The sequence below is a fragment of the Cydia strobilella genome, chromosome 1, assembly GCF_947568885.1.
Source record: "Cydia strobilella chromosome 1, ilCydStro3.1, whole genome shotgun sequence".
NCBI lineage: Eukaryota > Metazoa > Arthropoda > Insecta > Lepidoptera > Tortricidae > Cydia > Cydia strobilella.
In genome coordinates, this window is record NC_086041.1 from 6,191,234 (window position 1) to 6,335,412 (window position 144,179).

At 35.7% G+C, this 144,179-nt stretch overlaps 2 protein-coding genes and 1 non-coding gene across 3 annotated transcripts; 1 reads left to right on the forward strand and 2 right to left on the reverse strand.

Annotated features, from left to right (window-relative positions):
* The first annotated feature begins 730 nt into the window (after window positions 1-730).
* LOC134755677 (uncharacterized) lies at window positions 731-65,470 on the forward strand. Its single transcript, XM_063692221.1, has 9 exons — window positions 731-986; window positions 27,168-27,268; window positions 27,664-27,850; window positions 39,933-40,044; window positions 41,998-42,077; window positions 46,506-46,639; window positions 54,349-54,551; window positions 61,794-61,890; window positions 65,003-65,470. Exons 1-9 carry the CDS (start codon window positions 931-933, stop codon window positions 65,107-65,109), a joined length of 1,077 nt encoding a protein of 358 aa, XP_063548291.1. The 5' UTR covers window positions 731-930; the 3' UTR covers window positions 65,110-65,470.
* Window positions 17,797-23,654, reverse strand: LOC134755462 (uncharacterized). The gene has a single exon (XM_063692019.1). It carries the CDS (start codon window positions 23,459-23,461, stop codon window positions 18,065-18,067), a length of 5,397 nt encoding a protein of 1,798 aa, XP_063548089.1. The 5' UTR covers window positions 23,462-23,654; the 3' UTR covers window positions 17,797-18,064.
* A 14,658-nt stretch (window positions 65,471-80,128) lies between the features above and the next one.
* On the reverse strand, window positions 80,129-80,200 carry Trnaa-ggc (transfer RNA alanine (anticodon GGC)). The gene has a single exon. It is a non-coding gene; the product is annotated as a tRNA-Ala (tRNA).
* Window positions 80,201-144,179: the final 63,979 nt, after the last annotated feature.

Here is a 144,179-nt window from a genome sequence, read left to right on the forward strand (position 1 = left end):
TATCAATATGTACCTATGTTTAGAATTAGTAACTACGACTTACTTATTCAATTATTATTTGCCTTAAATATTTGTATTTAGTATTCAATTTCTCTTATACCTATTGTAAATATTTCCCGCACCTATTACTATTTAATTTCTGTTTGGCCCAAAGGTTAACTTGTAGAGAACGCCTTCTGGCATTAAGTTCGCCATTTGTACAACTTTTACTGTGCAATAAAGTTTAAATTAATTAATTAATGATGCCAAAACACACAACTTCACATTTCCTTCCACGTACGCTTCGGCTGTGGAATGAGCTCCCTGCCGAGGTTTTCCCGAGGGGCTACAGTATGGGGTTCCTCAAAAAAGGAGTGTACAGGTTTTTAAAGGGTCGGCAACGCGCGTGTAATATCTCCGGTGTTGCAGGCGTCCATAGGCTACGGTAACTGCTTACCATCAGGGCCGTATGCTTGATTGCCACCGACGTGGTATAAAAATAAAAAAACTTACAGGAAATAAATTACACTCAATTGTATGTATGGTGCCTATGTCTGGTTTATAATAAATATCACACTACAGATATTAATTATCAACAAATTCAATAATCCTTAAAAATAATCATGCGTAATCCATTCCTCATTATTTCCGTCCTAAAGCTCCCTATTGCAAATAAAACCGGCAATGTACACATCTTCAGCTTTAAGTAGGTGTGTTACAAACTCACACAGGATGGCACGTCCCAACTTGGCAACTTCAGTAGCGCTTCAGCCCTCGAGCTGAGCGGATGACTGAAGTGCAGACGCGATTTTTTTCGAGAAACTTTCAGATATGAAATACGCGTCGGTCCCTACAGACTAGCGAAGGTGTTCGAATAAAGTTGAGTGTAGTGAAGTTTTTGACTGGTGACAAAATCATAATAGAAAGATACTTTACAAGTGGTTAATATGGATGACAGTTTTGTTCAAATTTTCGCGGGGACCGCGAGGAGGCGTTTCCTGGTATAGGTGAATATCTAATTAGTTCAATTTTTTCGGCCATAATAAAATAATAATCTAAAATTCTGAATTAATATAAATTCGGCTATTCCTTGAAACGTTGTATTCGTACATTAATTAAAACTTTTTTCGTTACCGAATTCATTCAAACATTCATTATCTTTATCTTTTTTACGAATATTGAAAATATATAGCTTAGTTCTAGTGATTTGTTCTGATGTTGCTTTATTTAAGCTTAAGTATAGAAAACACAACAAGTAAAACGACTATTTATTAACCCAGCGACAGTTTTTATTTATGTAAAACCTCCTTTCGGGCCACAGGACGAATCAATTGCCTACTCGTTTATCGAAATCAACTTTGTAGTTTCAACGCTACGGTGGTACATACACCTACCACTCAATGAGACATGGTGTTATGATTTGAGCTCCTTTTGTCTTTAGAGCTATCACATATTATACTCATAGTGTTGGTACCTACACAATATTAATTATTTTATTCCAAGAAACAAATACATTAAATTGCGTTGCGATGTTACGATGAGCAGGGGGGTTGGAATAAGGCGTTACGTAACAATGTTTTTTTGCAATAAAATAAAATACGTACATACATACATAATATATAATCACGCCTTTTTTCTGGAGGGGTAGGCAGAGACCACGGATTTCCACTTGCTATGATCCTGACTGACACATTCCTCATACACGCTCGCTCATTTCTTCAATTTTATGATTATACTTTGCTGAAAATAATTATAACTTTTAGGTAAAAATGGTCACTCGGGTGTTACGTAACTTTTAGGTAGGGGGAGGGGGGGGTTCACGAAAACGTTACCTACGGCGCGTTACACGGGGGAGGAGGGGTCAAAAATCTTCTAAAATAGCGTTACGTAATATGTGAGACTCGTGTGCATAAAAAAATTACTTAATAAAATAAATATTTTAATCTTATTGTTTAATTAATAATTAAAATAATTTTTGATTTGCTAAACATATATAAAATACACATATTTCAATAATTGTTATTAATTGATTGCTATGCTATATTTTGCATGTGACTGCCCTTGAATAGGAACTTTTTACAAAAAAAAATCAGGGTAAAATAAATCCGTTCTAAAATGCAACAAATCAAAAATACAAGTCTCATAACTCATAACCCAAAAAGTTGCGACATGTAATGTGTAACCTATCAGTTATTCTATTCTGTACTATTTCAATGGGACCATCTATCCAAACATTTAAATTATAATAATTTAACAAACAAAATAATGCTACATATGACAATAATCTCTTATTTCAATTACAGAACATAGTACTTACGTTTGTGTGAGTTTTTATCATCAAATTCCGCCCAGCTGAAAATGATGTGATATTATGTGGGATGTGTGTGGGAATCGCACTGTAAGTACTGTCACCTGCAAAAATATGTTAGTCACGAAGGCCGCAAAAATCTGTGACGCGCTCTTATTGCGCTACAAATAAGATCGTATCAGATATTTTTGCGTCCTTCGTGACTCACATATTATTGCAAGTGACAGTATTGTAAGTGACAGTATTTTGATGTAGGTGTGCGATTCCCACACGCATCCCACACCCCATCATATCATTTTCAGCTAGGCGGGCTGGGCTGGGCTAAGTTGATGATAAAAACTGAAACTCTCACAGAACAAATGATACAACACCTAGCCATATAAATATTCAATACTAACTGAAATGAAAATGATTAAAATTGTAATATGATTTAATGCATACCTACCTGTTATATGTTAGGTATGCGTTATATCGTACTATAATAATTATAAAGTGCGCTTTATATAAAGCGAATATTAAAAACAGGATGTCTTGTAACTTAAATATTATAAGATAATTTTAGCCATTTAGATAAAGAGTCCAATTGTTGGTACACAAAATAAAGCAAGTCCTCGTTTTGCATTGGACTATTAGCTTTGGGATCATTACGTAAAACCCTGTGAGGGGAAGATTTGCGCTGGCTGACAATATACCATAAATTATATAATATAGACAATATATATAAATATGCCAAGTAAAAGAAGAGCTAAAAATAAATGACCTACCTACACGATACCACACATAGATCATTCAAGCACTAAGGACAACGTGTGCCGATACTTTTGAGTACTAAGTCTGCTTAGCAACTTCAGCCGATTATCTTAACTTATACACTAATAAGGGGCTTCCACTAAACTGCTATCATTGCCAAGCGGCCCGGCGAGGATCGCGCGTTCAATCCCGCCGGAACCAACTTCGTCTGCCTTATTACACTATTTGGGTGGGCTCCAATTTGGCAGTCGGCTAAACGATTACATTAACCAGAGGTTTTCATAATTAAGTTTTATTTATATACACACATAATCATATTACTGCGGAAAACATTTATAGGTTATGGTCTTGTATATATTCCTTTGTGAATAATCTAGCAATATAGGTATATCAAAAGACCTTACTCCGGGGCCTCGTCAGTCTTACTGTCTTCCTGTCAGTACCTGAAAAGTTATGTTATGCGTTTTAGTTACTGTAGCAGTTATCTAAAGGAGCTACCTACGTCTTACTTTAGCTGCTTACTGACACACCAGCTCATCATCAATGGCCACTGCATCCCTGACGGATGATTGTTGCAACGCTGTGACAAGAGCGGTTGAGATGGCCAATGCATTTTCGCTTATGGCTTTACAAGCCTATCGCTGCACGGTACTTCTTGCCGCATAAGTCGCCTGTATGGGTTTGTTGAGCCTCTGGATTTGTTTGTTTGGAGGCTACCAGCTTTGTGACGCCTGTGCCTTTTATGTTTTAAGTTTACAACACACCAGCTGCAGAGGCAATGCCAATATCAGACGGTTCGGCAGATAAGCCTACCCTGCCGTTTACCAAACTATAAAATAATAATGATAAAATAATGATTGTGTACCAAACAGCCGGCCTATTGTTATTAATGGAAGAAATGCAATCACGCAAAATATTTATATGCAAAATTGTCCATTATTCGTAAAACTTTTTTTTATTATTTCTCATTTAGGCAATAATTTTTCCAGGGTATCAACTGAAAACATTGTATTAATGATAAAATTTCAATATTAATCTGATTTTGCTTACTGTACCCACCACGTTTGTCAATATACAATTTTTAAGCGACCACATACAGCTTATTTTCTTTAGTTTTAGTTTACACATAGAAGAAGTAACTTCTTTGAAGATTTATGAAGGTACATGTTTGCGTTCCCGCACTTATAAAAGTGTCCTTAATGTCTTTTATTGAATTTATTTATAAATGGCCATAATTCGCTCCTTTATCGCAAAATTCGAACCGAAACAATTTCTATGATGGATGGCCTATTGACATGGAAAAACATCTTTTGAAGGGCTTTGAAAAGTATCCCTGTATTCATTATATTGATGCGGATAACACTTGATTTTGGGTAGGTAGGTACCTATGAAAAGGAAAATAATTCAGGTATTTATGCTCCTCAATATGTAGTTTCAGGGCTCGAGTCGATTTCGCAGACCCTACTGTATATATATATTAGAGGTTCGGGGCGTTTTTTACATATAAGTAGGTATGTATAAAGAAAGCTTCAACTGTGTTTATCAATAATAAATATATATTAATAACGGGTCACTCACGCGTTTTAAGTCGAAAACGCTCGACATGTTTCACTCCGTACCGATGACGCTCCTCGGTACGGAGTGAAACATGTCGAGCGTTTTCGACTTAAAACACGTGAGTGACCCGTTATTAATATATTTATTATGTCTGTGTCTCACGGAAGTTTTGTTATTAAAATTGTGTTTATCAATTATACAAAAAAAGGTAATTAAAAATGTTTTATAAAAAGAGAAGCATGATGGTAAAAAAAACCTTCAGTCTGAAGTTTTAAATAGCTAGACATTTTTTTTGCAAAGCTTCTTTAAGAATAAAATTATGTAGATTTGTTAAAAACGTCTATTTACAACATGAATAATAATGAAAACGAGGATGACGTCGTTTGATGCCATTTCCTTTTTATATCCATAGTATTAACATATTAATTGCACCGACCGGACTACAGATAGGTAGAAATGGACCGCGAACTGCACTTCTTCCTTTTTGGATACCAGATAAGCTATGTAGGCCAAAAGTGGTGTAGTGAGTGCCTATGATAGGTACTCACTGCACTTACTTCCCTCACTAAGTACATCGATAAAATGTGGCTATGAGTGTATAAGGGAATATTGATAAATATAAATTTATTTTTGTATTTAGTGCTATAAAAAAAATGATTTTTATGTTTTGTTGCAGTAAAAAAAAAAACTGTGGAATGTTACGTGTTAAATTGCCGATAATAAAGTACCAGATTTGGTATTTGTTGCAATTTTATGATCTTTTTTTATTTATATATGTGCAGTTTCAGTGTCAGAACGCTGAATGAATTACTTCATAATGATATAATTACCATAGTTTTTCGTTTCTTTTTAAAGCTATTTTACTACTACCTACTAGTTATAAACTAATTTACTAGGTATGAATAAGTAGGCCAAGATAGAACTTCTAATTTTAGCCCCGTAATATTATTTAACAATTTATGTGATTGAAAAGCGTTGGCTAGCTAGTCCTACAAAACCAATATCTGAAATAATTTTATGTAACTATAATAAATCATTGTAAAATTGACCTCAAAGATCTGACGCCACATCGACGCCAGACCGGCAACAAGGAACAATTAAAAGAATAGTTACAAAGTAACCGGCAATTTTAAACTTTAAAAGGCTGCCTGGAATAATAATTAAGACTGCTTATTTAAGTTTAGTTGGAAGTGCCTGTACCTAATATTAAAAACTTCGTGGTTTGAAGTTGTAAGTTTAATGAACATACTTATTTATTTTTAAACCGATGATTATGATGATTTAACCTAGACATAAAAAGAGGGACGTTATGAGTTTACTATTTATATTATGTACGTCTATAGAATCGTGGCTCCCAAATGAATAAAAAACTGTAAGGATGGCTTTTTAACCAAATGACTTGTCATGATGGTTTTCGCTTTGTATAATATAAATATGTCGAGTTCTTTTATTTATAAGTACATTTATACCTACTTATTTATTCATAAAATAATTTTTGGTTCTGGTTTAATAATAATACATAATTTAGTAAAATAGACGGAAGGAGAAATAAACATCACTTAAACTTCGAAAAATTTAATTGTAATTTTAATTACATTGCAAAACTTCTGGTCTGATACATTAAATAAAAATTTATGTAATTACTTCAAAAGAAAATAACTTAATAATAATAATAATGGCGGCGGCGGCGGCACCATAGGTTTTTTATAATGTATTTATATATATTTTTTAATGTTTTGTAAGTGTTTTTATATTTTACTTTATACTCACATTGTAAAACCCTATAACCTAAGACCCAAAATAAATAAAGAAAATAATAATAATGGGATCGATCTATCATCTCTGACAAGACTATTGTAGCCAATAAGCCTGACATCGTTCTGACAGATCGATCGCAACGCCGGGCCGTGCTCGCATCCCTCATGATGAGAATCTCGTGAAAGCCGAGAAGGACAAGTCCAGCAAGTACCTAAACTTGGCTCACGAGATAACCGCCATGTGGGATGTTGAGTCGACGATCAATGTCCCGATAGTCATTTCAGCGAACGGTCTAATAGCGAAGAGTCTCGGTCTCGACCAACATCTTGAGAGACTATCGCTAGGTGGTTGGATCAAGGGTCAGATGTAGAAGGCGGTGAACACGGCGCGGATAGTCCGCCATTTCCTCTCGTTGCGGCCCTCACCACCGGCAGCTTGGGCCTTGCCCTGCTGCTGGCAGCACCCTAGGTTAGATTTTTTATAATGTGTTTATATATTATTTTTTATATTGTTTTGTAAGTGGTTTTATTTTTTTAATTTTATATGTATATTGTAAAAACCCTAACCTGAGACAGTGAGTGTCGACACCACGGACACCTATTCCAGAGGGCACTTTCATGGTCCCGAGATATGGAAAAGACATACAAATAATAATAATAAAGGATGTTTATTAAAAAAAAAACTTTAGATAATATGTAATAGCCGGTAGCCCAGAATAATTCCGGTCTGAACCTCCAACAAGCCAAATGAACTTTGTTATATGCAGTTTACTTCGTGATCGCCGATGTTAAGTAACAATGTTACACAGTTAGAAAATGGGCGAACCTCATCGGTACTTAAATTTCAAGCTCATAAATTTGATAGCTTTAGCATAGATAAATGCGGTGCCTGTACCTGCATAAAATAAATAAAAGCATCGAATGAGAAACGTGTTAATGGTAGTGAAACATATTGATACTAAAATAGTTAAAGAAACAAATAATATATGATAACAATAATGTTATGACTGTACCTAATTACAAAAAAAAAAAAAAACAAAATAAAAATGAGATGAAGTTGAATGCTGTCCTACTTTGGCTGCATGGGAACATTTATTTATCTCGCTTAGATGCAACCAGCAAACCTGTTTGTTACAAAACCGTAAACTTACGGGACCATTGTAAACTTACAATGAGAGCGCACCTGGGCCGTACGAACGAAATTAGATGGAAAAGTGCCAGCGCATTTTTATCCAACTTGTGCTAGAAGACAAAGTTTAAAACTGATCAACTAAATATTATGTGTAATTTGAAGCCCCATTTAGATACTGAGAATACTTGGATGCGATTTTCATTACGTTGCGGCTTTTGATTGATCGTCTGAATTCATTGTGGACCGGGAGAACGATTAAAACGTTTTGGTCAGAAATGTCACTGTTAACAGCTGTCAGATCATTTCTATAAAGGTTTGTAATGTCTTACCCAGCCTAAACTCTACTACTGAAGCTTTATAACCTGAAATACACGAAGTTTCCTCAACCTTTTAGTAAATAAGTGTCAAGGCTATGGGGGATGAAGTATAAAATAAACAAGGTATTGAATTATAAACTGAAAATATATAACATGACACTAAAGAAAAAAATATTACCGTAAATAATTTGATGTGTTCCCTAATAGTTGGAAGGTATTGAATGCAACCTAATTTGATTTATTGCATTCAAGTTGATTAAGTTTGCAAGGTAAATTAATTCAATAATTTATAAGCTCTATATCCAATAAAGTCTGATTAGGACACATTGTGATATACTGCCTTGATTGCTATATATTCCGACAAGCAACAATGTATTGTACAATAAGTATCCTAAATATAATAATAAATAAAACCCATAAGAAATAAGAAATAACAGATAACGCTCCTAAAGAAAGGTAAAATTAAAACGTGTCAATTAAATAGGTTTGTGACGGTTCATACAAAATGCATGTAAAAATACGTCACAAAATTGGAAATCTTTTCACACGCTTTTTTTTTATTTTTTAAATAGATAGTCTTCTTGATTCTGAGAAGAATGAACGCAAAAGTTGATGGTTTTTCGAAAAAAATTAAATGATACACTATTCTCTGAACGTATACGTAAAATAAAACCAAACGAGACCTAAATAAAACGTAGAAAGGTACCTAAAGCCATGAACAATTTACAAAAGCCTTTTTATTCTACATATATTAGTTAAGACGATAGTGAACGACCGTTTCTCCATACAAAGGTAGTCCCCATTTTCTCCCTGGATATTGCTATTATGTAAAATATTCTTAAAGAATTTGTTTATTAACCATAGCTATACCCCATTGTTAGACTTTTATAGATGTTTTGATTATTATAGAAATTATCGAAGCGAAAAACAAAATACATACAAATTTTAAAAAAGCTCCTATCGCTCTTAAAATGTACTTAATAAAAATATCCAAAAAAATAATAAGGGGCAGCTATAGCTATACCTATATATCCCCCCGGTTGGTTGGTTTGCAAATTGTGCAAAAGCAGGTATGTTTTATAATGTTAATATCGAGAGAGGACTACCATTTCTATGGAGAAACGACCGCTTCTCCATGGAAATGGTAGTCCTCTCTCGATATCAACATTTAACACCCTTTCCTCTAAAGAGCAGTCATATAAAGTTACAAGTGAAACTATTAAATTACCGGGTAACATTCTAAACACGTTCTCAACTTTGCACTTAAAAGTAACCCGAAGGAAAGTTGCATTATTCGACTTGAATTAATAACGACCCTATTCCCGAGTGTTCGGATTTGATTATGAAAATATTATGGGAATCACTTTAAAAATCTGACTTTCATTGTTAAACTTGGGTGTTGTGTTTGGCATTATATTAAACTTTTTTTAGGAGAAAAGCGCCTTTGATATAATAACGACCTTGCCTTACACTTTAAAATAATATGAGATTATTTTGTAAGACACGTTTAAATATGCCTTAATTTTCTATCAAACATTTTATGATATAGAAACAATGCGAAGGTTAGGTCATTGTGTACGCGATTTCGAAGGACCAGCGGGAGCGCAGCCCGAAGATAAGGAGGGGCTATGGCTGTGAATTACCTGCTCACTAAAATTCTGTCCGGTTGCGGCGGCCGCCGAGTTATATTATTGTAATTTAGTGGTTCGTGTTTACTTCCGAATTCTTCTCACAGTTCTCACCTTCACACTCACGTTTATCGTTCTATTAAAATTACTTAAATCTTCACTAAGAAATATGCGTTTTTATTTTGATTGACAATTTTTGCAATGACAGATATATTCAAATTCTTCTGCTTTTCTTTATAGCGTTTAAGGTCGGCAAAAAGGCGGGTGATATGAAAATGAGGTCGAATATATTTATGAAAGAAAGAGTGAGCGAGATGGATGAATGTGAATGACAAGGAATGAAAAGGGGCGCGAACAGTCTTAAAACTAGAAATATGTATTTATTTTACAGCTCCTAAATATTTATTTGCCGCCGAATAGATGTTTCGTTTACATTAAATAGCATTCACTTTTATCAAGATACCTAACTCAGATTAATTATTTCCAGAAATGAAAGATTTAACAGTCAATTTACGTTAAATTAAATATCATTCAGGGAAACAATATCACAGAATATATTCATTTATCATATGTGTGTTTCACATGGGTGATCAAATATCATGCGCTTAAACCTCGGTTGTGCTGTAATAGAGCAGAAAAAAATATACTTAAAAAGATAACATGTTATATTCGGTCAGGATCCATATCAGACACATGCAAGAGGTTAATATCGATTTACAATTCTATGTCACTCATTAAATAGTCAAATGGCCCTTCAAAGTGAGGTATAAACTATTACAGCACAATATAATTATTTCGATATTTCAAATTACGCCCAAGCTATTGGTACCGATATTTGATACTCGTACCGGCTCTGAATCGCAGCGCTGTCAGTTCCGAGTTGGACTTAAACACGATTTGATATCACAATTCTCTCCAAAGTTTATCTGTAGTTATGGACAGCAAGTTTGATAACGGACATTTTTGTTTAAATAGTCATTACGAATTCAGGTGTTTTTAATCATCCAAAGAACTTAAGAACTTTTGTCAACAAATTTTTAGAGATTTCCAGTGACTTCATTAGTTTATTTGTTGAACAATGTTTAAACCTACCATACCTACCTACCATATGAGTTTCATTTTTATACTGATTGTGCCAGCTGTTTTCATTTAGAACCGTTTAAAAAGTTTTCGTTTTTAAGCATACTTGCGTATCAATTTCTTCTTAAGTTTTTTATTTTAGCATTTTTTATTAAGGCAACAAATAAGTAACATTTAAGCTATAAGCTCTACATATTTATGTTCAGACGTGAGGTTAAATTCCAGTAAAAGGGCGAGGTAGGGTGTGTATGGCTTCATATCACACTTTGCCACGCACTCAGGTGTCACTGACATATTACTGCTAGTTTTGAGGTAGAATATAAATTGGCGATAATGTGGCCATAAGAGACCAGATAAGAAAAATAATCATTTACTCATTTAATGGTCGGATGGTGTACCGAGACAAACCTTACTGGATTAACGGTACTTTTGTAATTAAGTTGTATATTATGTGTATTTACCTGATTAAAATAAATAAATAAATAAAAAATGCATATATAGGTATTAAACACCTCCGTATAATTAGTATTGCGTAAATATTCTGAAGGAATAGTACCTAAAAAAGTATGAATATAAATTATTGTTTCGGTAAGTAGTTTATTTTATAAATAGAGTACCAAATTAGTAACTAATGTACAGGTTTATTAATACCTACGTAAACAAAAAGCAATCGAGTAGTTAGTGTTGTACCTACCGTAATAATTTTATAATTATCTGTCATTTAAATTGTTGTTGTCGAAAATTGTTGGTTGTTACGGTATTTATTAATTAATTTAAATAGTACGAGTATTCGACATGAAATATAATAAAGGCCGCGCGGTTTTATTCTTACGGGCCAATTCGAGTTTTAGTTATTAGATCTATTTTCAATATGATACTGATCTGCCAGTGCCAAAAGTGACATTTCTTCAACCAAAACCGTCACTTTTGACACGGATCAGTATAATATTGGAAACAGTTCATAACTAAAACTCGAATAGTTCTACCATACTAGCAGGCCAATTTTTGGCCTGTTGGTATACTGTAAATGAAATCTTAAGACGAAAGAGGACGACCGCCTCGAAACCGGTTTTCCATATAAACGATATCCCATTTTCCTCTCTTATTTTCACCCAATTTGAGGTATTGTAATCATAGCTATGCCGGACAGTTTGATTTTTATCGATTTTTTAATTATTATAAGCGTTAAGAGTGAAAAGCAGGTTTCATACAAATTTTTAAAAGCTTACTTATAATAAAGTAAAAATCGACTAAAATCAAACGGTCGGGCATAGCTAAGATTAAATTAGGCCAGTATTACACTTGTAAGTTCTACTTACGTAAGTAGGGACAAAGCTATTTGCTAGAATGAGATAACGATATTCATATCTCATTCTGTAGTATAGCTGTGTCCCTACTTACGTAAGTAAAACTTACAAGTGTAATCCTGGCCTAAATCTTTCCATAATGTCAATATCCAAGGAGGAAAATGAGGACTATGTTTGTATGGAGAATAGAAATAGAGAATAGTTTAGTTCTTATAGCTAGTTTTAAATATTTTGTCTTGCTTAGTTTTAGACCTAGTTTAAGTAGTAGATAACTTAATCACGTATATGTAGACTTAAGATCTTACTACTGTTTATATAATTTTCTTGGACATCTCCTTCCTCTAGCGTTATATTTTAACTGAATTTTTCTTTCCTTTTGTGCACACATGTTTAGAGTTATAGTCCAGATATAAACTGTAAGTCATTAATGTAATTTGTAAACCAAAAAAATAAAATAAAAAATAAATAGATCGTCCCCTTTCCTCTTAAGAGTCACAAACCTAGTCACCGCCATATAATCGAAGTTACACTCTTATTTTAAAACTACATTCTCAAATAACAACAAATTTAACATGAACATTGAACATGAGTCCACCTTTTGTACGATAAGTATTTCTTTTGTGCAATAAAGATTAAATAAATAAATAAATAAATAAACATTTAGTATATCAATGTCTAGGTCCTAGTTTTCGTTGCTAGAAATTAAAATACAAAGAAATTATAGAAGTTTTAAATACAATTTTCTTTGTATAACAAATTTTAGCAACGAAAATTATGTTCAGTAAATGTTTATGCCAAGTTTCATGTAATTTAAAAGCATGTCATTTTATAATGTTAGCGACTTTTTGGGGCGGTTTTGATATGATAGGCCTAGATTTTTTTTCAAAAATTTATTCCCAGCAAGTTAGAATTGGTTTTAATACCTTCATTTGGTCCTAAATGCGTTCAATCCAAGTTTGCTCCATCCCAAGTGTGCATATTTCTCTATTTCAGTTTTTTTATTTGTAGTTCGAAAACGGTACGTCCGACAAAAAATTTGCTCTAATCATAATACAAACTGGCATCTGAGGATACGAAAGGTATCTTAATATGAATTCGCAGTCAAAGATTGTAAAAAAATGGCCGCCACTTTGAATTCCTTTTTTTTTTGATATAATCGTGTTAAAATCCCTATTTTTTACCATCCACAACAACCTTGCTGGTAGGGACTTTGTAATTGATGGTGGGTTCCTTCTACATCGAGTGGTTTTGCCAATCCAAGGTAAAATGTATCCCACCCAAGCCTCCCAAAATTTATTTACACCTGGGATGGAGCAAACTCGGATTATACGCATTTAGGTACAAATGAAGGAAGTGGAAGGTCTTAATGAATGCTTTATTGGATAAATCAGCAGATTTTTTCCTAATATTACGATTTCAGATTTATAAAAAAGTTTCCCTATAGTTATTTAGATGGAATTCGTTTTAGCTTCTGTAGGTACGTGCCATTCTGTACATCAATATCGTTACTAGCTTTGAGTTGAGACACGAAATTTAAAAAACCGAATAAGTAGGATTATTATCAAAAAAGTTTACTTAGGTATTGTAAAAAATAAAGGAATTTGTTTTTGATAAAGATTGGATAATTATTATGATTAAAAATCATTTTTGTAAGATATTTTAAATAAGGATGTATAAAAATGTAGTATTTACAAAAGTAGGTAGGTAGGTAAAAGTTGCTGAACAAATGTTGGTCAGTTTGAGGAGTACAGCCTACAGTTTAATTTAATGCTCCTGTTACAGAAAACACCCGGTATAGTAATTTGTGGGAATTACATTTTAATATTACCAAAGTGATGTAAAATATACCTAGCGCCTGTAATGACAGCTAAACCAAACTTTAGTGTTATGACTAAAAATTACTTTTAACGCCGTTTAAGAAACGGGTTTGTCATTTCTACTAAATTATTTTTTTCCGTTTACATATAAAATTTTAAATCGAGGTTTTATACCATTACCATACCATTAGGCTGGGATTACAAGTAATATAACAAGTACCTGTATATAATTGCTATTAGAGGTCGACTTTAAATAAGCCATCCTGAACCTTAGTGGAGGCTTTGATAGGAGGGAGGGATTCTGGGAACTCGTCCAAGGTTGTTTCATAACTTGGCTACGGACTTCGAATACAAAGTAGTAAATTCGTAATTACTTTGACATTTTCGTTAAATTCTTGTATCTACTTATTAAGACTAGTTGCTCCAAACACAATTAGCAGACTGATCAACGTCACTCAACATGAACTATGAAAACTCCCATACAATAAATTTTAGCAAACGTTTTAACGGTGACAGACGGTTTGGTGCAACTGAACCTGATTTTTATCTCTTTCGTAAATCAAATAAATAAAGTATTTATTCAGGAAATGCCCTATTTCCAACCATTATCTTCATGATTCAGTTATTTGAATGAAGTAGGTTACTTTCGTTTTAGGTTTCGTGTCGGGTAGAGGGGACTTCGTCCGCGTAGAAGTTGTCAAACTTTCTCCACCCTTTCCACTTACTACTCTCTGTAGCAATTTAGAAGGAACTAAAGAAAACTGATTTAAATTGCCACTCAAGGAGAATATTTAATATGCGCCATAATATATATATATATATATATTTTTAATGTTTAATAATAATAATAGTTTGTAATATTAATCATGTGCGCCGTAAGAGCATGTAAACAAAAATTGAACAAATTGTTGTATTAACGTTTAATTTATTAATTTTAATAACTAAAATAAGAAATACGCTGAAGAGTGGTGGTAGGTGATTATCCTTGAGAGTTGAATGGCGCAAATCGTAACGGGGAGAACAAAATATAACTAAAGACAAAGGTGTGTGACTTCCCTGGTTGGATACTCGGAGTAGGCCGATAAGGTGAAGCAGACTGTTTGTCGATACATTACGTCACAGGTAGGTGGAAACAGTTTTTGGAGTCGACTTAGATGCACAATCGATAAAATAGCTGGCGATGGAGTCCCCGGTGGGAAAACTAAGCAAAGATAGGACGTACGTAAAAATTGGAACTGATAAACGTGGATACGAAAAAGATAGAAAAGGTATGAAAACTTACCCGCAGCAAAAAGCGGTTAACAGTGTTTCTTTATTGAAAAACACTTTTGAAATTCTCAGTCCTTCACTATATCACAAACTATTTCATAGAAATCTATAATTTTCCGCCGTTTTTGCGTGAAGGAGGCACAAACATTTAAATATACAAACTTTCAATCACATTTATACCTACTGCTTTTCTCATTTGTGATTTCGATCCATACACAGGGGTGCTAAGCTAATAATTTTACTAACTATACTATGAGTAGGTACTTGAACTTAAAAATACAATTCGCTTCGTCAGTTTACTTCGGATATTCATTGTCACAGGCTAAAAACAATAGGAAACGGCTAACGTCAACATTTCTCTTTAAATGTTGGAAGCCGTCATGCAAAGCAAACTCGCCCCATAGGGTTCGTAGGCATTTCTGATAAATAAAGTTAAAAGGGTTGGGTACTTCCCAAACTTAACTCAGTTAGAAGCATCGAACATGCCAATAACCCGCGAGTGGATGAAATGTCAACTACATTTTAAATTAAGTGCAAACTTGAGCCGTCGCTTGTCTATTTCTTGTAAAAAAAACTTTGCTTGTTTGAAATCTAAAGCTAATTTTTACGCTGCACACTTCCAGGTAGCATACATTTTTCGGTACTTTGATACTGAAATAAGAAAAACGTGGTAAGCGTGGTAACGCGGCAAGTGTGATGGGCACCTTTGCACCCGGTACAGCTCGCGGAGGTCTATTAGAATAAAATATTTTATTTAGCTTTGTAGTTTATTAATTAATTTTAGGTATATTGAAGTTATTTTTTTATGTTTGTTTATACCTTTAACTTCGTTTTCTGAATAAACTATCTGCTGTACCATTTATTTATTGGTAATTTTAATTCAGTGATTTATTAACAGTGAACTCTCTATTGTGTGTTGTGTTACGTCTTGCAGTAAAGCCATTAGCTAACACGTGGGTTTTCATTGTACCCAGCAGACTTTGTCGGCACGTTCTTGTCTACCGTAGCATTGACAGGCGAACATGCTGTATAAAGGACACGTTTATTTAAAAACCACACGGTGCCTTCATTTAACGTGCGGTAGCGATTTAAACCCTTAAAACTTATTCATTAAACTGTAAAATCTATAATTTAAGTATAAACAAATTAAAGATAAACTAAACATACCTTAGTCTAATTCATTCATTAATCATTGTATGAAAGTAAAATTTAATTTCGTGAAACTTACGAGGATAATTAAATAACGGTAAATCTAGATGCCACACACAAGCACAGTAAAACTTCATTTAAGTAGAAAGTACCTAACGTCAAATTATTGCACAATTAAATTCTTGATTACACATTACCTATATTAAACCTCGCGGACTTAACACATTGCCCCAGTGGTCATAGGAAAGGATATTTGGGTAAATAAAGCGTATGTCCTTATAAACTACGTCTATAGAACCGGGTGTGTAGTTAAAGTACGTCCAAAAGAGAGGTATGGGCCCTGTAAATGTCATCTCGCTTTGTGTGGTAGGGCACAGCACAGCGGATATCATTCCAGATCTAGAGCAGAGCCCAACTGGGGAATTACCTCCACCTTACAGAAAACCGCAGCCAAATAAATAACACTAGACCCTACTCATAGTGTTGTGTTGCTGCCGGTGAGTAAGGTTGCCAGAGAGCTCGACGGGGGTGCAATGTTAGGGTCGGCAACGCGCATGTAACTCCTCTGGAGGTTTTTATGGCTGACTTGTTCACCTCAAGATTTTTGAGAACTACGGAATTTATTTATTCCCATTTAGAATATGGTTAACGTGTGACATATGGGTCTCTATTGTTTGACATAATTATTGAAAGTCATAATGTAATGATTGTCATATTATCATTAGTCATAATTTGGTTTTTCTCAGAAACGCGTAACTTTTCAGGATTGCCATAAAACAAACCTAACCTAATACAACATAACCCGACGAAAATCCTGAAAAGTTAACGGTTTCAGAAATATTACTAATGATAATATGACAATCATTACATTATTGACTCTTTTGATTGAGTTGTATAAATAGTAGATCAATATAAATTACAAATGTTACATGAATACTGAATTACATTACACCTAATATTTTTGAAAACTTTATTGTGGAATATTCGAAAGGAACATTAAAGGCTATAGCGGAACATACTACGTTGATGCCTCTGTCCGCTAGGGAGTTATTCGTCAGACGAGTTGAAGTTTACGATATGCCGTCATGACCTATTATTTATCATCCCGAATACGAATGTTCTATACGAATGAATAAATTATAAAACTAAAGTTTAACGATTTAAATAGAACATTTTCATATCAAATCAAATAAGTAATAAAATTATCTTTGCTAAATGTTTCACTTTTGTTTACACAAAAGCCATCAATAATATAACACGACAAAACTTACATTTTAATTCTAAACACGAACCATATTATTATAATTACTAGTAAATGTACCTAAACCATTTGTAGAAATAAGGTTGGGTACCAGCATTAACGTAAATACAATTAAATATCAACATAACACAATTAAGCAAATTGTCGACGGAATATGATAAGGTGACAATGAATTGGAATAAAACGTGCAATTCACGAACTTGAAAACCAACCTTCTAATTAAATACGAATTACAAACACATTTAGCTAATCACCTTAGGGAGCCGCACCTATGGCGATGACGTGACTACGCATCACCTCCGAAATTGGGGCAAAAGAACTTAATGGCAACATTGAATTAATTTTTCACGTTTACTTTTATGTACCTAATTTTGTGAATTGCCAAATTGGCTTCATAGTTCATAGCTACAAAGTTAGTTATCTGATTTAAATTAAAAACTACCTGTATAAAATATTTTTATATTTATTAAACCGGATGTAACGGCTGGGAGTCAAAACACAAGTGAAAAGTCCGAAATTATGCACAAAACTATATTATTTGAATTTAAAATCGAAAGTAGGTACACACACAAAAAAATGAGCGCAAGAGACGTGCGGCTGGCGCGGAATCTAGTTCGGAACCAAAATCGGGTTTGTTCGGAAATGCATAGATGCACCCCGGCTCCCCGCACCTCTCTCAGCTCTTACACATTCATTGACGCGGTTAATGAAATAGTATTTTGCGTCGCGAACATACCCCCCCCTAGTGCTGCACTAGCAGCACTCATTCCCTATCGGAAGGTGAGCGACGCGTGTGGCAGATCTGGTAAGAATTCCCGTTCTGGTCTTAATCCTCACCATTCGGACCCGCCCATCTCTGCCTGGTATGACTTCTTGTACTAGGCCTCTGGGCCACACATTGCGAGGCCCGTCTGGGTCCACTATGAGTACGAGGTCTCCAACTTGCAATGGCCTCTGCTCTGCTTGCCATTTCTTTCTCGGCACCAGGTCAGGTAGAACCTCTCTCACCCAACGCTTCCAGTATTGGTCAGCAAGGAGCTGAGCTATGCGCCATTGTTTTCTTAGAAATAACTCTGATCCGTCAAATGCTCCCATGTGTGGTAGGTTGGATGATGTACCCACAAGAAAGTGGTTAGGTGTCAGCGTTTCCTGACTATTTGGCTCGACAGAAACATGGGTTAGTGGTCGGCTGTTAACAATACTTTCAACTTCCGCGAGCAGAGAGTTCAGGGTCTCCTCTCTAGGAGCTCGCTCTTTTAGTATGGTTTTCAGGGATACCTTCACACTTCGTATTAAGCGCTCCCATGCACCTCCCCAGTGTGGGCTAGCAGGGGGAATAAATGTCCATTTTGCCCCGTGGTTCATCGCTCCGTCTTTGAGCTTCTCCTCGTCCAGTTCCTGAATCGACCTTCTAAGTTCAGTATCGGCACCTCGGAGATTCGTCCCATTGTCCGAAAACAATTGTTGAGGCCAGCCTCGTCTTGCTGCCATGCGGCGCAGGGCCATGATGAAGGAATCGGAGGTAAGTGATGCGACGGTCTCCAGGTGTATAGCTCTCACCGTTAAGCAGGTAAACAGAACGCCATACCTTTTTTCTCGTCGTCGCCCAATAGTTACCTCCATAGGACCGAACAGATCTACACCACAGAAGGTAAAGGGACGTTGATGGTGAGCCAATCTAGCACTAGGTAGGTCCCCCATTCTGGGTATCTCTGGTTTACATTTTTTAAGCCGGCAGGTCATGCACTTAGATACAACGTTCTTAACGGTCGGTCTTAATTTTGTAATCCAGTATTTTTGTTTTATATTATTTACAACCAATTCCTGATAACCATGCGCGGCGCTAGTATGGTAATGTTTTACAATCAGGCGCGCCGTATAATTCTGACCATCTAAGATTGCAGGTCTTCTCATTGCCGGCGAAACATCTGCAGCCTCATCGATGCGGCCCGCCGCGCGCAAGACTCCATATTCGTCGAGGAACGGTGACAGGGTAAGTATTTTACTATTTTTATTAATGTGTTTTCCTTGTTTCAGGTCACTTACTTCTTGTCCGAAACTTTCAGCTTGTGAAGTTCTCAAAATTAAACTTTCAGCTCTCTCCATGGTAACATCTTTCTCAACGGTATGTTTTCTACATTTGTTTATAAAGGTAAGTACCATATTAGTAGACCTAAGTAGGCGCAACCACGAAGAAAACCTTGTTGGGTCCGGCACTGGTAAGTCAATTTCATTATTTTGTATAATATTTACACATTCTAAATCAGCTGTATTTTTTATTTCAGGGTTCAGTACATCGGTTGGCCAGTCACACTCATCACGTCGGAGGAAGGTAGGTCCGTGAAGCCATTCGTTTTCCAAAATGCAGCAGTCATAGTTTTTTCGCGTGCCCAAGTCCGCTATGTTTAATTTTGTAGGCACGTACCTCCATTCACTAATGAGCGTCATCTCGTCAATCTCGCCTAAACGATGCGCTATGTACGGTTTATAAGTACGAGCGGCATTCCTTATCCAATGCAAAGTACAACTTGAATCACTCCAAAAGGTTCGTCGCTCGGCCTTTATCTTATGTTCCTTTGTTATCGTATCTGCTAAGCGAGCAGATAATACAGCAGCTTGTAATTCCGCCCTAGGAATTGATAAGGTTTTAGTAGGCATCACACGACTTCGGCTAGCTATAAATGCAACGTGTATTAATCCATTGCATTCCCATCTCCAGTAAGCCACCGCGCACATAGCTATAGATGAACTGTCGCAAAACAGATGCAACTGCAGGTTTGTATATTTATTATTTTCATTCAATTGCAGCGGCGGCGCAGGTGCAGATAACGATAAAGCCGGGCCGGGCGCGTCGCCTCCTAGCAACTGTTCGGTGTGCGTTACGCTGGCGGGGCTCGTTGCGGCGGCGTCGTTATAGTACCGGGGCAGTCTCACATTTTCTAATGATTTAAGTAGGTTCGTCCACTTGCACCATTCGTCGTATATATCGTCAGGTACACCTTGATCCCAAGATATATTTAATCGCCAGGTATCACGAATAATCAGTTTTCCTATGATAGTAATAGGCGATAAAAATCCGTAAACATCGAAAATCGACATCACAACGCGCAGCATAGCACGCTTTGTTGGCCTTTGTTGTCCATTTATAATACTTTCCGGTATTTTTTTAAACGATACGTCAAACCCCAAGGTATCATCATCTGGACGCCACAATAGGCCGAGAGTTCGCTCGCCGTCGTAATGCTCGCCGGTTTTGAACTTTACGGCCGTCTCACCTAGGGCTTCTTTTGGTAGGCTATCGAGTACCGCTGGGCTGTTGCACATAAAGTTGCGTATTTCAAAGTTTCCCTGTTTATGGATCATTTTTACTTCACGTATCAACTTGATAGCTGTTTCTTCATCTGGCACGCTGTCAATCCAGTCATCCATATAATGTTGCTTATATATAGCTTCCGTCGCTGATGGATATGATGACTCGAAGCGTTGAGCATTCTTGTTTTTGATAAATTGGGCAATAAATGGTGAGCAGCAGGCTCCAAATACTAAGGACGACATCACATACGTTCTCACGGGTTCTTCGGGTTCTTTTCTGTATAAGAATCGGAAAGCATTCTGATCTTCGGGTCTTATTTTTATTCGCAGAAACATGTCCTTTATGTCCCCAGATATGGCGATAGGGTGCTCGCGGAATCTGAGCATTATGCCGAAGAGAGACATGAGTAGGTCGGGGCCTTTTAGTAAATAGTCGTTTAGCGAAAAACCGTTCGTGGTAGCTGCGCCATCGAATACTAGCCGGAGTTTTGACTTATTTGGATTATCTACTCCAAAATGTCCTAAGTACCACGTCTTTGGCGTAACTTGAGTGTCGAGTAGTTCGTGCGCATAATTATTTTCGAATAAGTGTTCGAAACGTTCCATATATCTCTGTTTGAATGCGCTATTCTTTGACATCTTGTGCTCGACATTTTTTAAGCGTGACATCGCAAGGGGAAATGAGTCGGGCATGACACAGTTCACGTCCTTCCAGGGCAAGCCGACGTGCCACTTGCCGTCAACGAGAGTAGAAGTTTGCTCCAGCAGTTCACGAGCGCGTTCATCTTCGCTATTCAGCCGCGGTTTAGTAGAAATTCCCATAGAATCCACTGCAAAGTTACGGCGAACCTTCTCGTGTAGTTCATTAAGCAACCGGTTGTTCTCGGTGACGTCAGCATCGTCGTCATAAGTAGTTAAATGCAGGGTTGTAAACAGTGCGCGGTGTGATGACGTCACACCAGAGGGTACCCTGCCGTGTAAACAGTAGCCCAGCGGAGTACGAGTCACATATGGTTCGTCGTATGTACTCCCACCTATGATTTCTAACGGTAAAATCAAATGGTAATTATCTTGACCGATTAGTATTTCCGGTTTTTTATACTGTCCGTTACTTAAATATTTTTTATACTTTTGCACATGCGCGAACTTTTCACAATTAACTAAGTTCATATTTTGTGTAGGTAAATCAAGTTCATTCACACTGCGCGCGCTCAACGTAAACAGTTTTTTGTCACAATTAGACACCGTAATGTTATCTATCAGCTGCGTTTCGCACGATAACTCGGCATTGTTCCATGCACCACGCGCATGCATGTACTTGCGTCGTCCCTGCAGCCCGGCCCGCGCGGCCAGACCCGCTGTTATCATCGACACACTAGTACCGTCGTCAAGGACCGCGGTCGTGTTTATAATTGTTCCATTAGGTCCGTGTACACTTATTGGCACGACTTTTACTAACACAACACTCTCGGAGGTACAGTCAATACGAGTAACGACTTGAGTTTCGGTATTTTCCGTCTCGGGCGGTTCTTCTACCACGGGGTTGTCGCTTGATGTACCACGATTATTCGGAACGAAATGCAATAAGCGGTGATGCGTTTCGCCGCAGTTATCAATATCACACGCCGGCGCCGGGCACATCTGTTTATCGTGATGACGTAATAGGCACTTGTAACAAAGTCCAGACCGTTTTACGTAGCTCCAGCGATCTTTTCGTAATGATTTTTTAAATTTCTTACAGTCTGTGAGATTGTGATTAGATCCGTGACAATAACGACACTTAGTATAACTTTGTTCACTTTGTAGTAGTATAGTCTTAGCGTTGATATTATTGTCCGTGTATTTACGCTTAAAATTGTCTCTTGGAGCATTAATTAACATAACACTGCACTGTGATATTTTAATAGCTTCTTCGTTGAGGAAATCCGATAGTTGATCGAGTCTAGTCGTGGTGCTCGCCGTGTTGTGTGAGTACCGGTAGTCCGCCCATTTAGACAAAAGAATAGTAGGCAGTTTAGATAACACAACTGTGATTACACTCGAGTCTTCTAGGTGATTTTCACGGTTAAGTGCGAGTACGGCGGCAACGTAATTTTTAATTTTATTTGAAAACATAACAATGTCTTTATGGTACTCTGGAGCCACTGAACTTAATTTTTTTATTTCTTGTTTTATACGGTGCAATATAATATCTGGGTTGCCAAACTGTAGCTCGAGCGTAGACATAAGTACTTCGGGAGAAGTAGCCGTGATGAGTAACGCCTGGACTGCATCTTTAGCTGCGCCACGGAGACATTTTCGTAGCCGCCACAAGTTCTCGGAATCACTAAATTGGCACAATCGAGTTGATTCTTCGTATGCCATTTTGAACTGTAGCCATTCCATTGCGTCACCAGTGAACAGTGGTAGGTCCTTAGGTGTACTGATACGGCTTAGGAGCTTGGAGTTTTGTTTTTCAGAGATGCTAGTTGTGAGGAAATCTTTGAGTACATTAGCGAGCTGGTGAATTGGACCGTCGGTGCTAGCGTCGTTCTGTAACGCTAGCGGGCACGGCAAGCCTGGCCCCTCGAGACCCTCGTTCCGTTCAGTGACTGGCCGTGACTCCAATTCTTGCTGACTTCGCTCCACCCATTTAGCAACCTCACTGCGTTTGGAAACTATACTGGCGGCCTCCGATGAATGTGGACTGTAATCGTTATTTAATTCCGCTATCTCGGCTTCCAATCGCTTGTCGATCAACTCCATTCTAATTCGTGCTTTCTGTTCCGCGGCTTCTAGTTCCAGCTTCTTTCTGCGCGCTTCTACAGAAGATACCGAAGATTTCTTTGTTTTCGACATACTAACCGCGCGCTCAGATTTGCGAGTCTTTTCTGTCTTGACGGTACTCGCGATCACTGATGTCGTATCCAAAATCCGCTTTGGTGAAGTCGAAGGTTCATTTTTTTCTTCTTTAGCTTCAGTATCCTGCGGCTTATCGGTACCGGTCGCTTCTTTGTTAGAGGTACCCTCCAATTCCAACAGTTCTCGCTTAGCAACACGGCGTGTTTTAACATTTGACATCTTAGGCGTATGGAACATTAACGATCCGGTTCGAAGGACCAGCTTTTGTAACGGCTGGGAGTCAAAACACAAGTGAAAAGTCCGAAATTATGCACAAAACTATATTATTTGAATTTAAAATCGAAAGTAGGTACACACACAAAAAAATGAGCGCAAGAGACGTGCGGCTGGCGCGGAATCTAGTTCGGAACCAAAATCGGGTTTGTTCGGAAATGCATAGATGCACCCCGGCTCCCCGCACCTCTCTCAGCTCTTACACATTCATTGACGCGGTTAATGAAATAGTATTTTGCGTCGCGAACACCGGACATGTGCGAGTCGGACTCGCCCACCGAGGGTTCCGTCCTTTTTGGTATTTGTTGTTATAGCGGGTACAGAAATACATCATCTGTGAAAATTTCAGCTGTCTAGGCTATCATGGTTCATGAGACAGCCTAGTGTCAGACAGACGGGCAGTCAGACAAACAGACAGACAGACGGGCAGTGGAGTCTTAGTAATAGGGTCCCGTATTTACCCTTTGGGTACGGAACCCTAAAAATTAAACTAAATGAATGTTTTAGGTGGTGTGCTTGTTTTTGTTAGATTTGTCTCTATGAGTATTAAGTTGCCTGTGAAAGGTTTGAGGGTGAGTATAAAAAAATTTTTTTTTTTTTCAAAAACCTTATTTTTAAAATGTGTCAAAATTTAGCTAAACCATTCGTTATTTAAAGATTATTATAATTTTATTACAGAGCTGAGCTCAACTTCATAGAAATAATGGTAATAGAGTAAACGAAAAAAAGTTGCTGCAGAAAGTGACAGGTCGTACATATTTCTGTAAAAATTAATGCCCATTTCTCTTAACCCTCAAAACGAATCGCGAATGCATAGTCGAAGGACTATGAATTTAGAAGAATTAAAATATAACAAAGTTATAATTATAACTTTTTATTAATATTGTGCACGTTTTCCCATTTTGCTACCGAGACTATCACTAAGTTTCAAATTAGTTTCAAGCAGCTGTATTTTAATTAGCTTATAAAATAGAGCATTTCTGGAGCATCGCACTCGCTTATTTGCATATTTTTAAGTTTGCAACTAAAATACAGTCATTTAAGTATCTGAATCTGTGTAATTATTGCAAGTTTGCTCACTAATGAGGAAAATTTTACCAGACAAATCTCTACTTCGCATCAAGGATCAAATTTATCTAGAGACAATGTTTACCAAAACAATATTCTCAGCTTAGTAGCTTACTAGACTGAGAATATTGTTTTGGTAAACTAGTAGTAGGTATACGACCTATAACTTGGAAACATTGTTTTGTAATAATTTAATTTTTGTTATTTATGTAGAAATACTATAAATTGTTAACTGACGAAATCTTTTTTTTATGTAACTTAATAACAATAATAAGCCCGCAGGCATGTGGCAAGCTATTGGAGAGTAACTACCCCACGGACCCGACTGCTCCCTAGAGTCGGTCAGGGTCTCCGTCTACGGCGTTTCTTCGTCGGTCGGAGTGGACCCCAAGGGCAGGACTCGGCTCTGGCTTGCCTTCATTGGCCGTCCAGAGAGGAGTCGTTAGAGCTATATGTTCCAGGGGTGAAAGTGAAATATGCATAAGACGCGAGTTGGCACAGTAGCTGTTAACAGCCGCACGCAGAAATGTAATAAGTAGTAACTCGTGTGTATGTACCTATATAATACTCTTTATTGTACAGAACACAAACATGGAAGAGGATAGGCAGTACAAAGGCGAACTCCTAGTCCTTAGCTTAGTAAGTTTGGGTTCTTAGTTGGGGTAGTCGATTTGTTTCTTCGCATATGCAGTCCCGTCCTAACGCTGTGTTCATGGTTCGTTGAATTACGCGAGTCTGCTAGTGCCATTACGTGTTGCTTCCACTCCAGCAAATGTCCCATTTTTCACGAAGTTTTTGAGTCACCCTTTTCATTGTCCACTGAAAAAATAACATGGTGGTATTCGCGTGGGCGTTAGATTTACTCAATTTCGTGTCAGTTTTTAATAGGAAACTTTTATAATGGCAAGTACTACATACATGATGACCTAAATTTTTCATGTTTATTTTAGTGATTTAGATGAGTTATTCAACCATCCGTCCGGTTAGCAATCTGGAATATCCTTCTTTAACTCGGCATCCTTCTTTAACATGAAACTGCCAGACATCTAACTGATGTCATTCAGTCATCGTGCATTTTGCTTATACTTGTCCGTACATATGTATCAATGGCGCTGCGCTGGCAAGACGCACGATGACTAAATTTAGAATAGTCTGTTAGTTTAAAGACAAGTTTAAATCTTAACAGAAAATCGTATGCAATCCATCTTCATTTTTGTTTAAATAAACAAAATTGCTTTAATAAAATCATGCCTGAAGTACATGTATGTGTGTTAATACTAAATTGGTCGGGTTATTCGGGTCCCAGGAAACTATTGAAACCATTTTCGAATCAAAAGTCCCATGGCTAAAAGTGTGCCCTAGAAAAACGATTAATGTTAGTGGAAAATTACTATCGTGTTGTAATATCTCATAAATCTTAGATAGCTACTGTTTGAAACCAAACCGAACTCTGCACTATCAGCAACTTTGAAACTATTGCCTGATTTGTGTTCCTAGCTATAATTTCCCATGACTTGCAGGCAAACTGGCGGTAGTAAATTTATCATGCTAATTTTCTATGAAACACGATATGAGCAAAGTTCTTAACTCATTGTACAACATAGGTTTGACGCGAACGGTAGGTACCTTTCACACAAACTTGGCTAACTAGCTCTAACTTTACAGAAATCTGCTAAATAAGTTAGTCTTGCTATGATTTATAGTTTATGGAAAAGGCCGATTACGAGATTGCTGGTCTACAGTGGATGCATTATTTTGGTATCATATGAAATGTTAATATCTCATTAATTCCAAAGTTAGCTTATATGAAAAACTACTTCAAGGTGGGTTTCTTTTTATTTTTGTAATTTTTTTGCAGATCTGTAAAATCCTTTTTGTCAGTGTAACATCGACACTTGAAAAATGGAATGGAAAATTGTTTTTTCTCAAAATATAGCAATCAGGTCAGGTGTTATCCACTGAATATCATATGAAAAAATGGTGCCAATATTTCGTGTTATTTTTTTGAGATTCTGGTTTATGATCACATTTGTGCGAAATGAACAATATAATATATATAAATAAAAGAAAAAAAAAACTAATTACAGAAGATAAATCAGTACATTTACTGGTATACTGAAATTACTTAAGAGATTATTGCAATACTCGCGTCTACAAACTTGCATTTTTTATTTATATATTAAAATAAAATATTCTTATATTGATATAACTAATATAGAAACCTATACAAGATAAGAAGGTGACGATGTTCCATGCCGAAACCTAGGAATTTATATACATTTTGTAATATTATCCTACCTAAATATTGCCTCATAAAGAGTATATTCTCATCGATTTATTTACAATGGTTGTGTTGTTACAGGGCGCCTGCTCTGCGGGTAGGATGCGGCGACATGCACCGCATCTTGCTGCTAATGGCGGCGGTACTCACCAGGGCCATCGCACCACCAACTAACGCCACAGGTATTTTGCAAACTGAGTAGCTCACTGCTAGGACGCCATACCGGAGGCCCCGCTCAAGCAGCGGCGACCAGCCGAGCGGGGCGTTCGGCGCGGCGTCCGCAAACATAATGCTAGTAGCCTCAGTGACGCTCGATGCCACACCGGATGCGCCACTGCTCGCTCTTTAATGTTCTCCACTAAGGCCGTAAAAACCTTGTTTTATATTCACTTTAGCACAAAATTTATTTTAATTTTTAATTTAATTAGGTGACTTAATACTATCCCTACTAACGTCCAAATGTCTTAACAATTAAAGTTCTTGACTGTTCGTTGGTATGGTGTATACGTAGCACTTATTAAAACTTCCTCATACAATTTCATCTCAAATCTCAATAAACTGTCGGCTTTTGTTCCAGAATCTGACACGGATCCCTCAACAACAACAAAAGCCACCATGACCCCTCCGACTATGTTCCGAAGTGGCGTAAGACTGCCCACGTCGAAGCCCAGGCGTCAGCAAATGAAGCAAGGGAAAGCAGACTCACCCATGCTAAACTACATCTTCGACTCATATGCGACCAACAACAAGCACTTTCATGACAAGTGAGTACAATTATCATATCGGTAATATATAAAAGTGGTTTGCTAATTAAATTCATAAGTCGAATTTAAACTGTTGTGAGACATACTAATATTAAATCATTTTACGGTTTAGCGGTTTTAGGTAACATGTCGCGCGAGTGACTAAAACAAGTGAGTCTAAACCGTAAAATGATTTAAAATTCATAAGTAGTAAGAACTACTACTCGTTTTTTTATTCTTGTTTTTTATACTTTTCTGTACACTTGTGATAACAATGCCAGCTTCATAGGACACCACATGTGTGTAACTAATACTAAAGTCTAAGTGCAAGATATTTTTTCTAATATGAATGTATTTTATAAGCTTTTTCTGATAGCGGTTGGAATAGCATGATATTAAGCTAGTTTTACTCATGTCGCGCGAGTGACTGAAAACACGTGAGTTAAACCGTTAAATTAGACTAATGTTAGTATGTCTCACGTAGTTTAAATTCGATTAGCATGATATTTATGGATTAGGACATAATTTTCCGATTACTGGCCTCTAGTGCATTCTATAAATATATGTATTAGGTCTTCTATACTGTTACAATACTCACAAAGATTTGTATCTCTTTTTTCCATAAGGTGATAAAATTGATTACATGGAATATGTCCCGAATGCAATCTTAGTGCACACTTGCCACCATCAAACCATGGAACCCTTCACAGCAGAATCTCAGAAACAAAAAATAAAAGATTTTTTTATAATTTTTTAGGTGGTTCCGTCAATTTTGTTTGGCTAAACTTCCGTGACCCAAAACGCACCTGGCATAACCTTTATGGCAGAACTGTTTTTAGACAAATGTTAAATTTGCAGAAAGCGAGGACAAAATAGAATAGAATAGAAAACACAGTAGAATTATACGTAACGGATGGAAAATACTAGCATACAGAAAGCATTCGTGGTTTGGTTATTTTTACTAAAGGTAATATTCGGATGGCGGAAACATCATTTTAATAAGTTTTTTATCAAAACAATTGAGAGCCAAAATTTTCATTAACTAAGTCAAACGCTCCATCACATAATGTAAATTCTATCATTTCCCATTATTTTATTGCAGTCATCAACATTACAGTCGGGACTTCCAAATGTCGTTACCTTCATTGTAAATCTTTATAGGCTTAGGCCTGTAAACGGTTTTATGAAACTCTTCTATGAAATAAATTCTGTTTGAAAGATAACGAGATTCTTAAAAAAGCGCCACTTAACACATTAAGAGGAAACGGGAAGGCTGTTTCTCCATACAAACGTAGCCATCATTTTCCTCTCTGGATATTGACATTATGTTTTTTTTTACATAATTTGATGTATATTAACCAGTTTTTATACAAATTTTTAAATGCTCCTAACTTATAGTCGTTAAAAATTAGAAAAAAATCAAACCCCTAAGATTGATTTTTTTCGTGGTTGATATGCAACAGATTATGTCAAAATATTTTCAATAATGTTAATATCCAGAGGAAAATGAGGACTACATTTGTACGAAAAGGCGATTTCGCGCAGGTCCTCCACTTTCGTCTTAACTGCCAGTGTGAGGTACGCGCTACGAGCGTAACCGATAACACGGAAAACCCGCCGTATGTTCTCGTAGCCCCTACGAACAGAGAAGCCGCCTAGCGGGTCGCTGGCAGTGAATGTGTTAAACAGCCTTGTTCATAGTAGTGTTAAAAAACTGATTTTAAATACTTATTTTAGAAGATTCACGGTATCCGTCTCATTATTGGTGCCATGTAAATTATAGGGGTTTTTATTATAGGTGGCGAACCTAAAATTATATTATTATTAATAAGTGTCACTCATCAAATTAAGAGGCGATCTTAATTTGATGAGTGACACTGAATTTAAATAATAATATAAACAAGTTAGCAGGCTTATGCGACAGCGGAGAGGCCACATACAAAAGCCATATTTGCAAAATTGTTTCGCAATGTAGGTACCATAACACAAAAACTTTAGATATTTGACAAATAGCAAAAACAACTTTTACAAAGCCATTTCGCACTTACAATTAAAACTAGCAACTATTTCTATCCCCTGCTTAATATTTGCTACCAAACTGTAAAAGCTGTACGAAAACAGTCAAAAACTATTTCAAAGTTCGCAGTAAAGTTGATAGCAGCTGCTCATCCCAAATTAATGATGAGAAAGCAAACAGTTTGTCGACGTGTTTTGAACCCAAGAAATGAGTATATTACAAGCTTTTTATTAACTTGCAGTGTATAGCTATGTAAGTATGTACGAGGGGAGTTCAATAAAAAGTGAGAATGAGTATGTTATAAACAACTTTTATTAAATGTCATTTTATTTTTCGACAGTCACCTTTTAGCATAGCACTAAGTGTAGTATATTTTTTTTCTAAACTTAAAATTCCATTTTTAAAAAAGGTCTCATCTTGACTACTTAAAAAATGATTAAAAGTTTTGAATGATTGACGGTTAGTTTCACTAGACTTATATTGAGCGGGATATAGACCGTGATTACCTATTGTATTATTTGTGAGCTCCCAATATTTCGACGCAGTTAGGTACATGCATCATGTTCACGGGTAAAAAATCTTGTACTGCAGCGACTACCGCCATCCATCGCAATATTTAATACCTAACTTGTCGTAAAATTTATGTTCTACAACTCTTTCCTACATGTAAATAACATCGGAGCTATAGAAATTTTAATATTCCGCAAAAAACCGATTCGAATGACATTTGACCTTGAATAACTTCTGACGCGCACACGATCTATGCGTAGATTTTTAAGAGAACCTTTAATACGTCATAACGAAGGTGTATACGAGTTTCCAGCTTATTATCTCATTCCGAGGTGAAACCCTTAATTTAACTGGACCACTCGTATGTACCTACTTATGTAACTGTTTGTACGGGTCAAATCTTGCAAGTTAAATTTGACCCTCTTCCCGACTTCCGATGAAGCTGAAAATTTGCATACACATGTAAGTCGGGTGACAATGCAATATTATGGTACCATAGAGCTGATCTCATGATGGAGACAGGAGGTGGCCATAGGAACTCTGTAATAAAACAACGCAACCTAATTGTGTTTAGGTTTTTTAGAATTGTCTAGATGAGTATTAGTTTCCCGTGGAAAGAAAAGTACAGTCAGCGATAAAAGCTTGTACCAAAAATGATTTTTTTACCAAAAACTTATTACTTATTATTAATACAAGAAATTCTACATTTCAAACAGACGAGTGGAGATATGAAAACAAAATTTGGCAAATGAAGCCTCAGACTGGCGTAGCTTAAACAGAAAACAAATTTCGGTTAATTAACTAGCGGCCTACGTTATCTCATTTTCAGGTCCAACGAACATCTTTTTCAAGGCCAGCAGGCTTCAGTTACACCGCAAGTAATTACTTGAAGCCCTAAGGCCACTTGCATCATCCCACTAACCCGGGGCTAACCGGTTAAACCTGGAGTTACCATGGTTACCAGTACAATTTGACACTGTGTTAGCGGTTTAATCGTTTAACCCCGGGTTAGTGGGATTGTGCAAGTGGCACTTACTAAAGTAGTTTCGTAATGAGCTTTATTATTTCTAGATGCTTTTTAGGGTTCCGTACCCAAAGGGTAAAAACGGGACCCTATTACTAAGACTCCGCTGTCCGTCTGTCACCAGGCTGTATCTCATGAACCGTGATAGCTAGACAGTTGAAATTTTCACAGATGATGTATTTCTGTTGCCGCTATAACAACAAATACTAAAAAGTACGGAACCCTCGGTGCGCGAGTCCGACTCGCACTTGGCCGGTTTTTTTAATACAAATTCACTAGGTGTAAAAGCACAACATGTAAAACATAGTATGGGAATCTTTTTCTTGACACGGGTTATCTGATATATTTAGTCTACTCGGCCAAGTTCAAATCGGCGAAAAATAGAGATACTGCTCTTAAAAATACGTGTGATACCTCATTGGATTCGGAATGATGTACAGAAAAATGTATTCGAAGCGTTTATTGGTACACAAAAAAATTCAAATGCAAATAAAAAGATATATACTAGTGGCTCTGTGAGCTGTACACCTCGCGAGCATAGCTTAAGATAAGATGGATGTGTAGAACTGTCCTGCCGACTAACCACCAAAAGATCAGTAGATTCGTAATGTAAAGTAACCTAGATAACGGATGGAATGTTTATAATATTGTTAAAAAAGATTAGCAATTAAATTAAAATTCTTGTTTGAGACAAGGCACTGATATTTTCAGACGTTAATTGTCATGTACTCGTAGGATCCGTAATCTTTTGTTTGAAAAAAATATATTCAGATAATAGCTGAGATACCTACATGGTTCAAACCCCGACGGTGCTAATTTTTTTAAATAATTCTAACGTTCATTTTCAAGTTAAGCATATGTTATTCTTATTACCAATTGAGTGTAGCGAATTCTTCTAACGATAACTACAAAACACCTCTTAGGGACCTCATAGCGTAAAGCAGGCGCCCTGTATGTAAGACTTAAATGTTGGGCTTTACCCTAACCTACAGAGAAAAGGTTGTAGGTAAGGGAAAAAAGGCGCCGCAGGCGCCCTGTACGTAATCTTTACAGTGTAAAAGGCGCCGCAGGCGCCCTTTACGTAAGGCGCGCTTTTGATTGTCGGGCTTCGCTCAACCCTACAGTGTAAAGCCTGTGTGTAAAAGCGCGCTTCGGGCGCTTGAATGTCGGGCTTCGTCCGACCCTACAGTTTGAAGCCTGTGTGAAAGAGCGCGCTTCGCACGCTTGAATGTCGGGTTTCGCCCGACCTTACAGTGTAAAGGGCGCCACAGGCGCCCTGTATGTAATCTTCATGCCATGAGCCATGTATAAAAAGCGCGCTTCGCGCGCTTGAATATCACGCTTTACCCGGCCCTATATAGGTAAGAGCGCATTTGAGCTTTTTATGCCTTAATTTTCGTACACGCTGGCCTCAAACAAACGCAGTCGTGATATTCCTGTTAAAATTCCACATTTTAACTCTTTTCCAGTTTTTTATAATACCGCATATTTTATTTTTATAATATTTCAAAAAGATCTATCAAATGAACTCAATTGTATCGAAATCGGTGAATGGACTGATGAGTAATTATTAAATAAACACTGCAAACGACGCATTCGGAATGCGTCGTTTCTAGCGCAGAATCAGCGCCATATATGTCAGCAGCACATGCAGTTCCGAGTAATGGCTACTTTCGTTGATACACTGATATCAAAACCTTTCATAATATACCACCACCGCGCCATAACACTTTTTCGTTAATATCGGTTTTCGATCCGAGCCCCTCTACGGGTTACGTTTCACGTCAAAAAAAGTTTGTCAAAAATGACCTTTTTCTCGCATCCTGTAGGTACCTATGTTTTTTCCAAAATCTGTAAACCCCAAAATTCATTAATTTGAAATTAAGGGAAGCTTTTCTAAGACCATTTTCGCGTAGCAGCACGGGATCTGGTAGCTGCCCGCACTGACCCAAACCAACCTGTATACCTGGCTGATTTTTGAATTTCTAAAAGTATTGAAATGCTTAGTAGTGGAGACATGTCGAAGGGAGCCACACGAAATCAAGCGCACGAAACTAAAAACCGCACAAGTGCGGGTCGGACTCGCCCACCGAGGGTTCCGTACGTTTTAGTATTTGTTGTTATAGCGGCATCGGCAACAGAAGTACGTCATTTGTGAAAATTTCGGTTCATTAGATACAGCCTGGTGACAAACAGACGGACAGAGGAGTCTTAGTAATAGGGTCTCCGGAACCCTAAAAATCGGCCCGTTTCGACCTGACGATGTCACAACCTGTCGAACAAATTAGGTACTACTTAGTTAGGTCACCTGTGTTAAAGTGACATCTTTGTTAGTTATTATTAAACAACTTGTTTGACATGTATAGTGTAAAGGTCACTCGCACAAACAGGCATTGAGTAATATTTTCTCAATTTTTTATTGAATTTTTCAATAATATTATTGAATAATTGGCTCCATAAACCCGCTCAGACAAACGAATCTATACTACATAAACCTCAAAGTTTATGGTGCAAGAAATCTACGTATTTTAAAAGAAAAACTATAAATAAAATTGTATGAAATTCGGAAAAAGGAGAAAACCACTTAAAGCTAACTAAATGTATGCCTCCGCCGTACAAAACACTTTAGAAAATTAAAATAACAATAATAAAACATATTTTTTAGGGCTAGTTAAATAAAAGCTTGTAAAAATGAAACGAATACGCTAAGCCCGCGCTTGATCAATTAATTTCAAAATAGAAAAATAAAAAACAAATAAATAAAAACAATACGAAATTTAACTTTAAGTGTAAAAAATAAAATACAAAAAGTTATGTAGCAGCATACAATTACTGGGGATCGAACCAGGGATCACCCGGTGCAAACAAAAAAAGCGAATGCTTGCAAAACACGCCATGATAGTGCTTACCTAAGCTGACGAAATTCAGCTAATCATTTTCGAGTAAAAACTAAATACCTAAATACCGCCAAAACCAGCAATACAAAGTTTCTGTATTTTTCGACATTTAATCTGTAAACATATCTCAAAAGGAAAATACTATTATGATATCGATACGACTATTTGTTTAGGCGCGAGCTATCACAACTCCGCCATTTTGAAAAATTTCTAAAAACCGGATCGACAAAAAAATTCTATTTAATCATAGATTTTGTTCACAAAATTTCACGAGAACCGGTTGAGAATTGCGACCTGTAGAGGAGAACATCCGGACATACAAAAGCAAAATGCCCGAGTCAAACCGTAGACCTTCGCTACGCTTCGGTCAATAATATGAAACAATAATTTACTGTTACCTTATCTAGTTAGTTGCCTAAGGGGCACAAATGGCATAACAATGTTGCTGTTTGACACATTACAAGCCTCACTATTATATTCTCGTTCCTATTATTTCCTGTTTTGATATTTTTGCTTATCGGCTACTACTAAAAAAACGTTAAGGTGCAATATGTTCAGAAAACGGAGTTTTTAAAAAGTCGTAGCGCTTTTTAGGATCACAATACGGCCGCCATGATTTTAATTTTAAAAAAATATAACAAATTATGCACAAAAGCAAAAAATATGAAAATTGCTTCTAAAAATAGGCCAATTATCATATTTGAGGGGACGTATTGATTACTTTTTTCCTAAACGTACGACAAATTAAAATAATAATAAAAACATGATATCCGCGCTCCCGGTCACGCATTTCCATCTCGCTCACGCTGCACTCAGTGAGAGTGAGAGAAGAACACGAACTTACTAGGCCTTAAGGTCCCAAGACCTTTTCAATTAAAACATTTTTTTTTTACATGATTACACAGTTTGGTCTACATAGTAACCAGCGAAGATTGGTGTCGCGGCCGAAAGGGCCACATAACCACATTAGAACATGGAACGTGCTTTTTTTTACAACCATGGTGTCTTAAACGGTGTAACGGGGGGTTTATTTGTACTCGGCGCACGTCTACAAGTTACCAGTTTGAATGAAACGGCTCTCGTTTCAGTCACACTTTTTCGCTTTGTGAAAAACAAGCCCTTTGTATTACACGTGCGTGTTAGTATTCTGACTTTTAGTACAAAAAGGAAAGCAAAGCAACTTCAGGGGTTTCCGTTTTCAAATTCATTGAGATAGATACCTACATATTTGAACACACACACAAAGTTTGATATATTGTTTATTTAATTTCTATCTGTGAGTACCTGTAATTGGCTTTGTATTGTTACCTAAATAAGTAGCTGTTAGTACTTCTTAAATAATAAAATAAAATAAAATATTTATCGTTGTTGGTATCCAGATGATTGATAAGTAGCTGTGCACTTTGCTAAAAATAGTTATTATAGTGACTACAAACGCAGAGATACATACAGAGACGTCCAGAAAAAACCGGTCAAGTGCGAGTCGGACTCGCGCACGAAGGGTTCCGTATCATTGCAAAAAAACGGCAAAAAAATCACGTTTGTCCCACTTAAATATTTATTTTATTCTGTTTTTAGTATTTGTTGCGGCAACTGAAATACATCATCTGTGAAAATTTCAATTGTCTAGCTATCACGGTTCATGAGATACAGCCTGGTGACAGACGGACGGACAGCGGAGACTTAGTAACAGGGTACCCATTGGGTAAGGAAACCTAAAAACGTGTTCGTGTGCCTATTCTAAATGTGCTCGTTTTCTTTATCCTTATTAGGCAAACAACATACCCGTAACAGATTCCTTTCTCAACAAGTGAGTCATCAAGATGAAGTTGAAATTTCTGGCGTGCGGTAGAAGTACATAATACCATGTTTCACCTTTAAATAAGAGAGGGTTTCCTTTCAACAGGAAAACACGCTTGCTGATTTTGCAATGTTTTCCTCTTAACAATGGAATAAAATAAGCGTCGTAAGCAATTAAACGGAGTCTCAGGCGATAGCTTATGGTGAAAAAAATATGTAGTAAAAGAAAAGAAATAGGTAATTATTGCCAATAAGGGTATAATAATAACAAAAGTAATTGAATAAATATAATTGCTTTTGATCAGGGGTTTCCTACTGTTTGAAGCATTACAAATAACTAGCGGAATAAGACTATATTTTTTTGGTTATTTTAACATTTCTTTTGTTTGCGTTTTGCGTCATCCGAATACATTGGACCTCATTTATTTCTAGTGCCTTAGCAAAATAGAAGTAATATATTTTTATAGCGTTAAAAACATTCAGAAGAAAAACGGCTACGAGATAAGAATTGAAGTGGAAAATTCAACTGGCACAATTGTGACTGTTTTATCAGTTAATATTTTACTTTGATTCCTGGGATGTCTTCAATATTGATTACTGATATATTTAAAAAGCTCTTTATTTTAAAATGGAGTTTCTAACTGCGTTCTAGCGCCAAAGTATCTCGACTAAAATGGGTGCCTTTCATCCCTTGGTTAACAATAGACAAGTGGTTAGAAAAATAATGTTCACCTGAAATATTCATCAAGTGTCGGCAATAAAACGTCTGACGGTAGATTTTTTACGTGAACGTTTCAGACGAACCGCCTGATAGTAAGAAATTTCCTTCGTTCATTTCATTATGAACACCTTCAACACCAGAGGGGTTTCAGGTGCGTGGCTGGTATTTAAGATACGCGGTATTCTTGAACCGCGGGCGATAGTTCAACTTAGGTTCAATTCAGGTGTACGAGTATAGATATATAGAATACTCTTTATGGGCACACCTCAGTAAAAGATACAGCTTAAAGAAATAATTGATTAAGGACATATAGTATTGGGAGTATATTAGTAGGCGACAAAATAAACGTTTGGATAATACCTACACGTCTTTTTCTTGGTGTTAGCGGTTAATTAAGTTTCACGATATAAAGTGGAGTTCAATATGGCAAATAATGTAAACAGATATGACAAATTTTGTTAGCATTTGACATACTTATACCTAACCTAAAAGTTTTACGATGGTTATTTACATAATATTGAAGGTTTTCTCGCAGTGAAGTAAAATTATTGACAGCCGTTGAATACTTACGATTATTATCTACATAAAAAATTACGAATGGCAAATCCACGTCCATCTAAAAACAAACAAATAGAGTATTAACTGTAAAAACCTATAATGAACAGCAAAATTGCTTGTACACATTACATTGAGTACACAATTCATTGAAGTAATTTAAATTTCTTGATAATAATAAAGAAAGTCATTTGATAAGACACGACACTTTCTTTAACACTATATTAGAAGGCAAGATAGAAGCGAGAAGAGGCCGCGGAAAACCACGAGCAAGCTACACACAACAACTGAAAGCGAAAGCAATTGTCGTGTCTTACAGGGACCTAAAGAACCTGGCCGAGGACCGAGAAAACTGGCGCATACTCCACCGACAAGAGCCATGCTCTTAAATTATGAATGAATGATAATAATAAATATACCTATAGTTTATAGTAGGTACCTAAGTTGACCAACGCCGACGCTTGACCATATTCGAATTTCGATAACACCTCTTACTACTTTTTCTGATGAGCATTCATTTCACAAAAACAAACTTGTATCTAGGTAATAACTAAAAAACAGGCGTTAGTTTAGGCTTCTAGGCTACGTCAGGATATTAAAAACAAGGCTTTACATGTATAAATTGACACCGAGAACGTTTTCATAATAAGCACTCATTTTGTTTCCATTTGTCCTTGGCGGGTACAATATCTAGAAGGAATTTGAGATCTACATATTTAATGGTCAGGCAAAGCATCGTTTGTTACCTACTAAACATAATGAATAACTATGGGTGTGGACGGTGTGGCGGAGGGATACAAATTCAACGTACTTGATTCACAGGAACTCGTTTCAAGACTATTTAAAGCAGACTTATAAAAGTTATAAATGATTACTTTCTTTCCACACTTTTCTCTATTTGATCAAATGCCTGAAAATTTGAGGAAAGTTCCGTAGATATTCTTAGAAAAAAAAACAATGCCAACCATTTTCAGTTTACACAAATTTGGCAGATAAATATCAAAAGAGAACTCTCGTAAATTGTCTTGTTAGGAACGAAAATGAGTTTTATACATCTGGCGCTGTTCAGAATTCACGGAAGGTAATTTTTCTTTGCCAAGTATTATTTTTCATACATATTTTTAAAAGCTTTTATTTAACTTGCCCTGTTAGTAGGTTTGTTAGTTAGTGTGGGTCAAATCTTGGAAGCTAAATTTGACCCACTTCCCGATTTCCGATTGAGCTGATATTTTGCATATATATGCATATCGGATTAGGTACAATGCAATATTATGATGACATGGAGCTGATCTGTTGATGGAGACAGAAGGTGGCCATGGGAACTCTCTGATGAAACAACGCAAAATAATTGTGTTTGGGGTTCTTACAATTGTCTCGATGAGTATCAGCTGTTGCCAGTTAAAAGTACAGTCAGCAATAAAAGCTTGTACGAAATTTTTTTCTTTTTCCAAAAACTTATTCTACTCTGAGGCTGCCTAAATCTATGTAAGAATATTTTTTGATTTCTTTTATTTTAGGAGAGCATACAACAGACAAATAATTCTGATAATCTAGTTGATCGAGCGATAGCGAAGGTCTTCGTTTCTGCTTGGGCAAAAAAGCTTTCATATGTCCGGATGTTCTCATCGACAGGTCACATAGACCGCGGGCCAGGCGAACATTTCGTCAGTCATCGTCTCCCGGTTGATACTTCGTCACATGATAGTTCGTTTTATGTAGGTATAACTGATTTCGCAATTTCTGTGTAACCTTTTACCACAGAATAAGTAATAGTATTCTTTTACCTTTACAAGATAGGTACTTTCTCGTGCTTCTGTATAAAGATATGTTTAATAAAAACCGGCCAAGTGCGAGTCAGACTCGCGCACCGAGGGTTCCGTACTTTTTAGTATTTGTTGTTATAGCGGCAACAGAAATACATCATCTGTGAACATTTCAACTGTCTAGCGATCACGGTTAATGAGATACAGCCTGGTGACAGACAGACGGACAGTGGAGTCTCATAGTCGGAATTTGAATCGGAGGTACCAGCCGACCTACCCAGTGGACTACCTACGCTTTCCGTCTACGCCAACGGCAAATAATTGCTTCACTTAGCGAGCGACACTTAAATATACAGCCTGGTGACAGACAGACAGACAGACCGACAGACGGACAGACGGACAGCGGAGTCTTAGTAATAGGGTCCCGTTTTTACCCTTTGGGTACGGAACTCTAAAAATGGAAACTATAAGTCTAGTCTAGACTAAGAGAAGAAACTGTAACAACATTTTTTTGTATGACCGTTTGTTTCATATTTCAATAAATAAATAAAATGATAGTTTTTGATACTATTTGAATTAAAAAAAAAATATTCAGCAGGTTGTATCGCGGTGGAGTCCGTGAGCTGATCACGCCCGATTGATACTTTGTCAGGTGATAGTTTAGAAGCTATTATGAATTTAAAAAAAGTCAGCCGGTTGTATCGCGGTTGAAAGACCGTCAGTTGGTAGCATGAACTTCCGCACATATATGCTGAAATGTAACTTTTTGCATTTTACTAGTAACAGTATTTAAATATGAATGTACGTTTGTTCCAGATTCCGCGCCCCGTCGTTTGAAGGCGACGTGACGTCAGACGATACACTAGATGCCGATACGGGTGCGACTGTCGTGTTTGATTGTCGCGTAACCGCTCTAAGAGATAAAAGGGTATGTTTGATTGATCAATAGATAGATCAAGCATATCGTAATTAAGCGTCACGTTTATATATATATTACTAGCTTTTGCCCGCGACTTCGTCTGCGTAGACTTAGTAACAGCAGTTAAAGCAAGTATAGTGCCTGGAAAAACTCTCATCCAATTCAATTTGAGCATATTATGCACACAAATTAGCAGACACTTCATTAATTATCTCAATTCCACCCCGCTTTTTACTTTCTTAAGGGATGATTTTCGGGATAAAAACTATCCTATGTCCTTCTCAGGGACTCAACCTATTTCTATGCCAAATTTCATCTAAATCGATTCAGCGATATAAGCGTGAAGAGGGAACACACAGACAGAAAGACAGACAGACAGACAGACAGACTTTCGCATTTATAATATTAGTATGGATTGGTATTCGAATTTTTGCACGATCTTTAAGTTTAGCAAATAGATAATTTTTACCATATACACTAGAACAAAAAAAAAACAGAAATGCTTCTTATATCAATCAGCACTTATCGTACAATTAAAACGTAATAGCTAACTATCTATTATAGCAACGTGTAGCTTACACTTAGGTATGAAAATGAAAATGAAAATATTTTATTTCATTAATAAAATGTTACATTACAAGGTAGTAGGTTGGGACTTCCTTTTAAGTATATTATACCTGAGGTATGGCTTCATTGTTTGGGGGAAATGGAATTGACATTTAAAGGTTATATACGTATGCCGATAATATCTCTAGTGACTATTGGCTACATGATCAACTGTATCTCTTTTTCTTTAATAAGCAAGGTAAAAACGTATTCCGCGTGATCCATTATATAATGCCTACCAATTACCCATTTAAAACTAAGTACTTAACTCAGTCAAACATCGTGTCATTGTACCTATATGTATAGATAATGAATTCGGCGATAATGATTACAATAATTTAGCTCATCCGTGTAAACAAACATGCACAAGGATGGATAGTTCATTAATGATCTGTGTTGTTTAATTCATGTGATTAACATTAACCAAATGTGCTTTAGTGATAAACGAGACGGTCACGAGTAGAATGCATTTACACTAATCGAGGTACGTGCTTCAATATGTTGTATGTTGCGGAAACAATATGTAAATTAAATTCATTCTAACATTACGTAGATACTTCTGTGGGAACGCCACATTTATTCTGAATAAAAAAGGTAATGTTTTTGTCCTTCACGTGATATAAAGCTATGCGACCATAAAATATTGAGACGCTTTGCTTCTGTACAACGAGAACGGGTTATTTTATATAGAATTACTGTAGAAATCGCTTTCTTTATTATTCCTTTTTAACGTGAGTTAAAGAACGTGTTATTTTAACCACGTCTTGACAAGTTTGTCTGAGCAGATGATTATGATCCTTTGAAGCCAATTCGGACGTACACTAACATCAAAATGATATCTAAACATCATTTAGATATAATTTTGTTATCAGTGTACGTTAGAATAGAATTGGCCTCTTTTTTATTAAATATTGATTAGTTTTATGACAAAATTTAATTCAAATTCTGTATTGAAAACAAGAAGGCAAAAGAAATGTATGCGACACCTTAATACATATTACATAGTCATTCATAAAAGCTAGACACATTTAGTCATATTTAGTGTTACAACTATAGGTATTGTAGTTAATAGTTATGTTTTCGTTGAAAAATATAGTATCAGTTTTATAAAAAAAATTATATAAATTTTGATCACGAAATCTTTCACTTGAGATTTTGCCCGAGCAATATGATAAATTCACCCACCCACATCTTCAACTAATAAGATTCATGATATTGAACTGCTTCCGTCGTTATTAATTAAATTTTTATTTATACATACATATATAATCTCAAAATATCAACTGGTAGCTCATCAACTTCGAACTAGACTAGACGAAGTTTAAGCAAACAAATAAACAAACTTAATTGTTCCAGGTATCATGGCTGCGAGTGTCTGATGATGAGAACTTGGAGCTGCTTACACTAGACTTAGATACGCATACTGCAGATCCAAGGTACCTAATACATAGTTTAATTTTAATTTACTGCGCATAAATATCTACAATACTTATTATTTCAATCTTGTTTACTGTGGATTCTCTGATGCCGACAACTCACTTCGTGGTAAAATTGTGCGTTGCGTCGCTACTTTAATTTTGACATTTTGTTATACATACTGAGGAGAAATGCAAATGTCGCAACTCGAAAACAAAGCATGAAATGATAGACGCATAATACGCACATGATCAAATGCAATGAAACCGTAAAGTTAGATATAACCCTTTTTTTAGGGTTCCGTACCTCAAAAGGAAAAAAACGGAACCCTTATAGGATCACTCGTGCGTCTGTCTGTCTGTCCGTATGTCACAGCCTATTTTCTCCGAAACTACTGGACCAATTAAGTTGAAATTTGGTATACATATGTAAGTTTGTGACCCAAAGACGGACATGTAACGTAAACAAATTAATTTTAAACATGGGGGCCACTTTTGGGGGGTAAATAAGAAAATTAAAAAATAAAGTTTTATAAACTATATTGTGTTACATATAAAATGAAAGAGCTCATTGTGAGAATCTCAAATATATTTTTTTTATAATTTTAGGATAAACAGTTTAGAAGTTATCCAAGAAAATAGGCAAAAAATGACCATTCCCCCCTTTATCTCCGAAACTACTGGGTCTAAAATTTTGAAAAAAATACGCATAATAGTTCTTTACCTATAGATCACAGGAAAACCTCTTAGAAATGTGCAGTCAAGCGTGAGTCGGATTTAATTATTTAGTTTTTGATCCAACCCCTACGGGTTTTTTAAAGATATTTCACGCACGTTTCACATAAAAAATACATTGTTTAAATTGTGTAATGTACGGAACACTTGAAATGCGAGTCCGACTCGCACTTGGCCAGTTTTTTTTTTTCAAATAAAATACGTCAAGTTCAGATCGACAGAAGGATATGAGGCTCCTCCTCTATATTCTCATTTTAAAATCATGTCATTACGCATCTCGCTTGCGTATTAAATTAATCGCCTGTTTCTGTGTTGTATGAATTTGATTATAAAGATATTAGATACTAAGTGTGAATAAATCCTTACTTAAACCTTAAACTCATAGCAGATTTTCTTGATTCTCTTAACATGGGAAAAAACTTATTACATAGAAAACAGAAAATAATGGACAATCATAATAGGATTACGAAAATAAGTAATCTTTTTGGCACCAGCCCAATTGAAATAAGGGTAACGAAATAACCTTTTGGAAAGCAAATGTCCTAATTAGAAAACCAAGACGGTCCCTGCCGCATCGTTTGCCAAGATTTTTAATTGGGGTAGAATAAAAAGGAAGAGAAAAACTTATTAATTATATAACGAGCGATGATAATTTTAGCACACGCCTCTCCCGAATTTCGGCACTTGAACTCAAGTCAAGGTTCTTAATTCGGTTGTATTATATTTTTCGATTGTATTTATACAACAGACTACGTTTACACAAAAGGCAGATACCTATAAGGTTAAATTACACAATTTTTTGGATTGACTTTCAAACATATTTTTATTATAGCAATTATAAAAAGCAGAAAGTAAAATGATTCAGTCATTTTCATTTCAGTTAATTTATTGACCCTTTTCATAACATTGTTTGTAAATTACTATTTAAAAAAAAAACTGTAAAATACGTGAAGTTGGATGTGCATTTCATTTTGTGCCTCCAAAGGAAACCTATTTTTCACATGAGCATCTAGCGCCTTAATAGGGACAGTTAGTGGTGTGCTAATTACCCTTCATTATGCAAATAGCACGAAATTATGCAAGAAAATTACCAATGTAGCGATAGTTCTGTTGCCATTTTAGGTTTACATAATTTTCGACCTGAGTAATAATATAGTTGACCTTCGCAGAATATGATAAATAGATAGAGTATGATGTATTCAGACTCTTAATTTTAAGAAATTCTTCTAATGTGTTATAATTATTTTACTGATATATACTATAAGCCTATTTATACATTATAGAATAACATTACTTTTATATTTGAGTAACTTACAGTTCATTAAAAAAATTATACATATATATGGAGATAGATATTGTTAGTTTAAGTAGTACTACCATAGCAATGAGTGCTACTAATAAAGATTTAGCTATAAAACAACGACTCTGGACAGAATCTAAAATTGAAGTATATGTTGTATATTATTATATTCTATGAAAATTTCATGTCTCATATTAAATTAAATACTTTTAACACGTTAATTTAATTTTACTTTTTATTTTTATTAATAGTGAATGAATTGACACAATGTTGATACATTTTACTAATTATTTCATCAGGGGCAGTCCATAGCCGTTCTTGGGGTCTTTATTTGGGGTTTTGCACATATTTGAATAGATTTAAATACGTTCCATTTGTGGACAACATGCATGTGATAGTACTGATACAAAAAAGCTAAATCTTTTTCTTCCTCGCCTGGGGTCCGCTTGACAAGTAATCCCAAGAATTGACGTAAGCACTAGTTTTTACGAAAGCGACTGCCGTCTGACCTTCCAACCCGAAGGGGAAAGTAGGCCTTATTGGGATTAGTCCGGTTTCCTCACGATGTTTTCCTTCACCGAAAAGCAACTGGTAAATATCAAATGATATTTAATTTTCGTACATAAGTTCCGAAAACTCATTGGTACGAAGAGCCGGGGTTTGAACCCGCGACCTCCAAATTGAAAGTCGCACGCTCTTACCGCTAGGCCACCAGCGCTTATACGAAAAAAAAAAGCTAAATATTTCGCCAAAAAACATCTAACTCCCAACGGGACCACGACTAGCTTAGTAAATATACGACGTTATAAAAACTATTATTTGTTGTAACACAAAACGTGCTGGTTTTGATACTGGGCTAAGTAAAGCTACCTCGTGTTTCTCTTTTACTAAAGTCTGTCAAATCATTTAATTTCAAAGACAGTTGGGCTAGGCAATTTTGGTCGCAACCTTGAACAAAAAAAGTCGTGCCTTTACTGTTGTAAAACTAGGGCACAAATCGAATTATGTATTTTTATTAAAATTTTGAGTTGTGTTTGTATGTTGTCACACTGTTGTATCTAGTTAAATGACGAACTGAAATTGATGTTCATATACTTAGTTGGCAAGCGGTCCCCAGTGTCCCATGAGCCGTGCCAAAAAACCAGGACAACGCGAGTAAGAAGAATATACTAAAGAAAAAGTAACCAAGGCCTCCAATGGCCGAGGCCTGAATCGAACCGGACTCTTCAGCTAACGCGGCTAACGTCCTGAACCTAATCTATCAGGCATCATTTCAGCCTCGGATTATTGGCGCTCTCACTGCGTTCGAGCACCAAAATACCTCGGCAGTAATGAGTGCCTTTCATCCTTTGGTTAACAATCTACTATTGTAATACTGTCTGATACAGTATCACATATAAGAATAAGAATAAGAAGGGACACCTACACTCGCCGTAAAATTGCATGGCCACTTTATGAATTCTTCGTTATAACGTGTCCATGCAATTTTGCAGCTCCCTGTACCTAAACGGTCCTTGCAAAAAGCAAATGTTAGCATAGTACCTAATAGGATTACTTTAATAACACCAAAAAAATTTGCTATTGACGTAATTCCAACGCGCCTACACGTCAGCACGTTTAATGCCAACCTTCGTGAATTTTTGACCCTCGTCAATTTGCGACGAGGTATTAGATTTGTGGCGAGGTCCAGATATTGGGTTACCAACTTACTACAGCTTAAGCGATCAACGTGTTAATAATAATACGTAATATGAAAGTTATTGGGGCATAGCGAACAAAATTGTACGTGGCCGTACCTACAGTCATACTATAATATACTCGCATATCGCAGCTTTCCTTTGTGCGTACGTAAAGTTTTGGGTCAGAACAGGAAGAATATTTATGTGATAAATGATAATTGACATATTATTTTGTAAAAGTAAGTAGATGATGAGGAATTATCTACTTATCTTCCTTCACCCAAACAGGGATTCACCACTGAGTAAAGAAAAATAAATTTAAACACACAAATGAAAACTAAACTTAGTGTGAATAAATGGCTTTTTATTTTTATTTAAGTAGATAATTCAATTCCAACCTGTATTTCAACAGAAGTAATAAATAGTGAATATAAAACGAAGGAACATTATTTATTCTGCATTCAGCGGCGTTACATTGGAAACTAACTAGCCAATAACAAATGACATAACAAGGTACGCTTACTTATAATATGTCCTCTCTTGCTCGTGCCTATTTCACTATTATGGGTCATTTTTGGTGGAGAGCGATGAATCAACGCGGTAACGAGGCGAGCGTGATGGGCACCTTTGCACTTAGGATGACGCAGAGTGGGATTTTTACTGAGGTTTTGATGTTTACTTGTTTGTTGTAGTTTTATTTTATTTGAAATTCAAACCTACTCTTTTTCTTGTCAGGTACAGAGTGGATCTGGCAGGTGATAACTGGAAGCTGGCTCTTGCTGACGCAAAAGTGCAAGACTCTGGGATCTACTGCTGCCACGTGTCTACGCATCCGCCGATGTTGAGGCGAGTGCGCCTGACTGTTCATCGTAAGTATAAGTTTGTATGTACAGTTTTTGGCTAACCTATAGACAAGATTGACTGGTAAGGAGGACGAGATGACGGTATAGCAAGTCTGTGAATAATTTACTCTTGCAACATAGGAATGAAATAAATTTGGCTGTTTTATCATTCGACACATAAAGACGGTGGAAAGTAACAAGTAAATGTAGTACTAAGGAAATTGCACACTATTATGCAGATTCTATTATGAACAAATAATAAATTTCCATTTCCTTATCATGGGTAAAACGCTTCTCCTGCCAATAACCTGACAGATGCCAAAAACCTGACAGGTGCTGTCAGGTTATTGATCATTGCTATATTTAGTAACAACGGAGCGTTGTAATATATTTGAATATTATGGCTGCCCATATAATATTTGATGTTAAGGTGGTTCGATTTTCATACAAAATTCAATCTGCTTTAATTAAGGCACTACACACTATTACTACACAAATATTTGCTTATTTATCTACTTTCGAATATTCGTTTGCGCTAAATTAATAGAAAAACTTTGTTTCATACAGAAATCATACATAAATCAACGTAATTTTTTCATCAATTTTACGTATGTGTGTGTCACAAATGTCGTGTACAAATACGTTGCGTGCGGCGTTGCCACTCTATGACGTTGGCGACGTTGCCTGGCCGACCTGGCAGGATTTGCAGTGCCGTCATGTTTAGTGCATTTTTATTTGACAGTGTTGACACTGACACATAGGGTCATGTTTATTGGGTCAATTTGTTTGTATAAATTGAAAATGATAGCAACGTCGAAATCAAGTTACAAAAATCATCGGTGTTCTGGTCCGCGAAAATCCAGAAAAATTCACTCAATTGAAGCGGAATTCATGATGGTGAAGTTTCGTAAGGTAGGTACAGTTTCATTCCTTCATTGTACATTGTAATTTTCTCGTGCCGATCTTTTTAGAAAATAATTCTCACTTCTTCCGTAATGGTAGATAATTATAAGCAGTGAACAATACCTATATAATGTAATTATTACTGTTTTGGTTGCCGAATAGTCAATGTGTCACTAACTCTAGGTTTTTTTAGGTATTGTGCAAAATGAAGAGGCATTCTTGGAAAAAAAAATGTTTTCCTTCATTAGCCAGAAAAAATCAGGACATCCTCACTGCAATAAAGTAAAATAAAACATTTCTTGGGGATGAAAATTATGGAATTTTGTCTATGAATGAAAAACACAATTATTACTAGGTAAGTAAATGATAACTTTATTAGAATCCATATTGTTGCATCATCTTTCTTTCTATAACATTAGAGATTTTGTGCTATCATGATATTATTTTTCTTTCAGGTACAGGGACAACTACTGATAACAAATATGAAAAAATGTTATTTCATTTGTTGTGTGAATCCATCTACACCAACAAGACATCCACTGCTGGACATAGGCCTCCCCAGGGATCTCCACAACGACTGGTCTTGCAAGACCGGCTAAAATATCGAGAAATAAATAATATAAATAAACATGATAAATATCCCGTTTTCTATAATAGTTATAATTAGAAGGCCATGCAATGTTGTTACTCACTGTACCTACTTGAATCAAAAATATATATAAAATAGTTTTAATTTTATTTTACAATTACTACTTTATTATTAGTACATTACGATACAAGTGCGAAAAGTAGGAAATTGGCAACGAGTGGCGATGAATTGAAACACGACCGAAGGAAGTGTTTTAATCGACACGAGTTGCGAATTACCTTTTCGCACGTGTATTGTACAACGTTTTACAGTACATAATTATGGCCCTTTACATTTTCGACATATGCACGTATTGTACTAATTACCGCACTAGGGCGGTAACGTATATGTAGCACCATATGTACTAAAAAGTATTTTACAGTACATATGGTGCAACTTTCTCGCTCTAGTGCGTAAAGAGCACTTTTCATGCATATGTCGAAAGTTTAAAGGGCCATATGTACTGTAAAACGTTGTACGATACACGTGCGAATAGGTAATTCGCAACTCGTGTCGATTTAAAACACTCTGCGGTCGTGTTTTAATCTGTCGCCACTCGTTTCGAATTTTCTCTTTTCCGCACTTGTATCGTAAATAACTATTTCGAACTGCAAGGGTACGATGATAGATCTCAATTCAATATAATTTTGCAACATTTGGCATTATTAGGTTATTCTTTATTCTTTATTCTTTATTCTTTATTCAAACAAACACAAGTATAAGTTTACAGCGACCTACGCCAAGACACTTATACTGTTAATACATAGTCAGTATCATAAACATGTATACATTTTTCGAACTACGAGTATCTCTAGGAACTTAAATTAAACATACATACTACAAAGTTACATAGGTAGAGTTTAAAAAAATCCTGACACTACTTTGTAAGGACGGCCACTTGTCTGCGAATATGTCTGCGTTTTGGATTGAAGCTAAGAAGTTATTTAGTAATTCTATTGCTCGGTACGTGGGTGCGTTTGAACCGTGATAGGTGCGGACATTTGGATATGCGAAAAGGTTTCTGGCTCTACGTGCGCTACGCCCTACTGCAGCTATGTAGTTGTCTGGGGTAAAAATACGCATACGCTCCAGAACAGATGGGTTGTCAATTTGATTTCTTAGAAGTAGACAGTAGTGTAAGGCAAGCGTTTGCTTACGCCTTAGCTCGAGAGACTCCAACCCTACCATTCCCAGTACAAAGGATGACGGAAATAAGTACGGGTAGTATCCATAATACCTTTTGTAAAGATGTCTAGTAAATTTACGTTGGACGCGCTCGACCATGATGTTATACTTTGCTTCCCGAGGGTCCCATGCGATGGAACTGTACTCAAGCTTGCTACGGACATAGGCATTATATAGAATTATTGCAATTTTTGGGTCACGAAACTCTGAAGTCGTTCTTATAATGAACCCTAAAATTTTGTAGGCACTTTTGCAGATATTTATAATGTGAGAGTGCATGTTTAGCTTAGTGTCGAGTGTTAACCCTAGATCTTTTATTTCTGTTACTCGGTCAAGGGGAATGTTTGTAAGAGTATATGTCTGGAGGATAGGATCTAGAGACCGGCTAAAACTTATTACTTTGCACTTAGATTCATTTAAATAAATAAATTGTATGGAGATGAAATCTATCATCGTACCCTTCCAGTTTGAAAAATACTATAGAGGCTGGGCAGTAAGGGATTGCTTTACTTGTAGAACTATATTTAGCCCTTTAAAAAAAACTGATACCTAACACTTACAAACCTGGACTTCCTTGGGCTAGTGCTACTAAGAATCGTCAGTATTCTCCATCCTTTCTGAGTTGGAAGAACCCAAAAAGGTGAGATTTGTGAAAGTCAGGTTTTCAATATATGTGGCGTTTTCAACCAAACGGGTACCTACTTATTGTTGTCATATTTCCATAAAGCTTCAAAATGAAATCAACCTAATCGACAACCGACAATGTGGTACCTTTTAGTTCAAAACGTCACATATTTTTATAAAACGTTATAAACTAATTTATTAATAATACTGAATATCTGGGAGAAAAAGAAAACATAAGTAAAAACTCAAAAATGCTCGTTTTCCCAGAGATAAGACCTATCTAGATCGAACCCCTTACAGCAAATTTCATCGAAATCGTTAGAGCCGTTTCCGATATCACTGAAATATATTTCGGTTATATCGGAATCGGACAAGAATTCGAAGAATAAAAGGTATAAGAAACATAAGATAACACAAAAAGGACAAAAAAAAGTACCCCTGTCGTACCAGTCTCGAACCCGAATCCTCTTGCACGTATTTCCACGAACATACCGCAACGCCATTGCAGCATACTTACACTGCATGAAATTGTCTACTACAAGCATCACGGAAACACTGTTTGCATATGTGAGTAATAGTAGGAAATAGCATGACAGAAACACTCTGTCGACTTTAAAAGTGTTTTTTGCACTAATGAAGTATTCAATGTTTATTATAATAGTTCAATAGTTATGTAAAGAGTGCGCTAAACATACTTTTAAGTATACAGATACCAACACTATTCCACAAAAAAATAAAACCTGAAAATTTGCGAAAGTGACGCCATCTAGCGGGGTTTAAGCTTTGGGTAACCTAGTCGAACCACCTTAACTTTAATATTGTGTTCTGCTAGTAGTTCATCAAATTATTATATACGCCAAAACGCAAAGCCCTATCTATATTGCGCCATAAATCGCTTACGTAGATATCAATAAGTGTTTAAAAATCCAATTTCTAAAATCAAATAATGCTTAAACTAAAATTGGAAAAATAATGTGACATATTCTTTTACAAAACTCACACGACAGGGAAATAAGTAGGTACACAGTCTTTCGGGTTTTTGTTTTCCCAATGTTTATCGATGTCTGCACCGATATGTATTAGACTTGGTAGAATTTTTTTCCGAGCTACCTAGGGTCTCTCTAATAGCCTTTGTAACTCAAGCTAAGAGTCATAATAGGGACCTTTTACATTTTATTTTCTTCTTAAGTGCTTTTATTAATTTCTTCTGAAAACAGTTTGGCATATAAAATAATGGATGTTTGCGGTGTCTAAACAATGAACTCACTTTATTAAGATTAAAATTCGACACCTCAAACACAGTTTAATGTGTTTTGGAACAAGGCGTTGCGTAACAATGTTTTTTTATTTTATTAAATTAAAATTATATATGTATGTATGTATGTTTGTAAACACTTTGCACATAAGACAGGTTGAGATATACAATTAAACAGAAAGTATACAATGTACAAAGGCGAACTTATCCCTGTAAGGGATTTCTTCCAGTCAACCTTTCACTGATATAATCACGCCTATTACCCGATGGTTGGGCAGAGACCACGGATTTCCACCTTCACTTTCATAACATTCCTCATACATCACGCTCGCTCATTTCATCAATTTTATGATTAGGTATACTTTGCTGAACATAATTGTGGCTTTTAGGTAAAAATTGTCTCTTGGGTGTTACGTAACTTTTCGGTAGGGGGAGGGGGGGGTACACGAAAACGTTACGGCGCGTTACATGGGGGGAGGGGGGGTCAAAAATCTTCGAAAATTGCGTTGCGTAATATTTGAACGCCCCCTTAATATTTCAGTTACTATTTACTCAGTTATCGCGTGTGTAAAGAGGAGAACCAAAACTTTGGAGTACTTTACGGGTCGAGCCTTTTGCGCTGAGCCTTTGTGCCACTGTGACTGATGTTAAACAAAGTTTTGCTATGAAGTTTTACATCCATAGGGAAAACAATTTAAGAAATTTCGATGGAGCCAGATGATCAGATTACGTCCAAATAGGACACAATATATTCAAATAATAAAAGTTCACATAAAACATAAGCTTTTAACACATTCACTGCCCCTAACGCACATGTGCGTTCACCGTCATACAAGTTTGTTCCTAGGCCACACCCCCTGGCAGTGAATGCGTTAATTGTGGTCAAACATTTATATATAAATCTTTTGACCTATCAAATTTATGACCAATGTTCGCACCTTTCGATGTTCTTATTATAGAATATACAAATGCCCTATTCCTTCACCTAAAAAACCTTCACATAAAATAGCTTTTTAACGACTGTCAGAACAAAAACTTTGTTGTTTAATATGTATCCACTTTTATCAAACAATGGGCCTTCATAATATCGTTACATTACGAACTTAATAACAATGAACTATACTCAAAACTAGACTCATTTATTTTTGGCAATTACCACAGACATTAAAAGCGTTTGAAAAACAAAACAGTATTAATGTAAGGTTAGCATACTAATTTCATGCCACCATATGATACCTATGGGTATATATTGGGTCGCATAATAATTGATTGTCCTAATGTAATGTTACGCATAAAACTCATTTCGCATAATTGTTATTTTGCTGAAACTATTAACATTTCTGACACATTATAAAACAAACAACCTAACCTACCCTATTCTACACAACCTATGCAAAATATTTTCGGAAAAACTTTTTGTTTCAGCTGGAGAAAAAAATGCGAAAAGAGTTTTATGCGTAACATTACATTAGGACAATCAATTATTATGCGACGAGATAGGCACCGGTTACATATACCACTAGCAAAACATTCACTATAGTTATTTACGATACAAGTGCGGAAAAGAGGAAATTCGAAACGAGTGGCGATAAATTAAAACACGACCGCAGGGAGTGTTTTAAATCGACACGAGTTGCGAATTACCTTTTCGCACGTGTATCGTACAACGTTTTACAGTACATATGGCCCTTTAAACTTTCGACATATGCACGAAAAGTGCTCATTCCCACACTAGTGCGAAAAAGTAGCACCATATGTACCTATACTGTAAAGTAATTTTCTTACTTTTAACGAAATAACGAATCAAGGGTGATTACTTTAATGAGTATTAATTGAGCCCCTAATAAAAGCGAACAGTTTAACCTAGTTACATAAATTGATTTGGGTGTAGTAATCCCAATACAGAGGAAATGTTTCGTATTGCATTGCATTAGTTTCTGTCGGACCCTGATCAATAAAATGGGTTTTTGTTGGTAATCTTTGCCAATTACTTGTTCAAAGCCGTCCGTACTTGTCCAAAGAAATCCGTATGTGGATTTAATTGTGTTACGTAAAGCTCACATTGGATTGTTAAAAAATAAACTTGTTTGACCATTATTCTGTACATTGACAGGCCTCTTCATTCAAAGCTACATTCATTTAAAAAAATTGTCAACGGTAGATATTTTGAGTATTTTGATGTGTTAATTTGTTAGTTACACTGTTTTGGAAATAAAGGTTTTTCAGCCAGCTCATGGGCAAATAGCTCATGGGAATTAAAAACAAAATGGGTCACAAAATTGTGTACCGATCATGAATTATATGTTAACGTTAAACGTGTAGTTGGTACTGGCTTTCAAACTTCCAAGTATACAAGGGTATTATGAAAAACTCATTAAGCAGTATAAAGAACATGAGATTGCAGCGGTTTTGACGAAGCGTTAAATTACTTCCTTCATTTTCTTATACAACATAGTTCTGACACAACTTTAAACAAATATATTGCGGGAAAAAGCTGAATATATGTTTTATATGCCGAAAATATCTTATTACTAATGGCACAAATGTATTTGAATTCGGCTATAGCGTGTAGTACAATACCTTCGGGACAAACTCACAAGCATTTATTTCAAACCCATTGAAAAAAGGTACTTTTGCATTGACATCAACAACTTTACTGTTGTTGGTGTTGTCTGTAACAGAGGCAGTGAATTTAACTGAAATATAATCCGGGGACAACATTACATTGGTTATAATTGCACATGTATTTGTTTTGCCTTATACTAATTACAGCATTTTTATACAGTTTTTTGTTTTAAAAGGCCGAAAATATCTTATTAATAGTGGCACAAATGTATTTGAAAACAATAAAATTCAGCTATAGCTTGTAGGACAACACTTTATACAAAAACTCACAAGCATTTATTTCAAACCTTCTATTTAAAAAAGGTACTTTTGCATTGACGTCAACAACTTTATTTCTTTACTTTGGTTCTTGTTGTCTGTAACAGAGTCAGTGAATTTAACTGAAATATAATCCGGGGACAACATTACATTGGTTATAATTGCACATGTATTTGTTTTGCCTTATACTAATTACATCATTTATATATCGTTTTTTGTTTTAAAACATGGACTTTTATCAACTCTTATTTGTTGCAGCACCAGAAATCACTATGAGCAAAGAGGCCTTCCTAGAGACGGGAGAGACACTCTCCCTCAAATGCGCTGTGTTGCATCTCCACTCCCGCGAGGCAACTCCGACGCTGCAGTGGTACAGAGGCAACAGCACGGTCCCACTTGATGAAATAAGGGGGGGAGTGCTGGTCGAGACCGACCATCTGACTATGACGAGTCATTTACAGGTAATTAATAAATCTCCCGTTTCACATTTTTCATTTAAATCTATCAAGTAATATTTCTAAATTCCTGAGTTTTTTTTAAATAACCAAACAATGACGCAGTGGATGAGTTGACACATGCAATTGAGGCTACTAGGAATCTACCACACTACTTTCTACCATATGAATCGTCTTAGATATAAGTACCTAGTGCTTTTTCTAACGTAATTCGCTCCGGATGCAGCAACTAATTCAAATCATAACCTCTTTTATACAATTTGAATATAATAGAAACATTGACGAATTTATGTACTTTTGAAAGTTCAACGGACTCTAAATAATGTTAAATCTCGTTAAGTAAGATTAATGTACCACTCAGCACTGTACCGCTGGCAAGCTAAATGAATATGCCGCAAAATTAAAACACGTTAGTAATTTTTTAAAGAGGTTTAAATAAGTGACATTTAAGTTATTCAGTAAAGTAAATGGCGGGGTACTAGTGGTACTATACCAAAACTTTGCAAGCAAAAATGGCAAGTTAAAGCACCCGTTTCAATAAAGTAAATTCAGACTGACACATTCAGTCGAGATTTGTAGCCAAGGTGACAATCCCTTGTGCTACGACAACGAAACGCTTTGTGTCTCTCTGTCACTCTTCCATATTAGTGCGACAGGGACATTGCGGTTCGTTCGCTAAGAAGCGTAAACGACTGGCATGTTGGCAACGCACCCAGCTACATGAGGTTACCGAATAACATCGCTATCGTCATATACAGTACCGGCCAATAATATATCACCTTTGAGTGTTTTTGTATGAGCTTGTATAGAGTTAACAATATAGGTTAGTTTGTAGATTGCATATTTTACCAGTCATTTTATACAAATATATGATGAATATTGCAATGAAATACTGTGAATTACAATAGGATACTCAGCACCTCTAGTAAAAAAATGAAGTTAACAATACATTAAAAAAAAACCTATATGAAAAAACCATTACATGAGACCAATTTTTCTCATTGCCCGTACAAAGGAATACTACTAGACTACCTAAAGCAGCGAGGTGGAAGTCACTCACAAATATATAAAAAAAGTTATACCGTAAAAACATGGAGGTGATATATTATTGGCCGGTACTGTACATCGTTAATATATAATAAGTCATTAAATCGCTTCTAAACGGTTTCCAATTATCCGTTAATTCATTCGACCCTCGTCCATTGACTGCTTATTAAGTTTATGACGTTCACAGTGAATTTTTTCATTATCCTATTAGCTTTAATTGGAAAATAAATTTGGATAATAATTAACCTAATTACTAGGTATAAAAAATGTATTTCAGTTATCTAAATTAATTCTGTAAAATTATTAAAACGTATTATATTTAGTACCTACGTACCTCCGTGGGGTGTAGGTATTTTCAATATGTGATGCAGAGTACCTAAATTACATATTTTTAAGTTCCGGTTACTGGTATTGAAATTGAAAGTCTTTAATTATTTTAGGCCTGTCAGCCCATATTCTGCTAGTGTAAGTGCTGCCCCAATTTATATATTTTCAAATTATTTACACCAAATTATTCCATAAAAACGTAACATCATTTTCCGCTCACCACTTACCTTACAGACCTACCCAATTAAATTAAATTCGATTATCTACGCGAAAAAGAATGCATCGTACAAGCAAATCAAAAGACCCAGGAAAGAAAGGATAATTACTCCACCGCCAAGATGAAAGCTCTTAAGTTATGATGATGATGACGCGATTTACGCACACAATGACGTGATGCGTTCAAACAAAGCTAAAACGATTAAATTGTTCATGGATAACAATGGTTCTTGAATTATATTTGCCTGAATGCATTCGGAAACAATTAACGAACCTTGATTCTGTAAAAAAATTACATGCTTTTGAGATGTGATTTGAAATAGTTTATTTGTTTATTATTAGATGTACTAGCGACCCGCCCCGGCTTCGCACGGGTAAACCATAACAAATTATACATTTAATCCTTCCTCAAGAATCACTTATTGATAGGTTTAAACCGCATATACAAATAGACAGACGCGGCGGGGTACTTTGTTGTATAAGATGTATAGATAGTTTTGAATATAGTTTTAGTTATAAATATTCCGATATTTCCCAGACTTAATGAAATGCACATTATTTACAGACAAGTTTGGCAATTATAAAATCATCGGTATAATTATATACCTAATATACCTATAACTATGTTTCTAGAAAATAAAACATGCGCCGGTAATACTTTAGTCAGCCCGTTTACGAACCGGCAATTAGTAAGGAGGACTGGTAAGTTGTTATTTTGTATCTTAATAAAAAAATCTTTCCTACTAATTTACAGCTCCCAAAATGGTACTAGAGTATTATGATTAGTTTTTACTATAAGTAAGTAAATATTCTTTATTGTGCACCATAAAGTTAAAAAAATACACAGAAAGCGAAATAATAGCTTAAGACTAGGTAACAACAACCCACTAGACCACTAGGACTAGGACTAGACTGGACTAGGTACTGTACTAGGAGCCCTTGAGTCTACTTTAGTGTAAAAGTTCTGTGACATACTCGTACCTAGGTAACAGCTAACAGCTAATTAGCTCCCATTTACCGGACCGGTTTATGCGAGTTTTGTTTCAGCTCTTGAGTGAATAATACTGTAACCATAGCTCAGCGAAGTAAAGGTACATTCACACTGCGCTAAGTAAAGTAGAACAGTGCCATTAATATACTAAACATTGTTATTGAATATATCCAGCAATGATCCCTTTATTCATGAGCAAGCCTTAACACTTTCAGTGCCTAGCGCCCCATTTGCAATACAAAATTAACCCGGCTCGCTAGTCGGGCTAATTTTGTATAATATCAGTCATATTTTTATGAACATTAAAGAATTGGCCGTAAACATGACGTCATGCTGATAGTGCTCCACCCTATTTCGCTCTACTTGCTTATGTAAATAAGTTTTATGCCATTGTATGTATCGTACCAAACAGCACACAGTAATGTTAATGCTGCTAGCTCGATTACACTTGAACATGATAGGGTCAACATGAATAACTCAACTGGCAAGCGTACAATGGGGTTGGCCGGTCAAAGTATTTAGCAGATGGCCAGCATAGCTTGCCCTGTCAATCCTTAGAATTGTGTAAATTTATGCCCTGGATGCCAGCCCTTTAAGCCAAATCTCATAGAAAAAGGGGCAAGTTATGATAGCGCCATCTATGCAATCCTTTGTCAGATGCCAACCCCATTGCTATCGCCTTCTTGACATTTTGACATATTACGTATACGCATGTTATTATGTAAACTATCCTATAGATCACTAGAAAGATGATTGGGTCATACGCTTTTTATTGTATGCTTTACTCATTCGCGTTTTTTCTGGAGATATCGCAAAGTTAAGAGAATCAAAAGCTACATTTTGAACTGCACCCTTACAGGCGGGTTACATTTTATTGTAATGTACCCCAGTTGTTGATTTTTTCTACAGAAGTGACCTTTATCTGAAACGTGTTTGACCCGATTGTCACTCGACAAGCGCAAAGCATTATAAAATTTTGCACAGCAGAGGTTATTTAAGCAACTATTTGTTTAAGAAACTCATAACATAGACGCGAGTCGGAACAATAATTCGTATATTCTATAAAAGAGTATATTCTATGGAAAGTACATTATCATAGTAAAAGCTGTCATAAAAGCAAGTCGGATTGCCTCATGTGCCTGTGAATAGCTCCTTAGAAGAGGTAGTAGCGGGTGTCACGAGCTAAATTACGAGTATCACTTGTTAAGAGCCGGCCGGCACTAACCGCTAATGCTAGGAAACCTTAGAGGCGTGGATTGAGTGCCTTCATAAATTTGCAAGAAACGCTTTTTAAATATAAATAAACTAGATTTTCACGCTGAACACCCTTAAAAGTTACGTAAACATAAATAAAGGTGTCTTACAAAACGAAATAAATGTCAAATCGGTTCGTAATGTATACAGAATGGCAAGAAAATAAGTGCATTCCTGTTGCCAGGGAAGTTTTGGGATTATATTGAGCAACTTTTACTATGGGACCAACCACGAAAACGCGAAAACATTTGTTATATTACCCAAGGAAGAGCGGAAGCTCCCACACAAGCTATTTTTTTGCTTACAGGGAGGCCTTATATATTCCTCGCATATGTTAAAAAATTAAAGAATTTTGTTTTTTTTTTATATAAATTTTACTCTACTCCCCGTCCATTATTAGCATTAATAACCATATTAGCCGCGTGTGGGTGTGAAACCACTGCAGATGTGATTGCTATAGAATTAGGGCCAACTTTCTGTAAGCAAACACAAACATTTAACTTTCAGAACATCAATCTAATATCTTCGATAAATATTTGCTTTGTGCAAACTGGGATAATGGAATTTGTACAGTATATTCTATAATTGAATAAATAATGCCAATATTTCTATAGTTGCTCTTTTATGCTGAAAATTGTAATCATTCAGACATTATTTTTGATTATTTCTAAACGCTGGTTCTTGGCTTTACTAATTTCTACGACAGTTACATAGTTGAATTCACATTACACGGGCTAGGCTAGTGTCTCTTCCCATTCCCATTAAATCCAACGGTTTCTCGTGACCTTTAGCCGATTTTGTGGGAAGGACGAACCATAATACTTATTCTTCATATGGTTTCCACTCATAATGTTACCCGTCTACTAAAGGCTGGCTGTCTACTCTCTAGGTAACACCAAAATTGGATATTACAGGAAAATTTTGCTGAACTCATAAAATAAGTATAAGGAAAAAGGTAATGTATATTTTTGCTGTTACTCTCAAAAGAACAATGTTTCTGCTATATCTCACGAAGAACAATTCACACTCATCTCATTCACAAAAAAATACGCGACTAAAAACGAACCCTTGTGTTTTCGGCGCTATCGGCCCCATTATCATTAAGCATCAAGGTGAGAGAATCCGCAATTACATTATGGAAACCGTTAGTATTTTGGACCTTACGGTTTCGGACTCAAGGAAAACATTTTGCAGGCACTTGAGTTGTTATACCTTTTATAAGCCAACACAATTACGTCTGCACGCTTTCATAGCTTCACAGGGAAGCAACAAATTGTAAGATACTTTCCATGTGATAATCATAAGTTAGCTTTTCGGCATTTTTCTTTTTATGCTCCATACTTACGAGAATTAAAGCAAACAAAACCCTTAATATAAACAACATTAGTAATTTTCAATTAAAGAGCAAAATGAAGATTTGAAGCAGAAGAGTTATTTATTACGAAGCGTGTTCTAGTACAATCAAAAATAACTTTATGATGTTTTCTTTATGATTTTTTTAATAACATATTCAGATATTCAGCACAATATTCCTAGAAGCTAAAAAAACGCAAATATGTGTTTTGTAAAATAAACACAGACTTACTCAAATAAGAATGTGTTCACAATGTTCGCCGTTGTTGCTTTATTATGAAAAGATATTTGTTTTACTTATAACATTATTATCATATTATTATTTCTAATGTTTCATAATTATACACGGTTCACGAATGAAATTTGCTAGCTAGGTCTTACTCGTGTCTCTGGAAAAACGCGCATATTTGAGTTTTTATTTGTTTTCCGAGCAAAACTCGGTCACACAGATATTAGGTACAATAATAGGAAAGCAGGTTACATGAATAACGTGTAACTTCTTTTATATAAAAAGTACTTAAGTAAGTACCTAATACGCCTAACCGATGGTTAATTGAAACATCTAATTATTAAATAAGCAAAATACCAAATTTACTCTATAATAATTTGCTTTCTCGCTTTAATTCAGCTCTTTACCAGGAAAATCCTGTTCTTTTACCTGTGTTCTGTAAATTACTGTAATACATTTGCCTCGCATTAAGTGGGCACTTAAATATGCTACGCGTGGTGGTAATGTATATGGAACTTTCGAAAGTACACGTGAAAATGATACCATAGAGTTCGAAAGGCGGTTGTTCAAGATATAATAAAATATGTACGAAATAAATCATATACAAAGGAATATTAATTTCGTTTATAGTTTAAATAGTAGTGTGACTACTTGTAAAACACAAATTAAAATATTTTCTTAAGAAAGTAATTTAATTTATTCTTAGAGTATAATAAAATATGTAATTTTTTCTGCGAAGCTTTACGACTTAGGTCATTATATTTCAAGTTTTTTTATTATTATATTGGCGATTGTATATAGGTAGAAACTGACTGCTTACTTGATGTTAAACTGTTATTGAAGCCATTTACCTATAATTACTACGTTTAGATCCGGCACAGAGAATCAGTATTTTGCACCATTAGTTGTTGTCGGCCGACAAGCTATGGAAGCGGAGCGTGAATCTCGGGACCTAAACGCGTAAGTGCCATGAATTTCACGGCGCTTACGACGTTTTGGTCGCGTGGTTTACGCCCCGATTGTTTGGTATGGTTTCTCTATATGTAGTAATAGTGACATCTCAGGATTGTGTTGACCCTTAACCTTTCAGTAACGAGATTTCCACGTAACATAAGAATTCTCGACAAAATGTAGCTCCGTTGCTCTTTTATCTACTACACAGCCGAATAAGTGTCCCAAAAAAAGCTAGCGATAGACCTTCGCTACTTTGTGTTACATCATGCGTCTCGTGTTACTTTGTGCTACCATCACGACTATAGAAACGAACTATTTATATACGACCGAGACTGACAATCATTCTGTAAACTAGGAATAAAGTATAAAACTTAATTTTTTGGTGGTATCATCAGTTTAGAATTTTGAGAAAATTAAGATCCGGCTCAGAGACCAGAAAGTGTAGCGTAAAGCCATGCAGTGGACTGTAATTGATGATTGTACTATATTCATTCAGAAGAATCTAGGTTGGCTTACCGGTATGATTTCGGGTCTGCTGCTGGCAGAGGCCTCTGCTGGTTGCTGCTTGGCGGTATCCTTTCTTGGTAGAGCACTTTAAATAGGTTTTTACCGAGTATTATTTTGGACTCGTATTAGTTTTTATTCACGTTTTTAATGACACTGAAGTTGTCAGTTATTTGTTTTTCTAGAGTTCTTTTGTGTCACCGGCCAGTAGCCGCGCTACTTCTAATGAGTTAATATAGCATTTAGGTGGAATACTAAACATCATCATTAAGTTGGTCCATAATTTACCTTACAAAGTTTAGCTATATTTTTGTTTTATTATGACAAATATATTTAAGTAACTGCCGTTACTTATTATATGCTTTATTCACAGGTGGCAAGGTTGAAAGTCGACGACGCTGGCAACTACACCTGCTTTCTACATTCCCCCCTTCGCATGAAAGCAGTTGCTAGAGTACACGTTCTACAAGGTACGTAATATATTTTTTCTACTCGTCGAGTATAATCTGTGTATTATAACTTCACATGCAACACTACAAGCTTACTCTTTTCAACGTTGGATAGTCTATGGCACTTGCGACTCAAGCATAAGAATTTTATCGATACGGTTTAGTCAATTATAAAATTTTTGAAAATGGAACTTCATACATTTTGATAAAATATTTCGTGTTTAGGGAGACTCGATTCAATGCAAATTAGCCTACTTGAACACGCTGTTGCGTCGCATCTGCTTTGTGATTGGTTGGCCAACAAAAACATTTTATTTTATGTTGTAGTAGAAACAATTGCTACGTAAATCAGAAACGCGCATGTGACACCCTTCATATAGCAACATCCATACCCTACGAAACCGCTTAGCGTTGCTTGTTAGTCTCCATAGGCTACGGTGGTCAAAATCGAGAAAAAAACTGTTTTAAAATTGAATTTAGCAAGGAGCAAGTACCAGGGCCTCATGAGTTACGAGGTGTCGTTGACCAACCCGCCGGGGGCGCCGGGCCCGGCGGCTGGGGCACGTACGAGTTGAAAGTATTATTTTTTTGTCTCGTAGAAAAAGTATTGTATACAATAGTGATATAATCAAGCTTTTCAATCTCGTACCTTAACTTAAGCAACTCAGCAAGCTTCGTTGCTTAAACACGGTACTCGACCGAAAAGCTCTCTATTATATCACAATTGTATAAAATACTATTATCTGTACGTACTGCTTAGACAGTAAGGCATGTGGCGCAGATATATCTTAGTGGCAGAAGTTTTTGTATTATCTCGAGGAATAAAATAAACTCATGGTAAATCCCCACTAATATTATAAATGCCAAACTTACTGTTATTTAAAATAAATTGTTAAATAAAAAGCCTACAAAGCTGGCAGTTATGGATTAAAAATGTTAACAATATTATGAAACTTGACACCTGTAATATATGCTTTACATATAAGTATCAAATTAAAATCATTTTAGCATCTAGTATTTGTTTCGGAGAAATCTCCAATAGGTAATTCTGTAACATCAAAAAAATGTTTTATAACGTTTAACACCAGTAGTATTTACCAACCTCATATTTTTGTTTAATCATGACAAGCCAGCAAAAGCTTAGTATCTACCAAAACCGGCCAAGTGCGAGTCGGACTCGCGCACGAAGGTTTCCGTACCGTTCCGTAATATCGAGCAAAAAACGTCAAAAAAATCACTTTTGTTTTATGGGGGCTCCCACTTAAATATTTATTTTATTCTGGTTTTAGTATTTGTTGTGATAGCGGCAACAGAAATGCATCATCTGTGAAAATTTTAAATGTCTAGCTATCACGGTTCATGAGATACAGCTGGTGACAGACAGACGGACAGTGGAGTCTTAGTAATAGGGCCCTGTTTTTACCCTTTGCGAACGGAACCCTAAAAAGGTTTTAAAAAATAGTCTCAAGGCTTATCTCTCAATTCTCAGTCAATAAAAAAAAATGGGTCGATTGTGTACTTAGTTAACTAAGCCGATATCATTAAAATCTAATAATAACGCGCTTGCTATAAAAAGCGGTATTCGATAACGATTCTTTATTAGGTTCTAAGAAGCCTGACTAAGAATTAACCCAGCATTAACACTAAGCTACAGTTACTGCAACACCGTTAAACGCCGGTATCCTAGACACTTTAGACAGTTTTAAGGCAGATAAAGCCCTGCTAAAGCGCGAGCTTAGTGCCTATCTCAAACGCTGGAAAGTGAAGTTTTAGTCTGCTTTTACTGTTTTAGATAGAGGTTAGTGTTAACTTTATTATGGTTGTTTAAGGTCCTAAACATCACCCATACATACACATAAAACAGGGTCCCATGTTTTATTTTATAAAGACATAAATTGCATAAATAATTACTTATATGTGCCTGCCATTTTATTTAAGTATAAAGGTTTCTTTATTGTGTAAAGGAAACATTTTCAAGGGACACGATACGATGTCGTGTCATGATGCGGTTTCGTGACCTAAAAATCTAGGACGTGCATTGTACAAAATCGCAACATGACGTCGTGCCGTGGCGCGATACTAATTCTAAAGAAATATACTTTATGTGGTGACCTCCTCTAAAAGTGATTTTTATTGAACCAACCAACCAAATAAATATTCTGTATTTTAATAATTTTGGGTCAATAAGTATACAGCAACAATACACTGATTTTTTTGGGCAGTCGTTTAAAAACGAATTACATAAATACTTATACCTAACCATTTACACCTCAACAATGTCAAATTAAGTAAATAGGTTTTAGTAGCAAACAATAGGTGCTGCTTTTGTATTATTGTAGCACGCGCTACCACAAAACCACGTTTAGGAATTAAATTCATTTATTACCTAACTTATCAACAACGATTTTCACTCACCTAAGCTCTACGACTGCTGCTGTGGATATTTTGTTTTGTGTACCAAAAGACTACAAAGGTAACAAATGCGTAGGATTAATTTCTTTATGAATCTCATTTATTCAGAACCAGATTTAACAAAAAAAATTAAATACATATTTACCTATTTTCTTCTTCGACCTAGCGTTTTCCCGGCTTAGCGCCAGGGTCCGCTTTCCTACTCATTCTTCTCCACTTTGCCCTCAGGTGTGAGATTGTTCTCTTCCATGTCCGCCATTTACCTATACATATGCAAAAAAATAAGTCAGTAATGGTATGGTAAGATTTCTGTCATAGGTACCTAAATAGGTAAATGACAGATATTTCATACTATAAACGTAATATGCGATATATAAATAAATAAAAACTAGCTAATAAAAATCCAGCATGTATTTGATATGAATGTGTTTATAAAGTCAATGTGTTTATAAAGTGTGGCAATTGGGTCGGCGACTAAGAGAAAGGGGTTGCGATCCTCGCTCCGGATCGTATCTGGTCCAAAAGATCTCCTTGGTAATTCAACGGGGCAACGCTGCCAGTGTCATGGGGACTTTTGGGCCGGCTACGGTCCGAAGTGGGGACTTGGCCTAGTTTAATTTAGTGTTTAAGGCTGACAAAGCCTGTTTCGGATTATATCATTTGTTTGTAGGTGACGAAGCCTGTAGCTGATTTGTTGTTATAAAGTTGTTTTCTCTAACAGGTTCCAGCTTGGCCGAGCTACAAAGCGGCGTGAAGGCTAAATCCAGCTACACGAGCCTATTACTATCGATGCTCCTTGTACTTGTCATGCGCTATGAAGACAGGTGACCTACTTAGACAGCTTAGTTCGCTAGTGATTGGTTCTATGTGTTCTCGAATCATTCGAATTGACATGTTAAATTACAATATTGTACGACGGTGCGTTTTAGTTTTAATGTAGTAATTTGATAATATTTTATTTTGTGCAAAATTTGTATCAAATTTAACTTGAGTACAGTCATGAGGCTGGGAATTAAAAATATAAATCTAACTTCACGACCGTGACCTTTCTTAGCCGCTAAGCTTTGTAACGCTTACTTAATTTATTCAAACAGGTTCTCAAGACTTGAAACTTGCAATAATACTTTGAAGCGAGTTAAATTACGAGTATAGTCCTCGAATTCATGTTCTTATAAAAAATAAAAACTTCCATTAAGCACAGGATTTGAGAATATGTATCGGAAAAATAGTTGCATGTCGTTTCAGGTTTTCTAGAATTTCACATGTCTCAAGAAAACGCAACATAAGGTTTTACATTTACCCGATAACTATAATAATTTATTGTTTCTTCGGCAAAATTGTTCACACAAATCGGTGTTAAGCGAGCATTCTGCTGCTTACTTCAACATTAATACTTATAAATAAATATAATTTACTTTTTTTTGAATAAAAAAAGGCTAGTTGTATAAAAGAAATCATTGAAATAATGCAAGTAAAGCGTTATACGAGTATAACTTAGATGTTTTCAATTGACTTTGTTATTATTTTATAATAATAATAATATAATATACTTTGCTTAACAAAACAAAAAAATAGGTTTTTTTTTCTAGATATATATAAGGTTAAAAAAATTGATTATGTTTTTCTTACGCTAACTTTATGAACGATGAAATAAACTGAAATATTTCATTATTTGTCTTTTGAAGATTATTTAAGTCAGCGTTTGTGAAAGTGAATGTATTAAGATCTTAAAATGAAGCAGAAATACCGTCCGAGGGTCTTGTATAATAAACATTACGGACCATTAGTGAGAGTGTACATAATGTACAGTATCAAATATTACCTACACATATACAAGTATAAATACTCGTGAAGTGGGTACCTAGTCGACGTTACGATTTTCAATTACCGAAAGATCGCAACCACCAAATTAAATCTCAAGACGCAAATTAAATGGTGAATAGGAATTATAAATACAAAGCACATTTCCTTTTTTTGCACAAAATCACTAAACCGCACGATAAATTTAAAAATAAGTTCATAATTATAATAATGTCGTAACGTCGATCTAGCCGACATTTTTTTTTAAGTTGGTGTACTCTGTCTGTTGTTTATAGTGTTAAACATATCATAGATGCCTACGTATTAAAAATATCTTGACTTCATATCATTAAATGCACTCTATAATAATAAATGTATACTTTTTAATTTTCTAAAGAAACTTACAAGCATATCTTAATATTGTCTAAACAATTCATTTGTCTGAATTGGGCTATTAATATTCGTTCAGATTTATTTTACAGTGCATTGTTTAACATAATCATAACCATGCCAAAGAATATTTGTAAGAAATTTTAACATAGTGGAACAAATATATAACATTAAAATGTATACTGACTCAACTGTCGAATTGCACATCATTTGTAAATAATTAAATTTAATTTCTAACTTAATTCACATTACTAAGATCGTTTTCATCTACATAAACAGTTATGACCATAAATACACGTTTATGCGATTTAGTTATTAATTAAAAATTTACTAGATTGAAATGTAAAATGTTTGTCTAAATAAACTGTATGCATTATTAGATGAAAACGATCCCTTTATTAATCGCACGGAAAAAAAGTTTTATCGTCTATTTTTACTAACACATTCATACGTTATACAGTTTATAAAATGGTTATGTATTTAATTAGTACATAGTACTAAAGTCCATATGGTAGTAATTGTTAGTATAAAATACATATTTATTGCCTAATGGCACTGAAATTGCAAAATGTTTTTGTGTTATTCTATTAGATGTGTTTATCAAAGTCTTCAAAGTCGAAATTATAATAATATCATATTATGTCTTGTAAACAAAGTTTATATAATATGGATCGGTGCTTTGGTTGACTGTTGATTTAGCATAAATAGTGAATAACATTATAATTATTAGATGTATTATATTGTAATAATTATAAGATTTTTATAATAAAGGTGTAAGCACTAAATATTGGATTTTAATTTTTCAGTATATCGATTTCCACATACTATAATGACTAACAGACTGGCACTGACAACATTGCCATCACTGATTATGCCTTGTACAGAGACTAAACACGTACTTTTGGTGGTGATTGGCTGATTGGTTTATTTATTTGCGCGGTGCGGTGGGAGGTGTTAACATGATTTGCATGCAAAAGCACGGAAGTAAATTTCTTAGACTACACAATCACGTTATTTTCATCAATGACTATTATCTATTCTTAAGCATCCGCCTGTCCGTCCGTTCATCTGCTTGTTTCTAACTGTAATAAGTATTCGAGTATTTTTCATATTGTATTTCTATAACCAAATTTGACCAAATTGACCTTTTAATTAGAAAATCTTTATAATATATTAGGAAAATAGATTTAAGCGTTAAATACTACTTAACTATCAGAGTATAAGTAGGTTTGATATTAAAATAATAAAATAAACTACGTCGCTATTGGGATTGCCTTTAAATCAAAGGTAAACACTTTCGCCCTATATAGTAAGTAGAATAATGTTATAAGTAGAATAATATCATACCTGCAGGCAAACTGTGAAAACAGTTTTGCAGGAAACTGCATAAATTGTATGTATAATTTTTGATTATTCTCTATATATTTTAACAATATTCCTAACAAAATGAGTACCTATTAATGAATAAATATTTTAAACTCATCCAAACTTCATTTCATTCAAACGTCTAGTCGTTTACTCTCCTTTTATGATCAAAAACTGCTGCTACTTTTAAATATAAGTTTGTAGGTAAGAAGTTTTATTTGTTTTGCATACAAACAAAAATTGAAGATACAATCTTCGAATTTAAACTGTTGTGAGACATACTAACATTAAATCATTTTACGGTTTAGACACTTGTTTTAGTCACTCGCGGCGACATGATTCGGAGAGCCTAATAGGTCTCCTTTCTCAAGCACTAATAGTGCGCGAGTGACTAAAACAAGTGAGTCTAAACCGTAAAATGATTTAATGTAAGATACAATCTCAATAGCGTATTTTAATTGCGTAACAGTGTCTATAGTAGTAGAAACAAAGTGAAGCTTACAAGATAAATGTTAGATTGCCTTGCATTGAGATCAACCTGAATGGAATCAGAATTACAAATGAGTCTTATCTTTTGTTTGATAGTGCTGAGTAAGCTTGCAAGACTATTTTAAATAAATAAACACAAACAAATGCGTTAATAACATTCAAATAATCAAATTCACAGTTTTGATGTTCTTCTTAATGTTCTAGCCTTTTTTTTTGGGGCACGTTACAAATTTTGATAGGTAAATAAGTGGGTATCGTGTGTATTTCACCTATGTACTTAGTTAAGAGTCCCCAGCAAGCTCGGTTCTACGCTCTCATTTTAAAACGACTACCTATATTGCTCTGAAACTTTGTTTTATGAGGTATATATGAGTCCTGTTATTAGTTTATGTACCAAAGTTAAAAAATACAGCGAATTTATGTTTTTCATACAAAACTTGTTTTTGCTCTATTAAGATAAAAGGTACAGCGATACATAATGAACTAAAATCTACTTAACTATTACAAAAATCTTAACCTAAATTAAACTAAATCCTATTCACAAAATACGTCCCGCGCCCCTCCAGATGCAAAGGAGCCCATCAACCCATCACGCTCGCCGCGTTACCACGTTGAACAGCGATGGACAACCTTTACATAAGGAACGACCCGGCTCTATTTTATTTGCTCTATTTCGTTTATTTTATAAACTGGAGCTATTGAAACTAATTACCGGACTAGATATTACCTCATATCATGTATGTGCAAAGTTTCATTACAATTCAACACGTAGTTTTAAAATGAGAACGAAACTCGGCCGGACGGTGAAATTCGGCCTAACTTGCTGGGCTCTTAAGAAATTTTTTTTCATGATATGACGCATCAGAAAGCTTAATAGTCAATTACTAATTCTAAAAAGTATATTATACATTGGAAATTTGGAACTTCCTTTAAAAATAGTGCTGATTGATACACATATACTTTAAGTTTCATTGTTATATGGGTGACGGTTTTAAACGTCGGATGTTTTTAGTAACTAAACCAATAAAACGCGTTTTAATAACTATGATTTATTAAAGATAACAAGGGATCACCCCTGTTTTATTGTCCATAAAAAACGTTATTTACCACACAAATGCTCTATTTGACAACCCTATGCTCGTCACTTTTTCCTTCTCCACTTAGTAAGTATATTAGGTATATACTGCCCATGCTTTGTACTTGCCCATTAGTGTCTGTAGACTATTAAATATTACTGTAAACGTGACAGAAATTTGTTCCTATGAAAACGCCGTTCCCATCGTAATATTTCAATCAATTTACACAAAACCTTAACAAGTTATGCACCTTAAGCTTCCTCAAGAATCACTCTATTGACAGGTGAAAATCGTATGAAAATCCGTTTAGTAGTTTTTGAGGCAGGGGCAGGGGCGGACGTAGCTACGTAGACCAAATAAAAGAAAAAGCTGGGTGTCGTGTCGTATCAAGAGGTCAAGGATATGGCATAAGTAATGAGAGGCAGAAATGAAAAATACTTCACCGACAAGAGGATACCTCTTAAATTGAAGAAGTTTTTGAATTTTGGAGCTGTTTTATAATTTATAAGATGTATAATTTGTAAGAATTGACGTTTTCCCCTAGATTTGCGGATGCTAGGTTGCGTGACTGTCGATCGTGCACGTAGCTAATACTATGTACTATCACGACCACTTAATTGACAGTGTGTGTGACACATTTATAATAAATGTAAGGGAAAGTGGAAATAGTGAGTTAGACCAATACCGATAGTTATGATGGTGATGAATAAAAGATTTTCCTAACCTATAATATGTCCTGTTTATTTCTAGTAATTATTATTTTAAATTGAAATTTTGTTCATGGGAACTGCCCACTTTGAAATTTCTCAGTTAAATAAGAGTTCATGCTGTTCATATTAGAAATATTAACTTCAAATAAAAATAATGGACAATAGTATGTACAGTAAAAAAATGCTGACTATCCCTGAAACGTCAAATAACAGCTGTCAGAATTCCACAGAAATAAAAATCAAAGTTTATACTTTGAAAATAGAATTTAAATTTAAATAACATGAAAACGAATATGAGGTTGAGAGAAGTAGCATCATAAAACCAGTTCGCCGACGAAATTTCAACGTAGCGAACGTAATAGTGAGCATGTGTAAATAAGAGAAGGGGGTGCGATATTATCTTCACACGTGAATGCTAATATACTAAAAAAAAAAGCTCAAAACATTTGATCTCTGATTTTGCATTCAATTGGCGCGTAGTAAATATCAAAAGCGATAATAGACGTAAAGAGCTCAGTAGTTTACTCTTGGAAATAGCAATTTCAAATTGGTACTACGTAAACGAAATTAATAACTAGCTTAAATCTAAAATAGGCCCTTGAGAAATACCCTTTATCCTTGGTACAATGCCTCAAGGGCCTATTTTAGATTTAAGCCAATTTCAAATTGATATGTTCTTATTCTTATAATCATTATTACTTACCCCAGTTTCTTGCAGAATGAATAATACAAGAAAGTAAAAAAAAATACCCAAAAATAAATAAAATCTTATTCCATACTTTTGTCGCACCTACTCGACAACGACGGGGCACTTTGTTTTTTAAGGTCCAGTGATAAATATATAATTTTAAATGCTTAAAATTATATATATTTGCACATGCGTGCAGTGATAAATATAATTATACATTTTGAAAAACAATTTATATTTCATGACAAATCATCAAACAATTAATAAATTATTCACATCCTCAAACCTATCCGCGTATTCATTTCTCGCCGCTAAAACAGAACAATTAAATTTGAAACTGGCTGTTACATTTCAATTCAGAAAAGATTTATAGCCATCGTCAGTTTCAACGCTCCCTTTTGTTCGTTCCGGCAGAAAACAAGCGTTTTATTAAACGACTTATTTGAAATTCAGATGCTCTGCCGAATCGCTTCGACTTAATTAAAGCTATTGCAATAAAAACTGCGTATTGAGACGAGAAGGTTGTTAGTATCTTATACACAAAGCGATCGTTTATTTTTAACGACACCATTGCCCCTGTTATCTTGAGGACAATGCAGTTTGACATTAAATCCGACTTCTAATAAAAACAGCTGAATGCTTGGATTTATTCTACGAATAATCTAAGACTTTAAAAAACCAAAAACCTTGCTAACACTGTTTCAAAGTGTTGTACGTAGCGTTCTTGTCACCGTATTACTCTTTACATTCCAATAATATCAAGAAAGTTCAGAAAAGAATACTGTCCGCACTATCCGTTCTCAACTAGGGAACAACTAGGGAACTGAAATAGTTCAGTTTATAGTTTATATAGTAGTGTGACTACTTAAAAAACACAAATAAAAATATTTCATAAAATAATTTGTTCCCTAGTTGAGAACGGACAGTCCGGACAGTATTCTTTATGATATCTATAATAATATATCATACACTAAGGAAAAAGTGACCAAATCCACCGGTGGCCGAGGCGGGAATTGAACCCGCGTCTTCAGCTTACGGTCACTTTTTCTTTAGTGTCTGATATATATTTCAGCATAGAGTAACTTATACTAGAGCGGTACTGTCATAGTAAATTTTGTAACCCCAGTAAATTCACTGCCATCTGTCGACACACTTTAAAACTAAAAATAAATATTTATCAAAATACGATAAAATGTATTTAAATATAGATAAATGATTTTTTTTATTTGCATTAATTATTTTTATGATTTTGATCCATGTTCTTTCATTGATATGCGTTAAAATTGTTAAATAACAAACGAAACCGTCAACGCCATCTATACGACAGTTGGCCAAAGCTAGTAGCGCCCTCTGAACGAGAATAAAATTTTCTTGATTTTCGAGGCACGTTTTTTCCTTAGACTTTATCCATCTATTACGGAGTTATATCTATCTTTGATTTCAGTTTATGCTGTCCCTTGTTACATTTAATACCTCCCGGTTCAGGTCCCGTACTCCAAAGACTTTGGCTCTATAAGTGTATAGAAATAATACTTAATTTTACAACCCTATTGTAAGAATGTGCCGTCTGTACAACGACCTGTTATCTATGTATAGCCATATTGATATTATATTGGATGTTAGTCGCCAAACTATCATTTCAAAATCCCAATTAATAATAAGCCTAAATATTCAACTCGAAATTTGCAATCTTTTGGAAACGGGTTATGGAAGTTCTTTGCCATCGATCACCATTATACGTTAAGTTTCAATAATCTTAATAATATTAGTTCTTTGCTTTATTTTCACCCGCTTCTTTATGCGAATTATGTTTTGTGTCTGAAATTGGTTTATTATGTAATTAAGTTAGCTGTATAGTTGAAGTTTTTGCTCTTTAATATGTGTTTCATTGCGCATCATAGATTAAATTTTTAACATATTTATATAGTAATAAAAACTATATTAAATATAATGTGGCTTTCCACCAGAGAACCCGTTTCATGTGCATAAAGAGCATTTCATCAGAAAAGGGTCCTAATGCTCCATGTGTACAAGGAGCCTTTACTGATGTCCTTATGCATGTGCAGTATAAGAATAAGGACCACTGATGGAAAGCCATAAATGACTTTGATATTGAAAATTACATAAAATACTGGACAAGATACCTATTCAATCTGCCATTATAACCAAAATTTAAGTTATTTTAAGATTCAGTAACAAAACTCCTTAAAACCATATTATCTAAATCCTTCTCAAGTAATGGCGGATCGCGGAACAGAAACACCGCGGAATCCTTTGAGTGACAGGGTGTTAAGGGAATAAGGAAATGCAAAACGGTTATGCGTTTAGTTTAAGGCGATTTCCATTTCATTCCACCCATCAGTACCACCAATTTGGCACTGACATAAACGCTAGCGTGATCGTAACTTATTTCTATGCATCTCGCTCGTACTGGCATAATATGAGTGCGAGAGAAATGTATAGAAGTAGACGTTAGCGTATATGTCAGTGTTGACACTGTCAGTGACTTATGGTACGGGTAAAGGATGACTCACGTTAGACCGGGCCGTGACATGACAGGTGACCACGTGATGCTTTCCATAGAAAACGAAGCGCCGGAAGCTCCGGCCCGGACACGGCCCGGTCTAACGTGAGTCATCCTTTAAGGTCGCTATAAAGGCGCGAATGGGTAAGGTTGGTCTCAGAAATGCACTCGAATTGAAAATGCGTAATTTTAAAGTAAATAAAATTGAAAAACTATAAGTACAATCATTTCACAACATGTGTAACCGGGTGTTTAAAGATACCTGATCGAAAATTAGCAAATAAGTAACGTTAAAAATGTTAATGCCGGATAAAATAAAGCCCATTTCACGCCAGATTAATAAGAATTTGTTAAAACTTTAGCCTTTTATTTGGTAGGTAATAAAAAATCATTAGAACACATTAGAACATGTCTTCCAGAAGCTTGCGCCGCGTTGGGGAGACAAGGGGTTGGTTGTCGGCGAGAAAAGGGTAACCAACCTTCGCTTCGCCGATGACATTGTCCTTTTTTCCTCAACGGCATCCGAGCTATATCATATGCTAGAAGACCTTAGCTACGCAAGCCTCGAGGTTGGACTGAAGATGAATATGTCAAAGACCAAAGTCATGACTAACAGCACAAAACGTAGGATTGAGGTAAACGGAGAACACATTGCATATGTCCATGATTACCTTTATTTGGGCCAAATAGTCTCTTTCCAGGCGCGACAAGAAAAAGAGGTCGACAGACGGACCGAGAACGCCTGGAAGCATACTTCCAGTCCTCACCTACGGTGCTCAGACTTGGTCTTTGACGGAAGCTCAGAAGTTTAAACTCGGGGTTTGTCAGAGAGGTATGGAGCGCAGCATATTAGGTGTGAAACTCGGGGATCGCATCCGGAACACCACGCTGCGCTCTAAAACTCAAATAATAGATGTAGCTCGGAAAGCGGCCAAGTTAAAGTGGGACTGGGCTGGTCATGTCTGCCGCATGCCGAATGACATGTGGGCCAAAATAACCACAGAGTGGGTGCCCCATGAGTCAAACCGGGGATCCCAGTCGGCGATGGCGGGATAACTTGGACTCCTTTTTGAGCGACTGATCAGATGTAGCTCAAAACCGGGAGGAGTGGAAGAAGAGGGGGGAGGCCTTTGCCCAGCAGTGGGACACAATAGGCTCGTAATAATAATAAAAAATCAAGTTAAAAACTGTACTTAATGAAGTAGTAGAGTTATGTATATTATTATACTATATGATACTTATATCTTATTAATCATAGCACTAGAGATTCATTTTTTTATCAATTCCGGGTTTATTCCACACATTCATACCAATCACATTATCGCTTAGCTGGCGAGTAGGCAAGGAAGGAGATAAAATCTAGAGATTGTAAAAACAATTATTCATTCAAAAGAAAATCCAGACTTGTGAATATCACTCAGTCTAAATGCAATATCTCATGGAAACTAGTTTCCATCTTGAATTATGCATAAGTCTACTTTACTTGATTCAAAAGAATTCTACTTTTCTTTGCATTCCATTTTTTTTCTTGATAACTAGAAATAGCCAGGCGCGTCAATGCAGCCCCTTCAAGTGCAAGTTTTAAAAGGTGTTTCAAAAGGTTTGTAAAAAATTGCATAGATTCTTGACATCCTTTATGCTGTTTCTTCTTATTATAGAGCTTTCCCGGTTACACAATTAAGTAAACTAGGCTTTAATCGACTCCCTAGGCTCATGAATTAGCACAGACTTTAAACCTATTGATTTTTGGCTTAACTATTTAGTAACAGTACTTACAGATTATATAGAGATCGTAGTTTTTACATGTTTTAGTACCTTCCGTGCTTTGGAAGCGCTTAGTTTAGTTTACGCTCCGCTATTTTAGCATAAGTTTAAACGCTACTCCGCAGAAGTATGCTTCAAGATTTTAAACGTATACTTTATGTGGTAAAATAATGAACTCATCTCAATAATAACGTTTATTCTTTTAGTTCAAAGTTGTACCGCATAAAGTACCAAATTGTGAACTTGGTACTTTTCTACATAACGTTTATATGTTATTTGATTCAAGACAAAGTGGGCTTGAATTTTCAATGATGTCTAAGTTTAAATTGTCATTTTTTATGATAAGTAACTGCTTTTCAAGTAGTATTCAGATTTTAAAGACTGTTAAGATTTTGATATTAGTAGGTATATTACGATCGCTCAAACTTATTGGTGCGCGCAATAAATAAGACCCATCATACCTTCAGATCAGTTTATCAGTAAGTACGAAATTAATATAGTTTTCTTGGTCAAACCTTCAAGCTGTATAAATCTTGCGATCGTTTATATATGCAAACAAGAAAACAATATTGTTCAATTTTTTCCGACTTATGTGAAACTTACTTATTAATCGAAAAACTTTTCTAGCTGAATCTATAACGGCCATTCGTGAGACTTGTAAGAAATACCTGAGATTTTTATTACACAACTCAGTAACGACGTACTTTTTTGTTTCTGGAAAAAGTTACAATCGGGATACCATTGGCTTTGTTCCACTTCTTATGTGTCTTAAAGATACGGTAAGGTTTAAAATTAAGTTATATTAATCTAAGAAAATTGGATAATAATTAAATGAAATTCTTTCATAGCTATGAAATCAAATTTACGAAAGTACACTTAAGAAATATGGCCAATATAATTTTGCGTTTCAAATTATTGAAAGACTAACTAAAACTCATTAAAACGAGGAGGGTTTATTATGATGGCACAGAACGCGTTCGTATATTAACTTCAAAGCAACAAAATTTCGAGAGAATAGTTGATTTGACTGGTCACTACACCACCCTATTCTTTATTTATTATCTAGCAAGCATGCTTGTTATAACATAATAAGACCGTGTCAATAAAAAAAATTGGCAGGTCAACCTTTACCGGAAAATCTCATTAAACCCGGCTTCTTCCTCCAAAATACTTCCAACTCAATAAGTAAACGCGGCACGCCTCGATTGGCCAAAATTGCTTCATAGTCAAGTACGCCGAACGTTAACCATTTTTAAGCCCACAAGTTCATTCTGGCGACGGTCCAATTCTGTTGGGAGCAGTTAATTTATGTAGCAAAATAGTGGAAAATGATCATCATTTAAATATACAGTGCAATATAATTGTGATTTACGACAAAATTTACGATAGTGTTATACTTTTATTGTTGCCTACCTCTTCAAATTACTAAAAAAACTAAGTTTTAATACATATGTGTATTAAGATGGTCCCTATCTTCATTTCTAAAAATCTTCGTAAACCTATCAATCATCAAGTACGACCAATGTTAACAAATCTCATGCCGCATTATGATTTTTGCCAAAGTACCTGAAAATCAATACGGCAATTAAATACATACAAAACTGTGAGTCATGACAAGTTTATTAAAAGATATGTATCGAAAACCGCTCCCATTTTTAAATTACTTCAAAGGTCACTTTATACCTCACGGCATGAACGGCAAGGTAATATTATTAACTAAGTATTGTGTGCAAGACCTCTGAACTTCATAATTCAAACTAAACTTTATCTAGCCCAATTATTTAAAGACGTGAAGACTTCAAATTAATAGGTAGGTAAAGTTATATTCTCTGTTTAAATTATTTTTAGTCGTATTTGAAATATCAAGAAAGCATAAGTACTGGGTATTTCATCCATATGGGGCAATCAAAAAAATCTGGAACTATATACCGTAGATACGGAAATCTGTAAGTACTTTAGCAGTTACGAGGCCGATTTCAAAACCAAGGAAAAACTGCAATTAAATGACATTTGGATAAATCTTAAATACGGCCCAAAATCAGCAGGATTTACTCGTAATCTGTCAAAGGATCAGTTATTTTTTTTGTTTTGCATTTGAAAATGTTAAAATTAACCGTTGCAATAAATGACCAGTTATATAAACAGTTATAATATATACACTTTCGTTGATCGTTAGTAAGTGATGAACTGCCAAACAAATGGTAAGTACCTATTCATACTTGAGAACATTATCTATCTAATAATTGGGTCAAAATTATTTTCGTTATCTTGTTTTTTGTCAACAAATGTGACGGAGTGGAGCTTATTGTATGGGATAAAATTTAGATTTTAAGTTAACCCAAGAGAATTATAATGTATAGCTAGAAAGATATACAAAAGCACTCAACTTTTTTTGTTTATTTGATAAAAAAACAAAAATAGAAGCGTGACAGTGGACAGAAACAAGACAACGAAAAGAATTTTGACCCAATTATCTATTTAATTCCTATTATTTCCGGCGGCAAGTAGAGTAACATAGTAGTTTGATTAGTAACATTGATAATATTCTTATTAAATAATGAGAATAATTTTGATGAAAATAGATAATTAAGTACTTACACAATCAAATTGTAATGAGACAAAACAACATTAAACTAATTTTACGGTTTAATGTTAGTACCTATGTCTCACGACTCACGACAGTTTAAATTCGGTAAAACATATTATAAAAATTTGCCATCTTATGTAGACATACAATCATTGCCAAATAAATAAATTAAATTAAATGAAATCTTTCCTAACATCATATTGTCTTCACCGTTATGCTAAATTTAAAAAAAACCTAAAATCAAAATATTATGTAGCAATTATGTTGCCGCGACTCGTGAGAGCCAAGCTTAGTTCTCGTCGAGTTTAACTGTGTTTTATTGGCTTCCCAGTAACGCGCGTGACCTACAAATTGTTCTGGTTTCCACCAACACTCAGGTTCTGGGTAATGTGTGAATTTTAAATTCGGAACAACAAACTGGAGCTTACAGTTTGAGTTGTTTTAGGGCGGGTACCGGGAAACGCTGGCAGTTCTAAAATGTTTATAGAATAAATCTATAGTTCTGGCTATGGTGAACGGATGACCAGTAACGAAAAATGGGGCTGTACAGGCTCTCGGAGACGGTCTTAAGTATTCGATTGTCTGAGTTTCTCAATCTCTCCCAGAAACCTGCTATCCGACTTGTGATGATGGCGAAGAAGTCGGGCACCCCTGCCTCCGCAAATATACTCGATGCGCTACAATACCTGGTTAACTTCAGTAGAATGCGAAAAGATGGCGAAAGGCGTCATTGTATTGAACCCGCAAAGTTGAAAATTTTTTTCTACTGAAATTAACCCAAAGTTGGCAGGTATCGTATAAATAAAGTAAGAAATCGTCTAAAAAATATAAAACTAGCAATACGTTTGCAAAGGGAGTTATACATGTTTAATTGTAGAAACAAAATAGGTTAATTATCTTATATTATTACAAAAAATGCTTTTATACAATCTTATTATAACGCCCTTTGTTTTTTCATTCTTACAACATTTGGCCCTTTTATTTTTTACGCAAAAGGTAATTTTTTTTTTTGGTATTATCAAATTGCTGCAATAAAAGTTTATTATTATATTTGTACGACATTCGATTTAGGGCGATAAAATCCATAATAGCACAAGTTATAACAACAAAACAAAACTTGTAAAGTTACTACCTTCCTACCTACTTATAAAGTTTTGTAACAAAATAATGACAAACAATCGAGGAACAATGATGGATGGACTCTATGAGAGATGATATGAATCGAACACAAGTAAATGATGAGATGACGGGCTACAGAGAAGTACCTCAAGTGAATGAGATAAGGGCAAGCGAATGGGCTCCGCTACTGAACTGCGACATTAATGAGCGAAAAAATAATGTGCTATGAACGGTAGTGCGACAGAAATTTATCGCGACAGATGTTAGTTCGTTTACCAGTTGTTTACCAAAATTGTGCTCTAGTCTAGGAAATGGGCAGTCTGAACTGAACATGACAATGCCCAAATCTAATTTGTAAAAAAACTGAAAAAAATATATTAATGTTTCATTTTATCCTGAAAATCGGTATTCTTTATCATGTTATTACTACTATTGCAATGGCAAACGAGAAAAAAATGATTTATGAGATTTTTCCTATAACATGTAGGTACTCATTTTCATTGCTCCTACCGTATATAGCAGCGAGGTAATATTGAGCACACTTCACATTTACTGCCATTCGTGAATCCGCAAAACGGTCTGGGGTGTCATTCGATCCATTGCAGTGCAACCAACTTGTGCTCTTGGCGAACCAGTTAGAATCAGACCCTGTTTGGGTATATTTATCACAAATATTGATGGTTTGTTATACTGGTCCTACTAAGAACTGGACTCCATCGCGGGAAAAACAAGCCTCAGCCTAAAAACCGTAGCGGCCTCGCTAAGTCTCGCTTATCGGTCGAGCGTTCCCCACGGCACTAACTCCATAATGTTAGGCAGACAGTATTTAAATAACTGTTGTTTTGTCCTTCTTCAGTTGATGAAGAAATGGTACTTAATGTAATAACAATTTCATGACAACCAGTGTTGAATAAGGAATCAAAATGCTTCTTACTCAAGGTAAAGGCTGTTTTAATAACAGGGAGCGATGAAGGTTTCAGACTAAAGCCTTATTATATCTTTCTAGTCGAACAAAGCATCTCTTTGTACGCCTATCCGGCCCTAATCGGTCATAGTTTTAATAATATTTCAATCGCAACCTGTACCACGCGACCAAAACGTTGTAAGCGCCATGAATAATGGCTACCACCAGTTTGGCACTGACATAAATGCTATCGAGAACGTTACTTACTTTCCATGCATCTCACTCGTACTCGCATATTAGTGCGAGCGAGATGTATAGAAAGTAAATTACTTAGACGTTAGCGTATATGTCAGTTTTGAGACAGTCAGTAACTCTATAAATTGTATATACAGCTGTCAATCACAATGAAAAAATCAACGATGATCAAACTCTGGTCAACGTGGGACTCGAACCCACATCCTTGGATTGCCGGTCCAATGCGTTACCAATTGCGCCAGCTGACCATCCGTCAATCAACGCGAATTTAATCATTGCAACTGTGACGACGTCACTAGCGACATCTGCTTATTAAGCCAAGTTTGATTTTTTTAATTGTGATTGACAGCTGTATATACAATTTATAGATTGTAATAATGTGGTACGTCCCACAATAAAAAAGGAAAAATATATTAACATTTAAGTCAGTAACTCATGGTAGAGGTACTTACTTACATTCACGTCTCCTTTATGTACCTACCTACAAGTCTGAAAAAGGTAGATATCATCTGGACAGAACAACGTTACAATCTGTTAATTATTCCTTACTCTCTCCTAGTCTGTGTTTAACTTAAACAGACAGACGCTTATGTATTTTAAACTTAAACTCGACATTAGCACAAACGAGGTTATCAAGTCCGATGTAACTCCATCTGACGAGCTGTCTCCGGGCTGAAACATGTTAGTGTACATACGCCCAACTTACACAGCGCAGGTACCTCAATACATATTGTGTCCCAATTTATTATTCATGAACCATCAACGATATCATAACCGCCTAGGGCACTAGCACGTTGTATAAAATTTTATTTGGGTGATTTTACATAAACCTAGTAAAAAGTATCGACGAAAAATGTTGAAATTAATTTACTTCTCACTAGTAATTTTCCACTGTAAATAAGTTTCCCTTACATTCAGGTAGGTATGTAGGTACTTCAAATGTAGAAGACTTGATATGAAACATTTCGTCTTATTGCTTTGATCTTTTACGTTATTGTAGTTCGGGTGATTTTCCGCAACTCGACGACTGCGTGACATGGGGGGTTGGCTAGTCCTGCCAGCCCAGCTCCTTGAGGAAACTTTTATGTTAAGTATTATATTTTTTTTTAATTAAATGCTTTTATATTTTTAAGGACAACCGGACAAAATAACCCAACTAAGAATGCCCCAAATGAGGGAAGTCATCGAGGAAACAATTCCCAAAATGTTAAACCATTTCAAAGCTTAGCTAAACTTCCAAATTCAGTGAGCCGAGAAATCAAACCAGTAGCTTCAGTAGGTACTTAGCGTTTAGGACGTCTACTGTAAGTGATGGGGAAATTGTGAAAAGTTTCTAAGTTGATAATTAAATAGAAATAAGGTAAAATTTTAATAAATAAGAATATTTCACTACAGGTATTATTAAGAAATTTAGTAATATTACTTACCGTTAAATTAATAGTAGCAAAATAGACTATTGTTGGCGACATAATTCTCAGAACACGTATTTTTAATTTGCTGCAGTTGTGAATATTAACGAGCACTGCGAGCAGCAAATATAATTATAAGAGAAAATAAACAAACATTGCCTCCATGTATAACGTTTTACACATTTTATATAAGGAAATGAGTAATTTCATAATAGTGGAACACGATAACATTAGTTAGGTAGGTATATTGTATGTCTATACATTGGGACTGGACGATTATTATCCCAATATCGATACCTGTGAATTCAAAAATAACATCTCTACGTCTTTTACCGCTTCTTTCATCGACAGAGCTTCCTGAACTAAGTGTCTGTTTAAAAATGTAATTCATGAACTGCAAATTTTATTTGTACCAAATTGTAAAATGATCGCTACTTTTGCCCAAATGTCAAATCCCATACTGGCACAATCAAAGCATCGGGGTAAAAATAATGATTGGTGTCAGCTCCCACAAGATGGAAGACATCAGCAGTGACTGTCATTGTGCTAACTAGCAGAACTGGCGCTTTGAATTTCGCTCGCAGTACATTGCCTGGTGATGCATTAGCTTTAACTAATATTAAGTCAAATTTCTGAGTTTTATTCTTAGCTTAAGCTTGCATTTGCGGGTGTTCAAGCTGAAAGTGACACTGGGTTCATATCATCACTCACAAATGTCATAAACTCCAAATGGTCTGGAATCCCAAAGGTGTTGCGATGTCTGGCGGCTTGCGGCTTCAGCGTAGCCTCTTTTCCAACCAGAGTATGACATTTCATGAACGTAATTTTCGAAAATATATATAGTTTGCCTTTTTTGTGGTTGAGTTGTAAGTATATTACTAAGGTCCTCAGCACACGAGGCGTAGGCGTGAGCGTCGCTTCAGCGTGGTTATTGCAAATTCAGTTTCCAATTTAACTCTATCTTTGCGTGTGTTTACTGCACTTGAAATTTCTATGTAATAACACTATAAACACCTTCTTTTAAAATAAAAAAAATATGTTGAAATTTGTTCGCGTGATAAAAATTATCCCTGCAAACTTAACATTTAACATATATTTGTATAACGGTACATTATTAAGTCACGCAAATTAGTTAGCTGATTTGCCGTAAGATGGTTAAAGGTACATCTTGGTCGTTCGTGTTTATAGTTGCACAAAGAAGAAAGAAGCTCGATGCGAGAGTTAAATGAACTCGCACTTGAATGGTTTTGTTTTCCCTTTTTCTTAACCTGTCCGATCCCACGACCCGAAAACTATTTTTGTCGTTGTCTCCGAAGGCCCAAATGGTGAGTGAGTGAGTTATTATTTACGCCACTTGTTTGGACCCTTGGGATCGGACAGGTTAAAGGTATGAATCAGTTTACGGTGCAATGCATAAGCTATAAATGCTAAGGGATAAACCAATGTACATTTTTTTTACTCCTGCTCTTCCAGCAACAGCAGGAGTTCTGTTGTTGCTGTTTCTGTGTTGCTGTTGCGCATAACATTGAAAAACTGTTCCGAATTCTAAAAACTAACCCCCTTATTAATTTGGACGTCCCTTTCCTGCCGGAGGCTATCGACAGCTTTAAAACGCGCTGCCCTAATGCGGACTTGCCCACTACTCGCCATTCACAGCACCAATGGGACGGGCCGCTCTGTCTGCTGGTACGGGATAATCTGTACGAAACGTGTACCAGCATCACAGAGCGCGCTCAGCTCCTTGCTGCAACGAGATGAGAATCCGGCTCATGGTTGCAGGCCCTGCCATCAAAGAACTTGTGGACCCCCACAGAAGAAAACTAAATGAAAAATTTCAAAACAATTGTTTGTGAAATAATTAAAAGCAACTGCTTAAATAAAATAAAAAATAACTTATCACCCGAGTAACAAACATGCTTTACAAATACAAACTCAGCATTTTGTTTTCAATGGGTTTAAGATCTGTATACTCGTAGAATCAAGTGCTAATTGATGGTTTTATCCGGTATCATAGACAAAGACGGTATAAATCCGGCTTTGTTTAAATTTGGAAAATATTTATGGCAGCTTACAGCGACCTGTGGATAGGCTTATAATCCCCTCTACTTTGTCGCACCTAATTTAAAAACAGCGTAGTCATTCTAATACTCTTAACGCATTTATATTATAACGATAAGTGTCTTTGAAACGTCACTCATATTTCTTAAAAATGTGTTGTTAGTTAAAAGTGTCAAAACATTTTATTGTTATTGTTAATCAATATTATTTTGTTTCCAACAAATGTAATATTTTCAATAAGCATAAGTGACTACTAATTGAACGATTCCTTCAAAAGTGGCAACTTTACCTCTGGAACACGAATTAGCCCAACGCGCCACATTACAAATTTCAGTTTGTTTAACAAATTAGGATGTTTACAAATTGACATCTTACAAATAGACTAATAAGTGCCAGTTGCACCATCCGCACTTGACAAACTGATCAACGTGTTAAACTTTCCATAAAATAAAATTTTGCGAACTCGAGCTACAATGACAAAGAGTTTGGTGCAACCGACCCTTAATGATCAAATAAAACCTTAAAAATGATCCAGTTTGTATAATTATAATATATATCCACAACACAGTGGCCACAAATGCAAATCACACAAAATCAAATCAAATCATGCAAATAAATTAAATTTATTTGCATCAGCCATAATTAGTTATGTTAGTGTTTCAGCAAAAGCGAATATCACAATAGTATTGGTTTATTTTCGTTTTAAGAGCCCATCAACGTTGAGCACTAGCGCCACTGCTAAATAAATGTGATTACTTTAAATTTATTATAGATATTCAAGAAAGGGGGCCGCTACGTGCAGTATTTTGTATTTAGGTACCTTTTGAATACAATGTAATAGGTTTTACGTTGCTGGATATGTCAATCTACGCGTCCAAAGTTAAAACGGCCGTTTTTGTTTTGAGTTCATAGATCTACGAATCCAGCAACGTAAAAACTATTATGATGTATTCAAAAGGTAGGTACCTAAATACAAAATACAGTACGTAGCGGCCCCCTTTTTTGAATCATCATCATCATCAGCCTACTCTCGTCCACTGCTGGACATAGGCCTCTCCTATTGCACGTCATTGAGCACGATTTGCGGCAACTCTGATCCAGCTCTTGCCAGCCTCCTTGCTAAGGTCATCGCTCCATCTAGTTTGAGGGCGTCGTACTGTGAGCCGACTGTGAAATTGTACCTAGATACGAATGTGCTTTTGGGTGGTAGCTATGTTGATGAAAGAATAGTTATTTACGATACAAGTGCGGAAAAAAGGGAATTCGAAACGAGTGGCGATAAATTAAAACACTAGTGTTTTAAATTGACACGAGTTGCGAATCATCTATTCGCACGTGCATCGTACAACGTTTTGTAGTACACTCTTTACGCGAGAAAGTAGCACCATATGTACTGTAAAATACTGATATACCTTTAGGTGCATCTTTTTTGCATTATTACGTGACGTTATTGACATAAATGTATTTTAGTACGAGCCATGTCAGTATCACTAATAGTAATGATAATATACTGAGCGCAAATAATTCGCAAAATGTAATTTAAACCTCTAAGCTGTGGATCTGCGTAGCTTGTCACGTCTTGTTTCAACATGACAGCGCAAAAAGTTTAATTTTACCACATTAATTATCATCTTTTAGGCATGACTAGGCTGTCGTCCCATTTTCACTCCAGTACTTTATTACGGCTATATTTCCTTGAATTAATTTATTCTTAGTCTGGCAGCAGTCTTACATTATTCAACTGTGTTAATTCAGCTGGCGTTAGAGTAAGGACAGTGAAAAAGTTATCTTTTTAGGTTTCCGTACCCAAAGGGTTAAAAAGGGGAATCCTATTACAAAGACTCCGTGGTCTGTCTGTCTATCTGTCTGTCTGTCTGTCTGTCCGTCCGTCTGTCCGTCTGTCACCAGGCTGTATCTCATGAACCGTGATAGCTAGACAGTTGAAATTTTCAAAGATGATGTATTTCTGTTGCCGCTATAGCAAATAATACTAAAAACAGAATAAAATAAATATTTAAGCGGGGCTCCCATACAACAAACGTGATTTTTTTGCCGTTTTTTGCGTAATGTTACGGAACCCTTCGTGCGCGAGTCCGACTCGCACTTGGCCGGTTTTTTTAATTTGATACGAATTTATATTATTTGTAGCTAATGAGGTTAAATGTGAATAACTCACAGCGAATGGATTTCAACTGGCTGGGTCAGTCTAACTTATTTTGGACAGAACGTGACGTTATTTACATAAATGTATTTTAATACGGGCCAGTCAGTATCATTAATAGTAATGATACTAATGATATTACTTTTAAGAAATGGCATTTCTAGTGATAGCGTATTCATTAGAATGAACGAATGACGCTAAGTAATGAAGTTAGTTTTCAATAACGTAATGATACTGTATTGATTCGAAATATGTACAGTGTAATGATTAGATTATTGGAACGATGACTGAAAGAAGGAACGACGGAAGGGAAAGAAGATATTAAATTAGTTTGAAATATTTACAAAAGTCAATTAATGGTATTACATTTATAGTGAGTGGAGAGCATTACTACATACCCTTAATCCGTCATTCAAAGTAGGTACGTCTACGTGGTTATTATTTGGGTTAAATCATTTTTTCTTGTAACGTGTTGCCATAGTTACACCAAATTATTACACTGTCTGCCCTAAGAATCCTAATATAATTGGTGACAAATAAAGGTTAGCAAACATTTATACAATGATACTAATTTTAGGTACTTAGAAATTCATGACCGCAGCCACACCGCAGCTGTATGTGTAGGAAAGGTAGATAATTAGGTACAAAGAAATGCCAGGTTTCTTTGAGTTTGTAGTTCTTAATTATTATACGTAATAGCGGAGGGAGGGAATAAGGGTAAGAAGACTTTCCACAAGTTAAGCCAAAGGCCAATCGCAGGAAAGTGCTGGGTGAGTGTACGGCTAACCCGTTTTTCTGGAGACTCTTGAAGAAACCTTTATCCAACGTTGGAGAGTGGACATTACTTATTTGGTTAAACATGATGATGATCATCATCATCAATGCAATACGGAACTCAATAACTCATGACAAGTTTGAATTATGCAACTAAAAAGTATGATTTCAATATTTTTGTGTTTATTCACGTAAAATACGATATTATTGTAAACGGTAGCGCTTGCAGTTGCTTAAATACTTGTAGCTACACCAAAATAGGTTGCAGATTAGGAACATAAGTTGCCTTCACAATTAGCACAACGAGAAATCACTTGCAAAAATTCGTTAAGAACGCAATCATAATTAGTCTTCCCGCAACAACACTTCGGTTATAACAAAAAACATTCATTCAAAATGAGGAAGCTAAGAATGATTCCTTTTTCTATGTTTTGTAATTCTGCGATCTCAGCACTAATTAAATTAAATTAAATTAAATAATCATTTATTGCAGATCATAACAATCCATAGATTTTGTTAGTTTGTCTTAAGCTAAGTACCTAATACTAGTGTTAGTAATTAAATAAGTTATTCTACAACTTAAAAGAACTAAACACCATACATGTCAACATACAGGTCGCCCAGTTAAGACCACCAGGTGCCTCCATATTCGACAGTCGTACCTGTCGGATAATACTTTCAGAAAGCTGTTGGGACTGCTTCTTGCTCTTTGCATTAAGGAGGCTGAGCGCTTACGCAAGATTACTCATGAAGGTTTTGCGTGGGCTTGAGTAAATTAGTATGCTAGTTTTTTTTTATTCAACCCTATCTAACAGGGGTTTCGGTGAAGGAACATGTACAAACTAGCATATCCTGAAGCAAAGTATCGTCTTTCAAGAATTCGTGTCTGAACTGGAAACTTTACTTTGATTTGAGTTCAAAACTGAAACGCTCGTGAACTCTAGACATGACTGTGTGGAGTTCTGAAGTGTTTACTGTCTGTAGTTGTTTATTCGGGCTCTTATACCTTACCATTTATTTCAACGCTTGTCTCAGAATAAAATGTCGTTTGTATTGGCACCGGTTGCACATCATCAGTCTTCTGACCAAAAGGCTATAATTATGTAAAAAAGATCCTATTTTTTATTATTTATAAAAAGAAAAGGTTTACATTTTCGAAGATATCGCCATCACAGAAAAGACTACATGAAAAAATGTTGTACAAATACTTACAAAATCGAGGAATTTCTACGAAAAACAAGCAGTGAAGTTAATCTACTATGTAGTTAGTAAGACCTGTTCAAAGGGTGTTAAAACAATTCTAAGAAACTGATGGTAGACGATAGTGGACTGAAAATGGTCATTAGCCTGGGTTTTCTAATAAATAATACAGAGAAGAACATCATAGCTGCGTTGCAAGTTGCAAAACACGCCTATTACCCTGTCTGTACTATATTTAGCCAAAAGTGCAAAACGTACAAATGAACAGTGCTCTGACCCCCTTACCCGGATTTGAACCCAGGACCATCGGCTTCATAGGCAGGGACCAGGGTCACTACCTACCCACTAGGACAGGGCCAGACCGGTAGTCAAAAATAAGAATTCTACTCAAGAATAATTAATTCAATCAAAGCCTTTTTGTTTATGTAACCTTTTATTTTTAATTCAATTCCAGTTCAATGTACAGGGAAAATACTCGCCTCATTGAGGTTTTCTTCATTAAGGAAGGATTCCTTGAAGGGTCAAAGTACGGTTATGAAGCCCCGAACTGAAATTACAATACGCTGCGTGTACAACTTTTATAATAAGATCGTCAAATTTCACTTACTTAATTACTGTAAGTACCTATAAGTAGATTTTGGGTCGCGTTCGAAATCAGACAAGTTTCTTAATTTTTCGCGACGGCTTGAAAATATCCGGCATCAAAGTAACGAACGCCATCATAATGACGAGCAACTTCTTTATGAGGAACATTTTAACGACTTAACACAAAAATACTAATACAATATTTATGTACACAAAAAGTACTTCAAACAAGTGCAAAAAGTAAGCTTTCATAACCTTAAAATGTTGAAATTTTATTACATACATTTTTGAGGTTTTACGCTACAAAAAGTAACTTTTATAAAGACGTATCCTCATTTAATTTTTGAGGTGAATTTTAACTTTAACCGCTTTAAATATGGTTGAATATGTAAACGTGGTGGTTAAGGTAAGGTAGAACCTCGCCAAATTCGTCCGTCGATATCCGACTTCAAAGTGAGGGTTACGGTAAAGTTGTGGAGATATCTTTTTATAAACCGCAGTTTGGCGAGGAATAAAATTATAAGACAATTGTAGTGTACTTTGTGATAAATAAATTAAAAAAAAGTCGGTAGTAAGGCAGGTGGTAAAATCTGTCGTACTTAGTAAATACTTGATTGAAACGCGTTCAATACAGTGAAATGTAAGTAAGTGAAGTGATTGTCTGAAATAGATAAAAAAAACCACAACCACGAAATAAAAACACCAAAGTAAAATAAATAAATCTTTAGAACAAAACATACGAGTTAGTACAGAACGGTTTGAACCGAGTCAGTACCTATAAATCCTTTTTTCCCCAGTGCATAACCATTAATCACGGTAATAATGTCGTAACTCCTATTCCCAGTAGACTATATATGCGTAGAAAGGAAATTTTGCTGTTTGAGCGAATTCGATATCAAAAGTACCTACTTCAGTACATTCTGGAGCGTGATTTGATTGCATTATGGTTACCTAAATGGATGCAAATATAGTTGAAGATAATGCTTCTATAAAATTAAATGTAACACTTATCTACGAATTTTCTAAAATACTTACTCGCTAGTAAAATCCAATTTGTAGTTATCAGTTAAGGGCCACGTCAGCGTCTAAACTCTATGTCTGCTGCTAGACGCAACGTGGGCGCAACTGCGCAGCGACGCTATTTTCCATAGCGTTGACTAGATAGACGCTGACGCTCCAAAGACGCTAGTGGGGGGTGGCTCATTATTTTTTTCTCGGTGGAGCTTTTTATATAAGAAGCAAAATTGCTTAAAGACATAGAAGAAAATCGAACGCTAAGTATCCGATACAACCCAGGTAGCAAAATGACGTCAAATGACGTCAGCGACGTCGTAATGACGTAATAATGCCGTCATTATGACGTCGCTGACGTCATTTTACGTCATTTTGCTACCTGGGTAATAACGTCTACAGTGAGATAAAATAACCGGCTCGACGAAGCAGAATCGATTTTCTCTTTTATAGCGTGTGGATTACCAGACACTTGATTCTGGATTGTGGGCTCTCATTTTGACAAGGGGTGACTGTTCTCAGCGCAATATCGATACCATATTTAATATATCTGCAGCAAAATAAAAACATTGTATTATGTACCTTGTCTTAATAGGATAAGGTAAAAAATTGATTGAGGTTTCAAATGGTGTTATTGTATTCTGCCTTAACGTGGCAGAACAGAGGTGAAGAATAAGGTTAACGTACCTTTTACTCATGGTAGCACGTCATTATTTCTGAAATTAAATCTCTTAGTAAGATATTACATTTCTACTTAATATTTCAGGTAGTTCGCATTTTATTATGAGGAAAGGGGACGACCGTTTCTCCATACAAACGTAGTCTACATTTTCCTCTGGATATTGGTTATGGAAAACATTTTTAGACAATTTGATATATATTAACCATAGCTCCCCGACCAATGATCCCCGATGGTCTTAAATAAAGTTTATTATTTATTATAATTATTATTATTATAGCGATTTTTTTGATTATTGTAAAAATTAGGAGCGAAAAACAGATTTCATAAAAAAATTATAATGCTCTTGACTCTTATAATTATCAAAAAATCGAAAAAATCTAACGTAGGGGCGTAGCTGTGGTCAATATACAACAGCTTGTGTCAAAATATTTCCAATAATGTTAATATCCAGAGAGGAATATGAGGATTACGTTTGTATGAAAAGGCGATTTCGGGCGGGTCCTCCACTTTCGTCTTAAGAGCGCCTGCGTTTGTGCTACTTATTTATGTTTACCAATTCCGATTAATTTTTTTTTTTTTTAGTTATGTTTATATATTATATATATTTTATATTTATTTAAGTAGTTACAACAACAATATCTAACAAATTTGCAAAGTATCGTTAAACCCGTAGGGTTTGTCTCGATACCGCATTCCAAAACATGACATCTTATACAAAAACATAACAATGTTATTAGGTATTGTCTATTTGAAAAAAAAAAAAAAAAAAAATGAAAAATATATTTATTTTGCACACAAAAATGGGAATTTGCAGATTTAGTATACATGAGGTCCAGGTTGCGCGCAGCAGTTGCAGGTTATTTAGTATCTGTGACAGCCAAAAGTATAGCAGCCAATTTGCCGTATTTGTTGGAAATTAGAATAAATAAATTAAGTAAACAAATTATGCAGCATAAACTGTCTGCGAGCGATACTACAAATTTTCATATTAAAAGGAAAAAAAGAAACATTTTTTTCCATTAATATAAAAATCATTATTTTTTCCTATATTTCTGGAACTGTGCCGAGTACTACCGGGAAAATTACCCCGACTGTTGGTTTGTCGATATTAATTTATCTATACAATTTGGCTCCTTATTAGAAAACCAGTTAGTACTTATATCGTGTTCAGCACCCATATTACTTTGATGCCAGAATTATGCAGTTAGTATTTGATTATATTTCGAAACAACTATGTGAGAACACCCTATAAATATATATATTAATCTATTGATTGATTTATTGATAGCAATAAAAAAACCGGACAAGTGCGAGTCGGGCTCGCCCACCGAGGATTCCGTACTTTTTGTTATGACGGCGACAGAAATACATCATCTGTGAAACTTCAACTATCACGGTTCATGAGATATAGCCTGGTGACAGACAGACAGACGGAGTGGTTTTAGTAATAGGGTCCCGTTTTTACCCTTTGGGTACGGAACCCTAAAAAGTAACGTCATTGAAGTATCATCTTTCGTAAATAAATACCCAACAAGATTGTTTTGGTTAGGCGGTAGGTATAAAGTAGGCCTCTAATTTCACGCATCAGTGCCGTGACCATGAAACCGTAACTCATGAAACCTTATTTATTATTATTGGGGTGTTGTGGGCCACGTCGATCAAGCAGTGATCTATTGTGACGGCCATTTAAGTTCACTACTAATGCCCGTGTAAACTAGGAAATTCCATTCTTTGGGCCGTAATGCTCTGTACCTCAGGGTTTGCAATAGGTGTCGCCCTAGTAGGTACTTGTTTTTAACGTTAGTGGTCCACAGGAACAGAGAATGTGCATAGCAGTCTCCTCTGACTCCTGTCAGAACCTGTATGTCGCATCTTGTTTCTTTGCATGAAACCTTTAAATGTGCCATTTTCAACCAAAAGGGTACTTACCTATTGTCGCTTGGCAGTAAGGCACTATTTCCATATAGCTTCAATTAGAAATCAACCTTATCAACAAGCGACAATATGGTACCTTTTGGTTGAAAACGTCACAGATATAGACACTGGCCAACGTAACACGAGTAGGAAAAATTAAAATTACTAATCCAATTATTAATTATTACAAAACGATTTGAAAAAAAAAACACGATGCATAAAAAGTATTTTTAAGTATACCTAGGTATATAATTAGACTACTTATTTCAGTGAAATAATACCTATGTAAAAAAATACAAAAATATTAATTGAAATAAATGTCATATACGAAGGAAACAATGACCAATTTTTTTTTTTAATTAATTAAAATATTTTCGCTCCGGATAAAAGGCAATAATTATACCTGTACAAACGAACTTTGCACCGACTGGATCAGAGCAAAGCGAGGGACTCATTATAAACATTATATTTTTATAGCAACGCCTGGTCTGGTCTGGTCTTTGTGTATTCAAATAAATCCCTCTGAATTAATGTTGAATTTAAGCACGCAAGTACACGCAAAGCACATTTTGTCCACGTGTTCATTAAATGTGTCGATGACAATAAGGAGAACTATGCTAATTATTTACTCGTGGTATCACATTCCATAACCGAACTAAAGTATTTTCTCGTTAGGTACTCATTACGTTCTTTTGTTTATGGATGATATTTTCTTGCTATCATTTGTTCTGGGGCTTTTTTACTCTTGAACAACATGATCTTTCAAACTATTACGAAAATCAAGAATATTTCACAAATGTGAAATATTGTAGTGAATGTGGTAGTGGGTGATATTTTTAATATTCTTAAGCTGCTTTTCTACCCAGAGCTACGCAGCGCTACGTAACAAGCGATACATAACTTCGTAGATAAATTTGTCCAATTTGCGCACTATAAACGTCCGGTGGCAAAGCAGCCTGATTGATTGATTTGTTCCACTTATCCTAAAGTGTGAGAAAATTTACTTACTGCAATATACGGTTGCAACTATATACCTATTATTATTTGGATACAAACTGTACGCTAAAAGAAAATAAAGAGATTTAAAAACGACCTCAATAATGCACCAAGAACAGTACGGGTAAACACCATTCAATAAAAGATTATCATAAGCATAGAAAGCGAATATCTAGAATGATATCCTGCAATATCATGTGCTTAAGAGTAAGCACATCATTCGTATTCATCTCTAGCCCTTCCTAACATCCGAATACGATATTAGGAACGAATTTTTTCACAATTCCACGCAGTTCCATTTTAGTGGAGCCTTGGAAGCGTTTAACTTGGTAATGTTATTGGTTCTCTGTTTGCGTTAGTGTGAAATAAGAAATGCGATGAAGAAAGCTCTTTCTTATATTGAAGCCAGCTGCTGAGTTTACCCAAGGCAGAAAATAAAACACTAACGACTATCTTTTGTGTACGATTCACACTGACTAACAGGACAATTCTAGTTTTAGTTATTATATCTGTTTTCAATATGATACTGATATGATACATAGTATGATATAGTCAGTGTCAATAGTGACGTTATTGGTTGAAGAAATGTAGAGCCGCAGCGCACGCTACTACGATGCCAATTATCAAGCTTCTTCCGTTGCCGGCCTTTAAGATGGGGGTACGATCTTTTCTTGAGAGTTTGAAAGGAAATTCCGCGGGCGATAGTTCATTCTACAGTTGAGCCGTGTGAGGCAGGAATTTTCTGGAGAAACGCACAGTTGAGGATGGCCAACCATCTACGAGTAAGTGGTGATGTTGTCGCGTAGAGCGATGGCGGAAAGAAGTGGCATGGATAAATCAAAACAATTCCTCAGAGCACCCCGTTATTCATGCGATAATTATATGCGATATTTTTGTTTATATTATCTGTATAGCTAATTTGATGTTAAATAAGTTATTAAATTAAATTGCTAACAATAAACTAAAGCTGAAAGGGTTGTCAAGGGCTTTAACGTAATCAATTTAGACTTCGACGCTAAGAAAAGTTTCAAATACTTATTATTAAGTTTTTTAAAGTATTTTTCGAGTAAAGTTATTTAAATTATTTTAAAATTAAACGAGTGTTTGTGTTACTTCCTGAATTTTTTTGTTTTATTTATATAATTCGTAAAATAATTTTTATCACTGAGATTTTTCTCAGCGTGCTAGATTCTTCTGTGCCAACTTGACTATGATTTCTCACAATAATATGTTTTAGCCAGCGACGGAATATATATATATATATATATATATAAAGACTAAATTCTTAGTACATTTTTGACTTCGAAAAACCATCTATATGACTGAGACTTATCTGATACATATCACTGAAAGTTATGCATTCCATAAATATACCCCACCCCGCCTTCTCCCTATAAAAAAAGTTGTGATTGGTCAATAAAAGGATTTGATTGGTTGAAATACAATTCTGTGCCGAAACGCGTGTTATTACAATATTTCACGCTGTCAACATGCACTCTGTACCTAGTTGACTCGCTCGCCACAATCCCCGTGTGGAAATTATTGAGCTCTAGTCAGAATCCTAAAACTTTCGCAAATTTCCGTAAAACTGCATTCAGTTCAATTTGCTAAATGCACATCGATACTAAAACGACAGTAACTTCGCCAATTAATTAAGCGGTCGTGTACAACCCCGAGAATAAGTTTGAGCCACTCTAGGCTAAACTTTGTTTGCCCCACGTAATTGATGCGACCGCGGCATTTGTTCAACCTGTTTCGCTCGCTGTACAATATGCTTGGGTTACTTTAAAATGTAGATAAGTTCCGCTCCGTAACAGCACTGGGTACCTGAACCCAATTTGGCTTAAACTAAAGAACTTGGAACGTTTATTGCGAACGTGATGCTGCGGCGGGAGTCAAGATAATTGGCCTGTTTATCGCGGTTTACTCGTATATCCTAAATTGGAAACAGTGCTGCCCAGAACTTAATCTTGACTTTCCTTATCTATCTTTTTTCAAAGTTTTTACTTAGTTACTTTGAAGTTTTAGTAATAAAATCCCCAATATATGTATACCTACCTACTTTTTACATATTATAATAACGTTTTTCTATGCTAACTAAATTCAGACTAACCTACCAGACGGGAGCACAATAAACAAAGAATCTAATTCCCGTATTGTTGTATCTATCTTCATAGCTTAGAAACAATGGAATTCAAGTGTAAGGAAAGATTTATTACAAACTAGATTACTTGAAGCTTGAAGCGTCGTTCTTATCGTGTGGTTCAATGTAATTTATGGCACAAAAATGTTTAGAAATATAGGAGCACTCAACAAATTATGACAAATATGTCACAAGGTCATATTTTTATTAAAAGCTTTTATTTAACTTGCAATGTACCTATGTAAGTATGTATGTAACATGTTTGTAAGGGTCAAATCTTGCAAGTTAAATTTGACCCATTTCCCGGTTTCCGATGAAGCTGAAAATTTGCATACATATGTAAGTCATGTGACAATACAATATTATAGTACCATCGAGCTGATCTGATGATGCAGACAGGATGTGGCCATAGGAACTCTGTGATAAAACAACGCAACCTAATTGTGTTTGGGGTTGTTAGAATTGTCTCGATGAGTATTAGTTGCCTGTGGAAAAAAGTACAGTCAGCGATAAAAGCTTGTACCAAAAATGAAATTTTTGCCAAAAACTTATTAAACATAACTGTACTGTACCTACATAGCATGCAAAACAAATTTTATCTACACACATGTCATAAACCCTCTATTAGGGTGGTCCTTATTTCGTTGAAGTTATATTTTTCTACGGGGCGCTTAATGTAAGATCTACCACTTAAAAACCAATGTATTTTTTTTTTCAGATTTTTGAACACAATTTGTTTTTTTTTTCTCTTTTTCTTTTGATTTTTCGTTGTGGGGCGATGAGTCAGGGTGTATTAATGTGCAACTTCAAATACATAAATTCCTTAAACTTAATACGTAATTTCTATAAGTGTGTAATGTACCTCTATGGAAATAATTATAATTCTGCGCATGCCCTATTGGAACGTGAAATAAAGATGGCTTTTTATATAAATTTGAGCTAGAAAAGTTCTCAAAGACTTTTACCGTCCCCAGCCCGTATACCGGTATAATAAGGACGCGTAGGCCCGCCCCGCGTGCCATTCCTACGCTCTTGTCGGAACGGACGCATTCCCGGCGAGCCACGCTACCGACGATTCTATTAACCTCTGTCTAAAAGTTAATTGTTATTCAATATTGGTACCGCGCGGACCAAACCACCCCTATAGTTTTATGGTGCAGGCAGCTTCAGTACTGTTTAGATTTAGCGTTAAACTATCCAAATAAGAAAAATTTGATGCTCAGATAATTATATTGTCAAAGCCACATTTTACGCAGCTTTCGCAAGGAAGTAAATTGTAATTGTTTGGTCTTGCATAGTACTGTAGGTTAACACTATAACCACTAACTTAAATAAACTTGTAACTTACTTTTGGTGTAACTTACTTGAAATAAATGAATTATTATTATATTAGTCATTATACTTACACGACTGAAGAGTCGAATCCGCTGTTTCTAACTTGATAGGCCCACGTCGCCTTCTACAACAATAGTTTCACTTATTTTATTTTTTGTCCACCCAACATGTAATTATATTACACACAAATAATTATATTATACTAGCTATTGCCCGAGACTTCGTTGCGTGGTTAGTAATTTGGCTAGCTTATTTTTTATCCTATCTACTTTTAATCGATATCCCATGCAACCGTACCTCCTCCCCCTTTCACCCCCTTAAAGGACGACTTCTGGGTTAAAACTACCCTATGTCCTTCCCGGGACTCAAACTTACTCTCTCTATACCAAATTTCAACTAAATCGTTTCAGTGGTTTAAGCGTGAAGAGGTAACAGACAGACAGACAGACACAGTTTCGCATTTATAATATTAGTATGGATGGATTATTCTATTGGGTCATTATTTTCCTTCGCCAAAATATCCATGGCGAACAGCACGATACACATGAATGAACAAGCAAGCAATGAACTAGCAACTGGAATAAATCAATCAAATTCAATTGAGGGCGAAATAGAATACAAGTGGAACGGAAGGGTAAAAGGAGCCAGAGATATATTCCGGGTCACAGTGAAATTAATATAATTGTTAAAGAAGCAATAACAAATATAACAGAACGGTAAAAATGTACGACGATTTCGTTTATTTATCTTTCAAGCTTCTACTAATAAATAGTAAATGCAGGAAAGTACGTAGTTTAATTTTGAGGTCGGTTGCTTTTCATCCAAACGCGAGCTAAGCTGCACTATCAGTAACTTGCAGGCTCTTAATCCTGCACCTATTTCTTAAAACAAAATTTGAAACTTTAAAAAGGTGAATAAATTTCCGATTTAATATCGAAACTGGGTACAAGATGACCGTAGGTAGGTAGTTATTAGTATAGGCTAGTATGGGAGTACGCTGATTATGCCCGCAGTGGAGTTACTTTTAAATGGGTTAGGTAGCTTTTAGATCGGCTGTCGTCATTGGTATTTATAAGGTTCCTCATTTTCTTAGACCGATACGTCATTTTGAAGTGATGTTCTAATGAAGTAATTAACTTCAAAAATGATGTCCTAAAAATGACCTACCTCAAAAGTTAGCTTTACAAGAACCTTACCTACGCCAAAGAATTGTAATACAATTCACCATAAAACAGAATAATTCTCTCTTTTTCCCTGTGAGTGCCTAGTTTGGCCAAAGTAGCCAAATATGTCGAAATACATCTATATTTCCATGGTAACAATGGTGTGTTACGATATTAGTCACTGTTACTATCTAGTTGACACTGACTGTATAAATGATGATGCCAAGAAACGACTAAAACCAAAAACACCAAACTGAAGTTGCCTCAGTTTTCTTCACTTCCAAGTCAAAATATTTTCTAAGACCTATTATTATCATGAAACCTTTTTGATCAATTTCAACTCTTTCATTACACACAGCCAACAATATCAGACCCTTATTATAAAGTGGACTCAACATAAGGATAAAATAAAAATGAATCAACCATAATGCCTGATACCCGCTCGAGCGTGAATCGAGAACGGACCTAATTCAATCTGCGTGCATACAGTAACCCAGCGATGTTTAGCCGGGAACAAAAAGCCCCGGACGGATTGCACATAACCCGCTACTCCCGCTAGTGTCTGGGGATTGCGTTCTGTTTGTCGTGACCGCCCGTCACAACGAAATGGTACAATAAACAGATAGGATAGGATAATACATGCCCGTAAACGTCACGGGAACTGGACCTGAATCGCCCACCGAGGGTTCCATACTTTTTAGTACTTGTTGTTATAGCCGCAACAGAAATACATCATGTGTGAAAATTTCAACTGTCTCGCTATCACGGTTCATGAGATACAGCCTGGTGACAGACGGACAAACAGGCAGACAGACGGACGGACATTGAAGTCTTAGTAATACGAATTTACCCTATGGGTACGGAACCCTAAAAACACAGAAATAAGAGATTAAACCATTGATAAAAAATATAATCAGTGATAAATATAATAAGGCCTTATTTGTATTATGGTTGAAAAAACCGGGAAAATTACGGAATCATTTCAAAACGGCTCGTTTTTTAACCGACTTCAAGATTTCAAAGGAGGAGGTTCTCAATTCGGTTGTATGTTTTTTTTTTTGTTTTTTTTTTTTAATGTTTGTTACTCCATAACTCCGTCATTTCTGGACCGATTTTGAAATTTTTTTTGTTGATTGTAAGTATATACATACAGATTGGTCCCGTTTTCATCAAAAAGCAGTTCTGATGATGGGATCCATGAGGAATTGAGGGAACTCCTCAAATGTTAAAGGCATACATATAGTGATTTTAGTATTTTCATCAACAAATCAAGCACTTACATTTAAAAAAGTGACATTTGATGAAGTGGAACTGCTGATGATGATCAGAACGGAACTCTTCAATGATGCATAGTTCACGTTTGGCGATTTGTCCTCTTCGTTATGTTTGTTAAGCAAGTTAGGTTTCAAGAAACATTTTTGTCAAGCTCGAGTTCTGATGATGGGATCCATGAGGAATCGAGGGAACTCCTCAAATGTGAAAGGCATACATATAGTGATTTTTGTATTTTTATAAACAAATCCACCACTTCCATTTTAAAAAGTGACATTTGATGAAGTGGAACTGCTGATGATGATCAGAACGGAACTCTTCAATGACGCATAGTTCACGTTTGGCGATTTGTCCTCTTCGTTATGTTTGTTAAGGAAGTTAGGTTTTCAAGAAACATTTCTGTCAAGCTCGAGTTTTGATGATGGGATCCATGAGGAATCCAGGGAACTCCTCAAATGTGAAAGGCATACATATAGTGATTTTTGTATTTTTATAAACAAATCCAGTACTTCCATTTTAAAAAGTGACATTTGATGAAGTGGAACTGCTGATGATGATCAGAACGGAACTCTTCAATGACGCATAGTTCACGTTTGGCGATTTGTCCTCTTTGTTATGTTTGTTAAGCAAGTTAGGTTTTCAAGAAACATTTTTGTCAAGCTCGAGTTCTGATGATGGTATCCATGAGGAATCGAGGGAACTCCTCAAATGTGAAAGGCATACATATAGTGATTTTTGTAATTTTATAAACAAATCCAGCACTTCCATTTTAAAAAGTGACATTTGATGAAGTGGAACTGCTGATGATGATCAGAACGGAACTCTTCAATGACGCATAGTTCACGTTTGGCGATTTGTCCTCTTCGTTATGTTTGTTAAGCAAGTTAGTCTTTCAATAAACATTTTTGTCAAGCTCGAGTTCTGATGATGGGATCCATGAGGAATCCAGGGAACTCCTCAAATGTGAAAGGCATACATATAGTGATTTTTGTATTTTTATAAACAAATCCAGCACTTACATTTTAAAAAGTGACATTTGATGAAGTGGAACTGCTGATGATGATCAGAACGGAACTCTTCAATGACGCATAGTTTACGTTTGGCGATTTGTCCTCTTCGTTATGTTTGTTAAGCAAGTTAGTCTTTCAAGAAACATTTTTGTCAAGCTCGAGTTCTGATGATGGGATCCATGAGGAATCCAGGGAACTCCTCAAATGTGAAAGGCATACATATAGTGATTTTTGTATTTTTATAAACAAATCCACCACTTCCATTTTAAAAAGTGACATTTGATGAATTTGATGAAGTGGAACTGCTGATGATGATCAGAATGGAACTCTTTAATGACGCATAGTTTACGTTTGGCGATTTGTCCTCTTCTTTATGTTTGTTAAGCAACTTAAGTTTTTAAGACATATTTTTGTCAAGCTCGAGTTCTGATGATGAGACCCACGAGGAACCGAGGGAACTCCTCAAATGTGAAAGGTAGTGATTTTCGTTTTTTTATCAACAAATCCAGCATTTACATTTAAAAAAGTGACATTTGATGAAATGGAAACTGCTGATAATGATCAGAATGGAACTCTTCAATGACACATAGTTCACGTTTGGCGATTTGTTCTCTTCCTTATGGACCCAGACCTAAACTTGGACCCGGACTCGGACCCGGACCCGGGTCTGAACATGGACCCCAACTCGGACCCGGACCCGGACCGAACTCTGACCCAAACTTGGACCCGGACAGCCGGACACGGACCCGGACTCTGATCCTGACCCGGAAATGCTACTAGAAAAGTGGGTTAGGTGGGTGGTTGGGTTTTGAACTGCGATTCTCACAGAACAGAACTGCTATCAGAAAAGTAGGTAGGGTAGAGCTGTGACCCTTACAGAAACGAAATGCTATTAGAAAAGTAGGTTAGGTTAGGTTAGAACTGCGACCCCTACAGAAACGAAATGCTACTAGAAAATTGGGTGGTTTTACCTCCTTTTCTACATTATTAGGCAAAAGATGCTGTCTTTTTCATTTCATTGTCTGGAATCTAAGAGTGCACCATCAACAATAAGTGAACTTTCAGCGGCATCCCCCATTGAAGTCGGTTTTTTTTTTCTTAAAAATTATTTCAAGTTTCTTTCGAAAAAAACAATGTATTTTTCAACATACTTAATTAGGAATTTAAACAGGTAGGTTAAGGTTGCATGTCTAATGTGTTTGTTTATGGCATTGACACTGTCATCATCACTCATCAGTGGCATTGTGTGTGACGTATTTAATTTTTCTGAATAGAACTGGAAAAAACCGAAAAGAACGAAATTTTGTAAAATTCCCGAAAAACATTTGATTTTTTCCTAAATTTTCATCCCTAATTTGTATATAAGTAAATGATATCATTGTCTGTATTTATTTATTCGTATGGCATATACAGAGCCGCTAATTATTAATTACAATATGATATCTAAAGTAAGCGACTTTGGTTTTCCGTGCTGTGAGGTCTATTCAGACAGGTACAGCAGCCAAAGGTTGTTGCTCGATTAGCGCCACCCAGGGGACACGTGTCCCTACACCTGTTATATGGTGGCAATTCCTACGGACGTGAGCAACTTTCATCCCCCAAATGTATATATAGGTACAGTGGAACCCCGATAGCACGAATCTCAAGGGAAACGCCGAACTTCGTGTTAACGAGGTTTAGCCTTATAGAGGGCATCGACTGAGGGAGGTTGTTATAGGTTTTTGTTCATCTTAAAGAGGTTTTGAGTAACAGAGGTAAAACGCATTAAAAAATCGTATTAAAAATAATTAACACAAACGGGTAAAGTCCAATCATATTGTCATTTTCGAGTTACAGAGGTATGATAGTAAATAACTTAGTGTTTTAGAGGTGATAAAATAATGCGCCTATTTTTTTCAAGTTATTATATATGATTCGTAGGTCCAAATTTCAATTTTCGAGATTATAGAGGTTAAAGATTGTACTGGATAGTTGTGGAGTATGGAGTTTTCGGGCTCTGAAGGGAAGGGAATGGCACTTTATTCCGTGCTAGGATTTCGTACGCACGGCCCGGTCTAACGTGAGTAATCCTTAATCATCTCATATCCAGACATCGCTATTTTATTTATCTATGTCTTAATGTATAATGTTACTGTATGCACAGATGCGTTGTTGGAATAAAACTATTTTTCATTGTATTATACCTATTCTAAGTCGGTGTCAGCAGCGGCCGCCGTTATTCGTATGTAAATAGAGAAGTCATATTGAAATTCTAAGGATTCTAAGGATAGGTAGGTAATTCTTTTTTCAGCCCTTTTGTGGTTTACGTGCCTTGTCTAAGTGAAACTGACTCGGATCCAATTTGTAAGTTAGGATAATTTCTTTTTGCGCATTTCCTTTGACGCTCCTGCTCTCGCGTGTTTCACTTAAAATATACTGTAAGTCTGTTAGTGTTGGCGTGTTTCTCATAAGCATACACGTCCTACTTTTTCTCTACTTCGTTGTCAAGTAAAGTTCTTAGGTCTGATTTTAGACTAACTATACTATACTAAAAATACTATTTTTAGTAGTACAGTATATACTTTCCAAAATGTCATTTCGATAGGTCTCACTGACAAATAAAATAATGTGGCAAACATTACCAAAATATTCATAGTAATAAAAAAACATAAACTTGAATAAAGAAGTCAACTATGAATACTATAAAAAATATAATTTACGTTTATGCGATGCGAAATAAATACTTTATTTTTTGGATTTCATACAACATATAAAATTGCAAAGTGGTTGAACACCCCTTTGTAGTTGACATAAAGTTACGAAACTTGGTGAATTATATCAGCATAATTAAGTGTAGCAAAATAAGGGGGTCCTGTTGGAATATAAAAAAAAAGTTTTATTTTACCACCCTCATTACCCTACGAAGTGTTGGTTGTAGTCATGTTTAGATATAAGCACTGTATATTGATAAAATTGAATGAATTGATTTTAATACAAATAAAAAAAATAAGTTATTTAACAGCTGTTAGTAGGTAAATAACTACTCACCAATAGTCATCGCACTTTACCTATTTGCGCAGGTTTTTTTCAGTTTCCGCCACTCCAGACGTCTCAAGAACGTTTATAGAGCCTGACGGATGACGTTGGGTCTACTTTCAAGTAATTTAGGGTTTACACATTAACCATCTGTTTTTCATACTAAAGAGTTTGACATCCCGGTCTGAGATGTTTTGAAAAGTAAAAATACTAGAATAGTTCACTTTATTTTTTATTGACTTGACTTGAATAGTTGACTTTTTTTTTTAATTTTTCTCCAAAACTAAATCGCCTTAAAAAGACGGTAAATATCTTTTTCAAATTTATATTTATTTTTACCCATTGTATTGTATTGTAGTTCGGGCGATTTTCCGCAACTCGACGACTGGCGCCTATTTTGCGTGATATATATATATATATATATATATATATATTTTACCCATATAACATCATCATCCGTGCAGCTACGAGACTTACAGATTATGAACATCTACGAACCTCCTCTAACAACTTGACAGTCTGAGGTACTACAGCCAGCCAGCATGTGAGCTGGCGCTACAGAGCAACAGATCCAAATGGGGCAGCCTTAGCCAACTGGGCGGACCTTACTGATATACACCTTGTCCTCGGTACGAAAGGGTACAATTGTTTCAGCAAGATTTAATCAAGAGTATACCCTTGACCTGACTTTCGTCAGCAAGGACAGTCTACACCAGCCACTTCGTGCCTCGTGAGCTTGCCTAGCTTTCCCAACAGTCAACATAGACCCATCATTCTGGAAATCAATATCAAGATAAACCCTAACAAATTCCATGAAGGTGCCGCGATGGAACTTTAAAAAGGCAAACTGTGGGGATTTCCAAAATAAGCTTGATCACGATCTGGAACGTGAACAACTCGAACCGAAACCCTCAAACTACGCAAGGTTTAAACTGAAATAAATGTCATATACTAAGAAAAAGTGACCAAGGCCTCCAGTGCCCCAGGCTGGAATCGCACCACACCACCACCAGCACCAGCACCATGCATGCATGCATGTTAATTATAATTGATCTTCCAAAACCTAAAAGGACTCATCGGAGCTAAATAGATAATGATAGTTGGTTGTTATAATATATTTTTCAAAATGCCGATTATTTATTAGAAGCTCTGACAAGCTTCTGTTGTGCTTGGTGCAAGCACAACAGAAGTGTTAATACACAGCGTCCTTAAAATACTTGTTAAAAACTGACACGGTAACATCACAACGTTATTATATTTACCAATTTCACAGCGCTTTAGTTACAAAGCTCAATGAAAATGTAAATTTTCCTCCACGCTCACTTGCTCAATATAAGTTATAACCGACGTGGCAACCCTAGTGGGGAAAGTCTCGACTTAAGTGAGCCTTAATTTTTCGCGGGAAATAAAATGTCGTTTAAAGATCCATTAGAATAAATGCGAATCCCTTGTCAAGCTTTGGATTAATTTCTATTCGTATATACATATTTCCTTTGGTATAGAGAATCAATAATATAATACCAATAACTAACAAAATTTCACCGAAAAAACGCACTTTTAGCTTTTAGCCGAATATCTAAACATAATCGAATTAGATTTTAATATAAAAAAGTCAAAATATTTGAATACGATAACCTATTATTTATCATATTATGTATAGGTAGTTAAATAACAATCGATATTGAAATAGTACTCAATGTAGAAAATATTTTTGTATATTCAGTTCTAGGTTCTAGGTTGGACAATTGTGCTGATACTATTTTTATTCTTAAACCTTACAAAAGCTTTGTCCTCAATATTTTCTGGAATCGTTTATAACAACACCGATGTAATAAGCTTTTTAAACGAAATCAGCCCTTGAACTCAAAGACCTTTACTGGAAAAACATTTTTTTATATATTTATAAACAACTCTATAAAGCATGTTTGCCTTCTATTCTTGATAGGGCGTCAAATGATCAAACGCTTTCGTTCAGAAACTCGCTGTAAAACCAAATGTTTTTCCTAACGATTTACGGGAAACGAATAAAAAGTTTGTTATTTTTCCTCGGGTTCTGCGAAACCAGAATGGCACAAACTCCACTACCAACGGTTTCCAACAGACACATTTTTCTATAAAATATATCCTAGATAACGATGATTGTTCTGAACTTCAGATAAAGGTTCATAATTTGTAGAGCCAACACTGCTCCACCAACGGAGGAAAACCTTAATAGCCATTGGAAAATCATTAAAATGTTCACGTTTTGTCGCGCTAAAAGTTCCGATAGGCTTCAATTTTAATTAATTTTAATTGGTTATAATATTATTACCTTTAATTCTATATTATATAACATTGGACTATTATTCTTGAGGTAAGTAGGTATTAAAATAGTGTATTAAATACTTTTTTCTCAGCTTATAATAGTTTTCTAGCGCATTGTATTTTACTTCACAACAATCAAGATCAATTACTGAATTAGACCGGGATAAGTGGCGTACACGAAGAGAGGCCTATGCTCAGCAGTAGGCGACTGAAGGCTAAAATGATGATGATGATGATAAAGATCAATTAATTTTAAATAACAATAATATTCAAATTATAATTTTGATGACTCGTAGCTCACGGCTTTCATAATTAGTAATATTTTCGGTCTGGGATTTTCTAATGGTATTTCGAGCTTTTTTTTTATTGAATAAGGAAAAAAATGCAAATTAGTTGAACCTAACAATAGTCGGTACGGTAGTCAACAATCTATCTTAAAACATTGTATATCGGAAAATTACTTTAGCCTTCATTCTTTATTTAAATAAATGCTAATATCAATAAACTGAAATAAATATCATATACGAAGGAAAAAATGACCAAAGCCTCCAGTGTCCAGAGTTGGAATCGAACCAGCGTACCCCGTTTACCGGACAGGTGCCTGAACCGCTCGGCTATCCGGCCACGGTGGCATGGGTATATGACAATTCCCGAAGGCTTGTGGCGCCCCCTGGCCTTCGGGAATTGTCATATACTTGGAAATTTCGACCCATGCCACCGTGGCCGGATAGCCGAGCAGTTCAGGCGCCTGTCCGGTAAACGGGGTACGCTGGTTCGATTCCAGCTCTGGACACTGGATGCTTTGGTCATTTTTTCCTTCGTATATGATATTTATTTCAGTTTATAGTTTAAATAGTAGTGTGTCTACTTGAAAAACCACAAATTAAAATATTTTCATAGAAAATAATTTAATTTGTTCTTAGAGAAATGCTAATATCGTTTATAAAATGTTTTTTATGACATTGAAAGTTTAAAATTAGGTGATCTTTCAGGTCTAAGAGTGTGCTAGTATAAAATGTAGGAAAACCTACTACATATTCCGTCTGATAACTACTCACGTAACGTCGGAACTATCCTGCGGATACTCAATGGCCTATACCTATAAACTTCGACTTCTTAATTTATGTTATTAGACAAAATATTATTTGTGTGTTTATTTACCTGATCAACGAAAAAAACAAGAAAACGTAATCCGAAATAAATCTCATAATTATAGGAAGGAAAACATGACCACACCCTCCAGTTTCCAGAGCTGGACTGGAGGCTTTGGTCATTTTATCTTTGTATATAATATTTATTTCGGTTTATAGTTTAATTAGTAGTGTGTCTACTTAAAAAAACACAAATTAAAATATTTTCATAGAAAGTAATTTAATTTGTTCTTAGAGGAAAACGTAATATTTCATAAAAACATGCGTTGACATTAAAACTTTTCATAACGAGGCTTTTATTCTGACGGAACTCTAAACACACAATGTGCGGCGAGGATTTTTACTTTTATTAACCAAATCTCTTGTTTGCTTAGGATGTCCAATATTTTAATAAGACCAGCATATCGAACATGTCAATTTGGATGTCAGGAGGGAAGAGAACTTGTAACTCTTTTTTAATTTGTCGAACGGCGAATGAGTAATCTGTTGAAGTAAATATTTGTACTCGTAATGATTTTCCCATACAGAACTAAAAACTGACTGGCTTTAATAACAACAATTAAATCTGGCTTTTTTTTTTGTTGCGTCAATAAAGAACCCATTTGGTTTCAACCCCCGTTTAATGAACAAAAGGGTCAATGTTATTATGTCGAAACGTTTATAATTGTTATCACCATAATATAATATAGTTTAGTTATTATAATATTTAGAAATAAATCTGCCCGAAATATAGCATGAAAAAATCTAATTCCAATATGTTCAAATACCAGCAATCACATTGGCGTCGTGTCTTGTGTTTATGACGAATCGACTCGCAGGCCTCATATTCCCAGAAACATTTATATCGACTACGTATCACACGGCATAGGTGCGTAACTTACTTTAGGAACATAGTTCGTTTGCTAGGGTATTACGTAGGGCATTAAGAACAATGTGGGTGTAGTATGAATTTTCTCAAATGATCCGTTAAACAAAAGCCGGTTTCTTTTATGGAGAGGCGCCTTAGTCGCGTGCCGAGCGCGTGCCAAAGCAACCATGTCGTTAAAAAGCAACTATCGTGATAGTCTTAAGGTTCAAAATCTAACAACTCATTCTGAGATAACGAGTTTGGGTAATAGGTTGCCTGTGTGTGGCCATAGAATACAGAGCAGCTGCTACATAAATTTGAACCATAGAAATAGGACGGTAAAATTTCTTTTTAAACGAGTTTGTTCCCGTTCAGTCAGTAGCGGTAGCATTGATAACCGCTGAACAAAAGAAACAAAGGCTTTTGTTTAGCAGATTAGGGTGTGAGGTGTGAGGTGTGAGGCGTAAAAATATTTTGAGAAAATTCATAGTATATTTAGGTTCTTTTCATATAACTGTCTTACTAGCTTAGTCAAAATAAACCTTGTACCAACTTAACTAACCCTTTTTCGTTAAGGGTAGTATTAAGGTTTTAGTGTTGAAATGTCTCATGAAGTTAAAAAAAAACTGCATCTTAATAACCGAAATATTTATAATTATAAGATTTCCCAATTTCTTAGTTAGCCGATCACTAAGTATAGCTTGTTTTTTTTTTAAGAGTAATAAGTCGTAGGGTAATGGTTAAGCATATTATATATGCATTTATTTTATTTACGTATAAAAACAAGTAAACTAATTTTAATATATTATGGTTAAATAAGCTATAAAACTCGATCAGAGTTATAAAATTGTAGTTAATATTTTTGATGTAATATAAAAGAAATTTACTGGTGTGATAGACGGTCAAGTCAAGTCCGAAATGGATGAGGATAAAATAGACATCGCGGTGTCGATGTCTCAATATGAGATAATGGTTTCCGTGGCAGTTTCGTTAACAAGTTTCATCCTATTTATTTTATCTTTGAAAAGTATTAAGGATGAGCGCTTCGTTTTCTATGGAAAGCATCACGTGATCACCTGTCATGTCATAGAAAAGTAAGCGCCGGAAGCTCCGGCCCGGACACGGCCCGGTCTAACGTGAGTCATCCTTTATACCATTTGTATTTAAAAAATACGATCGATTGTTCAATAAAATAGAATGCTTATTAACAGATAAGTATGTACCTAGTCACATGTAACTGCTCATTCTGAGATAACGAGTTTGGGTAAAATCTTGCTGCAAAGCCGTATCAGACACACTAAGGAATTACTTCCAACCGCTCCAATTAGGTTTCGGCTCTAAAGGTGGGTGCGAAGCAGCGGTACACTCCCTACGTGCCTTTACTACAAGAAAGGAAGGCGAGGTCTTACTAAAGGTAGATATGTACGTAATGCATTTAACTCGGTCGATCGAGGCGCCTTACTGACATACTTACTTACTTACTTAATGGCGCAGCGACCAGCGAAAATGAGTCTTGGCCTCAGCGTAGCAGCGTCCAGGCAGCGATACCTGGGACGTCCGATCGGCCTCCGCCCCACCTGGCGTCCCAAGTATGCCCTTTTAACGCCGCGATCCTCCTCCATTCTCAAAACGTGGCCGAACCAGCGGAGACGGTGAGCTTTTGTCTCGCCTATAATGTTGGGTTAGGTTAGGTTAGATCTTCAATCTCGACGTTTTTTCGGAGGCTCACGTAAGTCAAAGAAAAAATAACGGAACTTTATAATTTTATTTGACAATGCTACAGCAACCCCTCAAAATTACTTTTCAAAAATAACCTCTTATTCTCTTCCGTCGGATGTCAGCAAGGTGAATCCCTGGGTCCAGCCCTTTTTAGTATGGCTATCCCACCAATTATTGAGCGCCTAAATTCAAAATTAAATGTTTGGTATCTTGAAGGTGTGAAAGACCTAGAATCTAATCACAGAATTCTCACAAATAGGTTTGAAATAAAAAAAATCAAAATGTAAGCTATATTTTAGACAATTTCCAAAAAGACAGCAATTCCTAAATTCCAAAATTTCGCTCGAGATCAAAATTTTAGATTCTATGACGATGACGATGGGAAGGGATGGCGCGTGACGATGGGAAGAGGCCAGATGGCATGACACTGGTTCCCTGGAGGCTGGGTCGATCCCTCGTCTGGGACACCACGTGCGTGGATAACCTCGCGCCGTCCGATCTTCCAAGGACCTATGCTAGGGCTGGCGCTACTGCCGATGCGGCCGAGCATCTTTAAAGCGAAGCAAATATGCAGCCACCGGCTGTATATTTGAGCCGTTTGGAGTTGGAGACGCTTGGGCCGTGGGGTCAAGACGCGCACAGCATCTACAAAGAGTTGGCCAAGCGCCTAATAGACGCAACGGGTGATGGAGCATACCTCGCCCAACGCATCGGCGTTGCCGTTCAGCGCGGCAACGCCGCTAGCCTTCTAGGCACCCTGCCGGACGTGCCAGTGCCAGACCTGGGGCTTTGTAGGCTTTTACTGTTTAGGTAGTTTTAGTTTAGTTTGTTTAGTTCGTAGTATAATTTTATTTTGTTAGTTTTAATTTGTTTTTAGGGGTAATTGTAACTTATTTTTAAGGTGTGTTTTGTATTATTCCAAATATCTCACCTGAATAATATACGGAATGTTATTGAGGAATGTATTTTGATCAGATACTTGGAAAAAGATGACAGTTATTGACCAATTACTCCAATTAGTCAATTACTCGGGACACAGCTTGTCAGTTGTAAATAATCTATCTGTCTATGAAGTGTCTATCAAGGGTAAATTTCTATATAAAAGGAGTGTTATATTGGATGAACTCCAGTTAATACCTAACCGAAAATTGGTGAGCTAAATGTCGATAGACTATATAAATAATAGTCCACTTAAATCAAACCAGGCAGTCGACTTAAATTTTTTATATTTTAATTATAATTTCATTTCAGAAATGAATAATTGAAAATGTTACGAGGTAACTTACTATTGTAACTATTACTAAAACAATTGAGAGCAACAGTTTTTAATTAAATAGTTAACTATGAGCTCTGCGCACGCTATGTGAAGTAAATTAGCAAGTCCTGAGACGCAGTTTAATTCACTGCATCGGATGACAATGCAGTTCTAAACTGAAATCACAGGGTGAGTCAGCAATTCGTAAGGATTACAAGGGGCTGCAGATCGAACATAACTATCGCAGCAATTTGCTACGTTTCGCTCAACTGTTTTGAACCTAGTTGGTTGATTAGGATTGTTATATTTTAGGGTTCCATACCCAAAGGGTAAAAACGGGATCCTAAGACTCCACTGTCCGTCTCTCTGTCACCAGGCTGTCTCATGAACCGTGATAGCTAGACAGTTGAAATTTTCACAGATGATGTACTTATTTCTGGTGCCGCTATAGCAACAAATACTAAAAAAAAATATTTTTAGGGAACCCTCGGTGGGCTAGTCCGACTCGCAACTGTCTGGTTTTTTTAATTATTTCTGATTTTCCTGTCGCTAGACAACAATTAGATAAAACCTGTTTTTATTTTAATCTTTAGCAAAATTTGCTAGCCGGTCCCAATCTTGTATCAAACATGATCACTTTGCTTTTTAGGGTTCTGTACCTTATAGGATCACTTTGTCTGCCGTCCGTCTGTCCGTTTATCGGTCTGTCTGTCAAGAACGCATCTCTTTATCTCGGGAATGCGTGGAGGTATCGATTTGAAATTAAAACCATATAGTTCCCCTAAAGCTGTGAAAAAATCTAACTTCTACTTCCCGTTGACCTATAACTATGGAATTTGGCAAGTAATATCGTCTTATACTACAAGTACAGGGGAAAATCTGAAACCTGAAAAAGATAAAATAAGTTACATTTGTACGGAACCCTCAGTGGGGCGAGTCCGACTCGCACTTGTCCGGTTTGTTTTTTGTTGAAAGGTTGACATCTCCTTAATATGTAGTTTTTATTATGTCTGCTATGATATCAAAAAACAAGTTACGTTAAATTTATATCCGTGTAAGTGCCCGGTTAAAGTTGCATGAATTCATTAACTTGCCGGGCAAAAGCACAGAATTCCATTTTAAACTTGTTGGCATGTCGTATTTGCAACGGAGGCAACACAAGGCGTGTTTCTCATTTTTTATACATTGTGATATACAGTGCGAAGAAATTTAATGGGCCCTGGAGGGAAAGTACCTTAAAACCTTAAGTTAGCTCATTTAACTTAAAGGAAACATTCTTTTATTTATTTTTTATAAACAAAACTGCATTCACAATTTTTTTTTAATTCAGTAGTATCGCCTGCAAATTGAACCGACTAAAAATAAAAATAAAAAACTTTTGCTATTTTAATCCACTAGTTGATACAGTTGTTCATGTCAATGTTAAAATTTTTCCACGAAACATTACGTCTTACACTCGTCTGTCGTACAAAATAATAATAAAATCTCATATTCAGTATTTTTTGAATTTTAGTAGGTTCGATTCCCGGAAGAGGGAAGTGAATGAAAAGCTTTGAATGCAGTTTTGTTTATTTAAAAAAATTAAAGAATGTCCCCTGTAAGTACAATTAGCTAACTTAAGGTTTTGAGATACTTTCTCTCCAGGGCCCCATTATTTTTTCCCACACTGTATTATATTCGATGTGAAAAATGTAAGCAGTTTACTGTACCTACTCATTGACACATTCACAGTTTTATTCAACTTCTTGAAAGTAATAAATATTTTTCGAGTTTAATGAATTGTTTTCTCCTGAAGTTTTTGGGCAGATTGATTAAAAATGTATTGTAACTGTCATACTATTATAAAGTAGGTACTGCCCATTTGCCCTCAAATTAACATATGCCCTCCGCTGTAATCATCTAAGGATGGGAACCCTTTTGGAAAAACTTCAATAAGTAATAAAAAGGTAGGTTTCATCAGTCACAAACATACAAACTTGTTTGGTGAAGATCAAGACACAGAACTCAAGACAATCGGAGGAAAATTCCGCTTGTTATTTTTGGTATTTTTTATTTTTATTGGCATCATGTTTACGACCTTCATAATCTATGTCGCTTTGTATCCTAAATGGGGTCCAGATCAAAGGGTAATATTATAATTAGCTATATTATACGTGTAGCGGTACCTACCTATTTAAAGGTACATGAACGTTAGTCAAAGCCAACAGCATCACCCTCAGCTTAAATCGTACTCAAAGTTACAATACTAGGAGTAAAGTGAATTTGCGATTCCTGAGACGCAGCGCAGCCCAATTGGCCTTGCAACAGATGACAATGTAGATTTAAGTTGAAATTATAGCGTGACTTGAAAATTGGTAAGGATTGCACGCTGCCACATTTAAAGTTAGATATCTACCTAAGATACCTAAGTATTTGAAAGAAGCGTCGGCAACCCTAGAGTTGTGTCGGCGCGCGCGGTGCGGGGAGATGCGCGATGAAAGGTCACTCCATTGTATTTTTGTGTAGGTATCAAAACGGTAGGTCTTTGCGTTTTCTTTGAGAGATAAATATCTGTTCGTATGAACTATTATATTATATAATCTGTGACGCTGCTGAGTGGCCGTAACTGCTAGGACCAATCGAGCTAACCTGATTTGACTGAATTGTATTCGAATGATAGATCAGTGATGTTATTGATTGAAGATAGGCAACTCTTTGGCATTATCAATTGTACCCAAACAGTTGTAGCATCTCATACCTGGGTCCTAACTCCCAGTCCTTACTCCCACGGGATAATCCTCTGGATTCTCCAATCTGCTATAATTCCTTAATGATTTGTTTTGTCGTCCTGTCTGGTTCTCGTCTTCCAAATTACTCCCTGAAACTTTTGATTTAAAATGTTTCTGGCTACCATTTCTAAATTCTCCCTAAATTACTCCTACCCTAATGCGGCCCTGACCCATCCGGTTACTTACCTTGCTGTTTTTCTATTCATTTCATGTTTTTATGATAATGTCGCAGCTATTTGACCTAAATTTCACTATTAATTTTCTTTGACATATTTATTTTCTTTGACTGACATAATCCGTCAAACTGTTAATTTATTCTAAATTCTTTAGCATAAATTTAGCATTTAGCTCGTATTGTTTTCAAGTAGTTTATTCAAAATTTATCTAAAATTTGTTACTGGTTAACAACAATTTTAAATAATCAATTGTTATTCTAGAATCTCTTAGCTATATAAGCGGCCCAGCGGCCATCTGCAATTCAGTTTGCTACTAGTTCCCAACCAAGAAACAACGGTAATAAGGGCCCGTGCAGGGCCAAGCCAGGCCCCGCACTATCAAGAAACCCTCGCTCGCGCTCCAAAAAAGCTCCTGCACTACTGGCGAAGTCTGGCGAACGCTCTCTGCACGCGCCCAAAGTCTGGTGGTTCTTCGCGGGTGCCCTATCAGCGCGCCTCGCCTCTACAAACGCGCGCTATCAGCGCGCCTCTCCTCTACAAGCGCGCGCTATTAGCGCGCCTCGCTTCTCCTAAGCGCGCGCTATCAGCGCACCTCGCCTCTCCTAAGCACGTGCTATCAGCGCACCTCGCCTACAAGCGCGCGCTAACAGCGCGCCTCTACCAGCGCGAGCTACCAGCGCGCCTTACCTTGCGCGTGCTACCAGCTACCAGCGCGCTTTACTTTGCGCATGCTACCAGCGCGCCTTACCTTGCGCGTGCTACCAGCTCGCCTTACCGGCACGCCACTCCATACGTACTCATTCACCAAGAAGACTCCTCGTATTATTCTTTTTCTAACAGAATTGTCTTGTTAGCGTGTCATATTGACACTTTAGATTACATCGTGTAACGTCTATTCTTGGATAAAATTATCATTTAGTAAACCAAGTAAACAAACCCCGGTCTCTCGGAGACCATTAACATTACATTCAGTTAGAGAAAGTCAATACTAATAAAGCAAGGCGCAAATAAAGTATCGAGGTAACAAGTTTTAACAAGTTCAAGATCTGAAGCCCACGTTAAATACGGAACTTTCGTTACGTTAATTTTGTCTCAAACTTAAATTTGTTTTCAGTTAACAGTGTTTGACAGTTTCATTTACCTAGTTGTTTGAATATCTGGGCGATAACAGCGAGCTTGGAATCGGGCCGCCGTTTAAATTTAAATTAACTTATTATTTATTTTCTTCTTAATTAATTTAAACGTTCAGTCCTTGTGAAACTACAGAGAAAATAAATTATTCTGCTTTGTACACCCCTTTCCACTTGTTCTTAATGTTTTATTTATATGAAAACGAATTGCATGTCTTAATGTTCTTAATTGCATAAATTGTAACATGGCAAACCTGCATGCGTATAGTGGAGCCACCGCGCGCACTGGCCGATTGTATAAAAAAACAGCCATTCGTCTTTTGTTTTTTCTCATCAATTTTCTCTTGGAATTTTGTTGCAAATAGCACAACTGATGATTTTATTTATTTAATGTGACTCAATGCTTATGGTTTGTGTTAAAAGTTAATACTAGGGGTGTGTCTAATGCGGGTAACATTTGTAGTTGTAATATATAGTATTAAGTTCCTGTTTATGTTTAAATTAAACCTAATCCAAGTCTTATTTGTACGTTAATGGTTCTTGTAATTGAATGAGGCTTGGGTTAGGTTTCCAACCTGAAAATTAAGAACGCGCGATTGTTGCAGCCCTTTCTTTTGGTTTAAAACTGAACGCTAATTAAAGCTACTTATTTTCTGGATATTCGCTCCTGAAGCTTTTATCTGCTTACGCCCGGTGAGCCCGCGTAGCCGCAGTATAGCACCCGCTGCCGGAATTCATCGTTCGGCTCGACGAAGATTGGAATTCGAGAACGTTAAGGCCAGTGACGATATTTCATTAATTTAGACTCGTGTACTGACAGAAATTAGTTTAATTTATTAGGGTTCCGTACCCAAAGGATAAAAACGGGACCCTATTACTAAGACTTTGCTGTCCGTCTGTCCGTCCGTCTGTCCGTCTGTCTGTCTGTCACCAGGCTGTATCTCATGAACCGTGATAGCTAGACAGTTGAAATTTTCACAGATGATGTATTTCTGTTGCCGCTTTAACAACAAATTACTAAAAAGTACGGAACCCTCGGTGCGCGAGTCCGACTCGCACTTGGCCGGTTTTTGTACATATTTTTACTATTATATTGTTTTACTATAAGAACCTAGCTTTCATTTTCTACCGCTCTACCTAGTAAGCCGGCTACAAAATCTCCATTCATTAATCAATAAATTACCTATTTTATGTGTATAATTTAATTGCATCAGATCTGTAATTATAAATCACTAGAAAATTATATGAATTTATGTCAATAGTGGCTAAATCCTAACCGAATAGGCGTTTGCATTGAATAATGAAAAAAAATGAAAAATTATCACTGTTTCTGAAATTAGGTCTAATCCAGGAAATCTTTAGAATAAATATAAAATAATAAATATAAATATTAGGACATTCTTTCACAGATTGACTAAGTCCCACGGTAAGCCCAAAGAGGCTTGTGTTATGGGTAATCAGACAACGATATATATAATATATACCTATAAGTATTTAAAAATAGATACAAAACACTCATGACTCAGGAACAAATATCTGTGCTCATTACACAAGTAAATGCCCTTACCGGGATTCGAACCCAGGACCATCGGCTTTACAGGCAGGGTCACTACCCACTAGGCCAGACCGGTCGTCAAAAAATCAGAATAGGATAGAATATCATTTAATTCAGTACTAGCTCTTGCCCGCGACTTCTTCCGCGTGGATTTGTAAGTTGGTGGTTATCTTATACCTTTAAAGGAGCAATTCTTGTATGTATATATCTATCTATATATATATTTATATATTTCGGGGATCTCGGAAACGGCTCTAACGATTTTGATGAAATTTGCTATATGGGGGTTGTCGGGGGCGAAAAATTGATCTAGCTAGGTCTTATGTCTGGGAAAACGCGCATTTTTGAGTTTTTATATGTTTTCCGAGCAAAGCTTCCCAGATATTATATTTTACATGAGCATAGAAAAGCTTTTTAACATTCAAATTTTGAACATCTCTGACAAAACAAAGGAATTTGGTGCATCGTGTTTATATTAACTCGACTACTACTAATAACAGTTTAAGCTTGAATTTGATATGTTACGGGACTTATAAAAAAGTATTATCCGCCATTGCCTCTTACCAGGTGAGTTATATGAAATAACCACGTCTAGATGGAATAATGGTCGTTTTCGTACATGCGAGAATGATAGTTTATTATCCGAATGGTTTGTATGATAATGCACTGTTTTGTTATGCATGAACCGGGGCCTCAGGCGACATCATTTGGAAAACTTTGTTCAAAACGTATTGTCCGCTGATTCAAGGTATTTCTGTTTTAACTGGTACACATTTAAACATTACAGTAGCCTCCACTAATGTTTACAGTAGGTACATATGGTGCTACACAAAAGCACTTTCTGTGCCTATGTCGAAAATTTAATGGGCCATTTTTACTGTAAAACGTTGTAAGATACACGTGCGATACGTAATTCGGAACTCGTTTCGAATTTATCACCACTCGTTGCGAATTTCCTACTTTCCGCACTTGTATCGTAAATAACTATTATTACTAGAACACTACGACATAATAATACTGGGCGTGTAAGTACTCGCAACAAACAAGATACAGTGCTACTTAATACTTTAAAACAAACATTAAAGTAGGCATTGAAATGCAGGTAAGTATCCCGGACTTATTAACTGTAGTTAGAAGACCTCCTGGGTAGACCGCACTGTTTCTTTTCAAAAAACATTTCCTTCACAACTTAACTAGACGGAGCCCCGGTACGCGGGGCTCCTATTTATGAGCGGCTTGCCCTTCGGGCATCTGAAGCTACCTAACGAACCTAACATACCTATTGATTTAGTATGACGTGAAAACATTACACTTTGGGGAAAAAGCGTAGGTAGGTTGTAGGTAGGTAGGTTAGGTTCGTTAGGTATGTAGCTTCAGATGCCCTAAGAGCAAACCGCCCAGAAATAGGAGCCCCGCGAAGCGGGCCATGTTTTTGGAAAAGAAACAGTGCGGTGGGGCCATGGTAAACATAAATTACCCATAGGCCCACATTTTTTTTGACAACTTTATGGTTTCTAGTTATGAACTAAAAATCTTAATTCCTGGTAAGTAACCATATACTTGAAAAATTCTTAGTTGGCAACTATAGATGTGTAACAAAAATAGTCATTCGTCTTCGGCAACTGGTTGTGTAACAGGATTATTCATTACATTCCAGCAACTGGTTACCAAACTCAGTCGTTAAGTTGTCATCGCGGCCGGAGGGATTCTAGTTCTGTGATCAGATCAGCTCGATGATAAAAAATAATTACATATTCACTTATATTATATACACATGCAAATGCATATATCTTAAATAAATATTTTTTCATTTCATTTTCACAGTTTCAAATAAGTATAAGCAGACAAAAATTTACTTGCAAGATGTTAGCTTGCTAGTTACTTATTTACTTACAAGTGGAGTTTTATATAGTCCAATTTCAATAAAATTGTTCTTTCCAATATTTAATTTGAAAATTCTGTTTACTTTGTAGTCCATTAGCCGTTGAACTTTGGACTAGATTTATTTTAAAAATCTATAAGCTCTCCGATCCCCTCGATCGAGTCACAGCCACGTTTAACGCAGTAAATTAGCTATCGGCGAGAACTCCAATATTTTCCAATTAACCCTTAATTGTTAATAGCGTAAGTTTTGTTAGTCTTTAACTCTCAAAGTTATATTGATAGGACGAGCTACCAAAATCGAGTATTTCTTGAGACCGTTTTTATCAATTTAATTTTGCACTTTGTGTGCATGTTTTGCCTCATTTGAGGGCATTTATCTCGTTCGTAAACGACTTTAGTTGGCATTTCAAAAATTCACATGAAAAACCGGCCAAGAGCATGTCGGGCTATGCTCAGTTTAGGGTGCTATTAGTAAGTATCATGATGAGCCGTTGTAAGCCAAATAGCGCTATCTCAAAAGAAAATGCATTGCTAACTTATACTTTAGTTTCTATAGCTGATAGTTCCATTTTCAAAATCATTTGTTATTGAGATAGCCCTATTCGGCTGTAGGGCAGTAGCAAAAGGGAGTACCTTCACCGCGCTTTGTACGTCTTTTTACTATGAAGGCAAGACTTTTTGCGATAACTCGAAAACGGCTTTACTGATCATGTTTGCTATATAGTTTTGTTTTCGCCAAAATTAGTACCTACGCCAATTCTTGGGATTAGTTGTCAAGCTGACCCCAGGCTCCCATGAGCCGTGGCGACAATGCGGGATAACGCGAGGAAGATGATGATGGCTTTTTAGACCCACGGGTCACGGTTTAAAAGTTAGAGGGGATACATTTTTTTTTTCGAAGCGATTATTTTTGAAAATATTTACTATATAAAAAACCGGCCAAGTGCGAGTCGGACTCGCGCACCGAGGGTTCCGTACATTACACAATTTAAACAATGTATTTTTTATGTGAAACGTAAGTGAAAGGTAAATTTCGGTTTACGATTTATGACGTATTAAAAAAAAAACTACTTACTAGATCTCGTTCAAACCAATTTTCGGTGGAAGTTTGCATGGTAATTTACGTCATATATATTTTTTAGTTTTATTATTCTCTTATTTTAGAAGTTACAGGGGGGGGATACATTTTACCACTTTGGAAGTGTCTCTCGCGCAAACTATTCAGTTTAGAAAAAAAATATATTAGAAACCTCAATATCATTTTTGAAGACCTATCCATAGATTCCCCACACCAGGGTCAGGGGATTCAGTTTGATGAAAAAATTTTTTTTGAGTTTCAGTTCTAAGTATGGGTAACCCCCAAAATTTATTGTTTTTTTTCTAATTTTGTGTGAAAATCTTAATGCGGTTCACAGAATACATCTACTTACCAAGGTTTTACAGTATAGCTCTTATAGTTTCGGAAAAAAGTGGCTGTGACATACGGACGGACAGACAGACAGACAGACATGACGAATCTATAAGGGTTCCGTGTTTTGCTATTTGGCTACGGAACCCTAAAAATGGTTCCTGAATACCGCTATTCGTTTCGAAATACCTATCCAACACACACCATAGGGTTGAAGCGAAAAAAAAACATTCGTCCCCACTTTACGTATAGGGGAGGTACCTACCCTAAGGCTAGGTTCACACGGCGTAATTTTATTCCCGTACGGGATTTTATTGAATACCGTAGTGGCAGCAAATTTTTCAACCCATCCTTATAAAAAAAAACCATTTTATATCACCATTTTATCGGACTGGTTGATTTATACATATATCCATACCAAATGGGAGCTTTCTAGCACTTACGATCAAGGAGCAAAGCCTCGGACAGATAGACAGACAGATGGACATGGCGAAACTATAAGTTCCTAGCAGATATTTTTGCTGCCTTCGTTGTGTAACATATTATTGCAGGTGACTGTACTTGCTGCATTCTAAAACACTAATATATAGAAATAACAAAAAGTAACAATGTATACTAAAATATATCCATTGGGACGAAAATAGGCGATTGATCGGCCGCGTCATGTGTGTCACAGTTTAATTTCCGTTCAAAGGAATTTACGAATCCATTTGTACATAAATACAAGTGTAGGTGAATCAAATAGATGTGTATTATATTAACGCAACCATAACATTTCAATATTCAAAATAAAATTCAAGGTCATATATTATTTGAATTGTATTTTGTACATCCTATTCAAATATACACGGTGGCAAAAAATAAGTGCATTCCCGTTACCAGGGAGGTTTTGGGGTTATACTGAGCAACTTTTACTATGGGACTAACCCCGAAATCGCGAAAAAAAATTGGCCATTTCATACATTTTGGCTGATCCATTTTCTATGCGAGGGTAAATTTTTTTTTCGCGATTTCGTGGTTGGTCCCATAGAAAAAGTTGCTCAGTATAATCACAAAACCTCCCTGGCAACGGGAATGCACTTATTTTTTAGCCACCCTGTATATAATTCTATTTTGATAAAATATCTCTCCAGTTGCAACTTTTGTCCCACATTTGCGACGTTGAAATCTAAGGAGAGCACGATAACTCATCTTGACCAAACCGAGATTCGGGCGCAACTCCTATTCGTCCTTTCCACCGCACGATGTCAGTGCTGAAGTGGTTTTTGGCTGTCCTGCACATATTACGTATTAAACTTTATAGGTAGAGCGGTAAAGTCCGCCAACTTATCGTATATAATTTAAAGTTCTCACGCCTTTGACTTTAAGTCTACTATTGCATGTTAGATGTGACAATTAAGTTGGCAGCTCTGAATATACGAGGCTGGCACTAATTAAGCCACAGCTAGAACCACGATCTGCACTCCCTGTTTGCATTCTACACTGCATAAACACATGCAGCTTTCAATGTGATTATTGCAGCATTATCAGGCTTATAGTTTCAATATTAGCACATTGTTTTATTTGCTCAAAATCCTGGGTTTATAAATAATATTCTACAGAGATTTTAAATAAGTGCAGTCTGGTTTCATGAAATTGATTGTTTGTTTTTTTCTATTTGTTGACCTATATGTCAGATATACGAGTACCTAAAACTGTATTTTCCATAATATAAGCCTTTATTAACTTTTACATAATGTTACCGTCGGAGCTTCTTATCTCCGTACCATTCGTAATGACCGAACATCAACTGACTGACTGAATGATCGCATATAAACGTTCATCCCCTTTTTAATCACCTTAGGGGTTGAATTTTTCAAAATCATAAATGTAATCAAATTCTATGATTTGTAGTGTAGGCTCTGCGTTGATGAGTCAGTCAGTCAGTAGTGGTACCTACGCATTTATATAGATGAATGTAAAATACATACATAAGAATGCATCAAAACCACAAATAACTAACATCAAATATGAACCGGGGCAAGGGTCATGAGTTGTCCCTCGTAACTCGTAACCGACACTACCCACCTACCTTTTAAACACCCGGGTGGTGGGCTGTCGGTGCATTTCACAGCCACATTAGTTTGTTAATTACGTTGTTTATTGGCTTATACATAGATATGTTTTGGCATCAAACATTGTTCAGTTAGAAATTGCAGACATTTTTGATAAGGGAAAAAGAAGGTCGTGACATGAATTGACAACCTTGTTATGAAGGCAGCGGAGCTGTACACTAAAGGTGCCACTTGAAAAATATCTCACGCTTAGATTGAACCCGAGATCTGTCAGAATGAATGATAACTTTTGAGACTTGTGCGTAAGACGACGCTGCAATGCGTCGCTAGAAAATTGAGTAAATCGGATATTGGCAAATGGGGCAATGATATAAACTTATGGACAATTATGAATACGTTCTTCTGTTGATTTATTTGAAATGTGATGTACTCTTTTTTTAGGGTTCCGTACCCAAAGGGTAAAAACGGGACCCTATTACTAAGACTCCGCTGTCCGTCTGTCCGTCCGTCTGTCTGTCTGTCACCAGGCTGTATCTCATGAACCGTGATAGCTAGACAGTTGAAATTTTCCCATATGATGTATTTCTGTTGCCGCTATAACAACAAATACTAAAAACAGAATAATATAAATATTTAAATGGGGCTCCCATACAACAAACGTGATTTTTTTGCTGTTTTTTTCCGTAATGGTACGGAACCCTTCGTGCGCGAGTCCGACTCGCACTTGGCCGATTTTTTATTGTAATAGTATGAATCACAGAAAACGATATTATTTGGATAAACGAGACAAAATTTATAAGGCTGATCACTTACTCTCCGAGTGGAATATTTATTATGACACATATTATACTTACCTAGATTTGTTTATTGTAGTATTTACCAACGTAAGTTTAAAAAAATAAATGTACCTGCATGTAAAATAAATAATCCTTATACGTTAGTTTTATTGAACTCGTGTAGGTGATTATAATAACAGTTGTATTCAATCAATCAAATATATTATACTCTCACAGTTTTGTACAATGTACTATTTCAAAAATACAGCGTTTGAATGATTAAAGGCTTTTCCTTACTGTGGCTGTTGACGGCAGTTAACAAATGGCTTGACATGGATTTAGGGCATATTATTAGGTAGGGAGGGGCTAAAAAATCAACGATAAGAAGTAAGAAGAAGGTCAATTAAGCCTTATTCTGACTTACGTGTTCAACTAACTGGTGGTTGAATAATGATTACTAAGTACCTAATGTTTTTTTCATTTGCAACGAAGTATAATGTACTTACAACAGTTTTCACTTTTCTTGTTTCTAAGACTGGTTTTGACTGTTACGTGAAACGTTTGGCTCGATCGAAACCTTTCAGACTTTTAGCGTAAAAGCGTGCCCAGAACATTTTAAAATGAAAAGCACTGAACAAGAAGGGCTTTGTACTTTGGGAATTTAGTGCGAATTTTAGGGTTCTGCTGACCGAAAATTATTATTAACCATTTTTCTGGAATGGAAACAGTTAAATACACTTACCACCTGATTTATGATCGAGTGATATTAGTAGATATAAATCCACCGCTCAATATTATATTCCAATACTGAGTTTAGGGTGGAAGGTTATTTGTGCTTGTTACTTTGTGCTCATACGATGAATGTTCCCATTTTGTTCCTATCTTATAAAAGAGCTGACTTAATTGCGGTTTTCTGTGAAGTACTTACTTGAGATAAATACAAGCGACGATTCTGCGGTGTATTTTTTGCTGGTGGATTTAAAATTTTAAATATAATTATTCAAATATTCTTATTTTGTAATAACTTAATTTTGATTTCCATATTTTATATTTAATTTGTGTTATTGTTATTTGATTATTTAGTAATATGGCTGAACGGATTTGAATGGTATATGGTAACTGATGGTTTATAAACATACATTTTATCCCTAAATTCATAGTGTAAAATTTGGAATCAGTTCAGCAACTGTTATATGGACAGAAACAGAAGCATGTTATAAACCTGGAAACTAGAAAGTAGGGCCCGCAGGTATATTAGTATATTACTGATGGCTAATATCCGCATGATAAAATAAGTGTCACTTTTTAACACCACGTGAATGAAAAAGACAGACACTATTATGAATAGTGACATTTTAGTGTGATAACGCTACATATGTAGTGCATAATTATTTTTCATCTTATTTTCACGGAAACGTACGAACGTGTCTTGCTATTTCAGTCTCCCTCGGTACAAAACGTACCGAGGGAGACTGAAGTAGCATGACAAATACGAATGTTTCCGAGAAAATACGATGGAAACACACACATCTGTATCTCGTAAACAAATACAAGCTTAATGTATATTATATAACCACTGTAATTCTAAAACCTTTCATAGGTTTTATCATTGCAGTGGTTATATAATATCCTCACTGTCATTATATAACCTATGGAATGTGTTCTATGAATTTACAAACATAATCTTTATTAATTTTATATTAAGCAGAAAAGTCTGCAAATGATGCTATTAAGCTTAGAAATAAATTCAAAGTGGAAAAATTCACTGTCTGAGGCGGGGCTCGAACCCGCAACACTGGATCACTTGTCCATACTCTGCCAACTGAGTTACTGAGACCACACCCGAGGACAGCGAATATTTCCACCACATGACCCTTAGAGAGACCCTAGCGACATCTACCGTATCGAGTCTTTATGATACTTAAGAGGCAGAGGAAATAATTTCAGATTCTGTCAAATTACCCCATTATACACACACCAACATACTTAACACACACCAACACACTTCTCGCACGCAATCGCAATTTATTAGGACAGGTCAGTGAACCCTAATGTTTTTTAAAAGGCGCCATTATTAGTTTGGTATTAACCACTAGCCTCCTAGGCGACCCCAAGACCAATCCCATCACCCCCAAAACAAATCCCATAACCAACCCATGACCACCCTCATGAATAACTCCATGACCACTCAATGACCAACTCCATGATCCCCAGAATACCTTGATCAAAGGTACCCTGTAACTTCATAATACTGCCGCCTTAAGGAGAAAAACCATAAGTGACAATTTTAGCGAAATTGAGTTATTGACACCCTCGAAATCAGGAAGAAAAATGTGATTTTTCTATCTAGCAGTTATTTCTTTATCTCTAACAGGTCAAGATTTAGACAAGCATAACTACACGCCATTTTGGTAAAGTTAGTTCCTTTTTGAGAAAGAAAAAGCATAAGTATATATTCATAGACAGAAAAGTACTAAAGTGACGACTTGTGTTTTTTTTCCCTTTTGTGTTGAATTTAAGCCCAACATCTATTTCATAAGAAGAAAAACCATAGTTTAGTATTACATAAAATTTCTATGTAAAAAACCCTTAAGTTCACAAAAAATGTTCATTTTTGTTAGTAAAAAAATATTATTAGTCATAACTCTTGGAACCTAAAAAAACATAAGTTGCACGTTATGCTTTTTCTGTCTCGTATGATTCTTTCTTATGCTTTTTCTGCTTAGTGTCGGTTTCGAAAACAGTGAACTTGTGGTTTATTTATTAAACATTGTTGTCAGTTATGCTTAATCAGGCTAGTAGGTAGTCCCCCTCCGGTCTCCTCAAAGACAGATTTCGGGCGGTTCACTTGGCGCGCGCGGCTTGATCGGTTTTTTTCCTTTGGAAGACGTTGCGAGTACGACGCAGTACGCACGTATTAATACTCCTGCCTATTTTGAAAAACTCGAGAAGTGTTAACGTGTATTGGTGTACCCCATTCTGTTTCAACCATTTTAATACAAAAGGACATTTTTGCAGGTAAAAATTTGGGTTGGCATTTGGTTTCAGTTTCAGGGTTATATTTGCCTTTTTAAAACTACCCCAGCCTGTTTCAAATACAAAAGAGCTCTGTTTTTATTTTCTCTAAATACGCCTAGCTGTTTAGTTGGAACATCTAGACACGCGGCAGCGTGTCCAGTCAAGTTAAAAGAAAAAGCAGCAACCGTGTGTAATATTACACAAACCATTTCGAGCTATTTTTGACCCCTTCATAACTTGAAACCTTTATATAACCTGCACATATGAAAATTGGCACATTTATTCAAGCCTATTATATTTAGCTTGTCTAGAATACGAAATTTGGGTTGGGTATATTCGGAGCACCTAATGGCAATGTGTCATAAATGTTACTATTTAATTTTGTTATCAAGAGAGAGACCTTTTTTTCTTCCGAAATGTCATGTAATAACTTGTAATTATAACAATTCAGTTGTTTATCGTAACTCCTCCAATTTCCACCCTGACATCTTAATGTTTTTGGTTTTTTCTTATTCTGGAAGCAATTTTTGTAAGTCGACGATACTCTGATTTAAGCCTGGCAATGATCGTAATTGTTTTATGAGTTGCGATAATGTATCCTTTGTTAATTCTTGTATTACCACTTGCAATTTTTATTTTAAATTCTTCTAGTAGTGACATTATCGATCTTTAGATTGTACATCATTTTCATTACATTATTACCTAAAGATCTCTAAAAGCATCTGTACTTAGTGGAATCTAATTGTAATAAATTTGAGTTTTGTATTACATTATTACTAATATTAAGGGTATCTCAAAGAATTAGTAATTACTTAGTGCAATCAAATTGTGGTTAATTTTAGTTTTGTGTTACATTATTACTCAAAGATTTCTAAAAGTATCTTATTTGTTTTCTTTTAATAAATAATTTTGATTCCTCATCGTATTTTTATGAATTCCTTTAACGAGATAAATCATAATTTGATTACTTTAACTAAGCAAAAAAACCACAAAGTACCCAATTGTGCTTTTTCAGCTTCTAGATCGATTAGTAACATAAGCACAACTGTGTACTTGTGCTTTTATTACTTAGACATCGTAGTGCAAAACTAACACAAAAAACATAAGTACGCACTTATGTCATTTAATCTTAGTAAAGATATTTTTATTCTATTTGTTTTACGAGGTAGTAACTATTTTTTCTAAATAACTTATTTAAATAAATAGATAATCGAATAATTTATAATGCATAAAAATTCTACACTATTACTTTGTTCATTAACAAAAGTTTCAACTTTGTACTTAAAATTTAACCTATTTGAACAGGAGCGCAAAGTTTTTTGGCTTTTTCTCGAAACTTACTTTTTGTCAGTTATGGTTTTTTTCCTTGAGACGGCAGAATAGTCCAAAATATTAAATATTTTTGCCTAACGAATGAAGGAACTAAAGTTTAATGAGACGTGAGACTACGTGATGATATTTTTTTACCTTATTAATTTTTAAAACAATCTTAGTACTGGTACACTTTTTGTATATATGTATATGATTTACAATCAAAATAATTGTCAAAGGTAACTGTCACTTTATTGCGTCCATCAACATATCTGCTCGGAACGAGCCCGACCGGGCATCTGAATCAAAGGAGAATTTTGATAGATATGGCGAATGTATGGAAATTTTACGAAAGTTTATATTTACAATTGATTTTCTTTGTTTTCTTTGAAAAATATGAAAAGGCATTAATGCTATAATCTAGTTATCTGGCTTTCAAAGTCACATGATGTTATTACTAAAGCATCAATTTCTTTATACAAATTTAACTAAACGCCGATCACTCGTTCATCTCATTTTAGGTAAAACAATGCGTAAGTTTATTTATTAAATTGTATATGTTTTCAGACTCTTAATACATACTATATTGTAAACGCACCCCTAGATATTATAATTACATTTAAGTATTGTGTATTTTTTGATTCTTAGATCTTAGAAGATATTGCCACTTGTTTTGAAGTATTTTCAGATGAAAATTGATTTCATCTAACTTTCATTTACTCTATTTCGATATCATATAACACAAATATACCTAGTCTACTAAAGTTGAAATACAGGATATAAATATTACAACAACACCATTTTTAGCAGTCTAAACTATTCAAAATTTACAAATAAGGGCTCTGAAATCAGTGCTTTACGCGGGTTTTCCCAAACGTTCATCAGGAAAAAATCATTATTAATTCAGAGACTCCTTTTTCAAAACTGTAAACTGTTAAAATAAAAGATAAGAAGACACGCCAATTGAAACAAGTACTGTTTATTTCTATTAGTAAACGAAAAGTGTTAAATTTCAACGATGAAAACCACTAATACATTTTTCAAGACTCTTAAACGTACTTCGGGATGTTACGATGTTGTACTGGCTGTAAATATCTACTAATTTATATTTCAAATAGATTTTATTTCATTCCCGTTGCCAATTTATTTGCCTTATTTTTTCTTGGAATTCTTTTTGTTAATAGCTGAATCCTGTCGACAAGCAGTTAAGCCCAGTAATGGACTTGTACATTATTCATGCTGAGCGATTGCTTTATAGCATTACTTAATAGGAAGTTTTATTGGTTTGTATAAAAATAATTTATTTTATATAAAATGATATAACAGAACATACCTATTACCTACCTATTTTATGATGCCTTATTTTTACATAGAAAACAAAATTGTACCTATTTATAGGTAAAAAAAATCATTCCAATAGACATTCCATATTTTCAATTTGGCAAAGTCATTATTTGCATAATATATCTTTCAAGCTTTTTCTTGTCCACTTATGATTTTATTGTCATGATAAAGATATGTTTATTGCGTTTCAAGAATATACAATACAATACAATTGTTTACTACAGAAGTAAATTTAAAAGCATTAAATTTCCTGAGCTAAGACGACCACTGCATATCCAAACAAAAAGTTTTGTGTAATTTGTACAAATATGAGATTTGCTCATTCGTGATTTTTTTCTATCGAGTTAGTCAAAACATCAGGATTCGAATCAATGATGTCACTAGAGAAAATTAAAGTTTTGGCAACCGTATTGTGATTTAAAAAGGGGTATGTTTCAAAAACTGCTTTCCGAACCTCATTGGAATACCTAAAATAAAAGATAGGTATATGTTTTCATGGTATTTCTAGGACATAATCTTAAACTATCATGAATTCATGATCATCGTGAGTTGTTTACATAAAGGTTGAGCGTCAGAGACGAGAGAGAGAAGCGATTTCCATTGACGAATTTATTCATTTGCCCTGCTTGCTTATACCTGTCAGTAACTACTTGTGGATCTATGTAGTCTAGGGAATGCTAACCGGTTTTTAATTGTATGGGGAAACCGGGTAATAACCGGTTAGTAACCGAAATTTCATAGAAATAAAAACCGGTTTGCATTCCCTACTATGTACGTATATTATTATCTCGTATGTTGTATATTGAGCCCGATTAAAATTTCTTGCAATGGAACGGTTTCGGATACGATCTGTAAGCTGTCAACAGTCACATTTATGGTCCAGAAATCTGAATCGGGTTCATGGTATTGTGTGTGCATATTTTAATTTGTGTAATTATAAGTAGTCCCACTACTATATATAAATTATAAGGATTATTTTAAAGGCATATAGGAAGTGCAAGCACGTATTTCTCGCCCTTTAAAGTTGCTTGAAGGCGCCTAGGCGCCTGGGACGGGTGCCGCCGTTGCCGGGTGGCCTAGTGGTCCATCGCAAGGTGTTAGCCGCGTAGCTTACGCCGGTTCGATTCCGGCCTCGACCACATTTTTTGTTTAATGTATGACATCTATTTATTATAGTTTATAGGTATCTTAAATTGTGATTACTCATTCCCACATTAGCATTACATATGTAATTTACACGATATTGCAAGACTGATCACAAAAACTACACTGATTACACATGCTATAAAAACCGAATAAATAAAGCCAAAAACGAAAACCGTATCCGTCTCTCCCACCACACGGTGCACGGTGCGGTTGCGGCGAATAGCATGCACACGCATGCTATTAGAACTTCCTAAGAATATCCAGGAACAAAAAGAACATCTAGATTATTAACTTCATAGTACAAGCAGTCTATGTTGTGGTAATAGAAAAACCTTTTGTTATTAAGAAAATTACAAACTAACGGTATACGAGCTTAAGAAACTTTCTTACATACAACTGACGTTAATAAGAAAGATGGGCAAAGTAGGAGACCCACGCGATGAGCTTTCTCAGAAAGAAAAGCGCTGAAAGTTAGAAAATATTACACAACTACTAATGAAGAATATCCGCTAGTTTTGAAAATAAGGATTATTTATAACTTTGTTCGATATTATGTAGGTGTTGTTGTTTTTTGGGTTCCGTACCAAAAAGGAAAAAGGAACCCTTAATGGTGCGACACTGTCCGTCTGTCTGAAGGGGCCCACTGACTATCAGTCCGCCGGACGATATTGGCCTGTCAGTTAGAACAAAAATTTGACAGTTCCCAACAACTGACAGGCAGGTGGGCCCCTACACATTGCTAAATATCTCGGGGAACTTACGCTATCGAATCGATGTCAATACCTCTATCTCGATTTTTTAAAATATACAAATAACATTTCTTAATTTATATTGCAATTCCCCCTTGGCGTGTGTTATCCTTGAAATTTATTTGAGATTACGCTAAAACACCTTCCTTCAAATAAAAACAAATAGTTGAAATCACTTCACATGATTAAGAATTATTCTTGAAAAACCAACTTACAATAGGTTAGGTCACCCAAATGGCGCTGTACACAAGTATACATGGTATACTTCTGGTCAAAAATCTTTCGTCTTTATAGTTGCATGAAATTATTGAAAGTTTGTACGTGCGCGGTGCGCGAGTTAATCTACATTTTAGACAGCTTTTCTAATTCTTTCATACTTTGATCCCAAAAAACGACTCCATGTTGCCATTTGTGTAAATACAGTTGAATAAAGTATTTAACATATTCATATTTATCTAAGCGTATTTTAAGCTTCTTCTGGAAATAACCGTTTTGTGTATTTTTTCTCAATGGTATTATTTATGCCGTCAATTACTCTTTTACCTATATTTTTTTTAACTTTCTATTTCTATAAAAACTGAATAAAAGCTTTATCGAACCCGGCTGACAGTTTTATCCAGTTTATGTATAGATCGAGGTCGAGTGCAACTGCGTAACTCAAAAAGACTGTTTGTCTCTTATTTAGACTTCCTAGTTGTATTTGACCTCGAAGTTTTTAACAGCAACTTGGAACTTAGATCACATTTTATAGTGGTTGGCTTGACGCGGTGTATTTGATAGACGTTGTGAATAATGACACAGCGCAATTTCACGCAACATTGCAGCCACTCCGCAACTGTTGCCCAGCCGGCCAGAACTAGAGTTTGTTAGGGATAAACCCTTTTCGAGAATTTGGACATTCGAATATTTTTTTTTTCTTATTTTAGGCCACGTCGATAGTAAATCTCGTCACATGAAAGAGAAAAATGTGGACTGTAATTCTGGCTATTTGAAAAACAGTGTGTTGTTTTTATTCGAAGATTTAGATTGGAAAATTGAGCGGGACCTATTCGGATAAATAGAAGACTATTTATAGGTCTACACGTAGATATATGGCGTTGGTCTAATTAGTTTTTTACCAGCAGATAAAGTTAGTACAGGGTGTCCGTGTCCAGTGGCAAATTTCCGATTTCGAATCCAAATAAAATTCGAACGCGTAGTGATAGGGAGACGATGCATTTTTTTAAGTTTCCTGAGTGTTGCACCGTCAACTAAACTGATTGAAAGCTCGGCAGAAAATATAGGTTAGTTGCAAAAAAGTAAGTTTTTTTTTTAAACAAATTTAGAAATCGGAAATTTGCCACCGTACAAAAAACTATAATTGTCTGACGTAACTAAAGTTTAGAGGTTTTTGAAATAAACATAGTCTAATCTTTAAACATAGTCCCACTCTCTTTTTTAAGGCAATCCAATTTCGTCTCGAGTCAGTCAAATATTTATTTTCGCTTTACTTAGTTCGTATAAATTATAAAGAGGTCGTGTGGAATGTAGCGTTCACATTTCGCCTAAATATTTATGGTACCGCCAAATGCCAATTAAATCCCAGCTTTAATGTTAAAACCAGTGTCAAAACAGTTGCCATTTGTATCGAGTTAATAAGCTGATACTTATGGAAATTCGTATGACATTATTAAACCCGGAATCGGACGTGTGGTGAAAATCTATATTAGGATTATGTATAAATTGAACAACTGTAATGGACCGAGAGCTAGCATGAGATTTATATGAACATAATAACCACGTTCTTCAGAGCTGATCAAGTGGGAGATGTATCATGAAGCTTCGCGAACATCAGCGGCCGCTCCGTTGGTAGATTGAGGAACGTTAGCTACGTTAACACGAAGAGAGCAATACGAGTTGTCGCCCAGAAAGAGATTACTCACACAACTCTATGTTGTTACAACATGGAAAGAAGTCTTTTTTTTTTAATAAGTTTTGTAAGTTTTTTAAAAATATACCAAATATTTAAGAAGCAAGGTAACTTTGTTTTAAAATGGTTGTGCTTAATACTTTGAAACATTATTTATTATACTTGGTAGTTCATTTTAAAATTTTAAAGCTTCATATCGGAAGCATTGTCGTATGAAATTGGATAGCACGCTCGCAGCTGTTACGTTCTGGTTTAATAGCTCAAAGAAACACGGTGTTATGGAAGAGCGCCGTGTGCAAGTGGCTTGTGAGGAGTCTATCGTAAAATTCTTCAGTTGCTCTTTATAGATTCATTACAAAACTTTGTTGTTAAGCTGGAAGAGATCACTTAATAAGTTCACCTTTGTACACATTTTTATTGTATTCTCTCTATGTTATGTACACTACTTATTTAGAATAGAATAGAATATAATGAGATTTTATTCGTAAGCACAAATAAACAAGACATTACATAATATAAAAGAAAACATTAAATAAGATTAAAGTGCCACGAAATGGCCTCATCTCAGCATGTTGCTGTTGACTTCCAGCGCTGATCTTCCGATAAGACCATCAGGTGAGAAGAATCGCGGAAGGTAACAGACAAGAAGAAAAAATACATAAAATAACATACACATATTTCTGTGCAGTAAAGTATTTTACTACCTACTTAACTATTAAAATTAGTAGGTATCATAAAAGTAATTTTACAAAATATCATTTTATGCGCAATGTTACCTAACATTACGTTTGATTTTTAATATAAAATTTCAGTAATTACAACCAAGGGCAAGGCCATCCATTTTTATCTCGATTTAAGTTAATTCTAATAATTATGCATATAGTTTAAATTCCAGTTAATAGCACCCTAATAACACATACATAACTAATGGCCGTCAAAACGTCAGAGCTTATCGCACGAGCCATCAATTTGCCTAATGCTACATCGATGTTTTAATTCAAGCCCATTAATCCAACAGTGTTTCAATCTCGGAAGCGTATGTCAGAATCAATTAAGACATGTTTGATTGATTAAATGAATTTGATCATTCTGCTAAATTTTCACAGAAACCTGATTTACGTGTCGAGAAATCTTACAAATAAACGTTTGAAACGGTATTCAGTTTCTACAACGAAAAAATATTATAAAATGAAAACTACTCTCGAAAAAACATGGTATTCATGGCTATTTATACTTCAAGCGCGAAATTCATATTTTCTATGGGACGATAGCCCTTGGGCCCCTTCGCGCCTATTTTTAAAAATTTGCCGCCTTTTTCTACTGACAAGATTTGCTTGACCAGCTATACATTTTCGAATTGAAAAATATATTGTAAGCGACGGAACTACCTCTGTGCTGCGCTCGTGTTGGCAGCCTGGCCGGTACGGATGCCGCTGGCTGCCAGCGAGCGCCCGTCTTTTGTTTATATGTTCATAGTTTATTCTGTCGATAATCGACAATAGTAGATTGTTAACCAAGGGACGAAAGGCACTCATTTCTGCCGAGGTATTTTGGCGCTCGAATGCAGTGAGAGCGCCAATAGTCCGAGGCTAAAATGATGCCTTTCACCCGAGTTAAACACTCTACTTTTCATTTCGAATACGAGGAAAGTAAAATGCATGTATTTTTTTTAAAACATGACTAAGTATACATTTTTATAGTATTTCTTGAGGGTACTTTCAATTAACAATTCAGACAAAAGTATCGTTATTTATGGAATGGAGAGTCAAATATCAAAATGAAAAATTTATTACAAATCCATTTAAACTCATATTTCAATTGCGTATCGTAAAAAAATTAAAAAAGTCGTACTTCGAACGTAAAATGCTCTAGTGCAGACACGTATCATTTTCTGCGCACCTTTTAGAACAACAATGACCCTCTTTCAGAGCATGAGAAATGAAAATGTTTTTTTCCGCATTTTCTGTCATTTTTTAAGTGTCAATATTTATGGTGTCAATTATAGCTTTTTGTTTGTAAATATTGTGTTTTTTCCCGTGCGATCGTGTAAATATTGTATTATATACTGTACAGCCAAAGTTTTATGCATTTTATTCATCACCGGCGGCCCAATAGCGTAAGGTAATGATTTCAAATACAACAGTTTTATAATAATTTTATTCAGTTTTGTGTGAAGTCTGGTATGATCAATATGACCTCGGTCTCTTTAAAACAAGAGTGAATAGGCTGTTACTGAACCGGTGAGCTCCATCTTAGGCCCTGTCTTCACTTTCCATCAGGACTGACTGTGACTAGGGCCAATCGCCGATCAGTTTATAATACAAAAAAAAAAAAAAAAAATGTACCTAGTACTATTTTTATTGTATGCCTTTACCGGCCATTTGGGAGGCGTTCGCGGAGCCGAAGCCAACAAATAGAAGCCCTAATTAATGTTTTATCAAGCAGATATGTCTGCGATACAAATTAAAGTCAGTGTCAGTTGGTTATGAACCATGCACGGATTGCAGAGGTCGCGCGTTCAAGTCCTGCCGGAAGCGTAGATTTTTTTTAATTTTTCCTTTAATATAAAATACTTACTTTTGATACTTTATAAAATGTAAGGGTTACACCGAGCGGATGCTGCCCTTGCCCGTGTCATTGGAAAGCACGCCGAGGCAGCACCTGCCAAGGTGTAAGGACTATTGAGAGTTGATTGAATCTAAAATGAACTAGGGTATTAGGTGAAAGCAAATGACTAACAAACACGACACAAAATTTTCACACAACAAAGATTGGTTGATCGATATAACAAATTAACCATCTAGTATTTATGTATAAGGCTTTGTTTTTTTAAGTTCAAATATTTATTTACATACAAGATATATACAGTGGTACTACGTAAACGAAATTAATAACTAGCTTAATTCTAAAATGGGCCCTTGAAGCATTGTACCAAGGATGCGGCATTTCCTCGCTGTATCGCAATGCTGATACGTTATGCGAGGAAGCCGCCAGCTACGTCAACCACTGTTAAAATAAAGTTGAAGTAATATTGCTGCAATGGTAAAAAGTAGATTTCTATAGTTTTTCAGCATTTTACTCAAAAGTCCGGTCTGCAAATTTTTAATCCATTAAATCAATGTTGTTGCGTGGCGTAGAAAATTAGCGGCTGTGTGTATATCTGTCGGTATTATGACCACTTTCCACGTGTCATTAACACACATAGGCGTCCTAAAAATCTAATAAAAGTGCATAAAACAAGACATAACAAGTTCGCAGCTTGAAGAGGGTTCAATTGAATTACGTAAGAAGGCAAAACTCGACACTTTTGTTTATTTCTTTTTTTTTTCAGACAACATTCATTATTAGGGTGCTATCATTTCAGATAACTTTGAAATGTTCTGGATGAAAATATTTCACTTTTTTCTGAGACTGATCAAGAAATTTTAAAAATAACCTTTCAATTGAATCCTATTTCATTAGTTTTAATTTTGCATAGATATTAAATTGCTGGACGTCTAAATATGTCTCCGTCATGATAAAAGCACAGTTAAAAAACATCCATACATATATATACCTATTTATTTGTTAATAATATACCTACGCAATGTTTAAAAGTGATTGCTACACTATACGAGATCTAATTATATTAGGCTTATGAATCACTTTCATAAAAATATTTCTAATAATTATATTCTGTAAGTAATATACCATCAAAGCTTTTTTGCTTTGATGTATATTATGTGAGCTTAGTAAGGACGAACTTAATTAGTTCTATCATATACGTCTGTGGGCTCAGAACCGGAACTAATGGAATAATAAATAATTACAGTGAAATACGATATATCTAATAAGGGCACCTTACTTTACTCTCAATACACAAAATGTTCCTTAAAAGTTTGTGACATTATTTTTTTCGCCTATTTAAAAAACAATGGTAGTCAAAAGGTTACCTACTTTTATTTTATAAAGAAAAATGCTGGTAATTCTTCAAAGTGAAATATTTTACGACAAATCTGTTATGTCTGTTATTTTAACTTAATCGGAGGCGTGGCATAAAATCGGAACACTAGACTCAAAATGTCATATGTCAATTGACTATATTGTGGGCCAATGCCGACAGGCACGGGGAGTTTCATTTGTTCACAGCTAATAAACAGAAAGGTTAAATATATGCCAAAATACCATTAAATTACGAACTTAATTTAATTGGGTATATATACTTATTTAATAGCAAACTAAACAAACAAGAACTAAAATAGGTATTGATATAGATTTAGATCTCTAATACGAGTATCATTTTGAATATCGCCAAAATACGGGTTCTAAGGATTAGAACTTCAATTCTAGGTTGATAGATGTTATCTGGAGATTAGTGCCTGAGCTGGGTGCGGGCAGCGAAATGCCTCGGCGAACGATCTTATCTTGAAAGGACTTTATTTTGCAGACTTTTGAAGATAAAATAAATACTTATAAAGCATTTTGAGTGTTCAAATTATTTGATATCAATGCATTCAGTATATTAATGTCGTGAACACAAATATATATGAGATGCCAAGCGCAAAAATGTTGGGGGTAGTAACTGTGACGTCATAAAGGCGGTACTATAATATTGTAACAATCCAAATCAACAGTATCAACATTAGACTTATATTGACGGGTTCAGTCACCCGTGAACATGATGCATGTAACTGCGTCGAAATATCGGGAGCTCACAAATAATACAAAAGGTAATCACGGTCTATATCCCGGTCAATATAAGTCTAGTGAAACTAACCGTGAATCATTCAAAACTCTAATATCAACATTACCGTTATTATCTATACTAATAAGAAATAGCATCAAAATCTTTAAAAAATCTTCACTTCGCACACCGGCGCGGCCTGCCGACAAAACAAATGTCCACTCACTAAAGATGCCCGAAGCGTCCGAACCAGTCAATTAGCGGGGCGCAGAGGGGTGTACGATGTTAGATAATATAGTGTCCGGAATTACCTAATGTCTGTGTCCCACTCTCCCCTACACATTGCTGCCTCTTCTAAAATGGCGACACATCCTTTCCGTCTGACAGCGAAAGCCAGTTCTAAATTCAATATAAATCTATTGCCGGTCACCGTCTATCGTCAAAGTAGACTGTAAAGGTTAAAAAGTAAACCCGTACAGTACCTACGCTTTATGTTATTGCTACTGTATATTATCGTTCACTAGATAACGTACCGTAAAATGGGGTGAGTAGGGTTCACGGGGAGAGTTGGGTTATGAATGCGGAGAGAAGGGATGAAAGGGGGGTGAGACGGGATTTTCAGGCTACTGCTACAAAAATAATGTATTCCAATTTAAAATGGAGCTATAGTAATACTCATAATAAAAAAAAACGATGCAACAATGAAAACCCATCTCACCCCAATTACGAGGGACTACGGGGTGAGGTGGAATTTCCTGTTTATCGTCAAAGTTATGAAATGGAACTACCCAAAATAAAATAAAACTAAGATACGTCCGGAACACTTATTATATACACCATTCAGTTTGCATATGTAAAAATAAAATGTTATCGAGGTTTAAATGTCAGTTTTGCTCCTACTCACCCCATTTTACGATACTGAATCCTTTTTATGATCTTCAGATTAAATAAACAAGAAGAAATAACAAAACTCGGATAAAGAATGTTAAATCAATTTTAAAATATTTTATCTACCCGTATTGCTAACCATGACCTGTATAAATAATAAAACAGGGCCGAACTCCCAAAACGTCTGAATTAATATTCCGAGCCAGTAGCTGGCCCATTACTGGAACCGAACGTTGTACACGAGATTCAGGCCAGCACCGAACCTCCGAAATATAATCAACTCTAAACTATGTTGCTGTGACGCAGCAATTTCAAACTTAACCCGCTGCTATTACGATATTAGGGGATTAATTCAATAAGCTCAGTTGTGGTATAATGATTGTTGTTAATAGATTAATGTTTAAACTTTGTTAGTCAGGAGTGGCCTTGGCGTTTATGAATAGTACTACGGAACACCAAGGGACATTGTGTGATATGTTGCGTCCTGGTTCTAGTAGATTTTTAGGGTTCCGTACCCAAAGGGTAAAAACGGGACCCTATTACTAATTAAGACTCCACTGTCTGTCGGTCTGTCACCAGGCTGTATCTCATGAACCGTGATAGCTAGACAGTTGAAATTTTCACAGTTGCCGCTATAACAACAAATACTAAAAAGTACGGAACCCTTGGTGAGCGACTCCAACTCGCACTTTTTTACTATATTATTTTGTAATTTAGACTTGACTATATAATAATGAAAGATCGTGCAAATTGATTGTTATTTTTTCGTACCTAATCAAAATTGTCTACAGTAGGTCATATTTGCCAACAAGTTAAGAAATTATTTTTGCTAAGTTTAAACCGTGGACAAGTCAGATTGTGGATTTAATAAACAGTTTTTTTAAAATAAGATTGTTGTTGATTTGAACTTGAAGCCAGTTGGAAAAACCAGTACCAAAACTGTTTGAGTAAATTAGGCTTTCCCTTCGTTATTAGTTAAAAGTTTAAATATACAAGTATTTAAATTAGACAGATAGAACACACCCATGACTCGGGAAAAAATATCCCTTCTCATCACACAAATAAATGCCCTTACCGGGATTTGAACCCAGCATCATCGGCTTCTTAGGCAGGGTCACTAAGTAACTAATGTCCTACCGAAAAGGCCAGATCGGTCGTCAAATATGATAGAGTCTGTTCGGAAAGAGAAGAGTCGTGGAAAGTATTGGGCCCGATACATTACACAACTCTTTCCGCACAGCCTCTACCCCACTCGGCATAATATTTCAATTTCCATTTTTACGTAGCGCCTTTGGGTAATTAAATAAAAGGCATCGCTTCCTTTATCGTACAAGATGTAATTTGAAATGTGATATTTTAAGTGCTTGTTAATGATACAGTGGTAAATACATTCGAGTTCATAAACATCTTTACAGGTCAACGTACCAAAATAATATTTACACACCTATACTAGAGCGAAGGTATCTTGCAGATAGGTTAGACGGAGCCGGGGGCGAAGGGTAGTATAATAACACCACGAGTGTAGGTACAAGTATGTATGAATCAATGAAAATCTTATTAAGTAACTTGCCTATTTTATACATACGAAGTTATCGCTGAGACAAGCAATATGCGTCTATGTCGCAGTAAACTATAGCGTTACTGTGAAACACTAAAAGTGGTCATTTACCACATTATGACATTGCACACCTCTAAGACACTATAAGGTCGTGTTTCTTTTTGAAACTGGCTTGTAAAAAAGTTTGTGAACTCGGCCGTACGTTGCACGTAGTAAATACATTACATTGATGAACACGTTTAATCTTGAACAGGCTTCTTATGCTGGATTTTCAATCATTTTACAAGGGCTTAGGGGTTAAACTTTTTAGTACCACCTATATGAAAAAAAAACTGGCGAAGTGTGAATCGGAATCATGCCCCAAGGGGTCCGTATGTGGTGGTATGTAGAGGAAACTATTTACACAGAAGATTTACAAATATATTTACAGTATCATTTACATCGAATTACATTACAATTTATATTCAACAATTTCCGGTCAATGAATCAAAAATATAGTGTGGGATTTTTGTTCCTAGGCAGATCTGTTCTGTATGCATATTCATTGCCTAGCAACGGCGGAGGCGCGCGGACTTAGGCGCGTAAGCTTTGAGGATTTAGTCGCGTAGGGTTGTAGGACTTGTAGGTACTCACCGCGCTGCCTGGTAGAGTGACTAGAGTGGCGAGCCGAGCAGGGCCGCCACACAGTACTTGGCACATTTTTTTTATATCTCATGTTTGTCTTAGACTTCTTATGGATTTTGCTGTAATATATATTGTTTTACCAAAAACTTTGGTCCTTATTTCGAAGATACGGGGTTCGTCAATGTTCGTCTTTATTCTGAAATAACTTCATGTCTATTTGCTTTAAAATTATAAAAAAAAACACATTTGTAAGCATCCCTACAAGTCCATTCATTTGACATTTCACGCAATAAATCATTTTCAAAACTATTTATTTTTATTTTGCAAGTCTATCTGAAAGTTGTCCTCGTGCATAAAATTAATTTAAATATGTTACGCATCCATCTTTGGGTCTCCGAATTACGTATGTGTATCAAATTTCAGTAAGCAGTTTTGAAGCACATCGACTGACAGACGAACAAACAGTCTAGACAGGCAGACACACAAGTGATCCTATAAGGGTTTCAATTTATCCTTTTGAGGTACTTACCCTTAAAGTAGTGAGAAATACGCGTTTTGGGTTTATATAATAATATTATATTACCAAAGGTATATACTTATTCAATGCGTTACCAAACAAACTCCTGCTTACACAAATAGATACGATTCATCATTAAATTTATTGACCAAATAGATGATCGCAATACGTCATCTGTGGATTAGGCTTGAATTGATTGAAACGCTGCAATTCTTCCGCCGACATGAGTTTCTAAGGCGTATCATATGAATGAAGGATAGTCTGAACTATGTAGATGTTTAAGTTAGACACATACTCGTAAATATTTACATGAAAAATTCTTAGGTACCTAAATATTATGTGAAAAATAAACAATCATAAAAAAAATTTACCCAGTTTTAACTAAAAGTTCAATAAGGCTTATGTGGTGCGGGCACTAAAGGACGAAATTTATAAAACGGTAGATAATTGATCGCATACTTAAAAATGGCCCGTTTGATGTTAATTCGGACACCACAGCCTATGGGCGCTTGCAACTTGGTAACAAAAAAACCGGGCAAGTGCAAGTCCGACTCGCGTTCCAAGGGTTCCGTACATTACACAATTTAAACAATGTACCTATATTTTTTATGTGAAATGTCTTTAAAAAACGGTAACGGTAATAGGTTCATTAATATAAAATATATTTGAGATTCTCATAATGAGCTCTTTCATTTGATATGTAACACGATACAGTTTGATAAACTTTATTTTTTAATTTTCTCATTTACCCCCCAAAAGTGGACATGTCCATCTTTGGGTCACAAACTTACATATTTGTACTATTAATCAATTATTATGCATAATAAGTGATAATAATTAATTATTAATCAATTATTATGCGACCCAATATAGACCCCTAAATTTCAATTTAATTGGTACAGTAGTTTCGGAGAAAATAGGCTGTGACAGACGGACAGACAGACAGACAGACGCACGAGTGATCCTATAAGGGTTCCGTTTTTTCCTTTTGAGGTACGGAACCCTAAAAACTGAAGCTTGAATAGTATGAATCTTCTCAAATGATTTTTACGCCTAAGACCCTAATCTGTTTAAAAAAAGCCACTGTTTCTTTTATGTGAGTGGTGGTCTACCGTGTCTGAGCGCGTGCCAAAGCGGCTGTATCGTGATGGTTTTAAGATTCAAATTTAAGTACATGTAACATATTTACAAAACGTAGGACCACCTCAATGTAGGCGAGCGCTCATATTGTTACATATATTTGAACCTTAAAACCACCACGATACATTCGCTATTTAAACGACATTGTTGCTTTGGCACGCGCTCAGACACGGTAGCCCACAGCTCACTTAAAAGAAAAAATGGCTTTTGTTTAACAGATTAGGGTCTCAGGCGTAAAAATCATTTGAAAAATTCATACTATACCATTGTAAGCGCGATTACATAAACGACTGTTATAGGTACTTCGCATACAGCAAACCATTTATTTAAAACCTTAGATTATTCGTACGGCACAGAGGAGGGTAACATTTTTCAAATTTCGAACTTACTATCTTTTATACAATCCAAAAAAATCACATAAAAAGTGATATAATGAGTGATATTGCTTAAAAATTCAATAAAATCATGGCTGAAATATTAAACAAAACAATGCCAAAACGAGGCGTGCGAACCGTATAGCTCGCAATAACACAGCGTTTATTTATGATGAAAAAGATACCCAATCTCAATCTTCATATGGACAATTGGTCACATAATTTATTATGTTAACCGCTTTGGACAAACCAAAGCAGTTACATGTCGGAGCAACCCGTCCGGTGCGTATATTTATAAGTTATAGCCCTTTTGCCAGAGGTTAAAAGACAAGGATTATATCATAGATTTACCCCATATCGTTCCAGCCCTTTTTTGCATATAAATAACCAGGATTGGAAAAGAGGGATTTTGAATAGAGGTTAGTAAAGTTTTGGACGGTTTACAAATTACAAGGTAAATAGCTACTTAAAAGAGAGGCCGAAATTCACAAATGAATTAAGTGTGTCTTTGCTGTGAAAACAAGCAATAACTATTGACTTCTGTAATTTTTTTAAACAATTTATAGATACATAGAAATTGACCTAGTCGTACAGTAGAGTTAATAAGGATTTTATAATACGTAAGTTAACGATAAATACCAATAAATAGTAAATATATATTTTGTTTAATTAAAAGATTTGATATAACAAAACCTGTTTAGAACGGTTTGGTACAGTAAAACTATGCGCGAGTGACGGGCCTCAGCGTTCGAAGGGAGAGGCTGTGCGCTGCGCTGTCACGCGATCTTATTATAGTACAAGACACCGCGAGCGACCGATGCTTCTTTGGATCCTATGCCTTCACTCGTAGGTAACGAACGATGCGCCGAGTACATGCGCATTATAGCAGACTATATAGCACAACTAATGCCGTGCCATACATTTACGGGAGGTTGGAAATGAACTCGATTATTAATACACCAAACTAAACCTAAGCCGCTTCTAAAAACTAATCCTATTATTTTTGTAACGTTCTTTTTCTTTATTTTTGAATGGTACTTAGACTTTATAGAAAGAAAAAAATATAACTAAACTATGCATACTAAACTGTTAGATTCGGACGTAAAAGGAAACTATGAGAAGTCCATGTGAAGATATGTATTGTTACCTATAAAACAAGATTCTTTCAGTTTACGAAGACACATTCTAACACTTATCACTAGCAATAGGTAATCGTAACAAAAATTAAGTTTTTAGAACTGTCCTTTCGCACAAAGTTAATTTAGAAAAGCATCCACTTGCGTACAGCTTTATTTTGAACGATAAAGTAAAAAAAAAACTTGTTAAACTGAACGGAACTGTCAACGAAATCGTAGGGCACGGTCGGCACGGATAATCACACTGATCGCATATCAAAACTCCACTGAGCTCGTTTTGCATAACAAAGTGTAATCCTTTACGAGTAAACAGAAAGTCAACACGATTAGGTACACGAAAATATATTATTTTGATACTTACTGCAGCTGCTGCCGTAATGGCGTAATGGTGTTAAAAATGACAATAGGTTGAAAGACTTGAAAGGAACTATCATCACTTAATGAGTCACTGATAACGACTTTGCCACAACACCTGACCATAATCGTTTGTTTATACTATATAATATTTATATTTGTTTATATTTTGTAATTGCGATTTTAAAATTTGTAATTCAATTGCACTTTGCCCAACACTGATAGGTATCATTAAAAATTCTTCCATGATTTTTAGGTGTATTCCCGTTTGTCCTCGTCGGGCACAGATGGGAATAGGTGCATTCATATGAATCATTCCCAAGACTTGAAAGGAACTATCATCACTTAATGACTCACTGATAACGACTTTGCCACTTTGCCACAACACCTGACCATAATCGTTTGTATATACTATATAATATATATATTTGTTTATATTTTGTAATTGCGATTTTTAAATTTGTAATTCAATTGCACTTTGCCCAACACTGATAGGTATCATTAAAAATTCTTCCATGATTTTTTAGTGTATTCCCGTTTGTCCTCGCCGGGCACAGATGGGAATAGGTGCATTCATATGAATCATTCCCATCAAAAAGGGAAATACACCGATTTTTATTACAAAAATACAATTATGATTTCGCTCAGACATTGATTGATTTACAATACCCACTTGACTATCATACAAATAGCTATACTTGCATACTTACATATTACAGACATATAATGTTATACATATATGTATGTACTCGTATATGTCTGTTATACCTAAGAATAAATTATCGTAGTTTTGCTGCAAAATACCATCATTATTTTTTAGGGTTCCGTACCTAAAGGGTAAAGTCTGTCCGTCTGTCTGTCTGTCACCAGGCTGTATCTCATGAACCGTGATAGCTAGACAGTTGTATTTCGTATTATTATCATAATATATTATATTATTGTATTTCTGTTGCCGCTATAATAACAAATACTAAAATGTACGGAACCCTCGGTGCGCGAGTCTGACTCGCACTTGGCCGGTTTTTATTTATTAATTTCATACGAGCTATGGCCACTAATCGTTTAGATTTATGATAAATACGATCAAAAATATTTGCTACATGATGTAACAAACAATGAATATAATTACGACAGTCATTTATTGATAAATGATAGCGTTTGTAGTTTCGGAAAACGATTAGTTACACTAGCATAATTCAAGCTGAACTCACCATGAAATTACGGACGCTTTTAACAATATCCATATATTTTGAAATTATGTTCGCATCGGAAAAATACGTGTCGACATGGAACTCTTTAGAAACTTGCAAGAACCCGCCCTTACCGTATCAAAAGGATACTCCCCTTAAAATTCATCTTGAACTAAATAATAGCCAAGGAGTAAGTTATCTTCGAGGTCGTGTAGAATTGACAGAGGATATCAAAGAAGATAAGCATCATGCTACACTGTCCTTCGGTTACGAAACACAAAACGGCGAAAAACCGATCTTTGAATTAGATAAACTAAAATGTGAAAGTTTTGTAGGTAGTAAAAGCGCTTTCCAAAGCATCGGGGATTCCTTATGCTAAGAAGTGCATGTTGAAGAAAGGGATATATAATATAAATAGGGTAGATATTAATAAGCTAGACCATGCGATCAACGGTAATGGTGCGAGGAAGTATGGTGTATATGTGGCGACTATAGCGTTCGATACGGAGACACACACCATGGTTTGTTGGAAGGTAAGGATTAATGTCCAA

What these genes read in the sequence shown, in the direction of transcription:
- LOC134755677 (XM_063692221.1), top strand. Translation starts at nt 931, where the DNA reads ATGACAGTTTTGTTCAAATTTTCGCGGGGACCGCGAGGAGGCGTTTCC. An exon ending in GGAGGCGTTTCCTGGTATAG is followed by an intron (nt 987 to 27,167) that starts GTGAATATCTAA and finishes GTGTTGTTACAG; the next exon opens with GGCGCCTGCTCTGCGGGTAG. An exon ending in ACGCATACTGCAGATCCAAG is followed by an intron (nt 42,078 to 46,505) that starts GTACCTAATACA and finishes TTTTCTTGTCAG; the next exon opens with GTACAGAGTGGATCTGGCAG.
- LOC134755462 (XM_063692019.1), bottom strand. Translation starts at nt 23,461, where the DNA reads ATGTCGAAAACAAAGAAATCTTCGGTATCTTCTGTAGAAGCGCGCAGA.